At 39.9% G+C, this 133,916-nt stretch overlaps 2 protein-coding genes across 2 annotated transcripts; one reads left to right on the plus strand and one right to left on the minus strand.

The window, feature by feature from the left end:
* The first annotated feature begins 68,154 nt into the window (after window positions 1-68,154).
* CASD1 (CAS1 domain containing 1) lies at window positions 68,155-92,290 on the plus strand. The gene is made up of 16 exons (XM_082479195.1): window positions 68,155-68,231; window positions 69,764-69,808; window positions 71,756-71,818; window positions 73,197-73,241; window positions 76,330-76,453; window positions 78,212-78,426; window positions 79,416-79,841; window positions 80,271-80,360; window positions 80,940-81,059; window positions 83,177-83,333; window positions 84,888-84,967; window positions 85,795-85,896; window positions 87,237-87,377; window positions 87,922-87,999; window positions 88,963-89,055; window positions 90,126-92,290. The coding sequence occupies exons 3-16, from the start codon at window positions 71,789-71,791 to the stop codon at window positions 90,390-90,392; spliced, it is 1,968 nt and encodes a 655-aa protein (XP_082335321.1). The 5' UTR covers window positions 68,155-68,231; window positions 69,764-69,808; window positions 71,756-71,788; the 3' UTR covers window positions 90,393-92,290.
* Window positions 92,291-95,671: 3,381 nt separating this feature from the next.
* Window positions 95,672-121,054, minus strand: SGCE (sarcoglycan epsilon). The gene is made up of 10 exons (XM_082499015.1): window positions 120,955-121,054; window positions 114,230-114,387; window positions 111,050-111,122; window positions 110,009-110,207; window positions 108,183-108,345; window positions 101,848-102,059; window positions 101,062-101,088; window positions 100,158-100,346; window positions 98,489-98,532; window positions 95,672-95,925 (listed from the first exon to the last, which is right to left on the minus strand). The coding sequence occupies exons 2-10, from the start codon at window positions 114,344-114,346 to the stop codon at window positions 95,909-95,911; spliced, it is 1,041 nt and encodes a 346-aa protein (XP_082355141.1). The 5' UTR covers window positions 114,347-114,387; window positions 120,955-121,054; the 3' UTR covers window positions 95,672-95,908.
* Between the last annotated feature and the right edge of the window lie 12,862 nt (window positions 121,055-133,916).

Consider the following 133,916-nt stretch of genomic DNA (forward strand, 5'->3'; position numbering starts at 1 on the left):
TTCCTAATGCTGGGTTTGGTTGTGTGTGTGTGTTTGTTTTGTTTTGTTTTTTTTTTTAATCCAAACTGCAGGTTTAATTCCACAGGCAGTTTAATTCCATGCATTGTCACCCGCGTGTTACCCGTTTCAGCGGCATTCCTGACAGGGAGGGAACATCCCCTGCGCGGAGGCGGCTTCAGCCTGGCCTCGGCTGCTTCTCCCTGACACGCGTGGACGCGTGGCACAGGGTTTGCTGCTTTCGGCGGCGCCCGGTGCTGGCCGTGCCCCGGGGACACGACCTCCGTGGGGTCCCACCTCAGTCGGACACCCACGTCCCACCTTTCCCATGCTTTCTGTACACGTCCGCCCCCGGTGGCAGCTTATAAATAAGGGTTGGGTGGACACGCGCACCCCCCACCCCTCCCCCCCGCCATCTCCCCAGAGCCAGGCTGAGGGAGAGACGACCCCCTTCCCTCAGAGCTGGGCGGGAGGCGGTGCGGCCCCACTGCCCGGCAGCCCTCCCGCTCCCCCCCACCCCCCTCCCCGCCGCGGCCGCCCCGCCAGCGCGGGGGCTCGTCGGGGCCCTCCAGTGTACCCCGGCTGGCCTGCTTGGCCAGGGGCTGGGGGCGGGAAGGGCAGCGACCACCGGGGGGCCCGCTCTGAGGCGGGGTTCCCCTTTGCCTTCGCCGTTACCTCTGCTCGGGGCTCCCTTCAGCGAGCAGAGGGGGCCCGGGAAGGGGCCGGCCGCCTGCCTGCTTTGGAGGAGCCCCTGGGCGGGGAGGCGGGTTGGCGGCGGCCACCGCTTGGCCCGGCCGGCGGGGACCACGTCAGCTCCCCTCAGAGGCCGGCGGGGCCGAGATGGCCGACCCCGAGTGACTACAGTCCCCTGACCCCAGTCCCGGGGGCAGAGGCGCCTGAGGAGGGAAGGTGGCCCCCCCGCTGCTCGCCGCCAGGGGCGACCCGACCCTGCCGCCCCCTGAGGCACAGCGCGGGCAGCTCCTCGCACCCCGCCATGGCCTCGCCAAGCTCCGTGGGGCGCTCGGCGTCCCCCCCGCCCCCCCCCCCCTGCCCTCCCCCGCGAAGGGAGAAGCCGGCTGCCGGACAGACGTGGCAAGGAAGCCCGCCAGCTTTCCCCTCGGCTGGATGCGCGGGTGGCCGGCGGGAAGGGGAGCTGCCGGCAGCGCCCATCCTCCTTCCAGCGGCGGAGAGCCGCCGGGGGGCTGTGTTGAACGGGGCCGGGCTGTGGGGGGTGCTGGGGACGGCCGGCTGCCGGGACACCCCGGGGTCCCCCCCCTCCTTCACACACGCACACTGCCCGGGCGGCCGCGAACGCGGGGATAAGACACTCGCGGCTCTCCGCCCGCACCCTGGCCGGAGAGACGGACCTCCCTGGGGAGAGCAAACCGCCGGGACGCGGACGGGCTGTGCGGGGGTCGGCTGCCAGCGGGGTGGTGGGGCTGCCGCTGCCCCCTGCTCGCCACCGGGAGCCGAGCACCCTACCCCGGGGGGAGGGGGGGGGGGAGGGGGCGAGGGACCGGGGTGACAGGCTGTCCGCACCCCGGGCGCCTCGGGAGCTGTGGCGAGGGACAGCGTCGCCTTTTGCCCTCGGTTGCGATGGGACGGCGGGGAGGACTTAGGGCGGAGGACCCGGCTTCCTCCCGGCTCTCCTGGCCGCGTCCCCCGCCGCCATCCGAGCGGGGCGGGAGGCTCCGCAGGCCCTGGACAGCTCCTGCTTTGAAAGCCCTCGGAGCGCCCTCCCGGCCGCTGCCAACAGGCCGCCCGACGAGGCTCTCCGCCGCGCAGACCAGAAAAGCAGGGCGAGGGGCGGGGGACGTCTGAAAAATAAAGCTAAAAAAAAAAAAAAAATCAGACAACGAGTCAGATTTTCCTTCCGAAAGCCTCAAAGTGTCCACGTCCTCAAAGCATGGAACCAATTTAACGTCGCCGCCTCCCTCCCTCCCTCCCTCCCTCCCTCCCCCCCTTCCCCGCCGCCGCCGTCGACCCCGCGCCCGCGCCCCCTCCGCCCCGCGGCTGCCGCTGCCAAGGCTGCCGCGGCGGGCCGGAGACACGGGGCACGTGACGGCCTGGGAGCCGCGCGGGCCCCGCGGCCGCCGCGCGCCCATTGGCTGCGCCGCCGCCGGTGACTCGCAGCCCCGGGACCCTCCTGCGGTATAAATAGGGCGGAGCGGGGGCTTGATTAATTTAGCGTCCCGGGCAGCAGGGTTTCTGCTAGGTTTGGAGTTACTCCTCGAGACTGTATGCCTGCGTGCCACAGGTAATAGCTAAACCACCGACCCGGCACCACAAGGAGTCTGCATGTCTGGCAACTAGACATGCTCAGCTTTGTGGATACGCGGATTGTGTTGCTGCTTGCAGTAACTTCGTACCTAGCGACAGGCCAACGTAAGTGCTTTTAGCTTTGTTTGCGGCATGGGTCGTGTCCGGGGGTGGCTGTCCGGCTCTCTGCGCTCTTCCCCGTGGATGGTACTCGGCGGGGAGCTGCGGCTTCCCAACCTACGGAGGACCCATGTCAGGAAACTTGCCACCCTCCGTCCCAGATCAGAATCTAGCTTGTCTGGTGGTTTGTTTTTTGGTTTTAGGTGTTTTTTGTTTGTTTTTGTTTGTTTGGTTGGTTTTTTTTGTTTTCTTTTTTTCCTCACAAAAAAAAAAGGATGGCAAAAGGCTAACGAGCTCCCCCCAAACCCTGTAAAAAGAAGAAAAGACGGGCGGGCTCACAGCCGCAGGAGGATGCAAAGCCCTCATTGAAGCGCAGGTTGCCTAAAGGCGAGGAGGAGAGCCTGTGCGGCCAGGGGAGGTACCCAGCCTTGCGCTCTGTGGTACACACCGGGAGAGCGGCGGCTCACCCCTGCCCTCGGCCGGCGGGCAGCTCGGTACGGCGGTACCCGCACCGCGCCCCTCCGCCCCTCCCCGCCTCGCCCTCCGCCGCGCACGGCGGCGCCCCCTGGAGGCGGAGCGGCGCCGCTGCGGCCCGACGTGCTTCTGGGCGCTCTCCGACCCGACCCAGCCCGGCGGGGGAAAGCTTTCCCGCGGCTCCCCGCACACCGAGCCCGCCCTCCCGGGGTGAGGCGGGTGTGTGTGGGGGTCCCTCCGGAGAGGGGAAGGCAGGAGGAGAGCTGCAGGGAAGGAATATTGCATAGCTCCAGTGGGAAAAGGGAACGGGGCTCCCCGAGGGTGCAGCGCGGCTCTCCGCCGCTCGCTGGGAAGAGAATTTAGTCTCCCCACCACCACCCTCGCTGAGGGAGAAGCGCAGATCGTCCACCACCATTCCCCCCCCCCCCCCCCCCAACGCCCCCCCGAGACAGTACGGTGGGAGAGAAACTCGCCCCACGCACTTGGCCGGGGGAGAAGCGGAGCCTTCCCCCTGCCTACTCGCTGGGCACCATCCTGTGAAGTCCAGTCCGCCCCCCCCCCCCCCCTCCCCCCCTTAGCCCCTGGCCGCCGCTCCCCGTCAGGACCAGCTCTGACCTGGGGTTTGGCCGCGTTCCTGGGCGGAGGAGGGCGGGAGCAGCCGTGCGCTGCCCGCTCCAGGCGCCCGGAGCCCCCCCTCACCCCCCCCCCGACCGGAGAAGGTGCCCGTCGCGCCCCGCCTCGCCCCTGCCGGCCGCTGCCAGCAGCGAGGCCTGAGGGGGGGGCGGCGGGAGGCGGGGTGGCCGTGGCCCGGAGCGGGCCCGTGGCGGGGCGGCCGGGCTGAGGCCTGTCCCGGCGCACCGCGGCCTCCCCCCCATCCCCAGGGGACATTCCCCCACACCTCCCCGGGGACGGGCAGCGGTAGCAGCGCCCTCGTAGAGGCTGAGGAGACGGAGCAGCCCGTGTGGGGATCCCACCGTACTCACCGCCCCGGCTTGTCCCCAGATCAGGCGGTGTAGTCGCCAGTGTCACCATCACCTGGGGGCAGTAGGTGTTTTTTTTTTTTAATGTTGAGTTAGTACAGGCAATCGGTGTTCTGCCGTGGTATTTCAGTGCTTCATAGCATCCAGCACTTCAGTGTTGTTACCTTTTTGCTGGGCCGTGTGAATCGCCTGAATTGAGTGTGATCATACGTTGCCGAAGGGACACTCGGTGGAAAACCACCCAGCAACCTGTTAGTGATAATGTCAAATCGCTGGCTCAGCACTTTAATAGCATGGTGTGAGACGTTTTTTACCATGGTAAGTTTCAGCCAAAACATACCTGTAATTGCTTGAAATTCAGAAAACGGAATTTTTAAAATTAGTAGTTCCAACCAATTAATAAGAGCATACATGGTAGTAAGTAACATACCAAAAGCAAGTTATTTGCTGTTTGGTGTTTAATAGCTTCAAACTCTTACACATTATGACATTTCCAAGAAATTGTGGAAATAGGTATGTTTGGGTAGAAGTGTTCCCCCTAAAAAGTGAGATGGGGCCATTTTTATTAAAATTTAAGATTACTCTGACAATTTAATGTCTTCACATGTGTCAGCCTGTCTGGATTTTATTAACCTGTTGCATGCACACATATGTGAAAATACATATTTGCATTTTTTTTTCATGGATATATGTTTAAGCATAATTAGAGCAGGTTTATAGAATATACCTGCCTTTTTACTATATTAACCATATTACTTGTTTTAATTTAATTAGCAAGTCTATTTTGAATGTGAAATAGATAGCAATCTCATGGGTTAGTCTGTACAGTTTAAGATAATCACCTTAAAAGTAAGAAATTACATTAAGAAAATGTTTCTTGCATTGAGAAAATTAACAAAATTGCATTTTTATTTGAACTATTGAAACATAAAACTTGTAAAATAACTAAATCCATACTCTAATTATCTCCTTTCTTTTCTTTCCCTTCTTTTTCCAGATGTGAGTGAGGTCAGTATAATTATTTTTTATCTAACATGTAACAGGCTAGACTTATTTTTTGTGGCAGTATTATTTATTAATGTTAATTCCCAAGATGGCCATGGAAAGATACCAATTAAATCCTGAAGGGACTGCCTGGAAATGTACCCACCCCAATTTCTCAAGTGGGACGGCCCTTTTAAGAGACTGCCTTCATAGGTGTAAAGACCATGAGGAGAAAGTAACGGAGCAGTGGTGTTTGGACACTATACCTGGCAGTTTGGATTGGACATGACTGTACCTTAAAGCTAGTCTTCCAGTCTAAATTTCATTGCACGGAAGGATTATGAAAGAACTCAGGTGTGACTCTTTTTATGCCAGTTTTTTTAGGCTGTAATGGGTATAAAATTGTCAGTCTTCAACAGAATGTTCTAAGGTAGTTACATGTATCTGCTGTATAATGAACACTTAGCCTTCATAGTAATTTAAAACCATAGGGCATATTTAAATATACTGTACTGAGAAAAGTTTTAGTTATGTAAGAAGATGAATGTAAGTTTGTACATTGTTTTAAACTAAAATATTGGGAGAAATTGCATCTTTTTTCTTAATTATCATCTTTATTTTTTCCAGGCATCTGCAGGGCGCAAGGTAAGCATTTTTGTTTCTCTTGTGTGGAAATGGATATGATATCAGATATTCTCAGGCAAATTAATATTTTGTTGAATATTGGATGAAAGGAAAATTGACTACATTCATTATTTCCAGTGTTCCCTGAGAATAGCAGTAGCCCTGAGATGAGTAGGAAGTAAAAAAGAGGGGACAATGGGTGCAACATCTTAACAGCAGGGTAAATTAAAATACTGGATTTAAGCTGCTTTACCCAAGAGCAGAAATACGCCTACCAAGCACTAAACTGCATCAAAGTAGCATTCTTGTTCAACCACAGTTCTTTTGGAAAGATTTACGTGAATTGAACAGTACGGCAATATCCATACAGGTCTAAAAGGCTAAATAGATTCTATTTTATTTCTGAAAGTCACTACTGTTAAATTAGAGCCACTTATTCATTAGAGACTAAAACCGACTTTGCAAGTACTTCTGTGGACTGTGCAGTGATACTTTTAACTGATGTAGTAATGACAGTGAATAATCTATTTCCAGTAGCTTATTGTGGAAAAAGAATATGCTGTCTGTGGAAAGTAGCTATCGGACCTGTATGTGCAGCCTTCTTTCCCTTTTTCATGTACACTAATAATTTTTAACACATCTGTTTCCCTGTATCATCCTGGAAATTTTCCACGGTACCTCATTAAGTTTTATTTTCTTCCAGCAGGGCCCTAGAGGAGACAAAGGGCCACAGGGAGAAAGGGTAAGGAATCAGATTGACATTCATTTGTTCGTGATCTTTGAACAACAGTTGTTGGAAGACCAGTAGGAAAAAACTTAAGTTTAGGCATTGATGTGAGATTAAATGAATGTACCTGTAGAAGCTTGCATGTACAATTTCATTAAAAAGAAACCAAGTTATCTGTGTACCAAATTCTGCCCCGGCAGAATAGCTCACCAACATAATTAAGGTCATTGTGCCTGAGCAGATGTAGTTGAAGCAGCCTAGCACTCCATGTGATGGTTTGAAAAACTTTCTTCCAACTGCCCACAGTGGAATTAGTGCATGAAAATGCAGAAGGAAAAGTTGACATGTAAAGGTATAGTCTTTGAACGGTACGGTATATGGACAAGCTCTCTACGTCAAACACAAATAGACAAAGCTAGCTTTGGGGATTGTTCATTATCTGTGCCACCAAAGATGGCTTGAAAAAGCTCTCTTCTTGGCAGCTAGGTGTTTGTCATCTACCTTCTATTAGTCAAAGTGTATATTGTACTGTTAAGGGCTACTGTAAAAGTAACCATCAATAAGGACAGTTGAATAATTTAATTATAACGTTCACTCATATTGCTGATATCTGCTTTTCTGATTTGCTTTTTGTAAAGTGCTCTGAAATTCACGTTCTTATCCGGGCAGTGTGTAGTTATCACGTGTGGGTTTTGTATCTTCTGAAAATGAAGATGCCATGGTACTGATAGGTAGCTCTTGAAGATTTCTTGGGTCATAATATGCTGACAAACATAATGGGAACTATTAGCAAGAGTATATGTGTATGGTCAACTGGATATTTGCTTTAGGCTAGCATTAACTAAGTTTGTTTAATGAAATGAGGTATGTGCTCTGTCCTGAAGGCAGCAAGCCTAATCCCGCTCCTTTAGAAATCCATAAGACTTTCATTATGGATTTCATCTAGCATTGAACTGAGTCCAAAATACAGACCAAATGAAATACCTCACCTCAGTTGCCACGATGGCAAAACTTGACCAACTTTGTGCATTGAGGAAGAAAAAATATAAGGGGCAAATGTTGGTGGACTAGACACGTGTCATTTCAAGCTGTTGTAGAAAGTTATGACAGTGGTAGCAGAGTGACATTATCAAAAATCTGTAGAAAAACACTGTCTTATTATCATTGAATTTGCAAGTATAGCAGCAAATAGTCTAGACTGATTAAAAACTGACCTTTGACTTACTCTGGATGTATGTTAGTTTGTACCTGTAGGGCTGACCTCTGCCAATTGCGTTGGTCAAATTTTAGGCTCTCACTAAGAGCCTGACAGGCTGTGTGGGTCCACATGGGGCACTTGGGATTCATGGGTCCAAACCTTGGTCGCTTCCCAATTTGGAGATTATGCTTTGGTAGCATGGATCCAATATTGCCCCCATAAATCTTCACAAACATGAAAATACAGTAAATATCAGATAGAAGGTGTCACAAGGCAATGTACATTTGTACTGTGCTTATTTTCTAAAGTTAGCTATTTATTGAAACTGCATATATAGCATTGCTGTAGTGTGTGCTGTAGGTGCCTGGCTGTTAATGAATTTATCGTTTCAGAGATTCCTTTAGCCACTTCTAATGTTCACGTTATAATCCTCTTTTTGACTCTAGGGTCCACCAGGTCCACCAGGCAGAGATGGTGAAGATGGTCTACCAGGTCCTCCAGGTCCCCCTGGTCCTCCAGGTCTTGGCGGAGTAAGGCATCCAAACTTTCTATTACTGAAACTGAATATCTCTGCTTTGTGACTAAGACTAAATGCATATCTGCTGGAAGACACTGATGTTGCACTGGAGAGTAGAGGAAACATTCTCCTGTGATCGGCAAGAAATTGATGGTCCCAGTTTTAGTGAAACTCTCCTTGGGATGTATATTTTCCGTGGCGAACTTGGATTCTGCATTCAACAGGGACTTATGCACAGAAGCAAATCAACCCTGTTAATTGGCATTAAAATTATACAGCCATAATGTGTATGGATTAGGAATCAACTAAATTAAACTTGTGCTGTTAAGCAGATGGGGAAAAGAAATGGCACTTTGTGGTTCAAGAGACAGCCGCTGTATTGGAATAAGCTGAAGAAGACTACCCTTCAGCTAGAAGTCCATTCTTAAAAGTCCTTTAGAATTTTAGAATATCTTCCTTCAGAATTTTCCATTTCTATCTGTATTCATGCTGCATAACGTAAGCGTAGTGTTGCATACACACTTTCTCCAGAAGTGTCCATCAAGTATTCTCTGCAGAATGCCAGCTTTAACTCTTTGCTTGACATCAGCCTGCACAGGGAGCATGAAGTCATAGACAGTTTCATAGTGATCAAGCTTAGTAAATCCTCCGGCATGGAAAAATGTTCTTTTGTCTTCAATATGAATAGCAATAATTTATTTTCCTATTAGCAAACCCCAAACTGTTTTCATTAATTTCTATTATTTCTATTATGCTAACAACACAACCAAGAAAAGGATTTTCAGTTGCATTGTATAGAACTTTCTTTCCATTTTAGTGAAGAGGGAAAATGCACTCTACAAAACTAGATGTATATTTGCATACAGAACTTATATTGATAAAGGACCAAAAATCCAGTGCAGTGTTTCTGAGGCTGCATGCTCCTCAGATCTTTTTGAAGCTGAAGGGACCCCCTGATCTGATAGTCAGGGCTGGTACATGAATTTTACTTAAGCAATGAAGTGAAAAAATACACATAACTTCCCTCATTGGAAATGAGGCAGAACGATTTGAGGCTTTCAAGCAAGTTTTCCATTTTAAATACGTAGAGTTTACATTCTGAATTTTCAGTTCACACTATTGGAATGCCTCTCTATCACTACTGCCTAGATATTTGAGGCCATTGTGTGAAAGGACCTTCCTAGTAAAATCAAGTCTTTCTGGAAACAAGTGAATAGAAATGTATTTATAATAGGGACATGGTTACTGAATTTCATGCATACTGCTTTTAAGATACTGTATAGCAAGTCAGATGACAGTTAGATGTAGAATGATAATTATCAATCTTTTTTTAAAGTAAAATTTTTAGTATTTTAATTTCAAACTTTTTGTCACCTGCAGAATTTTGCTGCTCAATATGATCCATCTAAAGCAGCTGATTTTGGCCCAGGACCTATGGTAGGTATATGATTTAGCGCTTCATAACTTGCACAGATGAAGTTTTTAATATTGTCCTTTGAGTCTAATCCAGCTATATTAACGCAAAGCATAGGTTTAAAATTAGTGTTTTGATCATATATTGATTCATACTGTAAACTGAGCCTTTGTTGTAGGATAATGTAAAGTGTTTGAAATACAGTCTTAGGACTTGAAATATGGTCTTGGGACTGTGTATTTAACTTCAATATAGCACTACTGGATCTTGTGTTTTAATTCTGTCTGTTGAACACACTTTTATGAATCCGTGAATCTCATAATCTGTTGTCAGATAACACATGTACTTTGATATAGCATTACTCTAATCATATTGAGACAGAGTATGTTTTGGGAATGAGATCGATGGTGAAGCTGCTGTCTGAAGCAGACATAGGTCTAGAAAGTAACTCAGTATCTCAGCTCCAGTCAGTGACCATTTTTCTCCCATGGCTGTACAACCCTTTTGATATCCTTAGATTGCACAGGTTTGGTAGGAAATTGGCCACTGCATTTGGTTCTCAACTGTTGAATGTTAGTACTTGCTATTGCAAGGCTATTCTGAGGAGGAATCTTAATTGGTTACTGCATACTGTGTCCAAATGGACATTTAAGGAGTCTATCGCCTCTCCACATGAATTTCTAACCCTTTGTGATGTTAGCAGATATTTTCAGTGTACATAGATAGCAAAATATGGGTTAAATTCACCACACACACTGACATCACAGGCAATGCATCTGATGGGTGAACAGCAGGATGAAGGCTGCCCGGCATTATTCTGGGTCAAGTGCTTGTTTCCATTCCTGAAAATAGTGTAATATTAAATGAATTTTTGAAAATATTTTGGCATCCATTTAGATACTAAATATAGGAAATTTGGAGTATTTTTAATCAAATTCTGCCCTCAGCATCAGACAATAAATCAGAAGATGTAGATGAGGATCTATTTGGGGTGTCACAATTTCTAAATTACAATTTTTGAGTCAGTTAGGGTTCATCTGATGACAGCAGCAGCAGAACCTACCTACTGTGAGGAACTTTTTATTTTTATAAAGAAAATGTGAGAGACTGGAAGGATAGAAAAGGAGGGAAAAAGAATTATGGGATATAATTTGTGAAGCGATTCACAGGGCTTATGCAGCATATATGATTCAGACTGTCCAGAAACAGTTATTTTTCCTAGAATTACTGTATATTTTTATAGACACAAGCTTTAGCTTCCATAATTAAATGCCTGTATTTAATACACATTTATTCCCTTTAATAAAAAGTATTCAGTCTTATGGGAAAGCTATGTAAGCCATTGAAAAGTTGGTCATGATTTTAATCTTGTAATGAGGAAATCTGTAAAAGTTCCCAAGAAGTTTTAAGACCAATTAAAAACATAATAGTTTCTGTTGAAACATCTCATAAATCTTCCATTTGGACAATAGAAGCCTAAATTAAATTTCAATTCTAAGTTGTTTGCTTGCTTAGTAAAGCTTAAAGTAAAGAAAGTGCAGTAATCTATGGAAATTTCTTTTTTGAAAGTTATTTTTGACTCTCTTTTTTTTCAAGATGTATGTAAATTCTAAATTCAGTCAAGGAGAGTAGGTTAGTGACTTATTTTAGAGGTGAAATTAACAGAATCAAAACCAGAAAACAATGACATATTTAAATAGAAGTTGGTCATTATTTGAAATAGATCTATACATAATATGTATGAGTGGTTTGATTTCTTCCCCAAATAATGTGGGAACCTCCCAGTTGATGGTAATACTGCCATTTAAATACCTTAATTTTCCCTTTTACTTCTCTACCATTTTAATGATCTTTTTCTCCAATACCCCTTTTTGAAAATCATGATAAAATTGAAAGGCCCAAAAATACAGCCTTTCTTAACGTGTTGTTGTGATCCTTGTCTTTAAACTCTGGAAGTTCATGCACAGGAAGGGCAAGTGTACATAGAAGAATGAGCCAGTGCACTGGCTAACAAGCCCGAATAGATTAAGAAGCCTAGTCACAAGGTTTCCAGCCGTAATGGTACGTTTCTAATCATCTCACTGGATTCCGTGCTGATTCATTGCCATTAGAAGATCTGTTTGCACTTGGACTATCTGCGCAATTCATGCTGAACTCTTAACTCCCTCTAATTTGATTTGGACATTGCACACTGAAAACTGTAGTGTTTACCAATATTTTAGGAATACCAGGAATTGGTGTTATCGGTGAGTTTAGATAATGGTGATTTTTTAAAAAAGATTTTGTAATTTTTCTCCGCTAGGGTTTAATGGGACCTAGAGGCCCACCTGGAGCATCTGGACCCCCTGTAAGTACAGTCTTATCTCTCCTACTGACTAACATTAACATACCTGTAAAATCACAAAATGGCTTGTTCAAACACTAACAAAATCTCCTGCCTCTTCTAGGGTCCTCCTGGTTTTCAAGGCATTCCTGGTGAGCCTGGTGAACCTGGTCAAGCAGTAAGTACAGGTTTTGCATACAGACACTGTTAACGTTAGAAATGGGACACCAAAGTAGGCTTGTAAAGCTTAGGCCCATTTCTCCTATCCATATGCACATCCTTGACTGTTGGAATTGGATATTCCTGCTTGATCCTGTTGCCGAAACAGATCTAACACTCAGATTTAGACCCCTTCAGATTGGAATCATAAAGTGAAAAGTGAGTTAGGATGGGAGGACCTTGCTTCAGTTCAGGTTCCAGCTATGTCCCAACTCAAGGCAGAAACCAGTGAAAAGACTTGTGTGAAGAATGATGCTTTAAGTAATCCTCAATCTATTTTTAACAGGGTCCCCACGGTCCTCGTGGTCCCCCTGGTCCTCCAGGAAAGGCTGGTGAAGATGTAAGTGGTTATTACATGTTTCTCATCTCTTCTGGGGCTGTGATTCAATTCTTACATTAGGTTATTGTTAAGCTAAGCATTCTATTGGCCATAATTTTTACATTGTTCTATAATATTGGATAGAATAAATAAAAAAAAAAAAAACCAGAACAAATAAATATTTTATAGTACAACAGATGCTGTGTGTTGGAAATGTACAGAAAAAATTATAACTTCAAAACCTCTCCAAATACATTATTTAGCTTCCTGAATACAGGAAGAGGGAAACTTGAAAGCTAACAAGCTCTCTGCTTTTATTGGCAGTTTCTCTTTTTCAATGTCTTGTCTTTTTTTTTGGTGGTTTATATTGTTATTTTGTAAAATGAATTTTCCTACTTAGTGCATTTTTACTGCATTTATTAGGGTCACCCCGGCAAACCTGGAAGACCTGGTGAGAGGGGTGTTGCTGGCCCACAGGTACGTAGCGATCTACTGTATACAATACAAAACAGTTCTTATCAATGAAACCTGATGACATTTCTGAATTGCACCACATTAACAGTCTAGTAATATTTCCTATATGCATTAATCCAATATTAGTTCAGGGATATCATATAGTTATCATTTTGTTTTGTGTTGTTCCCCCCATCAGTAAAGCTAATGTAATTAATAACAGAAGTGACATAGTGAGGAGTCACACAGGAGCGGGTGAGCAGGCACCTTGGCATAGAAAGCTAAAACAGTTGTGCTATCACATGTTAATGCATGAAATTTCTGAGATTCAGACTGGAAAATCAGGTAGATCACCGTTAGTCTTGGAACAAGTCTGGTCCTGGGACGTTACAGAATGGACTGTGTTCCTCACTTCAATGATCATGGCTCAAATCCACTCATTAATTTTATTGAAAGACTTAGGCTTTTTCTTTCTTTTTAACTGCAGTATATAGTATGAGAGATAATAATTCATGTACTATGTGTTTTTAGGGTGCTCGTGGTTTCCCTGGAACTCCTGGTCTGCCTGGCTTTAAGGGAATTAGGGTGAGTCTATACATACTTTTTCCCTGAATAGTTAAGACTGGCAACACTTCAGCATACTGAAAATCTCTGGAAATCCCCTCAAAGTTAAGAAGATATATTCTAAATGCATTAATCTCTTTGAAGTTTTTAATATCTTCTGATTTGAAAGAGTGATTATTTAAAAAAAAATCATAGGATTATATTAAGAAATAATTTTGTATGGAAAGAAGGATTTACCTTACAAGACTAAGAGTTTGTGTATAGCCGTTAGTGGGAAAATATATACAACATATATACCTAATATTATTTTTCTATGCAATATAGGGACACAATGGTCTGGACGGTCAAAAGGGAACACCCGGTACTCCTGGCACCAAGGTAAAGATGAAATCTGAAAATGTAGGATGCATTTGTAGCTCTTTCTAGCAAAAGACATGTGAAGTCCCCTCCAATTAATCTCCCATGTTGTCATTAAACATTTCCCAGCTGCAATAATCTAGGAGTGGATCCACATAGGACAAATATGTGCGCTTTATCATGAAAAATTATTCCTCGGGCCTTATTCTTGAGCCCTCAGTCAAGTTAGTACTTCCATTGAGTAAGAGCTGCAGAATCTGTCTCCTAATGATTGGCTCTCCAGCAGTACTTTGGACTGATTTTTGCTATCTCTGCTTTTCTGTGGATTGTACTTGGAGTTTTGGTGGGTTTTTTAAAACACACTAAAATGAAAAGATACAATTTTTCTACAAAATTCTGTGTGAGACACGTGCTCTAGTGTAAAGCTTTCTGCTAAAACTTTGGATAGATGCAGTGCTCTTCTAAGTTAAGGTTATTTGATCTTCACAGTCTTTTTCCTTTTTACCTTCCTCAGATTAGTCCACACTTGAACACTATCTTTAAAAAATGTTTTTAAACGTGGCCTAGAAACATATTTAGTAAACTTTCCTTCTCTTAGTTTCCTCTTCTCCTGTTCCACCTCAGTGCCTGATAGTGTTCTTAAAAAAACACTACTGCAGTGTTGAGTTGCTGGAAACTTTAACGTTGCTGACTTCTTCATAGGAGATGTGCATTATATGACAATTAAAAGCTCAAATACTGATTCTCCCTATGGCTTGTTTCTAAGAGTTTAGCACTACTTGCTTATAGAATTATTAATTGTAACATAGCATTCTCCAATATCACTGAAAGTTGTTAATAGCCAGAAAAAGTTTGGTAATGAGAGAGCAAACAGTCTGTCAAGCCTTTGGAGATTAAAAGCAGATAAAGCAATTAAGTAAAGGAAAGAACAGTTATTAGTAAGAGTGCCAATCTGACTGGAAAACACATGTAATAAATCAAGGTCACTCAATGATATAGCTGTGCTAAAAGCAGTGATGAAGGCAAAAATTTGTGCTGTTTGCAGCATTTAAGACTAGCTGCATTCAGATATATTCAGGGTATCAGTGCTCTAGCACAAATCTTGTCACTATAGACCAGCCTAGATGAACTGAACGTTGAGAACACTTAACACTGAAGGGAGTTATATTTTAATGGCTGTCACTCATATCTCAGTTGTATTGGTCTGAAGATAAAAATACCCAAGGCAGATCCTTATTTCCAGTCATTTGACAGGAACTTTGTCACTTTAACCTAAGGCAAAAGAAAGCATCATTCTGCTTCTGCTCTAGCTGAAAAACAGCTGCTGATTCATCTGAATTGGTAGTTGACTATCCCAGGCCCTATCTCTTAGGTGTATGCTACAGAGTAAGTATGAGAATAAAGAAATGGGGTAAAGAAAGCTGAGATAGATAAGTGAAGCAACTTGCTCTGGTCCTCCTCTTCTAAGAGGATTCCATTTGACCATGTTCCAATATATGCTGGGACTGTCACCCGCAGGATCTGATGTGCTGTTATTGTATATGCTGTGGTGTAAGTGCTACAGAAGGCAGTGCTACAGAAGGACAGTAGGATTCAGCAGTTGAGTATCTGTCTAGGTGGTGTTGTGCTGTCTGTCCAAAGCATCCTTTAAGTAATTCAAGCCTGCAAACTTTCTTTTTCATAGGGAGAACCTGGTGCCCCTGGTGAAAATGGTACCCCAGGACAACCTGTAAGTATTTACTCCATGCTGTGGAAAATGCTAATCTGATAGATACAGTTCAGGCAGCATTTTGGTCAATTTTTGTCGTCAGTGACACTCCAGCTGGCTAGATACTCTAACCTAATAGTGTGTGAATATTTAGAACAGAATTGCCTGGCTGCAACACGCTTCACATAGAGATTTAGCAGAAGAAAAAAAAAATCTGTGTCTCTTCGTTCAGTGAATAGGTATAAATGAGTTAATTTAATTTTTCTTTCAGGGTGCTCGTGGTCTCCCTGGTGAGAGAGGAAGAGTAGGTGCCCCTGGACCAGCTGTAAGTGGCTTCCCATCTGTCTCTTTGTCATCGTGACCAGCCACTTACTGTGGCTCTCTCTAATCTTTGAATCTCTTTTCAAACTCCGTCTATCATGTTCTCTCCTCACAGGGTGCTCGTGGAAGTGATGGCAGCACTGGCCCCACCGGACCTGCTGTAAGTTCCAGTCTTGATCTTTGACAGTCTGGTTCCATTAGGCCTTGTGTCCCTCTTTCTGTTTATAGAGGATTTCTTGGGCTTCTGAGAAGTTGTTTGTGGGGATGTTTTTAACACAGTTCTTTGTTGCTTATCAGACCATCACAAAAAGAATTAATAAAACACAAGCCCTTTGCAGACAATATCCCAAGAGCCTGAGGATTTATATTAAACACATCTGTATCAAAGGAACCAAATATTCTCTCACTTGCACTGGTCAGTTCATAAGGAAACACCTGATGAACAGAATCCTCATTTCCAACAGTCTAACAGGACAGTTCTCATCCCAAAACTAAAAGACTTTATACCTTTTAACAGGTATATACCATGCACATGTTGCAGATGACAACAGTTATATACGTCCTGAAACTATCATATGCACTCAAGGACACAGCTTTGCACCTGCAGTGTTGTCCTGTCTGACTAGCAGGAGTTAAGCTTTTTCATTCACCGTTGATACCTGAGTTATGCCAGCTAGTGTGAAAGGCCAGAAAGATCCAACTGTACTGATCTTACTGGTGAACAATAACTATTCTAACAAGTGCTAATCCAATGCAGATTTGTCCCTTTAAAATGAGTTATTGTTGCCATGGTGTACCACTGACTTCATTAAACCTCATTTATTTCAGTGAAATAAGTGTGTGTACAAGAGTATAGCTTCAAAGCTGTTAAAAAAAAAAAATCATGAATAGCCCAGAATAGTTTTTCCTTCCTGTCTTCAAAATCTGAATCAATGATGGTCTACTTGGTTCTCTCAATTTTGCTGAAGTTGATTTTAATAAACCTTGTCACTGTGAAGATCTGTCATGCTTTAAGAGAGCGGAATGTTAGCAGCGGCATGAATTTCACTTCAGTTCTCCCATATAGGGTATTTGAAAAATATGTGATTGGGCACTTGAATTGCAGACAAACAGAGACCTTACAGCCAAGATCTGATGTTATACTTTGTAGTAGAACCAAAGCATTTTAGCTATCTTGAAGGCAAATGAGTTACCATGGGAAAAATGTTCTGGAGCTTCTGACGGCAGAGGTGTTACTCTGAATGGGCAGCAGCAGAGAGTTGCATTGGGTCCCAGCGTCTATGCCAGGCTAAAGTTACTTTACACATACTTAGGTTATGGTGCTATAAACATTCTGTGTAGCACTTATTAACACTCTTTTTTTTTAAACTAAACCAGAAATACTGTTTTATTCTTGCCACTGGGAATTCAAAACATAAAAGAGTCATTGTAATGGAAATTCAGAAAGTTTGCAGGATTTTCATACATATGTTACAGGGCATTTAGTCTCTTTTTCTCTGCTTATGCAAAACCAGTGACAATTTTAGGCACCCAGTTTATAAGCACTACAGTAGGTTACAGAATGTCAGAAGCCAATTGCTCTTTGTGACATCAGCTGACCCATTTTATTCCCTTGGATTTGTGAGGCAGTTTTATAATAAGTATTTATAATTGAAAGATGTCAGCTCACAAAAAAAAAGTAAATATCAATCCCCAATAGCTATAAATAGGTTGGATATTTCATTAATAATTGAAGAGAAACTATGTCTTTGTATTTGTATGCATTAAAGAATAACAAAGGCTGACTCCATCAGCATATCTTCGTTTGTGGTACATGGGTACTGTACACTAGGAAGCTTGTCCCATCACAATTATAAATCTCACAAGAGTAGCTAGACACGGTAGAATCAGTAGAAAGCCCTCTTCAAGCTGACATACCATTGCCTTTGCCATAAAAAAAAAAGCCTAATGAAAGGGTACTTGGGTTGCACGTGTTAACTGCCTCAAAACGTATACTCTGGGTATGAATCAAGATTTTTAATCCATTTGCATGTTAGAATCAACTCCTGCCCTCAGCTGCTGTTAAGCCTGATCCAATTTCTAGTATGTTCTTACTGACTTCAATATAAGTTGTGTCAAGCACTGGCTTGTAAAGCAGCACAGAGATCTTACCAACCCCCTTCCCATGTGTGAAGAAGGACAAATGCTGTCATCAACACAGGGCTCTTGTGCATGACCGGTAGTCCAGAAGGAACACTGGTGTGACAGTGTACACAGTCACCCCTGCACAGTAAATGTGTTGGAAACAGTCACCTAAGACTTGCAGTTGCAGGATGCCGTGCTCCCCTTCATTTGTTCAACTGTACAGTGAGACATCTTGCCTTGCAGATAGATGCCTGCCTCTGCCCATCCTCTGTTTATTCTTTCTCAGGTGTTTGGCCTCAAGGCAAGGTTTTACCAGTCATTGCTTAATTCACACTTTCTTAGCTGCATTGCAAATGTTTTTCGGCATTGATCTCACTCTTAACTGTTTGTAGTGAACCAAATCTGTCAGTTTGGAGTTGCAAAAGGCAACTGATCCTCTGAGGTGGTAATGGGCAGAAGTGTCTAAGTAAATGTACATTTTTAAAATCTGTTTACTTCAGCAAGCAGGATGCTTTTGTCATCATTGAATACTTTTACACAACTGCTTCCCTTTTACTTCCTAGGGCCCTATTGGTGCTGCTGGTCCTCCAGGCTTCCCAGGTGGTCCTGGTGCTAAGGTATGAATATCTGCTTCTACTAGTATATTAGTTAGTGAAGGTGAAATATAGTAACTAGTATTGCTAGGCAGCAAAAAAATAGCCTCTCAGAAATAGGAGTGCTTTCTTATCAAGATTAGGATGAGGACAATTCCCTATAGTATTTGGAGAAGTCATATATAAATGCTTAGTTAAAATACAGCAGTTATCTCACAGCTGAAGATTGATGCTAGGCAGGTTCAGGAAGACAGATAACCTCTTTCTTTTTTTTTTTTTACTACTTCCTACATGGTGCAGTTGTATACATCTTATAAAGGTGACATGGGTTATAATAAATAGTCAAAGTAGCAGGTTACATCACTTTACAGAAGTAGTGGAGAGCCAGGAAGTTGCATATGAGTATTGGGCTCCTTCCAGCCAAAGTTCTTGAAATTACAGTGGAGAAACTTTTCAGGTTTAGGGCAATACCATTTTGCTCTTGCACACTGTAACTTAGATGATTCAGTGTATTGCTCAGATCTTAGCATTTTTAGCTGGTAAGACTCTCATTATTTCAAATTTTACTTTGTCCAAGGAAGGACAGAGAATTCGGGGCAAGAGTGTCCCATATAGTGCATTTAAAAATTTCACTCACCATTTATCAAGAAGCTTAGAGCTGTGTACACATACATGTAGCGTGATACAGTTTTTCAGCCTTAACACAAATACACAAACTCCATGTCACAACAGACAAAACTCTTATCTCGATCCACCTTTAGAAGAAAATAGAGTATTGTTTGCTAGACCTCTTAATATTAACTGCAGGGAAGATGAGGAAAAAATGAGATCCCATTCAGGTTATTTTTGTCAAAAGGCAAGACTTTTGGAAGCCACGAAGTCTTGTCTGATGCAGAAGTGAGTGTGGTTACAGCATGCAGTTTCAAGAGAAGACTGCCTATGTGTCCAGGATGAATTCTGACTACTTAGAGTATTGCTGAAGAGAAGTTGTCATTATATTATTTTTTTTTTTTGGTAGAATTAGTGAATACAAGCTTCTGAGAGTAAAACCAAGAACCTTTTTTCCAGTTATTTAATCCACTGCAAACACTCTTCTACAGCACTCTGATCAGGCATAGTTTTGCATTTTGCATCACTGCAAATGGCATCTTAAGGTGCAAGATTAGGTCAATTAGGTCTTATACATCATGAGGCATCTCAGGCCAATGCTGGAGGCACATGGCTGCAGCATTGTAATGCTGATTTTCTAGGTCAACCTTTTGTGTAACCCTCAGTGATAATGTAGCTTCTTAGATGCTGAGCATCTGTTGTTCCTGTGTTAGCCACCAGCTTTGATGGGGTCTATCTAGGCTTCCTAGCTTCAGTGCCTTTAAAGTCTCTCAGCTCCTTGATTTCCTGGCCTCTGAAGTGGGGAAAATATATATCGGATTGTTTTCTTAATGTCCGGCTAGTATGGGATTGCTCCGCTATTGTCCTAACACGGTGTACACTGATAGAGGGCTCTATCCTTCTTTTAAACAGGGTGAAATTGGACCTGCTGGTAATGTTGGTCCTACTGGTCCTGCTGGTCCAAGAGGAGAGATTGGACTTCCAGGTTCTAGTGGTCCTGTTGGCCCTCCAGTGAGTAACTTGCCAGACTTTATTGTTGGACAGGTGCACTTGAGACTCTGCATTAACTAGTATTGTTATGTTTCTTAACAGGGCAACCCTGGTGCTAACGGTCTTCCAGGGGCTAAAGGCGCAGCTGTAAGTGCAGCCTTACTTACATTTGTCTACTCTAAAAAGAACAATAATTCAGTTAATGCAACAGAAAAGATAATGGGCTCATAATACCTTTTTTCCCCTCTGGTGTACAGGGTCTTCCTGGTGTTGCTGGTGCTCCTGGTCTGCCTGGTCCCCGTGGTATTCCTGGTCCTCCTGGCCCCGCTGGTCCTAGTGGTGCTAGAGGCCTTGTTGTAAGTGACCTTGTATATTGCATGTCTTTGTTTGAAAATTGGACACGGTGTCCACAGTTGTAGATTTCCTCTGGATATATTTTTATATTTAATGCAGAAATTCTTTTCTTGCTCCACTAGAATTAAACATTGTAGTTCATTTCTGTGTCTCACTGCTTGCTTCAGATGCTGAGACTGAAGAAGCTCACTTTGCACTCCCTTTGGGGGGTTACTGCCATTTCTAAGTGTCTTTCACATGTTTCTTTTCATGCCTGTTAAGCCAAAAATACAGTTATGTACACTGACCATTTATCAAAATAAAAGCAGGCATGGAATTGGATGATTAAAGAACATTTTGATTTGTGAAAAAGTTGTCCAGGTAGAAAGATTTTTGGAATGATGCTTAATTCTATGATCTCTCTTTGTTTTGGACTCTAGGGTGAACCAGGCCCTGCTGGTGCCAAGGGAGAAAGCGGTAACAAGGGTGAACCTGTAAGTATGGCAACATGTGAAGGTTGTTTCAATGAGTAAAGCCTGATATTATCTGCAATGCAGCATCTGATTTCTTCTTTTTTTCTTGTTTGCCTGAAATAGGGTGCTGCTGGACCCGCTGGCCCTCCTGGTCCTAGTGGTGAGGAAGGCAAGAGAGGCACCAATGGTGAACCTGGCTCTGCAGGTCCCCCAGGCCCTGCTGGTCTAAGAGTAGGTTTTCTTTTCATGTTCCAGAAATAGAAGCAAAAAGAAAAGAGGAAATAAAGCTAGACTCACAAAGGCAAATTAAGTAATTATGAGTAATTAAATATACATTAATGCTGCTAAGCAAAGATCATTTGCCATTCTGAGCCTTTTGATTAACTGCAACCAAATCTATTTTTGCTTGTATTAATGCTGTTTACTATCTTATCCCTGAAGTAATTAGAGGTTGCTTTGATTTATCCATCATGTAATATTTAGTGAATTATCTTTGGTTACTCTTAAAGCTTTGTGATGGGATTTAACTGCTTAAATCAGGTAATTGGCTCACACATAATGTGAGGCAAAAGGTTTCAATTCAGTGTCTTCAAGGATGCCTAGTACCCTTTTCACTGGGTGAGAAAACCACTCAGTGAGTTTCAGGAGGCATGTGGCTTCATGCAAGAGCAGTCACTGGAAAAGAATAGGAAAAATGGCAGTGTTTCCACCAAACTTGGTAGAGATAAAGATTCAGTATCGCACCTTGGCTAGGGTGTACAGAGAGAAGCCAGTAACTCCCTGCAGAGAAGCAGAAGTGAAACTGTGGGCTAGGTTGTGGGATCCTAGCTGCTGGTTAGGCCCTAGTAGATTACAATGAACAGTGAAATGCTCTGATACAAGCAGATTAGAATTTAAAGAAACCTAAAGGAAGTGAGAGAGATTTCTTTCACAGTATATTTTTACACTGAGGTGTGGGTGCTTAGAGCTGTACCTACCTCAAATTCTGCTTGGAAGGCTGAAATTTAGCAAGCACTATACACCTTACAGGAACACGTGTATTTCTTTCCCTTTCTTGATTTGTTTTGTGTTCACTTGCAGGGTGTGCCTGGATCTCGTGGTCTCCCTGGAGCTGATGGCAGAGCTGGTGTCATGGTAAGACTTTTGTCTCGGTCACTATTTCTAAATGATATTCTTTTATATATCTCTGATGCTTTTTGCCACCTCTGCCTAACTTTATGTATTTATTTTGGTAGGGACCTGCTGGTAACCGTGGTGCTAGTGGTCCTGTTGGTGCTAAGGGTCCTAGTGGTGATGGTGGCCGTCCTGGTGAGCCTGGTCTTATGGGTCCAAGAGTAAGTTTGAACTCTGTGGTGTAAGTTTGAACTATGCAAAAAGAAAATTACTTATAATTTAGGGACAAAATTATTCAGAAATCCAACTGCAAAAATTCAGCCTGTGCTAACCCCAATTAGGGCAATTCCACCACTTTTTTGAAAAAACATCCATGAGGAAATGATTAAGAAACATCAAAACGTTTATTGAAATTAGTTTCTTTTGTATGTAGTAGCATTTGATTGCCTTGTCATGGAGCAGTGCCCGTCATACTGGATACTGCATTGCCTTCTGAGGTTATTTACAGAACGTGATCATTAAGAGCACAGCTGAAGTGTGTGTACTCTTTAACTAACTAAAAGAAAAGTAAACTGTACTAAAATTATGTGAGATGGATGAACTCAATTATTTCAATTTTAGTTTGCAAATTATTTCACTGAAGACAGCCATCCACTTTTAGTGGTGCTGCAGCCAGATTACATTTATGTCATTGTCTTTTATTCTTTTTATACTACTCTTTCTCTTCCTACCCCACCCCATGAAGTGAAAGAGTTTTCAATGCACGTGTGAACTATTAGGCATCTGCAAATGTTTAAGCACATTCTCTGCTGAAGTAGAGCCTAAATGAGTTTAAGTGAAATGGGTACTTACCTATACTGATTTGCAACTGGCATAGGAGCACACACCACCTACTTAAACTTCAGTGTGTTTTAGATGTAAATTTGATAGACCATACAGTCCTGTTTCCACAGTGTATATTGATAACTTGGTGTTTCTGTGTGTGTGCACACATGTAGAAAAAGAATTTTGGTTAACGGTTGGGTGAGTTGGTTTCCTTCTAAAAACATGAAACCTTTCTCTTCTCAGGGTCTCCCAGGTCAGCCTGGAAGCCCAGGCCCTGCTGGCAAGGAAGGTCCTGTTGTAAGTACCATGCTTTTCATTCTGTTTCCCCATTGCATGTGAAACACAGAAAACCTGAGATTTTAAAAAGCAGAGATCCCAGCACTGAGCTCTAACACAACTCTGCGTAAAACCAGCAAGATATTTTACTACCATATGACTCGGAAGATCAGTGAGAAACTTTCCATTCATCTATGTGGGTCTCAGATCAGGCCTATATCCTGTAAGGTGAAGAAGAAATACAGTTTAACAAAAAGGAGAAAAATGGAGGAAGGCATAAGTATGCTATGTATAAACAGTGTTTAAAAGTTAAATGGCATTTGCTTCCTGTCAGTACACATTTCTCCTAGAACTGAACTCTAATTACCCCAGCCATTTAATAGTATGATTTCTTTTTCTAGGGTTTCCCTGGAGCAGATGGTAGAGTTGGGCCAATTGGTCCAGCTGGTAATAGAGGTGAGCCTGGCAACATTGGATTCCCTGGACCAAAAGGTCCCACTGTAAGTACAGTACAGAAACTTTCTATTGCTATGAAGGTATTTCCAAACTAATCTGTAGGTCCCCAACTCTAACAAGCAAACACATCGCCCTGTGTCCTCCCATACTGCTTATTGCATGGCATCCTCTTACATTCAGGAGTTCTGTTTTAAATTATTTTCCAGTTATTTAAAATATTATCAAAGACAAGAAAAACAATTTAATTAGTTGAGGAATATTTGGACATTGAAGTGATTAGAAAAATATGTCCATTTTGTCATTTCTGCATGTCCATTTTGTCATTTCTGCATATACACTTCTGTGAAAGTTCTGTAAAGGTTGGTCACCAAGCCTAAGTTTCAGTTCCAGAGTATTCTTATTTATGGACCACAATCCGAAGCTCACTCACTTTAGAGGAAAAGCTACCGGTGATTTCAGTGAGTCTCTTGACATGTCACACACAGGCCACAGATCACAATAATCATCTTCTGGATTTGTGGTGTTGCTATACATACACACACAGACATAATATAGTGTATTGCATAGGATACCATGCAGAGTGTCATGAATTATGATCTCAAAAAGTAAAGGAATGGAGTTTTGAAAAGAAAAGATGTTTATTTTTGAGCTATTGTTTCTAAGTGGTTCAACAAGGCAGATGGAGCTTGTGGGTGTTTTAATTAGCATTAAAAGAAATATTACACTAAATCTTCTGGCAAGGAGAGTATCACTAACTGTTTAGTAGTTTAAACTGAATCTAACATGAAGTCTTGGTTAACTTTGTGTCATTTTCTTTCAACTTCAGGGTGAACCTGGCAAACCTGGTGAAAAAGGCAATGTTGGTCTTGCTGGCCCACGGGTATGTGGATATATTCTCTTTATCAACCTCCAGAGATAAAAAAGTAGATTTTCAAAACCTCTGTAATAACCTCTGCATTATCTTGTGCAAGCATAAATAGATGAAGAAATGGAAAAGCACTTGGGAATGCATTCATCTAGCCTCATGTCAGTGGGGACTATTACTTAATGGATAAATGAAAACTACCCTTCTGGGGTGATTAATTAGGCAATTAGTTATGGTGTATTAGCTTCCTATGAATTGGAAAAAATGGCACTCCCTGTGCAAATTTTTTAGGTCAGTGTATTGTTTCTAATTTTTCCTGTAAATTTCCAACTTCTTACTGATAGTTGGAACTTCGTAATTCTTCCATTTAGTACCAAATAATTTGTTGGAAAAATGCTATCAGCACAGTTTCTATAATCTGTAATTCCAAAAGAAGTTTCCTTAAGGATGAATGTGCTGCGATAACTAAAACAATCACCAGAATTTAAAATTGTAAGCATCTTTAGTACACTTTAATAGTGAAACTCTTACAAGTAAATAGTTAAGTTCAAAATATGCAAATATGCAGCCAGGGACCTTTTTTTTTGGCACAGAATCACTTTAGAGAGATATTATTCTTAACAAATCAAAACTTTGATAACAGCTTTCTACTTGAACACATTTAGGGTGCTCCCGGTCCAGAGGGAAACAACGGTGCTCAAGGTCCTCCTGGAGTCACTGTAAGTTACAGATCCAATTTATGATTTACTTTTCATTAATAGGACTTCCCATTTTAAAATCCATTTTCCTGTATTTCTTCTCCTGAGTTAATCACTTGTTTGTTCCATCCAGGGCAACCAAGGTGGAAAGGGTGAAACAGGTCCTGCTGGCCCTCCTGGCTTCCAGGTAAGCAACTGTGTGTTCTGTTCAATCTTATCCATGGTTTACAAAATACGAAGTGCTTCTGCCTTAACTTTATTTGTATTCTTGTTTCTTTATTCTTAGGGTCTGCCAGGTCCCTCCGGTCCCGCTGGTGAAGCTGGTAAACCAGGCGAAAGGGTGAGTGTACAGTACTCTGCAAGTAGGGGCAGGCATTGCATAAGCATCATGTTTACAATTGCACATGTGGTAAAACAAGAGTCTGTTGGATCCATTTGCCAAAGCAAAGCAATCCATGTTATTTGCAAAGTTTAATAGTCCCTTTTGTCAAAGCTAGCTGCAAATGAAGAAGATTCGTTGGAATTTGCAACATACTACTTTTAAAAAAAGTTTTGGTATGAAACTGAGCAAAGCCAATCCTTTGCTTTTGGGGCCTTAAGCATCAATAAAATATGCCCCCTCCCCCAAAAGACAAGATACAACATGAGGAATATTTTATTTCAGATTTCTTTTGAAAACTTCAAGGTTCAATCTAACCTGCATTACTCCAGTTGTGTGCTTTCACAACTCAATTGATTTCAGTGAATTTACAACGGCATACAACTGAGGTAGCTCAGCAGTAATTCAGGCTCTAGCTTCTGCTCAGTTAAAGTGTGTGATGTAATCTGCAAATTGTGCATTCTATGTGTTATAACCACATTTAACGTTTATAGTTACATCTCTCTGTGTCCCTGTAAGAGAGTTTACATTGCATGTACCTGAAAAAGGAGCTTGGAATTTAATCGCCAGCTCTCTTCTTTAGATGAGAAATTATGTCATATGTGCTTTGAGATACTACGCAGATATATGAAAAGGATTTATTTCTGTGTATCTGAAAGACTTGGTTTAGTCTGAAGATTTTCAATATGCTGCTGCAATTTGAGAAGCATTTCTCTTTACTGCTAAAAACCAGCACAACTTAAACTAATAAGTTTGCTTTAGAAATAAGCCTTACCAATACATCTGCTCTCTTCTAGGGTCTTCATGGTGAATTTGGTGTCCCTGGTCCTGCTGGCCCAAGAGTGAGTCACTCATTTGAAATCTAGTACAGACATTATTAAATGTGTTCAACAATAATACCAGCTATATACATTTCCCAGTTTCTCAAGACCAACAGCTCTTCCCAGTTACAGAATACGGTGTAGTGCACCAGAATCCCAGGAACGAGGGAGAATTTTCTCTGCTTTTTGCATATTTCAGGGTATATGATTATATAACATGATAGTGGCCAGTGTAGTAAAATTCTAGATAAGCAGTAAGAGTATTACCCAAGTAATGAGATCCCGATGAGCTGATCAAGGGCTTTTTTTATTAATTAACCTCACAATGAGAATGTGTATGACAAAAGACTGATCCTGCAGTGCTGGACTGAGGCCTGGTGCATATGAGAATTTCATCTTCAGGGCCTCTGTGCAGACCTTCTTAGCCGGACCATTTCAGTCATGTTATCCCTTGCTAGCCAGCTCCTACCTTCCATGTAATATCATTGTGAACATATGGTGGGCTGAATCCAGAGCTTGGAATAGTCAATAGAAGACATTGCCTCCCACTTCCCTTTATTCCTGCCCTGTGAATAAACATCTGTAAGAGCTTTGTGTGAAGGCCTTCCTGCATGGCAGGAAGGTCCATTTATGCAGAGCAATGAGTAGTTTATAAAATGCTTGATTAACTACTTGCTTTCCAAATCCACCTATAAAGAGGCTGATATTTAAACTGTTTCTGTTGCTTCCTCTCTTCTTCTGACTTCCAGACTAAATTTATTCATGACAAATATTCCCATTCACCATTATCAGTCATGTCAATCAGTTTAAATAGCATTTTTCCTGCTTATATTTAGTGCCCTGAAGCTGTATAGATAACCACATCCTCTTTAAACTTTCATTTTGCTAATCTATTCAAGCCAAGTTCCCTTCATCATTGTAGTAGCAGTTATGTGTCTCGGGTCTAGCTTGCCTTAAGCATCTCATACCCAGCCAGAATGTATTTCATTCAGTATTCCAAATTAAGTCTTACTGATGCTTTGTACAACAAAATTAACACTTCAGAAAAATACCTCACTTTTGCCAGATCACATTTGCCTTTTTTATGTCAACATCATATTGTTGGCTATTGGCCAACAATATCACCATTCCCTTTCTGTCTTTTTCACCAGGTGAAACTTCCATTTACAGCACAAATACTTGGTTTTGGTGCTTAAATAAATGACCTGGTACTTAGCATTCTTGAATTTTGTTCCACTTCTACTATGACAGCCATCCAGCAGGTTATTCACTTCTTCCTGTGTAATTTGCCAACCCTTCTTCCTGTTGACAAGAGCTTCCACCTTTGTGATAGCTGCATATTTCATAAATATCTACCTTTTCTACCTCTGTCATTAAAAATTGTATGTAATATAATGAAAAGATATATTAATTGGGGAACATCACTACAATATAAGTTAGCCTTCTGCATCGTGGGTACTTTTCAGCAGTGTGCTCTCTCTCCTTGAGTCAGTTCTTTGACCATGTTATAGTTCTCATGCAAATTCCCAGATTCTCCAGCATAACTAAAAATCTCCATTATGTCTTATTCACTCATGTACAGCTTGATCACACTGGGATAATTTGAGAAGTCTTTAGTAAAACTGATATTTCTATCTTTGATAGATCTGTTACGCATTTAAGACCAGTTTCCGACTACTTCCATGTCTCCAGATGACCTCTGTTCCAGAATTTGTCCTTATACCTGTTATAATGTACAGATCCCATTAGTAGGCTTTAGCTGTCTCCTTTATTCTCCAATATTTACCAGGCATATGCCACTGTAAAAACAATTGTTTGCCAATTACTATGGCTCTTAATTTCACAAGACTCCATTATCTGCTCTCAAATTGGTATCAGAAGTTCCATTTGGCAATAGAATACAAGATACTTACCAGAATGAGCATAGTAGCGAAAATCCATGTACTTTGTCACCTGTTACCATTATGTAAGACTTCAGTAATTCACTTTGCTATATTCGTGTCAAAAGCTAGAGCCAATTCTTATGACCAGTTGAGTTAATATCTGCACAATTCTAATACATTTCTTAATGGTTTGTTCAGATAAAAATGCATTACATGTCATTGCTACGAGTCAGTGCTTTTAAACCTCTAAGCTACAGAACAATTCAAGGAAAAACTGAAATCAGACTTTCTCCTTCAGGGTGAACGTGGTCCTCCTGGTGAAAGTGGTGCTGTTGGTCCTGCTGGTCCCATTGGAAGCCGTGGTCCATCTGGCCCACCAGGCCCTGATGGTAACAAGGTATGCCTTTTCCAGCTGCCATTGCCTTACTGTTGAATTCCTGATGAAGGCAATCCAAAACCTTCTTTCCTAAAAGCATAAGTGATTACTGCTAATAGGTAGTTACCTATACACCATAGCCCCTGGTTCATTTCTTCAAGTGGTAAAGCTCCATCCAAGCTAGTCCACACTAATACTGGAGGGTTTTATGTTTAGAACTATAGACGATGGGAGGGGAACTCCAGGTTGGACTCAGTTTGAACACAGTTTGTCAGCTGGGTATACTACTATTCTGTTTTGAGATAGGGTCCAAGATTTTGGCCAAAATTCATGCTGGCTTCTATTTATACCCACCTCTACTTATACACAGGAAGCTCTTGTGTCTAGTAAGCAATGCTTTCCCCAGAACAGTAGCACAATAATATGCAGTCATCTACCAAGTAACATTGACTTGATGCTAACTGAATATGGGTCTTAGTTCTCAAGATTTTTATGGGTAGTCTTTCCACAGAAGTTTAGTTTAGAGTATGGGGCATCCTAAAATTGCAGGAGCCCACAGAATCAAAGAGAGTGTTCACGTCTGGCATTTTCACTAGCTGAAAAAGTAAAAATAAGTACAATAGCTTAAGATGATATACTACTAGTCACACTGTTTACAAGTAAGCAGAATGATGGGCAAAGTGGTAATGACAGAATTTTGTTCCAAATTGTGTGTATGATTTGACCCTCTCTTACATGATATGCTGTTGCTGCTAGGGTGAGCCTGGCAATGTTGGTGCTGCTGGTGCTCCTGGTCCTGCTGGCTCTGGTGGAATCCCCGGAGAGAGAGGTGTTGCTGGTGTTCCAGGAGGCAAGGGTGAAAAGGTAAGGTGGACAACCTGCTTTGTTACTGCATGGACAGCTTTGTGAGGTGCTTGAATTTCATTAACTTAAAAAAACTGCAGGTTACCCCAATGCAACTTTTATTTACTGTGAAACTGTATTACATGATGACTCACTAGTAGACAATAAGTAGAGGTTTTCTTGGTCCAACAGACTGACAGTCTTTTCTAAGGTTGTATTTTAATCTTTGCTCACCATTTGGAATTAGTTCAAGTGGCAGTTAGTGCTTCACAGCTCATTAACAATGAGCTTCTCTTTACCAAAGAAATACTAAAGCTGTCTTTGGCTTTATAGTAGGAATGGGCATACTGATCATAAAGAACCGAGTCTCTGATCAAATCCTTGACCACTCTAGGTGCGGTGACTGAATAAATCAGTTTCAAAAATTTTATGATTATATCCATTATCTATAAAATCAGAAAACATTTAACAAATGTAAGTCCTTATGTAAAGTTGTGAAGTCTGGTTGCAAGTCCTGTTGCTACCTCTGCTTTATCCATATAATTATCTATGAAATTGATTTTTATCTTGATGTGTACATCTCATTCCATATTCTCTCCTGTTCATTATTTAAACACGGAACTGAGATTTCTAGGATGGCTTTATTTGTTTTTACTAAAAAAAATCCATAGTCATTTAACATAAATGGAGTTGTAAGGAAACTGAGATGGAAATTGCTTTCAATTTTTTATAAAACACTATGTACTGACATGCAAATTAATGCAGACGAGTAGGATGTATTTAAAAAAAAAAAAAGAGATAGAACAGAGTGCTGGTCTGATTTGTTGACACTAGTGTTGGCCTGGATATAACTTTTCATTATACGAAACATATGGCGTTTTATGTGACCACTCATATGACATCATTGTTTTTAATAGTTGTTTTCCTGCTTCAAATAGAAATTATAACATGAATACCCAAAAGAATTTGTATGTATGGTTATTTCTTGACCAAAAGAAAAGGGATTTTGAGGAGGGATTTACCTTCGTCATTTGGAATATACATCAACTTGGTTTTGAGTTTTTAATTCCATTCACAATTCTTGCCACCGAGGGAAAACTAAATAGGTTTCCCATAAAAAAGGCAGGCTTATAATTCTGAAACGCATGTCAGTCCCCTTTGCCTGGAAATTCTCACTTTGCAAGTCAGTACATACTCAGCAGTAAGAATGAAATAATAAAGTCCATTCCGCCCAAAAAATAGCATGATAAACATCTTATATGATATGCAAATATGGATACTCAGCAAACAGTTCAAGACTTCTTTCATACAAACTATTGTGTTCATTACCAATATAATGGGGTTTTTTTCCCCTCTGTGTATTCTAGGGTGCCCCAGGTCTGAGAGGTGATGCAGGTGCCACAGGAAGAGATGGTGCTCGTGTAAGTATCTTTTGGTTCTACTTGAGTTTATCTTGCTACACCTCAGAACTTAGTTCACTAAAAAGGATGTTCAGGACTTATATTGCCCACTTTATTGCATTTCCTCTTATATCTGCTCATTTTAGTACAAATTAATACGATTTTATTGCCCCTTGTCCAGGGATACTTAAATTTAGGGGGAGAGAGAAGTGGTCACTTCTCATGCACACAACCAGAGAAATGACATCAGCAGAGAATCTTGTATTTCATAGACAATCGTTCAGTGTGACATTATCCTCTTTAACTTCATGGGCTCAGCACAGACAGCTAATTCTCAAAGCAGCCTGCAAAGTCACATAAAACTATAATTAATTATTTGAGATTTCAGCTGCCTGTCCTAGAATTCATACTTTGGAAGGAAAATAACGGAATAGATTTTATTTTATAAAATCATCATGAGTCCTGTACTGGGACTTGTACTATTTAACATCTTTGTTGGCGACATGATGTTGGGATTGAGTGCACCCTCAGCAAGTTTGCCTACGACACCAAGCTGTGTGGCGTGATTGACAGGCTGGAGGGAAGGGATGCCATCTAGAGGGACCTCGAGAGGCTTGAGAAGTGGGCCTGTGCAAACCTCATGAAGTTCAACCAGGCCAAGTACAAGGTTCTGCATGTGGGTCAGGGCAATCCTAAGCACAAACACAGGGTGGGCAGAGGATGGATTGAGAGCAGCCCTGAGGAGAAAGACCTGGGGGTGTTGGTGGATGAGAAGCTCAACATGAGCCGGTAATGTGTGATCGCAGCCCAGAAGGCCAACTGCATCCTGAGCTGCATCAAAAGAATTGTGGCCAGTGGGTTGAGGGAGATGATTCTCCATCTCTACTCCATTCTTGTGAGACTCCACCTGGAGTACTGCATCCAGCTCTGGAGCCTCCAACATAAGAAGGACATGGACCTCTTGGAGTGACCCCAGAGGAGGGCCACGAAGATGATCAAAGGGCTGGAGCACCTCTCCTATGGGGACAGGCTGAGAGAATTGGGGTTGTTCAGCCTGGAGAAGAAAAGGCTCCAGGGAGAGCTTATAGCAGCCTTCCAGTATCTGAAGTGGGCCTACAAGAAAGGTGGAGAGGGACTTTTTACTAGGGCGTGTAGTGATAGAACAAGGGGTAATATTTTTAAACCGGAAGAGGGTAGATTTAGATTAGCTATCACAAAGAAATTTTTCACTATGGTGGTGGTGAGGCACTGGAACAGGTTGCCCAGAGAAGTTGTGCATGTCCCATCCCTGGAGGTGTTCAAGACCAGGTTGGATGGGGCTTTGAGCAATCTGGTCTAGTGGGAGGTGTCCCTGTCCATGGAAGGGGGGTCGGAACCAATGATCTTCAAGGTCCCTTTCAACCTAAACCATTCTATGATTCTATTAAAAACAGCTGGAAGAAAGTCACACACCTGTCTCCAGGAGGAAAGAGAAAAAATATTAAAAGTAGTCACTCCTGGTTACATTTTGTTAGAAACAGTGTCCTGTCTCTTAACCTATAGGGTCTCCCTGGTGCCATTGGTGCTCCTGGCCCGGCTGGTGGTGCTGGTGATCGGGTAAGTCTGCTCTTTGAATGAAAACGTGTCTTGTTTGTTTATACAGTTTACCCACACATGAATATTTAAGATGTGGAGTTCCATAATAAACAGTTCCATCTTTGTAGTGTGCACAAGTCCTGCAAGTTTTTAGTTTTGGGAGGCAAGCATTATTGGGATTGTAGACCTATTCAGTGAAGTTTGCCATAGCACCACAAACCTTTTCCTGAAAGGGCAGGGAAGTGATGCAGACCTACATGGCAATGGGTTATATGGGGAGAAGATTCTGATTTAGGCTTTGTCTGAATTCTTCATAGTTGAGGGTAATCTTCACAATCCTCCTCACACTGTGAAAAGAGGTTTTGATACAGTGATGGACACATTAGCTCAGAGTGATTCTTTATCCCATCCAAGTATCATTAGAAATTACTAATATGGGGTGGGTCAAACCAGAAGCATTTTCAGTAATACCTTCTCCATTGGAGAGACAGGGAGACTCACTGCATGCGTCTGTACCACAAGATCACCCCTGTTCTGACTGCAGAGAGGCCTTCCCCCACTGTTTCATAATGTTTTCTGCCATCTGTTTTAGGGTGAAGGAGGTCCTGCTGGTCCTGCCGGTCCTGCTGGTGCCCGTGGTATCCCTGTAAGTGGCAATTCGTTCAACTCGTCCTGTGCCAAAGACATGATGTTCAGAAAAATGGCCTTTTAAAGCTCATTCCAATCAATCCTCTCTTCTTTGTCCTCTCTTTAGGGTGAACGTGGTGAGCCTGGTCCCGTAGGTCCTAGTGGATTTGCTGGACCTCCTGTGAGTATTGTTTGTGCTTTCCTCTTATTGATGCCACACCATGCCTCTATTTCCTTTGCATGCTTTTCCAACTCTTTGTTCTGTGTGTTTTTCTTCCCATAGGGTGCAGCTGGTCAGCCTGGCGCTAAAGGCGAGCGTGGGCCTAAAGGACCTAAGGGTGAAAGTGGACCAACAGGTGCTATCGGCCCAATTGGTGCTTCTGGACCACCAGTAAGTGAACTGTGTCTTTGTAAAATGCATGGTTCTTAACTGTGCTGTGCAAGCAATACACTAGCCTGAAGGCCTTGAATTTTGAAAAGGTAATTAAAAAAAGAAACAAAACTTCAAACTAGGCTCTGAGGAAAGTCACCATACTGATTTTCACACATTATATAAACTTTGTCAATCTATTTATGTGGGCTCAGATCGTGAGTCTGGAAGTGAAATGAAGAGAAAAAAAATAAATTTCAAGTTGCCCTGAAGATCAGCAAAATCAGTCTATGTTGGACCATTCAGGGGGTGATTGTGGGTAAGTTCTGAGCTGAGGATGAAGGTATCTTCCTCTCAAAGACAGGATGTGCTGTCACAGTCTGACTTTCAGACCCAGTCATCTAGAAGCATATGTGCAAATTTGTCTGTGCACCCACTTGCGTACAGGCTTTTCATGTGCTAACACCTTTATAGCCCAAAGGTATACACTACTTCACATGCATGCAACCCATTATTGGGGAACTGGTTGAAATGATGCAGAAAGTCAGGCCTTGGAATTTCAAATACTGTAAAGTGTTGTAAGATAACATGGCTTGGGGTTCTTAATGTACGCTTCTAATAGCGCAGTACCAGGCCCTTGCGCTACATGGCTGTATTCGTCATACAGTGCAAATAGAAGACTTGCTGTTCTTTGCCTTACTATGCCTTTCACAGTTTGACTTACAGATTTGCTTGGATGCACATTACATTTGCAAGGCAAATTCATTTAAATTATAAATGCCTTACACAACTCTTCTCAGTCCATACAATACTGATTTAAAATGTCTGTGAGAATTTACTACCCTAGTATCAGGACAGGAATTGTGGGTTTGGGCCTAGCCCTCCTCCTGTTAAAGTGAAAAGCAAAATCACCCTTAACTTCTATGAGAGTGAGACTGAGCCCTTATTCTAAGCAGAGGACATTAACAGTCTTAGCTTGATTCATCTGTCTTTTCATCCTTCATATATAGGGTCCCGCTGGTGCTGCTGGTCCTGCTGGCCCTCGTGGTGATGCTGGTCCTCCTGTAAGTCTTCAGGATTTTGGCACTGATATTGTTGCTTTTCATGAAGTCATTGTTTCCTTTAAACCAAATCTTCCTTTTCACTTTTATTTTTAGGGTATGACTGGTTTCCCTGGTGCTGCTGGAAGAGTTGGTCCTCCTGGCCCTGCTGTAAGTAACTAATTAAGAAGTTCTAATGGGATCCTCATTTTTGTTACGTGGACACATATTCTAACTGCACTGCAATCACCTCAGATCCTTATAGGACTGGATGAGATAAGAAAAAGTCTCTTAACTGTTTAAACTCCCAGAGTGGGAGTACGCATTTAGTTTGGTTTGGTTTATTTTTTTTACAATCCATCAAGCATCCCTCTGCATCCCGAGGTTCCTAACTATTTGTAAAAATCTGTGTTTCCGTTGCTTCTGTTCACCATGAGTAACTGCATAGCCATTGATTTTGAGTAGAATAAGATCACGTCCTATTTGAAAAAAAATGTTATCTTCTGTCCACACTTTCTAAAATATCTGCAGTTCCAGCCCCTGTCTCCAGTAGGGCAACTTCTCATTGTGTTTAAGAATGTGAATCCCTGCTTCTTTATTTTTCAGCCAAAAATTCTCATTTCAAATTGACATTTGTAGTTTTCTTTTCAAAGGTGTTTCCAACCTTTACGAAAAGGTACGTCTTTCCTTTAGATGACCTACATTTAAATATATTGTAAAACCCAGTATCCAAAGCAAATAATCCTCCTGGAAGAAGTTTTTTCTCATAGGTTTTACAGTTGCAGTTAATGTCTTCAGAGCCAAGTCAATATTTTCCTGCTAAATTTTGATACTTTCATCTGCACTGAGTAAAAAAATAAAATCTCTCCATTCAATAATTCTACTGATTCCAGCTATCCACTGCTAACAAAAGCAATAGAAGTTGCTACTTCAGAACAGCTGTTCCTTGAAAAGCACAATTTTTGTATGTGGACATAAAATGAAACTTATCTCTGTTCTCCCCAGTTAATTAGTCTATATTGTAATGACATCATATTCATACTCAATCCTAGGGCATCACTGGTCCCCCTGGTCCTCCTGGCCCAGCTGGCAAAGATGGTGCTAGAGGTCTACGTGGTGATGTTGGTCCAGTTGGCCGTACTGGTGAACAAGGTATTGCTGGCCCACCTGGTTTTGCTGGTGAGAAAGGTCCATCTGGAGAGGCTGGTGCTGTTGTAAGTTACTGAGTATCACATCTCCTTAAAAATGTTTCTATTCATGTAAATATTATGGCTTCTAAGATACTTTTGGTATTTGGGAAGGGCTTTTGTCTTCTATACACAAATTTAGCAAAGCTTTTAAGTAGAAACTCTACTGAAACTCAAGGGATATTTTGTAGACATGGGGCAGTTTTTTCTCTCTCTTTTTCTTGTGGCAAGTTGCATCTGTCTCTGCAAGTAGCCTAAGGGAAAGCAACAAGGCTAACTGCAGAATAAATTGCTACTTAGTCTGAGAAAGGAAAGCAAAGTCTCCTGGTCTGAAATTGAGCATCATGGATGGAAAAAGGAGGAACGTGTGAACATTCATTTAGAACAATCTCAGTTCATTTCTGCATCAGAGACTAATTTGTGGGGATCACAAGGTTAAAGTTGTCTGACCCCAGGGTGACTTAGAATCATGCAAATAAATAAATTGACTTTGAGTGTCTTTAAGCTTGAGCATCCAGAATTACTGGCATTTCTAAAGTCAGACACATTTCTGTCTTATGGAAGTATGCACTTGTGTGAATTACTAATCTGTTTCTCAATAACAATTTATAGAAATTTCTTCTGTGATCTGCAGAAGTTGCAGCTAAGAATGAAATCTTCAGTCTCACTGTCAGATATGTATGTTAAAACTTCGAAAGTGACAATTGAAAATTTGCCCTTTAATGTCCGGTATAAAGCAATACATTTTCTAATTTTTATGTTCTACTTTAATTTCAATTATGAAAAACATAATGGAACTAGTAGGCCTGACTGTAAGTTAGGATAATAATTTAGGGTAGTCTGTCAGGATGATTACTTATGCCAAACTCAGCGCCACTTATGCTCAAATTTCAAGGAAATTCCAAAGTCAATTAAATAATCTTTACCTTCAAATGGTCAGTAGAGAGCTCTAAGGGTTGTTTGGAGATGTCACATCTTCTAAGGTGGTCTCAGGATCAGTCTCAGATGATCAGTCTCTTTGCTATGGAATCCCCTCACATAGTTGTCTTCTCTGTACTGAATACCCCAATTTTCTTGCATCACCCACTGTTACTGAATGGGAAGAGAAAAAGCTTGTGTATAGTGTTGTTCAGAAACAGCATTTTCACTGGAAAGCAGTTGCGAGGGGAGTATAACCAGCATTGCTTTCTTACAGACCTTTAGCTTTGGAGTTTAAAGTCTTATGGCTTGAGTACACCTTCTTCCATGCAGGAACTAGCACTGACACTACACTGAGATCCTTGGAAAGCCATTGGTACTGCTGTAGAGCAAAACAAATGAGAAATGTCGAGGGCCATAAAAACTGAGTTTTCTTTGTTAATATAAACAATATTCTTTTCATGTTGTAGGGTCCTCCTGGTACCCCAGGTCCTCAGGGTATTCTTGGTGCTCCTGGTATCCTTGGTCTCCCTGGCTCTCGGGGAGAACGTGGTCTTCCAGGCATCTCTGGAGCAACAGTGAGTATATGACCAGTTAACTGCTTTAAACAGATAGGTGTAAAGAAAAAAGTTGAGGTCTCCTCTTAAGGGAAACCAGGAAAAATGAGATGTAGATTCTGCTCTTTCCATTGCTGCTGCAGAGGATAGGTACCTGACAAACTTAGAGCAATGGAAGAAATTATTGCTTGCTGCAGACAAACAAGACTTGTGTCTGCAGGTGAGCATATTTTTTAATGGCGTCAGAGGCTACTGATAGAACAGGTAGAAAATTTAGAAGGAAGATAATATTTGGTGTAGTTGGATATGTTTCTTGTGTTGTGGATCTGTTTCACTTTTCTAGAATGGATTGCAGAGAAATGTTTCTCTTAGATACAGACCAAAAGTTCTGTAAGACTGGTTTTTGTTGTATTATAATGTCACATTTTGTTACCACTGTTCCTGTATTAGGGTGAACCTGGTCCCCTGGGTGTTTCTGGTCCTCCTGGTGCCCGTGGTCCCTCTGGTCCTGTGGGTTCTCCCGGTCCAAATGGTGCTCCTGGTGAAGCTGGTCGTGATGTAAGCTATGTCTTATTTCCTCTTCAGAGTTGCTTTGCTTTTATTCTGAGCCAAAGACAAATACACAGACAAGACAGATGCAACTGGAGGTTGCTCTGCTAGCAGACTTGTACCTTCTGGTGTCTTCCGGGCAGGATTCTAATAGACATGGATTCTCACCCCCAACTAGGTGACACATTCTTCAAGGCACAAGTTGTGTCTGAAATAAATCTTGGAGCCACTTTCAGAATCTGGAGTGGAAAAATTGCTCCTTCTAATGCCCTGCCTTATGAGTGATTACTTGGAGGACAGGGCCACGCTCCCAGTTCTTCATAGAGCAGCAAATAAACTTATTTGTCCAATTTAACCATCCAAGGTAGTAGTTTACCTTGAAGAAAGGTATCCATACAGTGGCTATACATGACTTACACTGCAAGAACAGTTAAAGTAAAGTATTAACACATTATCTTGTCTCCTCCAAGGATAACTATATAAAGCTTTGTCTGGGCCTTATCAGGGAAGCTTATTTGATAACCTGAAACATTGTTAATACAACAGTGTCCTGAGACTCACAGGATTTCAAAGAGATCAGAGAGTAGTAATTTTATTTTATAAGTATTAAAAAGAAATAAACTTTCTGTTCTATGGGAATTTTCTGAAGGAAGAGGTTTGCTAATGTACACAGTGAAAGAGTTGAAGTGAAATTAACGTTCACAAAGGAAGCCATTTAAGCTTCTGAAGTATCACAACAAAGTAATTTAGCTGTGACTACTGTTAAAGTCCTTTTCTCACTACTGGCATTTTTCATTTAAAAAGTAGGTCTCAGTTTTACAAGAGTGCAAGCTAGATGAAGACCACTACTGTATTGACCTTTTCATTTAGAGAAATATAGCAAAACCTAGTAATTTTCTTCTATACTGAATTTGTAAAACCTAAAATATTTGAAGAAAATCTTATTTTTCTGCGAATGTTAATATATTTAAGGGATTTGAGACTGGCATCTATAAGGAAGAGTTTTCTATCTTCAAGATTTATGCTAACCCATCTGAATGTCTTCTTACTCATATTGGGAGCAATTAGACTGACACACAGTTGAGATGAAGGTTGCTGGAATTTAATGTTTTTCCATGGTATTTTAACAGGGCAATCCTGGAAACGATGGTCCTCCAGGCCGTGATGGTGCTCCTGGTTTCAAGGTAACTTGTTCTTTTCTTTTATTTCATAATCACAGAAGAAATATTCCAAAACGTGTAAGTCAGTAGCAACACACTCTCTCTTTGCATTCCTTTGTTCCCAGGGTGAGCGTGGTGCTCCTGGTAACCCTGGTCCCAGTGGTGCTCTGGGTGCTCCTGGTCCTCATGGCCAAGTTGGTCCTTCTGGAAAGCCTGGAAACCGTGGTGATCCTGTAAGTTGATGAGACCTTAATTAACACAGGACTAACATTTGTCCCATCATATATACACATTATACATCAAACCCCTACAATAAATTGCTTTCTGCAGAGATGTGTTGAGCATGGAACCTTTATTAGGTATAATATACAGCAGTGACATGCATTTTCTATTCCTGTTTCAGGGTCCTGCTGGCGCTGTTGGACCTGCCGGTGCTTTTGGTCCAAGAGGTCTTGCTGTAAGTCTGATTTCTGAATATATTACCGCACTGATGCAAGAAGAGAAAGCATACTTTAGTAATAAGGACTGATGAATGTGCTCAAGATATGGGCCCAAAAAGTAGTACTTAAGGAACTATAAATATTTATAGACCTAGAATCTTGATTGGCATTCTCTCTTATGGGACCGATCCTGAAGCTTTTGGGATTGACACTTTTCCTGTGTGTGTTAACAGGATGTACATATATATATCAGGGGCAGCCGGTGGCATAATGTAGAATGTTCATGCTTTATTCTTGCTTTGACAATAGTATATACCTGAAGCCTTCTATTTTATTCCTCTGACACTTGTATCCCTTCCTAGGGCCCACAAGGTCCACGTGGTGAGAAAGGCCAACCTGGTGACAAGGGGCCTAGAGGTCTGCCTGGCTTGAAGGGACACAATGGATTGCAGGGTCTTCCTGGTCTTGCTGTAAGTAAATGATTTTCAGTATTTTGAATATAAAGAGCCAAAAATAGGAAATAAGGTCACCCTAGTGTCAAATTACATATGCACAACCCAGTAGGTTGTTATTGCTTAACTCCACTCTGCATCATATTTCAGAGGCCAAAAGATTCTCTTTAATACTCAATGCTCTTCACAAAAAATGGCAAATTTTGATACTGCCATTGACAGTTGGCTTTAGAACTGTGAGTACGATTAGTTGCCCTGAAACTTGGCTACATTTGGCTAGCACAGAATTCAAAAAGCTCTGCCTTTGTTTAAATATTTCTTATTTTAGCCAGAAATTGTAAAGCCTTTGTATCACAGAAGCAGAAGTAATTTGTAGATTTTCTTCCCTTTAAATTCTAGTATCCCCTTTAGGTATTCTGACTTTTATTTTAAAGCTTTCTCTGAAAACCTGAAAAATAATATTGAGACTTTTATAGGTTATACCCTTAAATACCTCTTCACGCTCTCTCTCCTCCCTCCCCAAAACAGGTATTTTATACCCCAGCTCCACTAATAAATGCCATTAGCCCTAGATTCTCATTCTCTAAGCCCAAATACACCTGCTGACTACAGCTCCCTCCTGAATCACACTAATACAAATGTGTGCCACTGCATTTTTTTTAATGACTATGCACGTATCTTTCCCAATAGGGCCAACATGGTGATCAAGGTCCTCCTGGTAACAACGGCCCTGCTGGCCCAAGGGTATGTGAATTTAAGGACATATTCAAATAACTTTCCCATTCCTTTTGTGCAATATATATGTACATTCCCATTTATATGAATGTCTATTTGTTGTGTTTTCTACTGTCATTAAACTGTTCGACGTTCCTTTTAGGGTCCACCTGGTCCTTCTGGTCCTCCTGGTAAAGATGGCCGTAATGGTCTCCCTGGACCTATTGGCCCTGCTGGTGTGCGTGGCTCTCATGGTAGCCAAGGCCCTGCTGTGAGTATAAATTAATTTTTGTTGTTTTAACACATTATGTCACAGTTACAAGAAAATAACTTCAAAAGCCTAGCAGTTTAGGAAAAGGTGTGGGTTTTTGTTGTTTTTTTTTTAAAAAAAAACAAAGGACTGCCAAATGTCTGTTATTTAACATTAAATGTTCCCCTAATAGGCCTAAACCTGAAGTCCTTGTTCATTCCTTATCGCCAGACAGCAAATACACAAAGCAGATGTGGTAGTCCAACACTGTGCACCTTCCTACTGCTTGAGCCCATAGTAGTCACCCCAGGGCAGGTCCATATTTCCTGCCTCAGATTAGAGCTAAAGGTGCTAGGAGTTATGTGGGACTATGCATGTGTGGAAGCATTTATTTGATGGAACCATATGTCTGACAGAATGTTTCTTACCTTTTGCTTTTGAAAAACTTTAGGGTCCTCCTGGTCCTCCTGGTCCCCCTGGTCCCCCTGGTCCCAATGGTGGTGGATACGAGGTTGGCTATGATGCAGAATACTACCGGGCTGATCAGCCTTCTCTCAGACCCAAGGATTATGAAGTTGATGCCACTCTGAAAACATTGAACAATCAAATTGAGACCCTGCTGACCCCAGAAGGCTCCAGAAAGAACCCAGCTCGCACCTGCCGTGACCTAAGACTCAGCCACCCAGAATGGAGCAGCGGTATGTCAGTGCCAGATATTTGCCCTTTCTGGCCTGAGCCAGAGTGTGCTTCCAGAGCCAGGGAGTACTTCCAGCTTATTAGCTTGCTTTGATGAATGGTATCCTTGGCCACCCTGTGAAAATACTAAATGACCAATGAAGTTGTCTCTGCCTCCACTGAAAATAGATAGAAGGACACTCTGAAAAGCTCTTTATAGCCATTGTTGTGCAATTATTGCAATTTTTTTTTCAGAATAATATAAAAAGATTTAACCCTAGCTTTCAAGTACAGTTTCTTATACATTAACAATCTAAAATATTTATTTATCCCAGTTATCAACTTAATATTGTAAATATTTGTGATATTTATGATCTCTCTGAGTTCCTATATCAGGCAAGTGAATATAAACTGAATGCAAATGTTAGGCTGAGTGAACTATTGTTTGTGTTTCTTTCCTCTATGGCAGGCTTCTACTGGATTGATCCTAACCAAGGCTGCTCTGCAGATGCCATTAGAGCATACTGTGACTTTGCTACTGGTGAGACTTGCATCCATGCCAACCCTGACAATATTCCCGCTAAGAACTGGTATGTCAACAAGAATCCCAAGGACAAGAAGCACGTATGGTTTGGTGAAACTATCAATGGTGGCAGCCAGGTAAGTGATGTATGGGAGGGTGATTGTTTCCTACAGTGCTGTCTGAAGAATCCCCCATTCAGTGGCTCTCAGCAAGCAAACACATAAATTAAACTCTCTTAAAGGAAAAATATGAAAAAGGGAACTACCTTTTGTCTCAAGGGAACAGAGCTCCAGTTCTGGTTTGGATAACAACTTGCTAAAAGGATTTCTCAGTATCATTCTAATTTTTCTTGGTGTCTGCAAATGATTGATTCAGCATGACTAATGGCTATGGCTAAGGGAAGCCTGGACTGGAATATGGTATAAAGACAGTCCAGAAACTGTCTGAAAAAGTAGGAAAAACATCTTTTCTTATTCTTTGAATTGAGATTTTTATACATGTGACACTGTTCCTGGAAAGATATTTATATTACACATCACAGACCCTGAGTATATGCCACCGTAACACTCAGAATTGCCAGTGTAAGTAAAAACAAGAAATATGTCTACTTGCACATTAGACACTGTACCAGCCACTTGCAAATAAATCACTTTTTTACAGCTAAGGAGATCTGATTACATACTACTAAAATGAAATTTAGTTGATCTTATGATGAAATTGCAGTGTCCAAGATCTTAGTATAAGAACATAAGATTGATCACACTGGGTCACAAGGGTCTAGGGTAGTCTGGGGTCCTGTTTCTTACAGTGACTAAAAGTAGATGCTGTAAAAGAATATAAGAACGAAGTAAACATTTATAATATCCACTGACACTATTATATTAGACTAAAAAAAAAATAATCAGGGTTTTCTTGAGACAGGCATTGTTTCTGTGTATCTATGGAAACAATGGATTTCTTTTCCTTGAACTTATCTGATCTTGTTTTTGAATCCCCACAAATTGTCAACACTCTATCTGGGAACAGAGTTCTACAATTCAACTACATCCACTCATGTCTTGTTTTCAGCCTGCCTCCTACTAGTTTTAGTTGATGCTCTTTAGCGCTGGAGTTGCAATAGACAAGTGATTGCAGACATGTGTGATTTTTTTTTATTTTAATGTTCCTAGATCAAATATCACATACTTCATTACAAACATCCACTTTCCCCAGCAATACAACTGACTGGATTTCTTTATGGTTTTCAGTTTGAATACAATGATGAAGGAGTGACCTCAAAGGATATGGCCACCCAACTTGCCTTCATGCGTCTGCTGGCCAACCATGCCTCCCAGAACATCACCTACCACTGCAAGAACAGCATTGCCTACATGGATGCGGAAACTGGCAACCTTAAAAAGGCTGTTATACTGCAGGGATCCAACGATGTTGAACTACGAGCTGAAGGCAACAGCAGATTCACTTTCAGTGTTCTTGAGGATGGCTGCTCTGTAAGTAACACAGAAACCATGGGCACCGGGATTGCCCATGATTAAGCATGTGATTAGGGACAGAGTTGTGCTTTGCTTCAGAATTAGATTTTCAGTCAGATCAGCAAAACTTTATGCAGTGAAGATAGCCTACAAAACCAACTATGTCACATCTAACAAGTGGAAAGTACTGGGGTACAAACAAATCCTACCTTGTATTGTGCAGTGTGGCAAAAAAGAAAAAGCTTTTCGGGGGGAAAAAAAAGCTTTTTTTTCCTGTGTAAGCTGAAGATTGATGAGATAATAGCACACAAGATATAGGACGAACACGATCTTTAAGTCCTGAAAAACTCAGGCACTGAGGATTTCATATCAGTTTGAATAACGTGATAGTTTCTGTAGAGCCTCACACCTATGACTTCACAAAATTGAAGTAAATATTTTCTCTGTATCAGAGATCTAAATAGTGGATATGGGTATCTGATTTGCAAACAATGGCAGCAAAATTAATATGAAATTATTTCAGAAGTTATCCATTCGGGTGAAACCATTCTCAAAACAATGCAGTAACAATTGTAATGAATCTTCTCTTGCAGAGAAAGAACAATGAATGGGGCAAAACGATCATTGAATACAGAACAAATAAGCCATCTCGCTTGCCCATCCTTGACATTGCACCTTTGGATATTGGCGGTGCTGACCAAGAATTTGGTTTGGACATTGGCCCAGTCTGTTTCAAGTGAATGAACTAAAATTAACTTAAAGCCTCTCCCAAATTATTCTCTTGTCATTTCTTTTTATAATGAAAGCTGACTCCTTCCATTTCTTCTGTTCATCTACTTGCTTAAACTCTGGGCGAAAGAGAAGGAGAAGAATTGATTGGACCATTGTGCAATGAAATTTAATACAGCCCCAAAAGGACTTGGAAGTCTTTCAAGATTTAACACCTTGCTTTGGGAAATGTCAACCTTTGTAAAGGAAAAAAAAAAAAAAAAACCAAAATAAAAAATCATGAAAGTTTGCACCACTTGTGGCCTTTGAATATCTTCCACAGAGGAAGTTTAAAACCACAACTTCCAAAGGTTTAAACTACCTCATACACTAAATCAAGTGTGATCCACATCTTTTGTAGGTACTTCTCTATATGATCTGAGGTACTTTCAGTCCCACTCAAAATACAGTGGTGCTAGTTGCATTATTACAGTTATCTTTCCAATACTTGAACTTCGATGGTGCTAGTAGCATTTAAAGTATCACTTCTCTGTTTCTTTGAAGTCTGTCTTAAAACTGAGAATGTCCCGTCTCACCCGCAGCTTAAGCATGTGGATCATTTTTCTTCAACTTTGTCCTCTTCCTCCAAAATCAGGTGTTCCTCCTTTCAGATCTCATTTCCATCTTCTACAATGGGTAAAAAAAAAAAATCATCATTTCTCAAAAAAAGAAAGAAAATGTATTTTGTATATGTGAGATGTTTAAATAAATTGTGAAAAAATGAAATAAAGCATGTCCAGTGTTCCAAAAGAAACTATTTAATGAGTTACTTGCTTAGATGCATTGGCAGATATTCATACCCAGAATTTACAATACGTTTGCATTACTGCAACTATCTTAGCCCATTGCTGTAAAACATTTGCTTAGAGCATTCAAAGTCTGCCTGTCTTACGGGTGTGATTGTCTGTTCAACGCTTCATTCCAACACCACCTTTAGAAAAGTCCACAAGAAACTTATAACTCCGTGCCTCATAGTATGAGAATTTCAAAAGCAGAAATAATTCCTTCCTTTTTTTTCCCAAATGCTAAGGAGGATTAATAGCTGAAAGAAGGAAAATAAGGCTTCTGTCTTACACTTGAGGACTTGTTGCGAGAGCTGTGCTGGCTGATTCTGTGCTGTAATTGGCAGAACTGTGCTGCGTGCTTTTAAAATGATGTGCAGAAGTCCATGCAAGGAATCCCTGAATTCAGTTGCCTTGTCAGGAAGATTGGGGTTTGTTAAGCCCTTACAGTTCATTCAGTTCTGTATAAGACACAGAGCTATCTGCTGTTGCTAAATAATTTTGTATCAAAAACACCACAAGAAGCAAAGACTGTCCTTATCTGAGGCCTTTCAAAAGACTGCTGTCATACAGTGCTTTTCTGAAAAGCCTAAAGGAACTGCCCTTCCAACAGCCATGATTCTGGAATTGGGAAGGCACCTGGGAGAACACACAAAGGACCATGGGGTCAACAGCAGAAGCAGGTAAGGGGAGAGGTGAGACAGGCTTAGTCAGCAGGAACCCCCAAAGGGAAGCGTGAAGAAAATATCCAGGAAGTCCCTGTAACCTGAAGGTTAGTGGCTGAGAGTCTGAAGGCACCTCCAAACAGTGCAAGGAGGAATAAGCACTAAAAACTGCTTTTGAGGAAAGTTTTTCATTCTTGCTTGCAATTAATTGATTAAGGAAAAAAGGGCAAATATCAAAACATGGCCCGAAGTGCAGCTGCTGTGTGCCCACAGCTGTGTGCTGAATTAACAGAAGGGAAATTGCCATGATAAAACATACCCCATTTTTTCTTAAGTGAGTAAAACATATTGCAGGTAAATACCTGAATTTATTAATTGGAATGTGATTAATCTTAAAATGCTAATATTTCAATCATTGTCTTAGTATTTCAAAATACAATTTTTGTTGTTGATGTAAAAAGAAAATAATTAAATGCTTTAAAATGGTGAGAGTTTCTTTTCCCATATAGGTTATCTACATGCCGGGAAGTTCCTACAAGGACTGAAAAGATAAAATTCCATCCCTCAATGTGTGTAATCCACTAGGATGTATGCAAAGGTTATTGCTAGGGCTGGGAGGTGTACTATTGCTGCCTGGGAAGGGAAAAAAAAACCAAACAGTTAAAGTAACACTTGAGGTTTAGAAAGGAAACTCCAGAGGGCAAACGCGGTCTCTTTTGTCTCTTCTGATGTCTCCTTTGCTCTGTGGAATCTGTCCTGCTAGATACAGAACTCTTCCTTTTTACCACCATATTGGTACCCGAATTCTTCTGTTTTCACACCTTCCTCACAACAGTGGACTCACTTGGAAATTAAACCAGAAAAAATACATAGCACCTACCTCACAACTTCTAGCCTCATTAACACCGAGAAGATGCTGTTTGGCGGGCAGGTTTTGAGCTCATCAGAACTTACCTCCCAATCAAGCATTTTGCTTGTGCTACGTACAAGATTGAAAAAACTGTCTTTCCTCTCAAGGACGGTAGTTAAAAATAAGTGAGATGAACTTCAGACAGCACGGGGAGCCTTCATATTGTCTAATTTCAGGAATATAAAATGTTGAGTAAACTGGTGAAGTGGTCTGCCTCCCTATAAGGATTATCTCTGAAGAATTCAATTATAAGCAGGGAGGCAGCAGCAGTAACGCAACTAGACCATTAGCATAAATTAGCTAAAACAATAGGGTTAAACCAGGTTAAAGTTTGCATTTGGAACAAGAAAGAAACCTGGAAGGAAAGGAAAACAGTTGGAGTAACGAAGTGAAAGATGAAGTTTGCAGCAAGCTCTCTAATTCATCTAGCTTTGTTCAGGCTTCATTCTGAGCTCATTAAAACACCACTAATTTTCTGTACTGCTCTTCCATAAATCTCAGATGCAAAATGAATGCAGTCTATAGTGCACAAACGAAGATCTTCTGGAGAAATTACTGTATTTCCATATTCTTAGGCTGAAATAAATTTGTCCTTTCCTGGAATATAGGTGGTTGAATACAAGTATTACCTGAGCAAAATTTCCTAAACATGATTCCATGCTCAAATGTACTCTCTGACTACTCATGAAATGATGGTTCTTATTAAGCCATTTTGAACACAGGCATTTGAAATACATATAATTCATTCCAATAATTATTTTCAACACCATCTTAAAAACACATACATATTTTATTTTCTCTTACTGCTTTCAAGCTACCGAAAGTAGTTCTTTGGGTGAAATGAAACAACTTTTCCCAAATGCCAATTCTTAAGACCCTTTGTGAAACAGCAAGAGCAGTTCTCCACCATTTCCACATGCATAGTGCACCACCTATTGACTTATACACTAATTACCAGCCCCTGAGGAGTATTTTTCTAGGTTTTTCTTCCTGAATTCACTGTCATGGTTACTATCCAAATCTTCTGAGCTGCCTGGGGCTAAGAATACCCCACGGGCTATTTCTGCAAACGGTCAGCATCACAACACATCCTAAACATATATTAGCTTATCAGAAGAACACCCATCCAAACCAGGAAAGCTCCTGGCAGCAAACTGCAGTCTCACTCAGGGTAGGAAAGACTCAAGACAATAATAATTTAGCCTTTTAGTTGTCAGGTTCTATGAATCTGAACCAGCAGATGCAAATTCATCTGATTAAGAGCTCCCCAACGAAGCAAATGTTTGTTAACATGGTGCCCGTGACTCACCTATCGGCCTCCTGCAGCCACCTCTGTGAAAAGATACTGCTGTTAAATGGACTTCTGTCATTTGAGGTATGCAGCACCTCTGGGAGTGATCTGGAACAGGTCAGAGCAAAAAGAATTTAATTCACAGAGGAACTGCAGAACTCGGTTCCTTCTGTCCCGCAATACTGCTCTGAGGTTTGTAAGGACACAGGTAGCAGAAAGGAAATTCAAGATGGCATCTCACAGGCATCTCTCGCTTCCTCTCTCATCTTCCTAACAGACTGCTCCCGCCGTCAGAGCCTCAGCCTTTGAGCATTCCCTGTGTCTCCTTTGGGACTATGAACTCTTTGTCTCTCCCGGAGATTCAGGAATTACATCCCTATCCCCCTTGCTGCAGGTTAACCATTAAACATGCATTTTCACAAGCACATCCAATAGTAAACAATACTGTTTCTAAGACCTTGCTCATGTTTAAGCCGGTGTTCCTCTGGTCCTGTGTACAATGATACTACCATCTCCATACCCTTTGCTGTTTTCTCTAAATCAGGATCTCACAGATCACTTCTTTCTAATAAGACTTGGGTATCCATTCCAGGTGTGAACACTCTGTTAATAAAATTCCGAGCCAAGGACTGACCTTTGGATTAACTGACTTTCTCTCTCACGTTCTTTCCTGGTCCATAGCAATGTTCTTATCTTCTCCTTATCCTCTGCTCCAGAAGCTCAGTCTATAAACCTGTTCTCTATGTCAATTCTACATAAATACAGTGGAAATTCCATATGCAACAACTCAGTAGCTGTTTTCTGTGGACTTTAACTAAACAAAGCCTTCATCTCTTTGTCACAGACATGATAGTGCACTGTTCAAACACCACATGAAGCATAATTGCATTGATTCTGATCGACCCCTTCATCTGTTTCTTAGCATGGTTACAAAGTTTAATAGATATTTCAGTTGAACTCATAACTTTTTACTAGCCAAAGCTATGAAATTTATGATAGCACGATCTTCTAAAAAATAACAATTTTAAACGCGTTATCTGGATCTCGTCTGTTGAAAAACAACTGGGATTTCTTTTCCATTTTCAAGTTGCTTTGCACTGTTCTGCCACCTTGAGGGCACAGAGCCATCTGCTGAAAACCAGGAGGTGTTTTTAAGACTGGTGCCTTATTTGTAGAGTGAAAGCACTCTGTCAGAGCCAACAGACAAGACCAAAGATCTCTTCTGGTTTTATTAGCTGCTCTTTTGCATCTAGATCAAGGCCAGCATTTTTTCTTGGCTATTGGCTCACCTCTTTACCAGCCAATTGCCTGCTTCCTGCTCCCAAGCCCATAGGATGCTAAAGTTTTTGCCTTTGAAAACAGCATTTTGATTGCCTCTTTCCTAGTATTTAGATCCTTATGCTCCAGTACTAGAGAAAGGAAGACACATCACAAAGACTAAATACTTGCACGTATTTAGTCTTCAGTGGATAAGCTTCAGTGGTTTCACTGCATATGGATTTGTTCTGGTTTTAGGCTTTAGAGAAAGTCATATTCTGTCAGTTAAGCCTCTCAGTACAAGTGTTTTTAAAGCATAAGCAAAACCACCACATCAAAGTCTTAGATCCATATGCCTGCCATTAGAGCAATGATTAAAGTGTGCCGTGCACAGGAGATTTGAAGCTAGAAGCAAACAGTAGCAGCTGTCCTGCAGATTCCACCTCACCAGGCTTTTACACAAAATTTCTGGAAACGGCACAACTACTCAGCTATCTGTGAATTCCTAAATGACAAATCTTTGCTAAGCCTGAGGGGCACAGTAGCCCATGTTGATACTCTGTGGATATACATTTACATTTCAACATCATAAAATTACATAGACTCATTAGAGCTCACAGCAACCCAACAGAGCACCATATAGACAAACAGATTTGACAAAACAATGGGAACCTTAAGGAACACTCCATAATATTCTGCTTAAATTAAGCTATTTCTATGCAATTTCATCTTTATATAATGACCCGTGGAAATATTTTAGTCTATTAATCTATTGCTGCTACTTCAGCAAACTAGTGTTTTAATGAGCCTGAGGCTAACAGACAATTTGTTTTCCAAAGTTTCATAGAATGGTGTGGGTTTAAAGAGACCTTTGAAGGTCATCTAGTTCCAACCGCCCCTGCCCATCATGGGCAGAGGAAAGGGGGGATTCCGTCCCTGGGTGGGCTCGAACCACCAACCTTTCGGTTAACAGCCGAACGCGCTAACCAATTGCGCCACAGAGACTCCCTTGATACAAATATCTTTGTAATAAAAAATATTTTTCCTTCCTAGAGTAAAATTACCTTCCTAAAAACATTGATTCCTAGTAGCAGAGATACTCTGTATTAAATCCTACTATACCCTACAATCTTTTAAGCTGAAGAAAACCTTACAATACAATGTTTCATTGTAGTAGATTTTTTCATACAGGATCTAAGTAATTCAGTGTTCAAATACAAAAACTACTCAACAGCACCCCGCAAAATCCAGTAAGAAATTAAAATGGAAAATAAATAAGACTGTTCTTACTGGAGAAATTATATTGGCTGGCAGGTTCTCCCTATTAAGTAGCGAGAAAAGAGCCCTCCTCCAAAGGCTTGATCTCTCACTATCAAAATCCACAGATAGGGATATTTTCCTCCCTGACCTCAGTCAAGCATGCCCAGTTCCACCAAACTGCAAACTCATTTAAAGAAATGTGGGAAATCAGCATAACTCTAAAGATCCAGAGAGAAATAGCCTTCTGGAGATATCTTTATAAAAACTGACTTCTTCCATTTCTAATAAAGCTTGGGTTTCACTCCTAACAGAATATTCCAGAATCAAGTGTATAAATATCAGTTGCTTGGAAAAAATCAGAGCTGAGAAGACATTTAGTAATTTCAAAAAAAGGTGTATTTTTGTACTGGTGACTATAACAGTCAATTACAATTTTTCATTTGCAAATAAAGCTTCTCATACTTTGACTTTTCCATTTCAGCTTTTGTCCCACAAACTACTCAGACCTTCCGATTTTCATATTTGCTTTTAAATTCCATAGCTCATTTGTAGCTGGTTCCACAGTGAAATATGCGCCACTCTTACAATCACCCAGTTTCACTGCCTGAAACATTGCTGGATAAGCAACATCAGCGGAGAACGTGAAGGAAGGCTGAATGAGGACAGCTTAAAATTTGGTCTGTGGAGTTGAGATATTCTCAGCAGCCACCCGAAGGATGCTGCGCAGCCTCCCTCCAGCAGCATTAAAGAACTGAGTCAAGTATTTGCTGATCAACATAGGTATATTTAATATGTTACTTTCTATTTTGGAGAGGTTCTGAAACACTGAATTGCACAAAAATAGTGGCAATTATACATGAGCGAAAACGGGCCAGTTAGGTTTGGGGTCTGAAACTCGGTGGAATATTCTCAGTTTCTCATAGCCAGTCGCAGATGCCACTTCATCCATCATTAATACTTACACTGTCCTTAATTTTTCTTTAGCCAAATGTCCTTTGTGACATTGAAGTTTGCCTCTGCCCAGGCTCAAGGATCAAAGGATTTTGTTTCCTATCCCACTGTATTCTTATCCAGTGGGATATTTTCCTACTCCAGTGTCCCAGGCATTATTGCAGGCAATAATAGCTGCTTCACTTCTCCCTTTCTTTTCTAACAGAAAAACTTCACCACCTTCTTCCAGCTTTTTACCTACCTTCAACTCTCAAAATGTCACTCCTTCCTTATACTGCTTTTATTCTTGTGAACATTGTTTTGCCAGGAAATCCAGCTTGCCTCGTCATCTAACCCTCTTCCTGATGTTCTTTTGATCATTTTCTAAGTTTTGACTGTTTTCCTGTCAATCACACTGTTTTCCTTGCCGTATTTTGCCCTATATTGATTGCTGACCCCATTACAGACTCCAGGCTTTGAAAATTGAACTGATTCTTTAAGAACTAAGGGAATGAAGAGAACTGCTTTACAGAGACGCTTTACCTTTAACCAGTGTTCATATCAAGTGCAGCCTGATCTCTCTCTTACTCTTATCAAATATTTTTTCCTCAACCTGTGCTATTTCCTCACTTTATGGAAGGTTGCATACCATCTATGCATCCAAAGGTCCTGTAACATGCAAACCTTTTTAGCAGTGTCAATAAGCACAAGCCACGAACAAAGCTGAAAGAGCAGGTGCTGTGCAAGCACAGAGCAAAAAGATTCCTCCTAGTGCAGAAAAAGTGAAGCATATCCAAGGAGTGCTGGAGGACAAGCAGCCATGTCAACAGTCTTTTAAAGAGCTTTTAATAGGACTTCTAAGAGCTTATAAATTATATTTAAGAAACCAGAACTTTAGGCCTAAAGTATTTTGAGATGATATGGGAAGGAGGAAAAAAGAAGTGGGGAATTTGAGCACAAAACAAGACCAGAATGGTCCAGTCTGCACAAAGTATAAAAATTAGGCTAAAGACTGTACCTAGTTGGCCTAGAGACAGAATGAAAGGTCAGTTATATTTTCCTGTTAGGTTTCTAGTAATGCAGCTTTATATTAGTAATTAGATATTAACCCCTAGAAGGGATGTGCACCCAGGCATTGCTCCTCTGGGATGAATCCCATGCTCGTTCAGATGTTTGCACTTCAAGATGTACTGAATTTTTAATCTACAGCTCATCATCCGAATCTTTGGCAAGACTTATCCTTAACAGCTGGACTACCTACTAGTATTTTTTTAACATTTCTTTAGCTAATGTTCTTTAACATTTTAAAATGTAGAAACAATCAGTACTAAGTTGTTTTCCCTTCTGTTAAATTTGTAAAAACTATCCTGCCTATGTATTTCTTTCATGCAGTCTTTTATTATTGTTTTAGCTCATGTGCTATATTCCCTAATTAGCATCTTCTGTAAAGTTCTTTCCTGGCACTTCCCTGCCTCTCAGCTTCATGTCAGGGTAATCAATAAATGAAAATCAAGTCCCACTCACACAGGTACCTGGACTTTTTATCAACGTACACCTACCTAACATCTGTGACAATGGTGACTGTTGAGGCAGGGTATTTTCTAGCTGCACACTAAGCATCAGCTGCCTGAGACTTTGAGGTAGGACTTTTTGAACACAAGGCTACGAATTTTTTAATGGACCAGTATCAGACAAACTACTAATGTACTGCACAGAACATTAATGATGTTTAGTGTTAATGATTTTTACCAGAGATTGCACTGATACAAGTGGAAGTTATGTTCTCTCTCTCTGTGTTTTAAAGAGAACATTGTAATTACAGGATGGCATCTCTATTGCTGGCAGCCAGAAGAGAAGGCTTCTAATGCTCCGTGGACATGACACAGCTTAGACAGTAGCTGTGTAGGCTTCCAAAGACTGCCCCATAAATATAAAGAATTCTAAATTTTAAAGAGACACATCTGGGAGCATAAGGGGGAACCAGGAAGAGGAACAATGTAAAAATGAAGTGTTGGTGAAAAAAGAATAACTCAGTTTTTGACAAGGAACTAACAGCGACGGCCATTTTCCCTCAACCAGGAGTCAAGAAAAGAGAAGGGGAAAATAGAAAAATATAGTACCTTCATACCAAGAAACTCACCTAAATTGAAAATTTTTAACTGATTACATCGATGAATACAAAGCTTTGAGGATAAGAATCTATGCAGCTGAAAGAAAAATAGGTTTGCATTAATGAGCCATGCAGAGTCCCAGTCTGACTTCGAGACTGCCCAGCTGCACAGTGATGACCACACGCCGTGATGCAGGAAGGTGCAGCCTCTTGACTCACCTCAATGGAAGAGGATGGATGACTTAAACATGCAATCTGCCTATTTCCCTTCCCTGTCTCCATCCCTCCAATCCACCTCCATTTCAGATCCACAGAAACCTGAAATGAAAACACTATTAAGCCTCATGTTACAGAAAAACAGATGTATTTATCTCTTAGTGATAAAGCTAAATATAGCCTTTTCACACGTGATTTCAAAACTACTTCACCTAGTATCAGCTTTTAGTACAGATTATTGAAGAACCATTTTGATAACTTAAAAAATAAGAAATCTGTAAAAGCAGTAATTTGTGACAGATTTTCCAAGATCTTATAGGTTTGATGGCATATTTGTTTCAGTATTCAGCTGAGACAATATTCAGGGTACGCTTAATTGAACAAGTCCACTGAGAAAAAAACTTACTCTCTGTACTCCCTCTTCATTAATGTAGTCAAATATTTGCAGTAGATGACTGCCATGCATACACATGCCACATGGAAACGATGCTTATGGAAAGATTGTGTGCCATTATGCGGCTGAAAACTCAGCAATTAAAATGTCTGATGCTGTCATTTGGCAAGTACACAAAAGCTGCTGAAGCAAAAGCTGCACTACTGAAAACATTCCTCTGCCCAGGAATCTGTTGGAGATACAGCATTATTTCTGGACTTACAATATGACCAGAGCAATGCTGCACAAATTAAATTAAGATGTGATACGGGGTATGGCAGATGCTACCGATTAATTATTCAACACTTAACCTGTAAGGTAATGTAGGGAATATTCCAGTTAGTTAGTATATAACAAGCAGTATGTTCCTTATGAACATATGAAAATTTGCCTTATGAAACTTACAGATTAGAGGTAAGTCGTAATTTTTCTTCCAGCTCAGGTGCCTATATTCCTTACTATATATACTATATTCCACTTCTATAAGCGTATAAGAACTCTAACGGGAAAATATCACATGAGAATGCCCTAATATTCCTCTGACCAAGAATGTTTAAATGTCAGTTCTCTGTAATAGCTGACTTTATGCTATAGTAGTCACTTTATCTGTTCTTACATGCTTACAGTCCTTGGGATTGCCTTGTGGCTTTGACTGAGAACAGCAGCCCTAACTCCAGAAGCTACACGTGGCTGTAATGCTAAAAGCAGGAAAAGCAAGAGAAGGAGATCTACTGTGAACTAAGAGTATCAGCAAACTCACATGTGCATGGAACAAAGTTCTCCTTCCATTTACACTGAGCCTGCCAAGCAAAGTCAGGAAGCAGTAAAGGAAGAATTATACCTGTGTAAATGACGTCTTTCTAAATTTAAATTTATTATCTAAATTCAACAGAGAGTCATCATTCCTAATGGTTAGTTACCTTATTGTAACTTATGAGTAAATTACTGGCACCTTACTTCCACCAGTCCTACAGAGGGAGGTCGATAATTAGTTTAAAATAGATTGGTTGGCTATAAGTCGGTGGAGTTAGGTGAGACGAACCCCATCTTTCCTGATTGCTTTATTATATTGACACATAGGGGAAATAGTGCAGCCAAAAACCACAGTAATATTTTTAGGTTCTGTCATTAGTGACCATAGATAACACTAGTCTCTTATGAAAATAATGAATTCAGTTAAGCGAAGGCCACATCCATAGAAAATAGAAATGTGAAATCCCTCCTGTGGCTTTTCACTCTTAATATTCATAGTCATTACCCTATGCATGCAGTAGTGTCACATCTCCTCTGCCTCTCAAAGGAACTGCTTCTCTGTTTGCTGGGTCTTCTCTCTGTGATTGGTCCAGGTGTTCCCATCCCACCAACAGCTTTTGGTGCTTCCAGCAGAACAAGCAGAAAGCCAACATGAAGCTTTAGTGTTTGTACATCAAAAGCTGAGGTTTGACTGATCAGAAGAGCTAGCAGAGTTCTGGTTTACTTCCAGCATGCTAAGTTTATAAGCAGACAGGAAAATAAAGTAAGTATACAATGAAAATTACAAAGCTGCTTATAGCTAATAATAGTTCATGTCTGGAGTCAGTTTCATGGGGTACTTAGCAATCCCTAATAAGCCTTTTATACCCCATCTTTTATATTTAGTGGGTTTGGTATGAATTACTTAGGTATATGTAATGATGCCAAATTCAAACAGCTTGTGAATAAAAATGTAAGAAGCAATACTGCACTCATGCAAACCACTTCCAAACTCATGGCACTTCAGCCAAAAGCTTCTGACTGAAATGAGGGAGCTCTCTCTTGTGGAACACCTAAGCAATGTCTCCAAAGGAGCGATGAAGCAAACAGAGATGTCTTGCTCACATCCATGTGCAGATTTAATATAAACAGGTGGATTGTCTTAATCAAGATATTTAACCTGCAACAGTATCAGTATGCATTTGTACAATCCTAAAATAACAGATGTAATCCACATGTGGAGTTTTCAGGCACCACTGAAGCACAGTGTTAGTGCTTGAGGGCAAATGAGGACTGCCCAGAGACTTCCAGCAGCAGGCAGCAGATCTGAAACAGCCCTCCAAAGGCTGTGGGACAGAGTTACTATTTCTGGATGCTGTAATTTTCTGAGGTATCTATAAACAAAAGTATGGTTGTTTTGATACCTTTTTAATTTCTGCTATTCTTTCATAGGAAAAAGCTGGTTTAATTGAAGATCAGTGAATTTCTCCAGAGAGGCTATCTCGCAATAGAGAGCTGGGCTCTTTTTAATTTGAGGAGAAAAATTTAAATTGCGCTGCTCAAGCATTGCAGCCATCCTAACTCAGAAACCGAGTCAACACTCTGGGAGCTCCAGTTGAACTCTATGCTTTCTGCACCTACATCAGTAGCAGCATTAGCTGGGGTAAGTTTTGAGGGGCTACACTCACAGTCATATATGTACCTTGCAGACTTGCAGCGTAGCCAGTAAACTTAACGCAGTTACATTGCAGAATGAGACAGGCTGAAGTAGATATGTTTTGGTTGGATTAAAAGTCTCACTTTTTCATGAATAAACGTTATAAAAACAGATGAAGAATATCCATGGTCGTGATCCTCAATGACTGCAGGAAAGACACAGTTATGAATCATTAATGAGCAACAATGCAAAAAGCTACAAAAAATATTCTAGTGAATACTTTCAGTTACAGAGCTCTTAAAAAATGTTTAAGTTGCTTCCTAAAGTGTAAAATGCTTGCAGCTGTTACTTGAACATATGTGAAATGAGGACAAAGAAAGCTAAACACAAACAGGAATATTTTAACACATAATAAGGCTGGTTCACAGTAAGAAGGCTTTGAAAATTCTTGGCTGCATTCATAATACATGAATGGGAATTTTTCATTTATGGAGTAAAAGAATCCGTACTATGACCAGGTTTGGGTTTTCTTCTTTTTTGTTTGTTTTGGGAGTTTTGTTAGTTTTTTTAAGAAAAACATAACCCAGGAATTACAAATCTGTACACTTGGGAGTTTACCTGGTACCGTTTTTTCTTCTCTCCCTGACAAAAAAAAACCCTGAGCACTTTAAATCAGTAAAGTTTTTTTATGATTTAAAAAAATTGCTCAGAAACTGCATGAATTAACAGACTGAATTCAATAGACAAAATACAGATTACAAGTTAGCAGTTAGTAAAGACATTGGTTGGGAGGAAATGGCATATACATTGAATATATAGTAACAGTGCACATCAGAAGAATACTTAGAACTCAGATCTTGTACGTACATTGCATTATATTTGCATAATGCTTAAAGTTCTTCTGTTTTTCAGATAAGATTTGAAAATAAAACTTTGCTTGCAGTGTGTAGGCTTCCTGGTTTTGTTTCAACTATTTAACTTCTTTTCTTTTTTCCCCAATTATTTTTTCACATATTGTTAAATGAATAATCAAATTCAATAGTCTGCAGAACTTCCAGAATACTGTTATTTGGATGACAAGGAAAATAGAAGGATGGTGAAATGAAAACCAGACTGGTTTTGTGTTTAAAATCCAGATAATTCATCACTATTATTATTATTATTATTATTTACCCACTCAGCTAAAAAAAACTTTATCCATTCATTTTTTTGGCCAGTCCTAATGAAAAGAGTTCTGCTGGATCTGAGGGAGAAGTACTTCAAAATCTGCCAAGCACAATAAATGCTTCATCATGAACCCGAGGCTTGACTGCTCGCTGTTTATTTCCCATATTTATGCAGATATATACTGAACACTGTTCCTGAGTCTTATGTTTGTTTAGATATGGTTTATATGTGGTCATGGAAAGGAGGTTGTAGCAAGGTGGGGGTCAGCCTCTTCTCCCAAGTAACAAGCAATAGGACAAGAGGAAATGGCCTCAAGTTACACCAGGGGAGGTTTAGGATGGATATTAGGAAAAATTTCTTCACTGAAAGGGTTGTCAAGCTGCCCAGGGCAGTGGTGAAGTCGCCATCCCTGGAGGTATTTAACAGACATGTAGACGTGGTGCTGAGGAACATGGTTTAGTGGTGGTTTTGGCAGTGTTAGCTTAATGATTGGACTTGATGACCTTAAAGGTCCCTTCCGACCTAGATGATTCTAGGATTCCATGATCCTACTTTATTTTTTGGAGACGCGTTTCCCGTGTCGGCCTGCACGGCTCCCGGCCAGGTGGGCTGCAGGGCAGCAGCTTCACGCCTCTGGAGAGGGCCAGGCCCCGGCGAGCAGCCCTGCAGCCCAGCACCCTTCCCCTGTGAAGGAGCGGGACTTCCCTTTTGTAACATTTCAGCATTAAACTGGCAACACGCACCTTTTATTTTTTTTCCCCTGTAAACCCAGGTAAATCTATGACTGTGGTTCAGCCTCCCTATACAGTGTCATCTGCATTCAGAGGGAGTCAACGCCTCCCAACCCGGGCTGACCGCTTCCACGTCAACTGAAAAGTGACAAGTACTTTAAAAATCGCATTACTTGGGGGAAAAAAAAAAGCCAGTGCCAGCTGTCACGCACCGCCTCAGGCACCGCACCTCGCCCGGCAACTCCTTCACGGAGCACCCTCCCCACGACTCCCCGGCAAGGACCCAGGCGCCGGAGCCCAGCGGGGTCCCCGCCCCGCCACCGCCCCCTCAGCCGCGGGCCTCGGAGCAAGCCCGGGCGGGGGGGTATCCGCCGCAGCCGCAGGCCCGCCGCGGGGCGGGGAGGTGAGCGCCGGGGACGTCCGCTGGCTGCCGAGGGGAAGCGGCGGCGCCAGGAGGAGAGCGGCGGCTCCGCCCCGGCAGCGGGGTGACGGGCTCCTCTCCGCCGCGGCGGTGGGGACGGTGGCAGCCGGCAGCGGCGGAGGGGTCTGCCTTCGCCGCCAGCGGGGACCCAGTGCTGCCCCGCTGCGCCCGCCCGCTCCATCGCACGCTGTTGTCATGGAGGAGCCAAGATGGCGGCCCTGGCCTACACCCTGGGCAAGCGGGAGATCAACTACTACTTCAGCGTGAGGAGCGCTAAGGCGCTGGCGCTGGGCGCCGTCCTGCTCCTCACCGCCTGCCACGCCGCCTCCCGCCGCTACCGAGGTGAGGGGGCGGCCGCGGGCTCTCCGCGGGGGGCCGCGGCTGGCGGGCAGCGGGAGGCGGAGCCCCGGCGGAGCCCGGGGACCGCGGCCGTGCAGGGCAAGAGCGGCGGTCCCCCCCCCACCCCGCCCGGAGCAGCCGCGGCGGGGCCGAGGGGCAGCGGGGGCGACAGGCGTCCCCCTGCCGCGGCGGGCTGGCGCTGGGGCTGAGGCGGGGAGGGCGGCGCGGCGCGGCGTGGCAGGTCACTGGCTGCTGCGGGAGGCGAGCATGGGGACAGCGGCGGCGGAGCCGGAGCGGCGCCCCCATGGCGGGGCCCGACCCGCAGTGCCCGGCCCCGGGGGTCGCCGCAGGCTTCCCGGCGGCCGGGCGAGGCCCCTTGGCTCGGGGGTGTGTGAGGGCGGCGATGCGATGTTCAGGGCCTTGCCTGCGGTGTGTGTGTGACAGCTGCAGGTGAAGTGCGGGGGTAGAGGGTGACTTCCCTGTCACTTGTTCCCACACAGGGTGGTTAACGATCTCTACCTGGCAATTAGCGATTAATATCTTAACGGGTGTAAGCCTCGGCAGATGTTCTTTTACTGTTTGAACCGCAGATGGGACAAAATCCAGCCTCTCCGGTGGGTGAAGCAAAATAACGAGTTGTTTGGTTTCACGTGGCGTTAGTGGCTGTGGACGAGCCCGTCGCAACGGTGTGGGAGCTGTCGCTGGTGGCCGTGACGGGGCTGCGCTCGGCCCATGGCGGTTACGGGGGTGCTGGTAGCTTTGCCGATTCCTCTGCTTTGGGGTTATTTTGGCCCCGAGGCTGTGAATCTTGGCATGATCCCTCAATGCTAATGGAACTGCTAAAGGAAATATTTTCTTGTTTCCAATTCACACTAAAAAAATGCAGTACGTTTTCGAAGGTAAGTCAAAACGTTGATTCAAAGAGAGGTTGTTTATTGTAGGACAACTGGTGTCCCCCTGTTCTCGCGCTTGCTGCCAGCATCCACGGAAGACGAGGCTGAGGCAGTTTATTGTGGAAATGGGAAAGGGAGTCGGGAGCCTTTAATATGGATACGGTTCCCTAGATTCACCCTCCGTCTGGTGTGGCAGTAAGTCTGATGAACTGAATAGTACTGAGTTGCAGGACACGGGAGGATTTACTGAAGTCTAGAGGAGCTCAAGCATGAAGTAATTGAACTTGCCTGTTGCGCTGTGCTCCTTAAGGCCCAAATCAGTTGCAAAACTAGACGGAAGGAGGATGGCAAGTGTGATGCTTTTTTAAAGAGGGATTGTGAGACCGGCCTAAGGAAATAGAGATTGCCATATCAAGCGGATTACAAGGAAACTGGGCTGTGCATAAATACAATATATGATGGGAGAGTTAATGGGGGGGTTGAGTCACAAATAGCAAAATGCCTTTATGCGAGTTGATATAGTCTGTATGGATTTTCGCAAAGCTTTCAACAAATTCGTTCACCTAAGGCTTTTAGTTTCTTTAATCTATGATAGCGTAAGAGTGAGGCTTTCCAGTAACTTTAAAAGATAGGGCATAGAGTGGGAGTGAATACAGAGTTACCAGTTTGGGCTCCTTTGAACAAATAACATTCAAAAGACACATGTAGTTTAGAAAAGGAGGGTGGAGCAAATGCAAAAGTTTTCAGGATAGATAAAAGCAGAGAAGCTTGAAAGATCATTCTGCAACCCTTCAGTGATCTCAGACATCTGTAATTTAGTAAATGTTAGGATATATTTGGCAAATAATGAAAAACAAAACAGAAGATTTCACTGTGATATTGCACAACTAAAGCTAACCGGTGCCTTACTTATTGTCAGGGGTGCTGGTCCCCCCCTCTTAGTAATGGTATAATAGAGCTTGGAAAATGTGTACAAAAGAGCAGCACAAATGGCAGAATGGTAAGTCAAAATACTGATTCAAAGAGACATTGACAATGTTGAGACTTCTAGCCTGTCCTACTGCAGCTTTTCTCTTGGACAATTCATCCAGAAGGAGGGAGACACAAATAATGTATATAACCAGACAGAGAATGCTACATGTGAAGGTGGTTTGTCAGTGAATCCGTCCTTCTCTGGGGCAAGCATGGGTATGCAAAAGTTCCTTGAGAGATAGTAGGGTTTTTTAAACTTTTTTTTTTTTGAGAAATACATTTTTAAAGTGATAAAGGCACATAAAGGCTGCTTCTTTCATACCTTTTTCTTACTATCCCTAGGTAGGAATGAAGGTATTAATATGTAGATATTCTATATTTGCAGTGTGTCTGTACTTTTAAGATTTCAAATCAGCGGAAATTGGATGCTTTGGTTTTTTGATAGTTGGCCTAGTTTATCTCGCTCAATTTAGAACCCCACGTTGTGCAGATTGCCATCTATTTTTCTTCTCCCATTGCAATACTGAAAAGTTCACAGGGCATAAATTAAAGTTGAGAATGTGCATATGTTTTATAAAGCAGTTGGTTTTGTCTCAGCTTCCTTTGGAAGCTTTTGGATGATTGAGACTTTAGTTAAACTCCTTTGTTTTGTCTGATTGTCTTTACATGCAAAGGTTTCAGCTAATTTTGGCCTCAATCATGCAAATACATATTATAGATAGGAGCAGCCCACTGCACTTCCCAGTAAAACTTGCCTGTATAAAGGTTACTTGTATGAGAAAATGCTGGACTGGGGTTGTGGAAGGTCATGTTCAGGGAGAATCCTATCTAGGTGTCACCTATGTTTTTTGCAAATCTTTAAGTCAATTAAGAGAAGTTAAGGACTGTCTTTAACTTACATGCAGCTTCTGTGAAAAGTTAATTGGACTAAATGTTTATATGCTATCCAGTGAAGTTAGTGCTGTGTATTTTTCAGTTATTACCGTATTTCAAAGGTACAGTCCTAAACATTGTTGAAAGTAAGTTTTTATTTAAAATGTTGCATTCTCAAAATCAGCACTGATAGATACTGTTTAAAACTACATTTTGATTTTGAATAATAGAGAACAATTGAATTTCCATTTCTTTGAAATAGAGAGTGTGCCTTTTAGAGAAAGTATTATGAAACAGTCTGTTTTGGCACTGAACGAAGACTTTGCAATTTCACAATTTCAATGGAAAAAACATGATTTTAAGGAGTGATAAATTAGAATAATAAGCATAATAAAATTCAGAGAAATTATACTTTTTCTGTAACTGTACTGTAGTGTAGTATAGTGTAAGTACAATATTTGATGAAAATAAAAGATAGTATGTTGGAAGCATGATTTAAGCAAAGCACAAGAAAAGGGCTTGAAAAGAATGGTCTGTGTTTTGTGTATGGAATGGCACTTAGATTTCTTTTTATGAGGTTTTGTTTTTTGTTTTGTTTTGTTTGTTCTTTTAAGATCTCATTAATGGTTAAGAAGAAGGTGTGGTATATTAAAATGAGAGTGGTTCTTTGGGTGCTGTCTATTTCATCTCCTAAGTAAGACTGGGGCATTCCCAGAGGTGCTGTCTTGTATGTAGCCTCCAGTTTACTGTCTTGGCTGCTGTTTCAGTCTTGTTTTATTCTTCTCCCTCATCTCCCCCCCCAAAACTGCTATGTTTAAAGAGAGATACCAGACATAAGTAATGCTCTTACTGTGTTTCAGGAGCTTCCTAATATTGCTCGGGGAAATAATAAGGTATCTGGAGTTGGGAAAGAAAGCATAACTCCATGGCCTAAATATTATCTTTATGTTTAAAAGGTATACAGATGTTTGGAATGTTATTCAGTAAACATACTGTAGGATGGAGGATTGTTTTATTTGTGGCTAACTATGATGGGAGTGCCATGGAGTGCAGAGCTACCAAGCTTGGGTCATGAACTCAAGATATGGAACATGCTCTCCTAGCATAGGACATGCTCTATGAATAATTAGTAAACTAAGATTCTTCAGTCTCGAAAACTTGATTGAGGAAGGATGGATAGTGGTCTACAAATCATGATAGACATGAGTGCAAACTGTCTCTTCCTACTCAAGAACTAGGGAGTGCCAAGTGAATCTAACAGGAAACATATTTAAAGTAAAGGCAGGTGATTCTTCAGGCAACGGCTGTGCATATGGAAAACTGTTGTAGAAGGATGCTGTGGATGCTAAAAAACTGACGAGAAGACTGCATGACTTTGCTGGAAAGAAATCTGTGGAAGGTTCTACAAAATACGTAGAAACCATGTCCAGCTCAGCGAGTCCCTGGGCTGAACATAGTTGGAAGGATATTAGACAAGAACATAATGTGTACTTGCCCTCTTCTTATTCATCCTTGAGGGTTGGCTAATGGCCCCTGTTGAAGGCAGAATACTAGGCTAGACTACCCACTGGTCTGGCAGTGAATAACTGTCCTTATTTTCCTATGCATCTTTCTCAGCAAGTTAATGGATTTCAGAGGGAGTATAATTAGTGGTGGATTTTCTTTTACATAGTTCACTTTTATGTCACTCTAATAAATCTCCTATTTTTCATCGTCTGCAAAGTGGAGGGTTTTGTAGCAGTAGCTGTAATAATTGTAAGTCACCTGTTCTCGTAATCTAATCACAAGCAATGTGAGGTTTTTGTTTTTTTTTTTATTATTTCTGACAGTTTCATTTCTGTGCAACTTAGTAGAAATGATAGTTTATGAAAGTGTGTATGCTTGGGAATCAAGGAAATTACGTTGCTTGAAAGCCAAATTATGGAAACAGGATTTTATTTGAAATTATTAAGAAAAACTGTAATTTTGAATTTATGATTTCTACTAGAAAGATGTCTGTCCAGCAAATCTGAGCTATGTCATCATATTTAAAAAAACAGGTAAAGGTTCAGCTTTTCATGTCATCTGCTGTGTTCTGAGCTACTTCTGCAGAAGTTTTGGCAGCAGGATCAGCAACTGTCGTGTGAACAGCAGCAGTTGGAAGAGGAGCAGAAAGGCATTGATAAACTGCTTGTGGAAGATCTTTTCTTTAATCTGTTCAGAAATAGCACTGTACTGAATAATGAAAGAGGCACTGACTGGAAAAAAAGATGATATTGCTGACCTGGAGTGACCCGTACTGCTTGAAAGATAGGAGAGTTACAGAGACTGCCTTTCTGGAAACGTCTTGAGCTCAGCCTGCGTCTGTGGTCTCAGCATACTTTCATGAGAGCTCCTTTAAGTGTTCAAAAGAATGTGGCCCTTTGCATCTGGCTGTTTGCCACATCCCGTTGCTGCTGTGCAGTGATTAATCAGTTTGACATGGATAGTGCATGTGCATTGTGATTAGGAAGGAAGTGTTGATTTGATTTGTGGTATCTCAAGGGTTTGCTTGAGAGGCTACTGGTCAATTTGAGAGAATTCCTGAACTACGCTGGGGTGATTAATAGACTTTTATTGATGATAAAAATAGGATTTTATCACCATATGTGTATATTTTATTTAAATTTTAAACACATTTTTCTTTTATACATCAAAATTTGCCTGACCGAGAGCTCCCAAAACTGAGAGATAAGGAGTCAAAAATGGCAGCTATAATAAAGCAATTTTATCGTGCATGTTAGGAGTGTGGGTTTCTCACAGAGAACCAACCCAAACCCAGAGCTATGACTCCGAGGTGTGTATCCAGACCTTTTTCAAGACTGTTATAGTTCTTCGTGTTATTCCAGCTTTTCTAAGATTCATGATAAAATAGCAGTAGTAAGTCATTGAAGTTCCAGGAGGGAAAATAAGTCTGGTTGTTAGAGTTGCATTTTGAAATGAGGAATTGAGGAGCCTTAGATCATGGTAAATAATACTACTTGATTGTGTTACCATTGCTGTGTTTTGTTGGATAAATGAGCCAAGGAGTAACAGTTGGAATACCATAGAGTCCTTGAATGGTTAGAGTTGGAAGGGAAGTTAAAGATTATCTAGTTGCCTGCCATGGGCAGGGACACCTCCCACTAGACAAGGTTGCTCAAAGCCGTATCTAGCCTGGCCTTGAACACCTCCAGGGATGGGGCCTCAACAACTTCTCTGGGCAACCTGTTCCACCACCCTCACAGTAAAGAATTTGTTCCTGATATCTAAACTAATTCTCCCCTCTTTCAGTTTAAAACCATTAGCCCTCATCTTATCACTGCGCTCCCTGATAAAGGGTCCCTCCCCATCTTTCCTGTAGGCTCCCTTTAAGTACTGGAAGGCTGCTCTAAAGTTTCCCTGGAGCTTTCTCTGCTCCAGGCTGAACAGCCCCAACTCTCAGCCTGTTTTCATAGGAGGGGTGTTCCAGCCCTCTGACTGGACTTGCTGCAGCAGGTCCATGTCCTTATGTTGGGGGCCCCAGAGCAGTACTCCAGGTGGGGTCTTACTGGAGCAGAGTAGAGGGGCAGAATCACCTCCCTCGACCTGCTGCTGGGGATGCAGCCCAGGATGCAGCTGGCTTTCTGGGCTGCAGGCGCACATTGCCAGCTCATGTTTAGCTTGGTACAATCTGTTCTATGTTGCCTTTTTCTGATTTTCATGAAAACATGTCAGAGGAGTTTCAGGGATGAAGGTAATAATAGAAGATATCATCAGCTGCCACTTCTTCCTTCCTGCAAGCTAATTGTATATTCTTCTTCAAGAGCAGCATACATGAGCTGCTTTGTCTATGCCTTTGTATCTGAGATGTTCTTCATGCATCCTCACTAGGAGAGAGCTAGAGTTTTCAAGTAAGAGAGAACTAAGAGCTTTGGGTGTCAGCTATATTTTAAACATGCATTTTTTTATGCTTTTTGTAACATTTCCCCAGCTTCATAGATGGGAACCTTACCTTTTTGTTTCTCTGGATGGATTGTGAAGGAGCAGCCAGCTGAGTATCAGCTCACAAACTAGAGCAGCAACATCATTGCTAATGTTAATGCAAGAGTTATCTGGAAAGATCTGTGGTCATGCAGGATTATAAAGATCGTAGTTCCATATTTGTTGGACATACAGTATGTTTCCATCAGCCATGTAATTATTAATGTTTTCTGAAGTTTACTACCCATAGGTTTAAAATGTTTATAGAAAAAATATTTCAATATGGATACTATTGTCATTATTCTGATTATTAGAAAATGATGGGAATAAGTAATTTTCCCAATTATCCTATGTCCAACTCAAAAAATACCCAACAACAACAAAAAAGTGGATTCAGTGTATATGAGAATGATTTAGCTTTTACTGTGATCTTAGGACCGTAACTTAGGATATGTTTTCTTATCAGAATGTTACACAGAAAACCTTCATTTATCCAGTATACCCCCGCCCCCATTTTTTTAAAGTGATTGGACTGTGGTCACGTGGAAGGCTTTGCTTAAGCACAAGGGAAATGATACCGTGGCTCTGTCTCTTTTTCCTAGAAGCTTTACTATAGTATTGATGTTTGATGGCTGTGAGCTTGGATCTTGATAGACATCAGTGGTGCCTTGTAAATTCCCATTCTTACAGACCTCAGACCTTGCACTACTCGCATCTCTTTCTGTTCACCTCGTCTAATTTGCAGTTTGAGATAAAGCTTCAGATTTTCTCATAGTAATTGAAGCAGAAAGTCTGTCTTACTATAACGTGTGGCTTCCAGCAGCCCTGATAGAAAACACCCTATTCTTTAGGATTAGCGCAAGTTTTGGTGGAGTGAAAGAGTTCTCATTGAGTTCAATGAAGTCAAGGTTTCACAGAAAGCGTATAGTATGGATTGTGGTATATTGTTTCTGCACAAGCTAGTACAAGTGCTTGCCATTTCATTCACCACCAGTTTCCCTGTTTGTCAGTGCTCTGAAATGCTAAGTATGACAAAAATGTTGGAGGGCAACTTCTCTTGCAGTAAACAATATTCAGTTGTGTTCAGTTATAAGGCAGCAGAAGCTGACATGGAATTTGCTGGAAGATAAACCTCACTGATTTCATAACTGAGGTATTTTATTTACATGAACTTAAAGTGACCTGAAACATCACCACCTGTAAAGAGATTAATCTTAATTGGTGTAAAACTTCTTGACTGGAAAAAGATAGCTGCAGTTCAGAATGATCAGCAAATTCTGGTGTAAATGTTTTTTGTTTTGCATATTAACCCAGCATGTAATTTCACCTGTTCTAAGGTGACCCCTATGTCTAAAGCAGAGAGACGTAAGAGACTTTATTGCAAATCTCATGTTGAGATTCATGTTCTGTACAAGATGCTGTGTATAATTATTCTGTGTGGAATATTATTATATTGTACAGTTGTGTAATTCTTTAATTTCATATTAGTGTATTCTGGATAGTAGATAGCAGAGTGGATTGGCATCTTTTTGTGGAAAAGCCATTCTAGGTCACAACATCTTTCTGACAGCAGAAATGGGATCGCTAACATTTTGTGGATAGACGAGTGATTTACAGAGGAGTGTGGTATAATAAGTGAGAAGGCAATTTGCAGAAACTTGTGCAAGTTGTTTTTACCAAAAGTTAATTTTTTTTACTGCTCTTGATTGCATCAATTGCTATGTTTCAAATATTGTCAAATTACTTCTTTTTAACAGCAACGAGGCTATGTTTTAACTTTCATGTGTCTGAATTCTAATCTTAATATAACATTTTAAAGGTGATGACACATGTGAGTATCTTCTGTCCAGTGGAAGATTTCTTGGAGAAAAAGTATGGCAGCCCCACAGTTGTATGATGCATAAGTATAAAAACAGGTAAGGAAACTCATATCTTCTGTTCATCTGCCTGGAAAGAAGAGTAATTGTTGTTTGACTGCAGCTGTAGTAATTGCAGCGTCATCTGTTTTTCACTTTATAGCTGATTCTCTAGGGTTTCAAAAATACGCAATATTTTTCAGAATGAAGTCTTTTCCTTGCATATTGTCTATGTGTCTACAGTGTTTACCATAGTTGTATTTATATATAAAAATACAAATAAATTTTGGTAGTAGTGGTACTGATATGTGTTATGGAGAGCCACAAGATCATGCAAGAGACTGCATAGCTTCATGTCGCTCTCAGATTGCTGAGTGGGAAAATGCTGACCTTATATGTAGAATCGCAAGTAAAAAATCCCAAATAAAATTACCAACCACTTTTTTTCACTTACTAGTAAGAGAACTTTATTTTTTGAATTATGCTGTATATTACCATTTTGAAACTACTTTGTTTGTAGCAGAATAGGAAAGCCTTCTTCGTTGTTCGCCTAATCACATTAGCAGGAGAGTTCATTTTCATTTCTATGAAAATTACACAAAACTTTTTATTAATTCAGCATGTTTAAAAAAATATTTACCTTTCCTTAGAGCTGGATATAATGCTTAGAATTATCTAGATTGCTGTGTAGATTTTCTAAAGACTTTTTTCTAAAAATATACATTTCCTGTAATGTGAATGTTGCTGTTTTGTTTTATTACAGTGAAGCAAAAAATTGCCTCATAGGCAAACATATTGTGTTTATAGGAGATTCTAGAATCCGACAGCTGTTCTATTCATTTATAAAACTCATAAATCCTCAAGTCAAAGAAGAAGGAAATAAGGTGAGATACTTTATTTTGATGGTGTTTTTGTTTCTTTCTTCCTAATTTGCCTCATAACTCTTCTCTGAACTTCAAAAAAGCAAGGAATTACACCGTTTGCTGGCCTACCCATCAGGAGGAAGAACCACAGAAAGGTCTTTTGGAGAAGAACAATTTAAGACCAAGATAATTGTTTGGGTGCTAATGAGATGATTGGGAGTCTGAGAAGTGAACTAGGAAGCTTGAGAAAAAGCTTGCAGCAGTCTGGGAATAAATTAATGAAGCTGACTTGTCCCATAGCAACTTATGCTTCATATTTGGCTTCTTGATGAGAAAATGATTGCTTCTTTGTGTGTTTTTAAATAGTAGTAATTTATGGCTTATAATTTGTCATTTTAAATGTCAGCTAAATTGCTGATCTAATCTGCTCGTAAAAATCCTTGGGGCAATGACAGATTTCCAGGTCTAACTTGAGGCTGAAACTAAAAATAGCCTCTGGTCTTACCTTCCTTTTGATTGCTGCTGAAGAGCTGTTTTAATTTTATAAGGTGAAGAATGTGAGCTGCACCTTGCTGGGTGAAAACAGTAAGAAAGGGTTTAGCTGGGTCATTTTTTGAACAGAATATTCATTTCTTTTGCTATATCGTGCTTCTAGGTGTATGGATGTATGTACATATGTGAGGGAAAAGACATTTCACTTTCAACTGTAGATCGGGTTTGTCAATTATTTAGTGTCATTCAAAAGTGCAAGCTGGCAGCTTTTTCAGCAGGCAGCATGCAGTCACTTTCACTTGTCAAAATAAGATGTTTGATTGATCAAATAACTCTGTTTTTCCTGGTCTGTTGGTTAGGTCACAGTTGCTGCCCAACAGTGATGGTGAGATGATAGAGTGCTATAATTGATTTTTAAGTTGAGAGATATCTTTTGTCAAGTATTTATGAAATCACAATCTCAGTTTGTGGAAGAGAAATACGCTTGTTCTTTTGGACCAGGATTGAAACTAATATTATATTTACTAATATTTAAAAGAGGATTGTGTATGCAGTATCTGACTGCTTCCTTTCTGATTTCTTAGAGTCTCACTCAGCAAATTTAATGATGCATTCCAGACTTTATTTCTGCCTGAAGTTTTTTTTTGTTAATTCTTTAATTAAAACTGTTTTGGTTGTTTTCTGCAAAGAAAATGGGCAGATGAAAAGGAAAGCTAGGGGAAAGGAAGTGTAAGAAAAGAAAAAAAAAACTTTTTCTCATTTTGGGAGGCTAAATTTAGGAAAAAAAATTATACTTTTGTAACAGGGTGAACAGAAAGCTTTTCAGACTTTGTTAGATAGATTTCTTCCAGGAAAAATAACCCTTTATGCAAGTAGCTTGTTTTATCAAGAAGGTAACATAAACATTTTGCATGAGTATACTGACAAGTTTATACAAGAAAAATCCTTTCTACTGAAGGTAAACCTTTGGGTGAGAGAAAATTAACATATGAATGTAAACATTTTTTTTCTCTCTGGAAGTTTATCTTACTTTGGTTTTATTATTTTGGGTCTTTTGACAGCATGGAAATATTCCCTTTGAAGATAAATCTGCTTCAATTAAAGTGGTAAGTTTTTATCTAGCATTAAATTCCGAGCCATAATAATGCATATTATTATTCCTACAATGTAATCCAAATTGCAGTCAGAGTTGGATTTTTCTTTTTGTCAAATCTTATAATTTGGCCTTCCCAAAAATAGTTTTTGCCAGGAAGTTTGCTATTCCAATGCTGTAAGAATTCGTATCTGGGGCTAACTTGGAGTGGTAATTGTCATAATTGCCATCGAGAGCTCTATGATATCCCAGCAAGTTTTCCTTCCATTGTTTTTGCATGGGGAAATAACCACAATGTTGATTACAATGTGGATATTTAAAAAAAGAAAACAAACAAAGTACTCGGGGTTTGGTTTTATGAAGGACTTTGTTCTCCTCTGCCCTGGCAATTGGAATGGTGTCCTCAATAGCTTGCTTTGCTTCCCATGACAGCTGACAGCAGCACTGGGATTCTGCTATTCATGTATTTGTTTACTCCCTGGAGACAACTCAATTCTCTGTTCATGAAAACCAGAGAAGCAGTGTATTTGCTGAGTTGCCTGCAAGTGAGTTTTCAGTACTTGTTTGTGTACATTGTTAAGATTTAGGATGCAGAATAACATTTTAAGGTGTGAGCAAGTTAAGCTGTGGCAATTTAAGCCTATGCTGTCCTACTCTGTTGCCCTTCACAGTATGTTTCTCTGTTTGTGCTGTAACTAGCCCCGGTACAGGTGTGGGGTGGGCTGGTTTAGGAGTCAATTCAGCCAAAATCTTACCTTGCAGGGTTTGGTTTTGGTCAGGTCTGATGTGGCTCATCATATGGTTATGTGAATGCAGGAAAAGAGGGGGCAGAACACAAGGTAGGACAAAGGGGACAAAGCAATGTGATCTGTGTTGGGGTGTCCTGACACACAACTGCAACTTCAAAGCTCCTTAAGCCTTGGTAGGTGCCTAACCACCAAGATTGGAGATGGCAGGTTTGGGCTTTTGGGAAATGTCTGGGTAGTTAAGAATATATTCCTAGTCTGCTGCTTCCTTGTTTTGATGCCATATTGTTGTTGACATCATTGGCATGGTAGCTGAATTTTCACGTGCAGAATGGCTGTCACCCAGTAATGTAAATATGGGAAGTATTTGACCAACAAAAGAGAAAATCACTGAGAACAAGTGGAGAGTTTAATTTTGCCCTTTCTAGTCATTATAGTGATCCTTGTGTCCTTCAGCCACTGCAGATGGCTCACAGATTCCTGCCAAGTAGTGGATTGGCGGTACTTAAATGAACTACCAAAATCTTTAGGTTTGTGCAGGTGGAAAACAGAGGTTTCCCCTCTGCTGGTAGTGTTTCTGCATTCTGCATTATAAAGTTTCCTCACAATAATTTCTGCATAGGTAGTCCCTGCTATGTCCCTTTAATGGGTATTTTTAGTCCTTTTGATAGTTCTGCGCTTGTGGAATAACTAGATGTTAGGTAGTCTCGGCTTTACCTGGGACACGTAATAGCACTAGCCAAAGACTAGTCTGTCTTTTTAGATGAAGGTTGGGCGCTACTCCTGCCATGTGAAAAAATGTCAGTAGGTAATGCACTATTAGATTTAAACAGCTAATAATTTATGAAGTGGTAATGTAAAATGTTAGGATTTATTTTTGTTTGAAAATTGTGATTTCAAGCTGTCAATCACATTATGTAAAGTTCTGGAAGAAAAAAAAACAAAACTGTTGGTAAAAGCTTTGGTAAAATGAGCAAAAAGCAAGTTGTAATAACTAAGTAAGTTAAAGATGTGAGCTTTTTTTTCTTTCTGTTTTCCATGGTAGACTGAGATGTAAGGCTTTTCAAGCTAACTATAAAGGAAATCTCACATTGGGCCAAGTGTTTTTCCTTCACAGTTGGATTGATGGCAATTAGTTCCGGTTTTTTATTTTTTTGTTATTAGTTGACTGCTTGTCTTTAAGCCTACAGAGTAAACCTGCATTTCTTTTACAGGATTTCCTGTGGTATCCAGAAGTTAATGGCTCTATGAGGCAACGTATCAAATCTTGGACTGAGGTTTGTCTTAAAAAAATGTTTATTTTAGGAAAATACAGAAACTGACTGAGAACTACTACTTTTCTTTTTTTAATACGCAAAACTATAATTTCTAGGAGTCCAGGAACTGTAGCATAGCGCATAGATTCAGTCAGTTATGTACCAGAGATCTGAAATTTGACATCAAAATAGTGAAAGGGGAGTGTTTACTGGTGTATATGTTTCTGTGCATCTCCTGGTCTCACAAGGATGGCTTCACTTGGGCCAAAAATAAAACGCAAACCAAACCAGAAAAACCCTATTTCCTGGGAGCATGTTGATTCATCCTATTAAGGGCTGAAAGGATTTTACTCTGATTTGAGTTTCTCTTCCTCTGTGTCTGCGATGGCTCTGCTTCTATGTGACCAAACATTTTTGATGCTTATGGATCCCTTCCAACTTGAGATATTCTATGATTCTGTGATTTTATATTCATGTTAATTTGAGTTCCAAACTGAAAGAGAAAGGCAATTTGGAGAGTCAAGAATGCCTTGATTTATTTTTGTTTTTTAATATTTCCCTCAAATTACCTACTAATTATTTTATGTTTCAGTTATGCTGTAGGTTGTCGTGTTATTCAGCATGAAATTATGTATGTAATTCTGATATCAAGTAATATGTTTACAGATTGGAAACTAAATTTTTCTTGTTTCTCCCTTTGTTGACCTTTAAAAAGCCTGGAGTTATTTAGCAGTGGCTCCTGGTGATCCTTTTGCTACTCTACTTTTCATTCTTGCACAATACCTCCCATCAAGATAGCTGAAGTTATCATTCATTTTTCTTTTTCTGTGATTACTACAAAAATTTGAGAGCTGCTGAACCCTTGCTCATACTGAGGTGATCAGCACAATTTGTTTCCTTGTACTCTTCTGTTTGAGTACAGATTCTGTTCCTTGTCCTAGACATAACTTTCAGGGCATCAAGGGCAACAACTGTCTGTTGTCCTTGTTCTGGTTTTGCAGTGGGTTTATAGTCACTTCATTCAGTAGAACAGCTCAAACAGATATTTGAGAAGCTGAGAGATACTGAGAGAAAACGTAGCTCAATAGTATGATCTACAGTTTATTTGACCTTAAGAGGAGATGTTTAGATAGCTTTTAAAGAGAACTTGCTCTGCTAAATTGATGATTGTAAGTGCTTATTGATGCTTTGCACTTTTGCAGATTCTGTTATGTGAAAATTTTGATGTATCACAAATGGATGTTCTCTGTAATATATCTGCAATCTATTCTTTTGTAACCAGTAACTGATGAACAAGTTGAGTCATAGTTAATTAGAATATGTCTTAATTAACCTACTTAATATAATAAGTATAATTTGTGAATATTTTAAACTAATTTCTTTTTACTTTGTGTCTTAGAGTTCTGTGGCAAAACCTCATATAATTGTAGCAGGAGCTGCCACGGTAAGTTATACCTGTATAGGATATTTTAGTAAAGAAGAAAGTTCTAGTAGAATAACTTTATGCTCTCAAGTTGGTTACATGATAAAGCTATTAAACCAAATTTATAATAAAAAAATATACTGTCACTGATTTTTCTGTTATAACAAGTAGTATAAAATATCAGATATATTTTATTATAGCTTATTATATTTATATATGCAATGTACAGTACTTGCTTTTTGGCATTGCATTTATATATGCAATGTACAGTACTTGCTTTTTTTTGCTGCTTGATAAGCATTGATTAGCTTGAACCTAGCTAATAAATAAAGTAGCTTCTTTGTTAAAAGCAGATTATTCATTACAAAAGTTAAATAAAAGTTCTTGCATACAAACTGAGATGCATTTTTAATGAACTTTTCAGTCACAAAATACTGCTTTTGAGCTTGGCTGTTGTGGTTTAACCCCAGCTGGCAACTAGCACCACACAGCCACTTGCCAACCTCCCCTGCCCTATTTCCCCCCCTCCCGCTCCCCAGGAAGGGTTGGGGGGAAGAGGGGAGGGGAAAAGGAGGGGAAAGGGAGAAAAAAACAACTGGTGGGTTGAAACAAAGACAGTTTAATAGAAACAGTAACAGAAAAGGAAAAATAATAATAATAACAATATGACACAAGTCACTTTCGCCACCCTGTGAACTGGCACCATTGGGAGCAGTGATTGTGGAATCCCCCTTTATATACTGAGCATGAGGCCTATGGTGTGGAATATTTCATTGGCCATTCCATTGTTCTGCCTCTGCTTCTATGGGAAGCTGAAAAAGTCCTTGAATAGTGTAAACATCACTTAGCAACAACTAAAAACAGTCGGTATTATTTATTGACATTACTTTCACAGCAATCACTAGAAAGAAATTAACTTTCCCAGCTGAAACCAGGACAACGGCCCAGTCTGGAACACTCTTTTTGAGCACATATATTTCTTTTAGACTTATATGGTTAAAAACCTGAATTTAAGAATAATAATTCAACAACCAAAGAGATCGCACTTCCTGATTCTTGTTCTGCTGGGAGTTTGCACCACTGCTATGAACAGAGCATCACAGAAAACAGGGCTGACAAGGACCTGAAGAGGTCTCCTAACCCATCAGTTTGCCACAAGGCAGGACCAGTTACACCTGTATCCCACTTGACACAAGTCAACCAAATTCTTTAAAACTTCAGGAATGGAATTCAACAGCTCCCCCGTAGTAGTCTGTTCCAGTAGTTGGCTGATACTGGGAGTCAAGTGTCAAACAACTGCTCATCTCATTAATTCCACATTCAATGTGCCTTTCTTCCAAATATTTTGGAACTGGAATTTGAAAGGAATTCATACTAGCTCAGATGTAGAGGCGGGGGGAAATGTGTTCCATTTTAAAGAAATCCTTTGAAAACAGTTTGATTTAGAGACAGGTCAGGCATTCTGCCAATCTGGAAGCTCCTGGGCATGCCAATCTAGAGTGAATTCCCCCAGTTTTAGGGGAAGGTATATGCAGACCTCCACACATTTTTTTGAGGGATCAGATATTCTCTTTTTCTGTACAGGTGACCCCCCAAATTGTCTTCCTCTGTAGGATCCACATAAATATTTGAGCTTTAGGAATCTTAGTATGCCTAGAATATCTCTGCTTAGCCTGAGAATCTAGCATATTTTACTAGCATGAGTCATTGAATTTCACACAGAAAATGCCAATATATATGGATAGTGTTCTGGCATGCAGAAGGTCAGGTTACAAAACTACAGGACTTTTAGCTAAATAATTCCTTTTACTCATATACATTAGCCATAGTTTGTTGTCCTTTGTGGATAGCAGGAGATAGGAACCAAAAATGTGATACTCAGCTCTTTATAACACCAATATATTTACACAAAACATTAATAATGGTGTCTAGAGTTAGCCAAAGATAAACATCCTCTATTTCAAGGGACTTGCCGAAAAATAAAGTGCTTCAAAAATCTGCTACATCAGCAGCATTATCATGGCTAGCACTAATGTAGTAACGTGCTACTGGATTAAGCTGGTGTGTGCCTTGGACTTGTCAGCATTTTGAAACTGACCTGTATCTTTATCTTAGCTCTTGGTTTGGTCATGATACTTTGGTCTGGACATTTCTGTCTTAAGATAGCGACTGTGTAACAGTTTATAAATAGAAGCACGATCTCCAGTTAGTACAAAACTCAAGTTGCTTGGATATTCTGGGAAAAGGAGATGCTCTGAGAATGTCACTGCAGTGCTCTGCTTCGTAGTTCCTGACTTCCTATTGAATAGATTATGTTTCTTAAAATAACTGTTTAAATACTGTAGGTATTTCACAAGTAAAGATTTAGCTACTGGGAGAAACTTTTTTTTTTCCAGAGTGAGTTCTCAGAGCCTCTGCATGTTATTTGGTTTCATGAAGTATTTTTTTTATATATTCAATAATAGGCTAATTTATTTTTTTACAGATTTTGACTGAATTGGTATAGATGCAGTAATACTTAAAAAAAAATTTCCTACAGTGTGGGAGATTCAGAAGTTAGGAGAAATTTTTGGGTGGCTATAGCATTCTACCAATCATTTTATATAGAAGATTAAATCAGGAATTAAAATGGTTCTTTTTTTTTTTTTTTCTTTTTTCTTTGTGGATATCTGCAAAACAGATGGAAATAATTGGCTCGATACTACCGTCAGGTTTTGCTTGCATGCATCGCTTGCTGCAGTCAGTTTTCCTAGAGTAAAATCGACCGAATTGGCCGTGATTTTTGTATAATGTGACTGGCTTTGCTATTTCGTCATTGTTCAAGTCGAGGGGCTTTTAATTAAAACACCTAGCATCATTCAATTTATGAAAAATTAAATATTCGTTGAGTATTATGTACTCCACATTTAAATGGTATGATTAAATGTAATTATCTGTCTACATAGCTGCTTGGTCCAAAAGAAGTTTTTTAGCGCTTCAAAAGCGAAGACTAAAGAAATAATCTAGCTTTATAGAAATAATGAAAAATAGCTACTAACAGGGCAATGGAATCAGTTAATTAAGGGTCCTCAGACAAACAGGTTCTGAAACTCTTTCTTTATTTCTCCAGTGGTCTATCAAGATTCACAATGGCAGCAACGAAGCCCTCACACAATATAAAATCAATATCACTTCAATTGCACCTCTTTTGGAAAAATTAGCAAAAAGTAGTGATGTTTACTGGGTCTTACAAGGTAAAGTAATGAACAGTAGGTAACAATTTGTACTGCCACTGCCTGTTGAATTGTTATCTTGTACGATATGGAAAACTTAGTCTGTGCTGCATACTTGCAGAGTGCAAAGGGTGTTGGTTGAATTCCAGTCTGGCCTTCCTTGCAGCCTTAACTAGCTGGTACCTAGCTAGGTGTTACTAGTGATGGAGATTTTAAAGCTCGCTCAGGAAAATCTTTTGCCTTCAGAACTCCTAATTCTTCATTAGCTTACTGTCAGACTCAACGTACCAGGTCTGTTCTCCCTGGGCTGTGCTCCAGATGCGCCTCCTGGGAGTCAAGAACACAAGTGCATAAAACAGCTGTATTCCTGTGTTTGTGTTCAGTTAAATTTTCAGATTACATAAATAATAGGAGAGTTTCAAGAAGTGCATCCTCTGTGTGTGTCTAGAACGAATAGACATACTCTAGAGAATTTAAGTCTCTAGCATGAAACTTGCTTCAGTACACTAAGCGCTGATGAGCTAAGATTAGGAGCCAGAAATTATGGTTCAAAATGAATCTGTGGTATTTTTATTATGGTACCAAGCTTATATTCTTTTACTTTTCTTCAGTAAAACTAAGCTATGTCTCTGACACTGAACAATGAGATCATAGGTAGAATGGTTTAGCTCATAGGTAGAATGTTTTATCCTGCTTTATCTGCTGTAGAACACAGCATTTTAGATTATCATCACCTCAGTTAGAAACATAGGCAGAATTTGAGCCCTGATAGAATATACGCAGCTGTACCCTTACAGTCACATCCAAGTTCCTATCACAGAGGGTTCTAGAGGTTAACCTGGATCAACAGGTTACTCTTCCCACGTTCCTTTCAAAACCACGTTTATCTATAATAGAAGCAGTTAGCTGTCAGATACGGCCCAATGTTGTGTTGATAAAGATCCAGTCCATTTAAGTAATCTCTGAGCTCTATAGTGGAATAAATAAGAGGAAAAGCAGTCTGTATACAGAGTTCTAGGCATTGATTATCCAAAAGTAGACATTGAGGTAGCTGAAGTAAATCAATTTACAGCTTGTAGAGTGTGTATCACCAGAGTTACGAACATCAGTAGCTTTTCATAGCAACTTACTGATCTCTAGTTGATCTCTAGTTGACCTCTTGATCTAGAACCCCATATAGCTTTGTGTTAAGCTCTACATAATTTCTGAAGCCTGCAGGCAATTAAGTGGTGTTCCATTCTTCTGAAAAAACTGAAATTCTGCCACCAGTTAAACTGGAATCAACAGGAGCAAGTGGAATATACTTACAGACTATGACTTAGAGAAATGAGAAGCTGGTTTCTTCTGCAGTAACTAGAGGGTTTGAGAGAATTATTTTTTTTCCCACGTGTCTATTCTGCTGCCTGTCTTCTGTCCTCTTGGCTTTGGAATCTTTTCGTGGGGGATTCCATTACTGAGAGAAGGCATAAGCAACTCTGCACTCCAGCATTATACTCTCTCCATGGGTTTGGGGAAATTAAACAGGCATTCATGTCTGGCTAAAGCTTTCTAATCTATAAGTACATATGCATGACTAGGGAATGGCGATAAGAACACTTCATCATAAGCAACTCTCACTACTACTGTAGTTACTGTAACAGTCACTCATTCTTCATTGTACGTTTATTCTGTACCATTAAACAATTGTGACTAACTAAATGAAAATAGCCAGTGTAACTTGAGCTAAGTATTTGTCAAGTAGAAGATTAATGTGCCCCTTCTTTGTCCTTTCAAATTCAGACCCAGTTTATGAAGATATGCTGAGTGATAGTCGGAAAATGATCACTAATGAGAAAATAGATGCCTATAACGAAGCAGCTGTTCGTATTCTGAACAGCAGCTCCCGAAATTCCAAAGCTAAAGTTAAAGTGTTCAGTGTATCAAAATTGATAGCACAAGAAACTATCATGAAGTCTGCAGATGGGCTGCATCTCCCTGAATCGAGCAGAGATACAGTAAGTATTTTTATCACTGGTCAACATTAGAAAGTAATAATAGTAAACCAAGAATTTAAGTGAATGTTCTGAAAATGCAGACAATATGAGCGTAATGAGGACCTGCACATTCTCCAGGAAATCTTGTTCAGGAGATCTTAGTCAATGGGAAGGCACTCAGTTATATAGGAAGTTTAAAAAACATACTAATGCGTAGCTATTTTAAAATAGCTGTTAATCCGCTAGATCTTTTATATCCTGTGTCCAAACTTTGTGCCTTCATCTGCATGAATGAGTTAGTGTGATAATGATTTGTAAAGCAGTGCTAAGAAGTAAGTCTTAAATTTTCTCATATATGCCTATATAATTTTGCTAGTAAGGAGTATGAAAAGGATAAGAAAACACACAATATACACTCTCCTGGTCGCATGGAGTGCCGCTGACTGCATTTCTTATTTTATCTTTAACCTACCTATATATGCATGTAGTGAGCCCCTGTGAGCTTTGTCAGTCTGCTCTTCTTGTGACTGAGCTCTCCTGCCGTGTCACTTTTAGTTCCACTCCTTTGCAGGTTTCAGTTGCTTTCAGTACTGGGGGAACTAAATGTCATCGCACAACAGGTTTCAGTCTCATTGCCATGTTTGAGACTTCAATTACCGTGCCCCCTTAGGACCCAAGTTTGTGAGCTGTTTTTCATTTGTAGTCCATTTAGCTCTTTATAGCTCCTTTTATAGCCAGTAGAGAGAACCCTTCTGCTGTAGGGATTAGGCTTAGCTCTTTTTGCTTGCCTTACGGAGCTCAAGGGTTTCCTGTTTGGAAGAGATGTTTTGACTGTAGTGTTGAATGCAACTAGGTATATGGGGGTACTGTGAAATTTTATCTGTCTAATGATAAGGGAGAATTGCCTATGTTTTATGTCAGTGCATGATCTAGAAGAAAATTTTTTAGGATGAAAATGTTAACTTTTTTATTAAGAAATTAATTGACAAACCTGCCTATTTCGTTGACAGAATGCGATGATTCTTATGAATGTCTACTGCAATAAGATAATGAAGCCCATTGATGGCTCCTGCTGCCAGCCTCAGCCTCCTCTCACTCTGATACAGAAGTTAGCTTTCTGTTTCTTTACGTTGTCCATTATTGGATATTTAATTATCAATGTAATTCATCGGAATAATTTTCGGAAGAGCAAATCATGTACTGATTTGGAAAGTGGAGAGGAGAAGAAACCTGCCATCAGCACTCCTAATGTTTCTACTTTAGAGATGCTCTTACACTCCTTCTGCAAACTCGGTCTAATCATGACCTATTTTTATCTATGTGACAGAGCAAATCTTTTCATGAAGGAAAATAAATTTTATACACATTCGTCTTTCTTCATACCAATCGTCTATATCTTGGTTTTGGGGGTATTTTATACCGAAAATACCAAAGAGGTAATGATCATATTGACATCCTACTTATAACATTGTTTCCCAGTTTGAGTATAAATAACTAATTGCTAAATATTGCTAAATATTGAAAGTTAAATTTTCAAAGTTGGTATAACTTGTTTGTAAAAAAATGCACTCACAATCAATAGAATGTTTGTGTGGAATTAGATGCAAAACCTTTTTGAAAGCAAATGGGTATAAGTGCTTTTAGCCATTGTCACTCAGTCAAATTTGAAGTGAGCATAGCTCAGATACAAGAGAGTGTAGAGCATGTTAAAATCTGGTAGACCTGTGTCCGCTAGACAGAAGTCTTTTACAAATGAGACCTATTTACCCATAAATTGGTTTATTGTTTTGAACTTTTTCTCCTCATTTTATAGATGTTCGTTGTACTTTTTGGAATAGCAACACTCTTGTTTTGTTTTGCATTAGACTAAAGTGTTAAATAGAGAACAGACTGATGAATGGAAGGGCTGGATGCAACTTGTTATTTTGATTTATCATATCTCTGGAGCAAGCACTGTAAGTGATTTGAATTTCATATTTTTTTTCAGTGGGAGTGCAGTTTGTGAAAAGAAAGATAGTACAAATGCGTATTATAGTTGAATAGGATTAATAACTCACGCTATTGTTCCTGTAGTTTTAAAAATGCTATTAGCTGAATTAGTTTTTCTATTTAAGTGTAGATTTCTCTGACAAGAGCATTTCATGTGTTATTTAGCCAATGAAAAAATATACTTGTTTCCTCTATGTAGAATATTACATTAGTTGCTTTTTAATTGCTAGCAACTCTTCATTTTTATGTTCAGAACTTAAAACTGCTGAAGGTAAGCTTTCGAAGATCATTTCTTAACTCTCTCTTAAGTGGTTACGGAATATGGAAAATGTAGAGCAATAAATAGCAGAAACTCATTTTAACATCAGAGAGGTTAGGGCAACAAAAGAGCTTAGGAAGAAACAGGGAAATGCAGCATAATGTTTCTTTTCTTAGTTAAACCTGATTTACTGCAATGCAGAAAAAGCATAAAATTGGGGGGGAGAAAGCAAAATCAAAAGCATTTTCGTGGTCATTTATAAAACGTACTTTATTTTTCTCAACAGTTTTTGCCTGTGTACATGCACATTCGAGTTCTGGTTGCTGCATATCTGTTCCAAACAGGTTATGGACACTTCTCATATTTTTGGATAAAAGGGGACTTTGGTGTATACAGAGTATGTCAGGTAAGATTACCTACTTAGTGGTTTTTATTAAAAAAATTGTTCAGATAACGAAACAGCCAAGATGCAACCATACTCTGTAAACAATGTGATACGAGATTACTTAACCAAAATTTGCATATTAAAGATGGCTGTTTTATCTGTGTAATCTGACCTGTTTAATCAGTAGTGTTTATCTAATACAAACCTATAGCATATAAAAGATACTTGCCATGTAAAAAATGTAAGTATGTAGACTTTAAAATACCAAGACAAACATTTTCCAAAATACAGCAATGGAGTCTTCATCGCAGTAGCAATTTACAATATATAGCAATATACACGGAATGATCCAGGCGGGCTGGCTGGCAGTAAAAAGGGATATCATCGACAAATTTATTTCCTAGATTTATTCTGTAGTCACTGGTGAGTAAGAGGTGGAGAGCTGTGATGTTCTGAATCACCTTCTAGAACAACCTTTCTCCAGTTACTTTTGAAAATAGATTGGTGGTGTGAATGTTCTCATCTGCTCTCCCGTGTTGGCAAAAAAAAAAAAAAAAGTTTTCCCAAAGTAGCCATTGGAAATACTTCATTTTGCTTCTCTTACCTTGTTCTTAAAACATCAGTCTGCTCCATGTTGATATTTTCCTGTGTGTTTGGGTTTTTTTAGTTATAGGTATGTTTCTATTAGAGTTTTCTTTATACAAGTAGATAAACGTTTGGTGAATCCAAGAGGTAGTTGTGTACAGAATTTCTTTTTTTGTCATCTTCTGTGAATAAAGGTAATTACTCAGCAAGTTATTCAGCACATTGGTTTGTTTGCTCCCGGCACGACAAGTCTTTATATAGATGGAACAAATGTTGTCTTGTTTCTGATTTTAACTGAAATAATTTTCACTTGCTTAAATTTTGAAAGCTTTTAATTTTTGTATGCATTTTGGATTTTTTCCTCACTTGTAGGTGAAATGAAAAACTTTATTGGTTAGATGGGGACATTAATAGTGTCCCAAAGCACTTGTGGTAGCTTTCTTTCCTTCAGATGAGTGATCTTTTGGATCATTAAAGAAACTCTTCACAGTGCTATTTTATTAAGTATCCAACTGTTTTGCAGTGAAGTATATTACTAATACATGAACAAGAGGCATCACTGTAGTATTGGTTACCTCTTTCAAGACATAGCAAGTATTGCCAAATATTGTACATTATTTCATTCTCAACTGAGAATTTGTTGGATTGGGTTTTTTTGCTGAGAAAGTAAGTTCTGTGTAACTATAATTAACCATTTGATATCTAGAGTATGGTCAGAAATACCCCACCACTTTCTTTAGAAACAGATGAAAATTTCACAAATGTATCAGAGGTATCTGCTTCCTTTGAAAAACGAATGTGCAGGGGGGTTTTGGTTGTTTTGGGTGTTTTTTTAATCTTATTTAAGAACTGGTGTTTTTCTTGGTCCAAAAGCTCTTTCAGTTATGGGTATGAGTTTTCAGCTCAAAATAGGGAGAAAACAAATACTTTCCAGTCAGCTATATAGATTCAATGGGTTGTTTTCATTTCCAAGGACAGTGTTTTGGAGCCTACATTTGATAATAAAAAAAATGAATTTTCACACCATAACAGTACTGGAGAACATACCTACTTTTGTGGTTTCCCTCCCAGGTTTTGCAGTGTTTTCTGTAGCAGTTTAAAAAATAAAAATAAATCTTTAATTGCAGTTGAGATTTTATAATCTCATGTAACTCAGGTCATCCTGCAGCACTGGTGATGACATTACCCTGGCTTTAACTGAGCTAGCCCAGGTGCAATGGGAGTGAAAGCAGAGAGGCATTAACAGCATCCAGTAACTGGAATACTCAATCCCTAGCCTGGAGTCAGTTCTTTTTTACCCTATTTTCTATCTCTACCTAAATAGGCCAGCGTAGGACAGGTCCAGTACTACATAATCTGCCTGCAGTCTTGTATTGCATTATTGATGTTCCCTGAGATACTTTTCCCGTGTTTCAACTGACATATAATCAGCACGTGAGATGTAAAATGTGTAGGTATTTTCATATAGTGCTAAAGAAACATGTCTCCCATCTCTCTTAGCTTTGCCTCCCAGTTAATGTATCCTCTTTCTTCTCTCCTCTGACTCCTTCCAGGTTTTATTTCGTCTCAATTTCTTGGTCGTGGTACTGTGCATAGTGATGGACCGACCGTACCAGTTCTACTACTTTGTGCCATTAGTCACAGTCTGGTTTATGATCATTTATGCCACCTTAGCTATATGGCCTCAGATAGTCCAGAAGAAAGCAAATGGTAAGATTTTTTTTTTCCCCTTCTGCTATAAATCATTTGCATGTTACTACAAATGATAACCATACAGAAAACCGTATTGTTAGTACATCTCATTCTCCTTTTAACATAGTCAAAATACGTTAAACAGCTGTTCACAGAAGTGTGGTTTGTCGTAGATGAATTGTATGTCAGTTGAAAAATGTAACAGCTGATAACTAAAGTTTGTCTCTGGTTACAGTAATATTAGAATACTTTTTAATAGGTTTCGACCATCAGAAATGTGTTTTATCAAGAGCTGTAATATTACTGAATGCAAACTAAGAATATAGGTTGCGCTATGTATGCTGACTGAGGTTGTTGCTGTAGTGTACTAATGGGTATGGCATGAACAGTGAGTGTTTAGACTTTCCCATTCTGCATTGCCAACGTGTCTCATCCATCTTGAGCACTAATTCTGCCATATCCTGCGAAATAGGATCTTGGGGTTTGTTATTTTAGTATCTTAGATTAAGTGAATTATCAGAAGTATGTCTTGTGATACAGGTATTTTAAATAAAAATTTAAGTGAAATTCCAGTTCATTTTAGGTACTGCGGTTCATTGAAGAGCAGTTATCATGTGGTAAATGCTTATTATTTAATTCACCTAAATTAGAACTAAAACCTTAAGAGTCTTAGATCCTCCTTCCCTATTGATGGAGTAATATCCAAATTTTATAATCTGCAGATATGACAATGAAATTTACCAAATGGCTGCTGGGAAGAGATGCTGCAAAAATATAATTAGAGAGTAGTTTTACAAGATATCTCGAAGGCAAATAGCTCCAGTATTATTTTTTTTTTTCTTACTAAGGCACTTCTGTTCCAGATACAGAGAAATGACTGTTGTGTACTTCGGCACAATAGTGTACTGTGAAACTAGAAACTCTTTCAGTGACAACTTTCACTTGTTTACATCCCTGATTACAGCTGCAAATTTATATGGTGAGAGAGGGAAATGATCTCTGTTGCAACGTTGAGGCTTGGGTAGAGCTTAGTATCAGTCAACAGCTTTGAGGAGCAATTTCTCAGGCTTGTCTTAACAAGATACTTGTCCATAATGACCTGCAGTTGAGCTTTGGAGTGTTAATGATATCTCAAAGTTTACTAGTATATGCTGTACTTATTTCACATGCCAAAAGCTGTTGTGCATTTTGTTTTATTTATTTATCTACAGTCACCCTAGAATAAGGACTGCCTGTGCAGTGTTTGGGAAGGCAGAGGCTTTAAAACAGTGTTTCTGTTGGAACACCTAAATTATCTTATTTCTGTATGTATGTTGTCCCTGTTTTAGACATGAGGCTTAATTTGGGATTAATAGCTTGTTAATTGCTTATTTTAATTGCTTCAAGTAAAATTTAGTATGTAAATGTGGATAGTGATAAAATATTGCTGGTAATATTCGAACACTTATTTATGAATGTATCTATTACTAAGCGTAGCTACACTAAATAATTGGCAATTATTATTTAATGTGTCCTGGGTTTTGCTATTGAAAAATTAATGACTGTATACTGATTAATTTATTTCTTCCTCAGGGAACTGCTTATGGCACTTTGGTTTGCTGCTGAAACTGATTTGCTTACTGACATGTATATATTTTCTGTCATATTCTCAGGTTTGTAAATTTTGACTGTTTTTATCCTTAAGGACCTAAGAGTATATCACCTATCTCTACTTTTTGTTCCGGTATCGTAAATAGAAAAGAAAAAAAAAAGGAATCTTTCTGTTTCTTTTCATATTTGAATTGGTGTGGATGCTGGAAAAAACACAATTGTGTATCTTACTCATCTGTAACGCTTGACAAGTTTTCAGTATGCTACTACAAATGTAATAAATACAAAGGTCTACGCTTGGTTTTGAGGGTGGGTTTTTTAGACGTGCTTGAAGTTACTGGGTTTTGCTAGCATATGGTGCTACATATGGTGATATGAAGATCTGTGTCTCTTAGAGACCTGGTGTTGGCTTTGATACCTTTTCAAAAGACTGGTTCTCGTGCTAAATTAGTGCATGCTGTGAGCATAGTTGACAGAAATAAGGGCAGAGTTTGTCACTCTAGGATTTTGCAGGGGAAGTAGTGTGGTTTTAATCCCTCATTGGTTTTAAGCCTGTTGAACTGTAGCCTTCTGTAGAGTATGCATTTGTCACCCCAACACGTCAGTGGATCTCTCCCTTTAAGCCTGCAGTACAAAACGGAAGGCGTGCCAATACCTTTATGGGAAGCAAAACTGAAACCCTCTCTCATCTGAAGAAGTATTTCTGGGTGGTGTGGTTTTTTTTAATTTTGTTGGGGGGAGTGCTTTCTAACAAAACCTATTATTTTTGGAATGCCACATAGCTAGTGAAATAGGGATGTGATAATATTAAAAGGCAGCATATTGATTTAAATTTAGTAAATAAGGTTGACATCAGTGTTAATGGTTTTGCCATGTTTATTTTTTACAGGGCGCGTTTGAGAAGATATTTTCTTTTTGGCCACTGTCCAAGTGTTTTGAACTGAATGGGAATGTCTATGAATGGTGGTTTAGGTGGAAGTTGGATCGCTATGTATGTAACATTTGAATAAATTTATACTGGTCTTTTAAGTGTATTTTTAATTTGGGGTGGGGGAGGGAGGGCTGTTTTCCTTTCCTCCAGAGAAAGCAGGAGTTTGTCCCAGTGGATTGTTTAATAGAAGACTAAGCTGCATCCATCTTACTTCTGCAAATGTCTGTCAAAGCCTTGCTTAAAAGATAGATGTTGATTTATTTGCTGCTAGGTCCTGCTTAGTTTACTTTAAAAAAAAAAACCATCATAAAGTGACCTAGATTTGTCTTTTCCCAAAAATTTTACTGCAAAACCTAACACCTGTAGCACTTCAGGCTATTGAAATACAAGGAAAATTATTGTGGTGGCTTTCTTGATAATATTTTTTGAAAGTTGTATCAATTAGGCATATATTTCTTTCAAGATAACATTTAAAACACTGTTAAAATCAGGGTCTCGATGCCAAAACCAGACTATTCTTGCACATATTTTTAAATGGTTTTCCACTGGCAAAGTGCTTTCTTTCCAGTTACTGACCTTACAGCGTGGGGGAATAGAACAGGGAGACGCTGGGTTCTTTTTTTTTTTTGCTTTCTTGGTAAGGTGAGTTCCTAAGGTGGGAGCATTTATTTGCTAAACTTATCCTTAATGGGATCACTTGCACACTTCTACCTCTGGCAGTCTTCAGTAACTGAAATTTGCAGAGCAGACAGTTGCTGCGTCCTGGGCTGTTCCCATCGGCAGTGCACACTGCGTTGCGACATTTCAGACTTGGAGCTTGGTTGCCTGTGAACAGCGTGTATGCTGTGATTTTGCTAAAGAGGAAGTCCCAAAATAAATATAGAAGACAGGCACCACATGGGCCTGAAACAGCATCGTGTTGCTAGCTAATGAGAACTTGGCATCAGATCATAAATTACTCTGTTGAAGAATTGTATGTGTGAGAGAGGGAAGCACTTGTAGTACTTCTTGAATGTTTTCACCTGCCAACTTGGGAGAAGGCCAGAGACTCATGTTTTTTCACCAGAGAAAGCCCTTTTCAATGCTGGCGCAGATTGCAGAGGGGATAGTAGGTACTTGAAAGCTTCTTAAAATTTCATTGTCGTGTCTTTAATGCTCTGTGAAGCATTAAGAAGAGTACTTTATTTGTAGTTTCCGAGTTGATTTAAAAATGCAGCTTATGACAACCTAGTGTAGAAAGCCTGTTTTTGTTTGCTTCAGTAAATCTGGGAAAGGACCTTTTGACACCTAAGCTTTGGTATTATGAATAGTTTATCCTGTAACGTTTCTGTTAAGAGTTTGTACCTGAAGTACCTGTAAAAGCCATGAAATATTCATTGCATTCTGTTTGTCTTTTACAGGTGGTTTTTCATGGGATGCTGTTTGCTTTTATTTATCTGGCATTGCAGAAACGTCAAATGATATCAGAAGGAAAGGGAGATCCTCTTTTCTCCAACAGAGTTTCAAATGTTTTATTATTTATTTCAATTGTATCCTTTTTGGTACGTACCTAGTATAACTAGTATAATCAGGTTTGTAAATCTCTAAAGAATATGTTCTCTGAAGTTCTTTTTCAAAAAATATATTGATTTAAAAAAGCAAATCTTGATCTGGAGATATTTCAGCTGTGTTTTCGTGCACAGCCCTACCTGTCTCCTCACTAAAATATTTTTCCCTTCAGTCAACTGTAGATGAAAACATCATCACTCTTCCAGTTCATTGCAAAGGTTACAAGAAAATTGGATCATAAAAATATGGTAGATAACGCAGCTCTTATCTCCACTCTTGATCGCTTGTCTATTTATGATGAAAAAATTGTCAACAGTATGGCTGTATCATAGGATATGAATAAGCACGGTATTCATCAGTGGCAAAGAAGAATCTGAGAGAAACACAAAACTAAGCACAATGCAGGTTTTTTTCCTCTCACTGTCCCACATCTTAGTGAACCAACTACCGATGAAGCACTTCAAAACAGCTTACCTCTTGTTTCATTTTTAAATGTTACATATAATTGCTACACAGACTGATTTTTATATCTTTCAGACCTACTCTATTTGGGCTAGTAGCTGTAAAAACAAGACAGAGTGCAATGAACTACATCCTTCTGTTTCTGTGGTGCAGGTAATTATAATTATAGTCCTTTTCCTTACAGTGATAGAATGTAGTCTGTTCTTATTTGGCCTGTTTTAAAAATTCTTTTCAAAGATATTTTTGCTTTAGCATGGAATGTCAGATATTGAGCTTCATTCTCATGTCTGAAAGTGAAAAAGGGTTTAACTACATTGCTTACTGTTTTTCATTGCCTCTAAGCACTGAAATCACATACCGTGATTATGCTTTTGATTAACCTCGATGTCCTTAGTGTAGGTTTCTATATACACTGTTTAAGTCCAAATCCAACTTTTGACAAATTGCATAGCAGTGGAAAAGAAGAAAGCTGTAGGGAAGCACGAGTGTTTGGGAGGTGTTAGTGCAGGAAGCAACCTATGGGACCCTGTAGTCGCTTTTAGGCAGAGAAGAAGTGGGCCGCAGGGACATGCATGTGGTTTGCTTAAAATTAGATTTTCCTCTTACTGTATGCCCTGCTCCACTCTATTGCAGCTGTCTGATTATGTTCCCTCTCGCTTTTGTTTTTTTAATGGTCTGTCCTGCTCCCTTGAGGGGCAGCACGTGTGATTTAACTTTTTAATATTAATTTTTCCATCTTCATGCCTTCTCTTTAAAAATTGAGGGTTAGCTCAGATTTGTGGCCACCTTCATTTTAGGCTGGCATGGTATAAAGATGTTTTGTGACCGTGCCTCATAAGTGTATAGTAATATCTATCAACATCAAGGCTACGATTCTACTGAAGATGTAAATGTGACTTGCTCTGCTATAAGAATGTGTGTAAGAAATTTGCAATTTCAAGACCTACATTGTTCAGTATAAACTGCGTGGATTTTAATTTGGTTTATATATTTATTCGATTTTTAAAGAAAATGCATGATGCACTTCTATTTAGACAATGAAAATGAAAACCTTTTTTGTGTGTGTTATCTGTTTGTCATTCACAGTCACTGTTGGTTTACTTTTTTTTTTTTAAGATTTTAGCTTTCATACTCATCAGGAATATTCCTGGTTATGTCCGATCTGTGTATAGCTCGTTTTTTGCCTGGTTTGGCAAAATTTCTCTAGAGGTAAGCAGAATGATCTGAAGTACAGTGAATTGAAACTTAGAAACGCAAGATGGCTTGATTATCTAAATTGTAGTATAACACATAAATAGTGAAAACATTTATTGGATTACTTAATACCATACTGTTGTGTTTGACCTCTTCTAGCATTGTAGCTTCCATCTACACTTAAAAATCATAGCTGAAATAGCAGCCTCCCAGTACCAAACTTACTTCTTACGCTGTTTTGGGGGGGAAGTTTAGGGTTGTGAGAGTGGGGATTTAAGGCTGGAGTAAGCTGTGGTGTGAATGCAGTTGGAATAAAAATTTAAGCCAGTTGAAGAATCAGCATGAATTACACTTACTGGTATAAGTACACTTATAAATGTCTTTGCCCTAGAACGCTTTCCTGCATTAATAAACAAATGTAACTTTATAAAAAAAACCCTTCTTAGTGCAAATGTTACCTTGTTCCATTGAGCATATATTTTGAACAGTAGGAATTATCTTGCTTTCCATTTTACTTGCTGTTTAGTAATATTAAATGTTTAATTTTATTGTATTACTAAAATAGATTTTAAAAAGGGAAAGGAACTTACAGGAGAAACTCATTGTATTACAATGATGTAATACATGATTTTGAATTGTTTTTAAAGGATCACATTTTCACTGTTCTGATTCCTGTTGAACTTTTAAGGTGCTGATCAACTCCAGGTATCTTTCCATTCATTAGCAGTCGAAGCATTATCGTTTATTTGCAGGCATGTTAGTTCAAACCCTCACCAGAGATACAGAAACTGAGTGGAGGTGTATTCCTCATCTGTTCTGACATGATGTAAACGATGCTCCTTTCTGCCATAGTTGGTTAAGGTCTAAGCAAACCCATTTTACTGTGTACTCTAACAGACTAATAGTTTTGTCTCAGAGCAAAGACGTGGAAAACAGCTTCTCAAAGTTTGTTAATTAATCATAAATATCTGACTTGAGCAGAAGCACAGTGTGTCAGTTGATGCAATAATAATAATTACATGTTTTTATTTAAGTAATTATATTTATACGTAAGCATTATTAAACACACTCTTTTTTTCTTTTAGCTTTTCATTTGCCAATACCATATTTGGCTGGCAGCAGACACAAAGGGGATCTTGGTGCTCATTCCTGGATATCCGATGTTTAATGTTCTCGTCAGCACTTTTATATTTGTGTGTGTGGCACATGAAATTTCTCAGATCACTAATGATCTAGCACAGATTGTGGTTCCTAAAGATAACTCAACTCTGCTGAAAAGGTTGCTATGCGTAGCTGGATTTTTTTCTGGACTCCTCTTCTTCTCAGCAATGCAAGATCAGTCAAGGCATTAACTTGAAAAGATTCTTGGAAACTTTCTTCAGGTTTACTTTGTGTCTGCCTGAACAAAAATTCTCAACTGGAGGTACAAGAAGACATTTAAATTAAGTGTGTGGAAAATGTATATAGTACAAATGTACATATTTTGTGTGGAAATAGCCTTCTCAAATAATCTGAGAAACAAGAATGCACTGTACAGAATTGCATGTGAAAATGAGTCTTTTCTACTGGATATGTTTCTGTTTACATATGTGTTTAAACGTGACACAAAGAAGTGAAGTTAAATGGTTTAGCAATATCATGTGCGTATCACGGAATTCACTTTACCTTGGGTCAGCCGAACAAAGAGTGGCTGTTACTCGAGTACTGCCTATACGTAACACGTGCTGTCATCGTTCTCATCAAGGAACAAAAAAGAGCAAACTTGTGGTCCCTTGTTAATGGTCACCTTTAGCTGATGTGAAACATGAAGTTACTGGTAAACCAGGCTATTTTTCTGAACAAAATGGTAATTTTTTGTTTAGAAATGAGTATTTGGGGTGGATATAGTATATGTTATATGAAACCCTTTATACGTGGAAATAAAATCATCACCAATTCAGTGATTTAAGATTATATACAAGTTTACATAATATTTTAGGGCTTTTTTTTTAGAAATTTAAGATGTTTTCAGCAAATATGGTGAATTCTGAGGTGAAATTTTTTATAAAGAATTCTTTTTCCCTAAAATTGTTTTTTTTTTTCATAAGTTTTTCACTAATTCATTTAACTATGTACACTTCTCAGTGAAATCCCAGTGAACAACAATGAATAATTTTCAGAGACTCAGTTCAAGACGGAGAACTTCTGGAAGACCTCCAGCCTTTTCCAGTCAGATGAAATCCCATCGTATCCACTCCATCAGATCTTAAGGAAATGGGAGAACAGGGGAACGGTGATCTTCGAACCTCTGTCTGAATTTGTAGGTGACCTTGAATGAGGTGTCATTAGGGAACTGGTGCCATATTCTATCCTGTAATAATATTTTCATGTAAAAGGATGCGAGTCAAGGATGTAAGTCCAACTGGTTGATATCAGGAGGAGGAGGGATTGAGTGGTCAGTCTGGCTACGTGCAAATGGTGGAGTCTCAGAATTACAAATGAAATGAGATTGGAGCTGTTTGGAGGAACCTTTTTTCCCATCCTTTCTAGCAGTGCCCATCTTTCTTAGTAACTCTTTCCTTTAGCATAGAAAGTAAAATCAAAAGAAATAGACCTTCAGTGTGGCAGTGACAAGCTGTAATTTACATTCCTTTTATTCAGCGAAGTTACGGTCATTTCTTCGCTGTTTGTAGTTTTGGTTCAAGTGATAGTTTGACCTCTAGTTGCCTTTTCATTTTATTCTTCTACTGATTACTTGTTAGCAGTCAAAAAGATGAGCACAATATTGTTTTCCAAGCATATGTGCAATTATGTACGATTATAAACAATATGAATCCTAATTTGTACCATATGTACAGTTTTTCACCTTATACCAGTTTAAAAATTGAATTCAAACTTGCAGCCACCAATGAGTGCAAAAAAAATTTATGAAAAGAATTTATGAAACCTCCTTCATCTGTACGTCTGAATGGAAGAAACGGTATAGGTGAATGCTGGAGCGGGGGATGGGACGCATAACCTTCATCTATGCCAGTATTAGGAGCAATGGGGAACTGTGAGTTTGAGGGGTAATTTTTGTTTTGTTCTTCACAACTTAAGTATTGTAGATATAATTTTATTTATCTGTTGTACAGACTTGGTTAAAAGATTTATTTTTAATGTTTGAAATAATGCACTTGTTTACTATTGCTGTATGTGGGATAAATATATTTTCTTTTCAGGTTATGTAAAAATATGATGTAATTTAAACATTAAATAAACGTGCTGTGGATGCTTATTTTTGTAATGGGAGCAGCATCAATTAAGTAAAAACTTCTTGCTTGGCTCTAGCTGGGCTCCAGTTCACTACTGTACCCACCTTAAATCACAGATTAGTATTGCAGAGTTTCTCCAAAGTGATATTCTGAATACTGGTACTTCAAATTAAGGGCTTAATTAGTTCACTTGTATCACAAATTATTTCAGATGCAGTGCAGGAAGAAAGATTCTTCTGCAGTAAATCGCACTGTCCCAGGGCAGATGAAATTACAGCCAAAACCACCCCTGGAGGTCGGGGGACTTCAGCAGAACTCCACAGCGGAGGTGGCGGGTACTTTTTCCCGCTGTTTATAAGCTAGAAATGCTGTGGCAGCGCTGTGCATGAAAATAGAGGAACTGACTTTGAAGAAACATGAAGAAACCCATCCTTAAGATTTGTTTGGGTTAAGCAATTTAGCTTTTAATTTAGGTACTTAAGTCCCACGCTAAAGAGAAGGAGGGGCTCCTTAATCAAAGGATTCAGAGGGGTAGTTCCTGTCCCCAAAGCTCCTTGTATAACAGGGGAGACATCTAACGTGGGCACCTGATCTCTCCATCCTTTCCAGTCACTACACCTATTGCGGCATCTCCCCCAGCTAAACAGAAACCCCGCACAATCAGTTCCACTTTCATTCTTAGACACCATTCAGCATTGCTGCCCATAACATTAACAACCGTAACACGAGGTTGTTCAGACCTCACTATGTAAAATAACCAGGCACCAGCATCACTACTTAATGTTTTCCTATTTATTAGATTTTACATTTCATATATTTACAAAGACATCAGTAGTGCTTCCTACTTAATTGGGTTGCAACCGTCACTTAATCAATACAGTATCAGTTCATCCTCTCATCGTACATTGTTAAAAGAGGGTGTGAATTTACAGTTTTAACTATGGTCACTTTTACTCTTTAGCCATTGCATGTCTTCAGCCAGCTTTATAAATCTATGCTTCCCTAACAATTGCTTTAATAAGTAAAAATAAATATTTTGTTATTAAACTTACCTCAAATAAATGAAGCTTTCAATGATAAAATAGTTCAGGTGTGCTTAATACCCAAGACACACACCTACATCATTAGATTATTTTCAGACTAAGTGAAGCACCCACTAGTACAAACTGATTCTTTATGCATGTATATAACAGTTTATGAAATTCCCTTAAGTATATTTATTTGCACTGTTACACATTAATACAAATAAGATGGGAGCGGCTCAACCGGTAGCTAGTTGATTGTCATGTCATCCTCAAGTTAGCAGAAATTGTTATGATCCAAAACCAAGGCTATTTACAAAGTTTAGTCTTACATTGCATTAAAAATAATTATTTAAAATCCATTCCATTCATTTCTGTTTCAAAGCACTGACAGCTCATACATTTGAAAATAGTAGTAGAAACCAAATGCTGACTGTACTCAAATTTTTTCACCGCTTGGATAAAAGATGTAAATTTTTAATTTACTACAAACCTCAGTGTGCGGTTTTCTGATTCACTTTGCACCGATAACCATCCAAGCTGCTGGAAAAAAGGAGGGGTCTCTTAGGAGGCTGATCGACTGACGGAATGTCTTCCCTGGTACCTTTTGGATGAGGTAGGTGTGATGCACCCCACTTGGAAAGTAAGTAGGAATGGCTTTTTAGTCCAACCGTTTTTGGAAACTGACTTAGTTTTTCAACTCCCGTGACTGTAGCTTGAGCTGCCTCTCCCAGTGTAATAAGCCCCGGCACCCTTCCTATGGCTAGATGCAGTCGTTAATGTATCCTGTGGGTTGTGCTTAGCATTTAGGGCAGCCTTGCAAACTCCGCTTAAGGCTCGACAATATATACAAGTGCATACAACATACTAAGCACTGATTATATACTTTGCTGCAATAGTTGTCATAGTTGTTGCTCAAAGTGTGCCTAAAAAGCAGCTCAGGACTCTTTTTAACGATCTGCCGAGGTGCTGCATTCAGGTCCAAACCTATAAACACATTTATGTTCATTTTTAAGCAAAGAAAATAAGGTTTTATGTTTTGAAGGAACAGGGTCATAACTGTAAAAAGAAGAAAAAAAAATGCCAGCGGCTACTTTGGTCCTTCTACAAACTCTAATAACCTTATTTTACAGTTTCTTAAATTACTCGGAGTTTGCTGAAACTGCCTAAATTACTCAGAGTTTCTCTTAGCAGAGACCTCAGAAACCTCAGCTAAGGAAATGTCGCCAGCGTTTAGCGTATTTAAAGCAGACGCAGCTTTCTGCTTACAATGCAATGTCCTGATGAACATACAGCTTCTGAAAGAGAAAACATTGCAGAACAAAGACAAAGCGTAAGTGGCAGCTTAAAACGGTATGATGCTTTGAGGTAAAAACCCCAAGAACTGTTGGTGTGAGCTGTTACAGCTGGAGACCCCAACTCCTGTGTTAGGCGGTATTTGAGGATTTAAAGAAGCATCAGAAAAAAAATCAGTCAGAATATGCAGAAAAGTGTCAGGAGATAAATTATCACCATCTATTGAAAAAATTAGGAAACCTCCGTTCAGATCCTTTTAACAAAGTTCACATTATTAAACTTTCAGCTGCACAGACAAATGCCTCTCAAAGTAGCCACATCCCAGGAATTATGAATTTCATCAGCTGCTTTTCAAGATGCTAACAAATAAGCCTGGGTTTTTTGGATAGCAAGTTCTTCCACAACTCTCTTTGCTTTGCTCCAAAAAGAATAGAGAATGTGGAGGATATAAAAAATAAACCGCACTGGGGCATCGGGAGTATCACAAAAAAAAATGTAAAGAGTATTTTTAAAGTGTTAAAAGTCTGTGTATACTATAACAAATTAACCCTTGTTTATTTGCAGACATTAATTTCTGCCTACAGTATTTGTAGCAGTTTCTTCTAACATAACCAGATGAATGAATGGACAGATTTTAAATGTTTTATTGCTTACAAGTTGTCAAATAGGGTAAATATCTGGTAAAGAAACAGAAATCCAATTTTCAACAGGAATAGTTTTAAGTTTTTTGGTTTGGGTTTTTGGTGTTTTTTTTTGTTTTGTTTTTTGTTTTTTTTCCAAAAAATAACCTTCTCGTTACATTTTGATAATCTCTACAAAATTAATGCCTAATAAATCTGGACTACCACTTCTGAGCCTCACCGTATTGCACAAGTTTCCATGCTCATACACTACTGCTTTTCACGTGCACACGTGAGGCAGTTCTGTCAGCCCACTGAACAGAGCCTGAAATCCTTTCAACCTGGTGCTCATTTTGAAGTTTTGGTTTCCCTGTTAAAACTTTCAGGAGACATCACAAGACAGAATAAAGTTTGATATTTATTAATACATATATTTGAAAGATTATTTTCTGAATGTAACAAATATAAAAAGTTATCAGTGTTTACAAATTGTCAAAAATGTCCGAAGTACAAAAGGATACAGTACATTAGTTATATGGAAGCGATTGTACTCTCCGGCACTGAAATCATCTTAATACTATGGGCATGCACAATACACACCAGAAAAACTCATGCATCAATCGGAACAAATAAGGAAATAAGACAATTTGCTGCCTTCTCTGATTACAAATTCATTGCTTCTGTCAGTTTTCTTTCCTCAGGAATACCATTTACCTGCAAATAGATGAGAATTTATGTAATCCATCAGTGGCAGACGATGCTTCAACACTTCTGAACTGTCCACTGGTAGCACAGCACATCAATAGTATTTATCAGTCCTTTTATCTACAGCCACACTGGAGAAACACAACAAGTACAACCGGGACTAAAAGACAACATATACGTGAAAAAGCTCTGCTTGCTTTCTTCTGGGAAGGGAGAGATCTGGGAAAAGATTGTTTAACCGGAAATTTATCTTTATATTTGGGATCTAACAGACTTCATAGGGAGACTGTGAAGCTCAAAGTGGAAAAATGCAGTATACAGTGTATAAGTGCTATTTAATTTTTTGCATTATAGTACTATCCTACAAACTTTTTCATCTGAGCACCTTAAAACAGTCCTCATCAATTCTGCCAATTGACAGACAATTAAAACTTAATATGCCTTTTCATATTGGAGACCGGTACCAATTTTCAGCAGTGTAATATAAACATTAGAAGTGAGTTGTCACCTTTCATACAATTCTTTTGCAGTTATTGTTTGAACTTTGTGAAACAGTCGAGCATTATGTCAGCTATTAAATCTGCATTGTTATATAAGGTTAAAGACAAATTGTTTCCGATTGGGGATTCAGATAGTTCTTGAAGAGGATAGTGGTTGTTAGACTCTTCAAATTATTAAGTATGGTCTACTGAAGCTTTAAAATAGACATATCTTCTTTTACAGTAGTGACTGATAGTATGTTAATAATGCTGAGTATATTATTGGGAATTTTCTGCAGGAAAGGAAGAAAATTAAACAATGTATGTCTAGTTCTATAGGTTTTTTGGCCTTAAGTGTTTTAGTGCTGTAAATTTCTTATTTGAACAGATCAATAAAATTGATTACTAAGTTTGTACTGATGCTACTAAAAATCTTAGGACCGCCTGAATTTTGTTTTACCTCGTAACATTCTAAAAATCTAACCTTCTGACAACACGAGTCAGAGATACCCTTTAGAAGACAAACTGCAAGAGGCACATGCCATCATGTCACGGAAGCGCTTGCAGTGTCATCTGCACTTCTGAGTTATGAAGGAAAGTGTCATTGTAAACTAAGAGAAAAGGAGGAAACCTTTGTCCTTTCTTTCCCCATCCCGATTTCTGAGAGCTTGTCAGAATATTGTCTGTGATGAATATGAAAGAACAGGTGTATTCTACCAAAATAACGTACTACAGAAAATACAGACACGGGAGGATTTTTAAGATCTATTTTTATGGCAGTTTTTCAGTGTGACTTGCAAGCGACAAACCCAATGCTAGCTTTTATTTCATACCTTTTGAAAAATTTCTCAGTGCTGTCAACATACAGCATGACTAGGTGATTTTGCATCTTTTTTACTGCAAGACAGACTGGAGTACTTGTAACAAGACAGTCATAATGGAAGAGCTGAACCATGTGACATTTTATTCTTCTAAATGCCAGCAGTACGGGGTGTTAAGAGCTATGCTAAATGTCAACCCAAACCACTGCTGGAGGCTCTGGATGGATACTGCCATTTCCAATACATGTATAAAGCAGCACACAAATAGCAAAGCTAGCAGAACTGCAGGCAGGTTGTTTGGGGTTTTGTTTGTTGTTTTTTGTCTTTTTTTCTTTTAATGTGTTTTTAATTTCCAGATAACAAAAAAAAAAAACAACCACATGGGCAGAAGCATCTTTTATATACTTGCCTCAAATCTTTGAAATGTTGTCATACGATATTCTCCTTTAATCCCCGAAAGCAGTAATGAAGAAGAAGGATTTTGAATAAAAAGAGTTTCTCATGTAACTCCTAAGTTAAAACAAGTCTTCCTCTTGGAGCTGTAGTTCCCGTATTATGTTCAATACATATATAGAGAGAGAGTTTTGCCTAAATACGTCTTTGAATATTCAAAAATTATACTTTGGCCTCTACACTTTCCTTGTATGATCCTTATCCCCTTTCACATGGCTATGGCTGTAGCTTTTTCTCTGACCTGATACTCCACCTAGAGAGAACAATCAGCCTTAGTTGACACTGATGGGATCATTCATGACCTCAGTCGGTACATCAGGATTTGTGAAAATGATGTAAAAATGATGACTAAGACACGGGAAACCTGCAGCATGGATATGTGCCTCACCACAGATGCCCCAATATCAAGTCTTTATGTTTAGTAACAGCAATAAGGAGCTCCTTCTTCAGAGCTTAACTAGATTTGGTGGGAGTCAAAAATTTTGATTTCCAACCAAGTTTTCAGGAATCTGGACAGTGTAACCACATTTGGGAATCCGGGTGTGGCTTCATGTTGTAATAAAAAATTATTTCCATGAGGAGGTTTCCACCTTAGCTGTACCGGATTCCAGTGTCTCATGCCGAGTCCCAACATTAAGATTTCTCCAACTTGCTCAATCAATCCCATCCCAAAATTTTCACTGCTGTATCAAAAAAAAGTCTACTACTACTAAAAAAATCTACTTTACTATATTCCACTGTCCATAGACTGTATGTGTTTTGACTAGTGATTCCTCTGGACTGGTCACTTAATAGTTACAATATTTTCTCAGTACTGACCTCCACTCTGCTGCTGTGGAATCCGAGTCTGATGCGGCAGGTTCCTGCAAAAAACAATTTAATATCTTTAATGCTTCCATACAAAGTCTGAAATATACTATGCATGAAAGTTTAGTATTTAAACTTCTTTTTTTTTTTTTTTTTTTTTTTGCTTATGAAGCAATAATCCATTTTCACTATGCAAATACAGTTGTCAAAAGGTTAGCTCAGTCAATGAAAGAAAGAAAATTAGTGGTAAGGGGTAGTTCCTATTGCTTCACTTGTCACCGACGTTCAAAGGCTCAGACTTGGTGAAACGCCGGAGCTAAGAAGAGTCACTGCAGGTTTCTGACGTTATGCAAAGTTTGCTCTCCATAAGCGATGAACAGAGAAAAGCCGACAGTCTTTGCCACTTAATTATTGACTGTGGAATGAGTGAATGGTCAGCTAGTTTTACACATCGGACCAGTTCGCTTATCAAGGCAAAGTTACATTTTTGTGTCCTGCTTAAGTGTCTATTTTAACAGCTACCAGATTAAGGTTGTTTTAGAGTAAGGAATTAGGGGTTGGAATGCAGGTGAAGCAGATAAAAACTTTTATGTACAACATAAGAAAGCCTTTGGTACAGTCATAAAAATTTGTTACTCTGAATAGAGAAGAAACTGTAAAATACAGGGTAGAACACTTTGCAGCAGTTATACAAGGGATAATTTATACAGCCGTACTTTCTGAAGAATTTAGCTTTGGGACAGGGAGAAGAAAACACTCTTCTAGCATGTATCTACATCATGAAGGGAATTCAGGGCAAGCACAGGTAAATCAGGGCCAAGTTAGGGCTGCCACTGGACCAATATCATTGGGGCTGTGCAGGCCTGCTTGACGAGGAGTTACCGACTGGAGCCAGTGTCATAGCACGGCACCGAAAAAACAATGCCAGGCCACTCCGTAGACCACCACGCATTGGATCTGCTCAACCCCGGATACCTCAACCAAACCTGTCTAGAAATACCTTTTTTCTACAGCACAACTGACTTGTTGAATTAGAACACGTGCAAAGCACCAGATGGGTCTGTCTCGATAGTTTAAGTTACCGATAAATGAACTTTAAGGAACAGAAATGAGTATGTTTCTGGTTTCTGCCTTGGAGGGAGGCTGGCAGCAATGGAAACAGCTGAGACCTCTGAATGTCTTCCTTGGCAAGTCTGTGTTTACTGTCTGTGTAATGGAATATGCTCTTCTGTTCGATGTTAACATTTCAAACATAAACCACGTGTGACAGGTACACCAGTAAATACTTACAAAGTCTGGATTTTCTGGTATGGAACTACCAACCTGGTGGTAGTTTTATACGAGAACTCCAAAGACATGGGCTAAGAGGTAGGGTGTCTAAAATAGGAACAGTTTTAGTTGATTCCTCTGTCAAAAGTAGTTTCCCCCCAAAATATGCAGAAATGTAACTGTTCCACGCAAAGCTTCTTGCCAAGTCTTCAGACTGAAACCCAGCCACTTAATTTTATAACAGAAAGCCTTTCTTTCTGCTTGAAATGCAAACGTCAGAGCAATCTTGAACTACAGAGCCATTACTGATACCTCCATAATAAACAAACGTCAGATGACGAGCACTGGAATCCATAGTTAAATTGTGTAACTTAATGAGTATCAACAAACAAAATAAAATCTAAATACTTACTGCTGTGTTTGCATCAGTGGCATACTGGTATTATCGTAGCTGTCTGTGTGAAGGGCTGGTACAATCTCACCAGTAACTGGGTGAAACACAGGAAGCGTTGAAAGCGGCCATGCTATCTCTCTGTTTTTAGACATGTCACGAAGCTCTTTGGTTGATTTCTGTATAGCACTGTGGTGCACCAACTGGATGCTATGCCAAAAGGAAATAAAATAGTAAATACATATTTTAAATGCTCTATCAAAACGGACAGACTTTTACAATTATTATTTTTCTTAAAAGTACAAGGACTTTGATGCACGCTACAGACTCTATAGTGCTGCAATTACAGTAAACCTTTACTTAGTTAATTTAATAAATATTGGATTTATTTCATTTTTAAGGCAGTAATTATTCCATTAGATTTTGCTGTCTGGATAAGTATTTTTCATAGGATCCAAGACTCTGCAATTTGCTGCTAACGTTCCATTTATTTGCTGCAGTTAAAATAAAAGTTTTGGTTAACTCCTGATTCTTGCAGTAGATTCATAAAAAACTCATAGATTAATTTTAAAACACTCCATGGTATAGGCACTGGAGACCTTCCAGGATATTTGTTCCCCTGTCCACTGCCTTTAAGATACAGGCTGGGAAGTCCAATAACCAGGAGTATAAATTACATATTAACGTATTTACTCTAACAGCACTATTTTATTTTGAATTGACAGTCATTAATTTCAAACCCTTTTTATTCTGGTTTTCTATCCTTGCCAAGACTCTGATTTAAAAGCAGCTTTCACATTTATGAATTAAACCATGGATTAGAGAGAATGAAAGAAGATTATGACACACATGTATGAAGCATGACAAGCTACTGAGAATGAAAATTAAATGGTAAAAGAAAAATAACAGGAAAGAAGACACTTACTCTGGTGTTTGCATGTTTCTCTTTTCCCTAAAAACAAAACAAAATTTATGAATTAAATAATAGCATTGATAGTTGGAACATTAAATCTATCTGATGATGAAAATAGTACATGATGTAGAAATGCTGACAAGGTTATTGCTAAACGCAACTTGGCAGCATTTGCAACTGGGTTTGTGATGAGGCTTTGACGAACGCACGTATAGAGATGTGAGACGATGACAGACACACACAGACGCACACACACACAGAGAAATGAAAAGGCAAGTTAAAGAACAAGCTTCTGGCTAAAATAAATTCCGTGACAAAATGAAATTGTAGTTTGTGTAAGAAATGGCAGAAATTACGTTACTTGCTGCTTTCCTTTTATGTGTTTTTCTTTTATAGTATGTCTAAAATTCAATTCATATCCTCAACCAGATTTATTTTAGAAAAGTTAGCATTTTAGAAATTACTTAATATTTTCCTGAATCAATGATCCTTTATTAGTAATTTATTTCTTTGGGGCATTTTGGAGAGTTGTGCATATGTGGAGATTTTGTGGAGTTTTGTGCGTATATTGAGATTTTTAATCCTTTCAACTAGAACAATTAAAGGCCCTATATCAATTCTCTTGGAAATTACTGTATGTGCTTAGATGAGATATAGTTCAACACTTCAAGCAGATATCTTTTGGCCTGTTTTACATGTTTTTAATGAACTGAATGGAATTCTTCCAACAAATATTCTTCTGTGCATTATGATCTTAGAAAAATCTACAATTACTTATTAGTGTGTTAAAGTACTCACACTCCTTCCCGTCGGCAGCACATGATATAGGCAAGTATTAGAAAAAGCACCAGTGCTATTGCCGAGGGCACTGCCAGTGTAATTAGGAAATCCGAGTAATAGTCTCTGCTTTTCAGTGTATCAGAAGGTGGCTTGTACTCTCCACCATCGGGTAATATCCCCTCTCCACGAATCACTTCCTGAAAGGTGGAAACTTGTTTTGTATTGTCAACCTGATACCGAGAAAAAAAAAAAAAAGAAGAAAAAAAAAAGACAATTATACAACAAAGTAACAGAGTGTAAAACCAAGCAGTATTTCTCCAGCCATAACATAGAAAAGAATCCATACCATACGTTTGACAAATTCTGTACAATTTCATCCGCTCACTTTTTTTTAACCAATAAAACTTGACATTTCTTTGAAAGCTTCTAACCAATGTGATAAGTAATATCACTTTATTACTTTGTATCACATTATTACTTTATTTCGTGTCTACCAGAGATATTACCTTTTTCACAGATTAATTTTAGGGATAACTCACACAAATAATATTTGAGTAAAAATGCCGTAAACATTTTTATGCAAACTAATTATTTGATACTGATTTCTTTTGAATGAGTTAATCCATTTCCTACCAGTCTTCCTAAATAACAACACTGCCCTCTCTTGTATGAAGGTGGTAGAGATGAAGAGCGGAGAACCTATGGATTTTCTTCCTCCTTCGAATCATAGAATTGCTGAGGTTGGAAGGGACCTTTAAGATCATCAAGTCCAACCATTAAGCTACCCTGACAAAACCACTTCTAAACCATGTCCCTAAGTACCACATCTACCCTTTTTTGAAACACCTCCAGGGATGGTGAATCCACCACCTCCCTGGGGCAGCCTGTTCCAATGTTTAATAACCCTTTCAGTGAAAAAATGTTTCCTAATATCCAATCTAAACCTCCCCTGACATAACTTGAACCCATTTTCTCTCGTCCTATCGCTTGTCACCAGGGAGAAGAGGTCAGCCTCCACCTCTCTACAACCTCCTTTCAGGTAGTTGTAGAGAGTGATAAGGTCTCCCCTCAGCCTCCTCTTCTCCAGGCTAAACAACCCCAGTTCCCTCAGTCGTTCATCATAAGATTTGTCCTCCAAACCCCTCACCACCTTTGTAGCCCTTCTCTGGAAAAATTCCAACACCTCAATGTCCTTCTTGTAGTGAGAGGCCCAAAACTGAACACAGTATTTGAGGTGGGGTCTCACCAGTGCCGAGTACAGGGGGATGATTACTTCCCTAGTCCTGCTCACCACACTGTTCCTGACACAGGCCAGGATGCTGTTGGCCTTCTTGGCCATTCTGCCTATTGAGCTTCACATCCAGTGCTCACAAAAGCAAGAAGCATGAACCGAGCTGCTGAGGACTGAGCAGCTCTGTTGCCCCCCACCCGACGCAGGAAGCACCCCTACATGAGATGTGCATTTAGTTGATCAAAGCCAGAGTTTCAAGGCTTTTCTACTTTCTAATTCAACTAACATCCAGAAGGATATTTTCCTGGTCAAAAGTAATTTTTTATTCATTTTTTTATGTCTGTGTGTAATGTTCCAAGAAATACAACGTTTTTTTGCTACTGAATTTCCTATTGCATTTAATTGACTGCCTTTCCCACATGACTTCTCAATTTTCTGCCTCCATTTTCTTGTTATCTTCAGTTAGATATTACTGTTAAATTTTATCAGGTTTAGTTTTAAAAGTGTCTCCAGATCATTAATGAAAATAAGTTATATTTGCCTACATGCTTGACCTTTTGCCTGACTGTTCATTGAGAAATCTTGCAACTGATGGTCATTTCTTTATAATTTACTCTAAGTCACAAAATGCTATATTAAAACTTATGCAATAGATGAACAGGTTTTCATGCAACTCTACAAATAATATTATGTTGAGCATGTATATGCGTATCTATATTTTTTAAAGCCAGTTTGACAAAAATTAATTTATGCATTCTTCACTCAATAAATTCTGCAGTATATTTTACATTCTGAATCACAGAATTACAAATGGTCAGGGTTGGAAGGGATCTCTGGAGATCGTCTAGTCCAACCCCCCTGCCAGAGCAGGGTCACCTACAGCAGGTTGCACAGGACGGTATCCAGGCCGGTTTTAAATGTCTCCAGCGTGGCAGACTTCACAACCTCTCTGGGCAGCCTGTTCCAGTGCTCTGCCACCCTCAAAGTAAAGAAGTCCCTCCTCATGTTTAGATGGAACTTCCTATGTTCAAGTTTGTGCCCATTACCTCTTGTCCTATCACTGGGCACCGCTGAAAAAAGACTGTTCCCAACTACCTGGCACCCTCCCTTTAAGTATTTTCTTTTCTTTAGACTAAAAAGACCCAAGTCCCTCAGCCTTTCCTCATAAGAAAGATGCTCCAGTCCCCTAATCATCTTTGTAGCCCTTTGCTGGACCCTCTCCTGGCTGCTTAGCTGCATCTCAAGCCCTAAGCAAATGCACAAAAAAGATGTGTGCAGCTACTGATGTGGCTGACAGAAGCCCATACACAGTGTGAGAACAAACTATCAGAAAGTGGTGTTAAGAGGAAGCATGTATTAAGAAGTTGCCCCTCTTTTCAGTATTTGGGACCCACAAGCTTAAATCTACTCTTTGACTTAGGTGCTAACCGCCAACATCATCTCATAGAAAGTGGGAGGAAGAAGATGTGGCGGTTGTATTTTCACTCGCTGGTCTCTGTCGTGGTTATGGGAAATGGAGCCCAACGCCCTCCCAGTCCAAGGATCTTGGGGGACTTCCTGCCCCTTGGCTCGCCCTGTGAAAAGCGGGCTGTGATTAGATAGAGGGAAGCATGGCTCTGGTTTCCCTTTGATCAACCAGGTTACAGCAGGCAGCAACAACACTGTTGGCAACTGTAAAGCCCCCTAAGACCGCTTAAATTCAGTTATCATGGCATGCTGCCAAAGCAAGTGCCAAGTTCAAGAAGGTTGGGTTATAGGCTGCTGTAGAAAATTACGCTTCTCTTTGAGAGCCTGTTCCTGGAACACAATCTCTGCTTTTCTCAAAACAGCACGACAACACTGCTTCATGATTAGTTTATGAGCCACTGTTACTATCAGCCCTTTTTTTCTGGAAAAGTACTCCCAACCAGCTGCTCTTCATTCTGCCTGGGTACTGTTGATTATTCTTGCTTAGTGCACTACTCCTCTACTGCTCCTTTTGAAATTCACCCTGTTTTCTATGACTGTTTCTCCAATTTCGCAAGACCTTTCTGAATTCTGTCCTGTTCTTCAGTCCACCTGCAGGTCCTTTCAGTTTCACAGGGCCTGCAAATTTAATTTCATAGAATTATAGAATAGTTGGAAGGGACCTTTAAAGGTCATCTAGTCCAAACCCTCTGCAATGAGCAAGCATATCTTCAACTAGATCAGGCTGCTCAGTGCCCCGTCCAACCTGACCTTGAATGTTTTCAGGGATGGGGCATCTACCACCTCACTGGGCAACCTGTTCCAGTGTTTCAGCACCCTCAGTGTGAAAAATTTCTTCCTTATATCTAGCCTGAATCTAACCTCTTTTAATTTAAAACCATTACCCCTTGCCCTATCACAACAGGCCCTGCTAAAAAGTTTGTCCCCATCTTTCTTATAAGCTCCCTTTAAGTAGTGGAAGGCCACAATAAGGTCTCCCCTGCAGCCTTCTCTTCTCCAGGCTGAAAAACACCAACTCTCTCAGCCTGTCCTCACAGGAGAGGTGTTCCATCCCTCTGATTGTTTTTGCGGCCCTCCTCTGGACCGCCTCCAACAGGTCCATGTCTTTCCTGGGCTGAGGGCTCCAAAGCTAGACGCAGTACTCCAGGTGGGATCTCACCAGAGCTGAGTAGAGGGGAAGAACCACGTCCCTCAACCTGCTGGCCACGCTTCTTTTGATGGTTAGCCTTCTGGGTTGCAAGCACACGTTGTCAGCTCACGTCCAGCTTCCTTCTTGCCCTTTAGTTTGACCAGCAGGTCTTGACTCAGACATCCTGTTCTCTTGTCTTCCTTTCCTGATTTCTTACACCTGGGGATCAAGAGCTCTTGAGCTTTATGGAAAGCATCCTTAAAGATCTACCAGGTCTGTTCTGCTCCCTTGTCCCCAAGGGCAGTTTGCAGGAGGTCCTATTGGCTAACTCCTTGAAGAGCTGGAAGTTTACTTTCCTAAAATTCAGGGTCTGGACTTTACTCCTTGCCTGACCCACATCCCTCAGGACTGTGAACTCCATCAGTGCATGACCACTGCAGTCCAGGCTCCTTCCAATCTTGACACCAACGATTGGCTCACTTGTGTTGGTGACCATCAAGTCCAGTATCCACTTCCTCTGGTGTGGCTGTCTATTACCTGGCTTAAGCAGTTATCTTCAACGCACTCCAGAAATCTCCTGGATTGCCTACAGCTCACCATGCTACCTTTCCAGCAGATCTTGGGGTGGCTGAGGTCCCCCAGCAGGATGAGAGCCTGTGAGCACGATGTCTCCTGTAGCTGGAGTAAGAAGGTTTCATCAATAGGCTCCCCTTGATCGGGTGGCCCATACTAGACATCAACCACAAGGTTCCCTGTGTGACCTTGGTCTCTAATTCTTACCCATAAGCTTTCAACCTGCTTGTGGCTATTCTTCAGAGACAGCTCTTCACAGTCTATCCATTTCTTGATGTAGAGGGCAACCCCCCCCACCCCTCCCTTCCTCTCCTGTCCCTTCTGAACAGCCTGTAGTCATCAACAGCCAGACTCCAGTCATGGGATTCATCCCTCCAAGTTTCAGTAATGGCAACTTGGCAACTAGGTCATAGCTTTCTAGCAGCACAGTGGCTTCAAGCTCCTCCTGTTTGTTGCCCGTGCTGCATGCATTGGTGTAGAGGCACTTCAGCTGGGCTGTTGCCCGTGTCACATTCTTAGAGGAACACCTCTAAATTCCTTTGAAGCATTTCAGTGGTGTTTCCCTGTTGGCTCCTATTTATCTCAGGAGCCTCTGGCTCATCTCCATAAGACTTCAAATGTGCTGCAGCATAGCCAGCATGTCTCAGAGCAACAGTCTGAGCACATTCCATCATCCAGATTATTAACGAAGAATGGCAAGGAATTAATAATTCTGCCATGATTATGGCTATCCAACCAGCTCTCCACTAGGTCCTAGCTTCATCTAGGCCATGTTCCTGAGCTTGCTTATGAGACAGTATCAAAAAGCCTTACCAAAAAGAAATAACATCTGCTGCTATACCTCTATTCTACTTCTTTCTTGTAGAAGGAAATCAAAGACTTGACACAGTTTGTTCTTGATGAAGGCTGGCTGACTTCCTTCTACTGTTTTTCAGGTGCTGGTAAGTATTGCTGTGTACACATGTACCTTTTGCAATTTCTCTACAGAAAGCAAATAAATCATAAATAATCTGGATATTCTTTTGAAAACAAGTATTTTCCAGCTTTCTAACAGCTTTCCTAATTTATAGTATATAGAAAGAAAGTATATAGTATATAGAAAGAAAGGGTTAGAAGTTATCTATTTTTCTCATACTCAATACATTCTTTACATTGTACAAAAGCCTTTCATATCTCCTCTTGGGTAATGTCTGAAGTAGCTCAACAATCACCTCAGTTTATGTACCTTCACCATCTTTGCTCAAACTTATCTGCAATGTTCTCTTTGAATACTATATCGTTTCTTGATTTTCCTTACCAGAACTAAACAAAAATAACCTTAAAATCCTCTTTGGGAATTAAGACTCCTTCCATGGCAAATAGTTTAGTGTTCAGTCATCATTTTTCTTGTATTCAACTGAGAAGAACGTTCCCATTTATTCTTAATTTCATTATTCAACACTGTTTTCTATTTCGCTTTTAACATGAAACATGTTTTAGACAATTTTCAGAAAGTTTTTTTTAACAGCACATAAATACTGTTTAACTCGTCAGTGCTGTACACTCAATATTGGAGAAAAAAAAATACACACACACACATTTTAGGAAAGCAAATGTAACTAGCAGTATTAACACACTGAATTAACAAACTACACCTACCTAAATAATTCTCTCACTACTTTTATTTCTGTAAGCCTTACAGTTCTCTGGCCGTTTTTATAAATCACTACTACTGAAAATTAATATGGTGGTTTCACTGGTGCTCAACTCTAACAGAGTTCAGCCCACATAGCAAAATCCTTTCACAATCTTAAGAGTGCCTGCTAGATGGAAAACAATGTCCCTCAGTCATGATAAAGTGGAATTTGGCAGAGCAGTCTTGCTAGGCTGGCAAAACTCTTACCTAAATCACGTCTGGCATAAAATACCGTGCTTCTACAAATATCATTTTTATGCAATAAAAAAATAACTCACCAGAGAGATTTTACACCAGTCAATATGGAATTGAGTACGAAATTTTTTATCACAGGTTATTACAGGCTCCATTTCTTGACTGCATCTCAGTTGATTTTGTGGGTTTTCCACTTCTCGTAAGCAGGAAGAGAATGGAACATCTGCCCCAACCATAACATACACGCTGCAGAAAGAGACGAGTGACAGACTGTCAGGATACCTCTCACAAACCCCCAAAGGACAATGATGTACTCTTCCAAACATTATTATTGTTCACAGCAACATTCAGCTGTGCTTTGAAGACCAAAATTACTTTTATTATTTTTCTTGACAGTCTACTTTACCTAAGCGTATGAATAAAAGACTGAAATCAAAAGGATTTTTTTAGCTACTTATTACAACTTATTCTGTTTTGCTGCATAACGTAAATGTTTGCTCATCATTAGAGTTGTCAACTTCTATGAAGTCACAGAGCTCCAAGTGTAAGTTCCTCACATAAGTAAATCTGTACTAGTTTTGAAAGTTGCATTAAAAGAGTATAATTTTATCTTAAGGAAATCTTTAGGGCAATCTTCAGCATAGCATTTTTAAAGAAGTTCTCCCCATGTTTTCAAATCAAATTCATGAGGGCTAGTTCTTTCTAAACCTAATACTAATATGAAGCCGCCAAAGCCCCCAGCTTCTCCTAAAAGATTACATACTGTAGCTCTGCACTGCCAACACAATTTGCCAAATAGTGAAAGCTGAATGTAAACTTAATACTTCATTTAGCACTACAGTACACAAAAGAAGAGCTACTGTACGAATTGTATCATTCATTTTCATATTTAAATATGTAGAATGCTGCTGGAAAATACAGTCTGCTGCACCAGGTAATAATGTACCAGTGGATCCTGAAACATAAATTAGGTCATGGTTGCAGTTTGGTATAATACATTAACTGACTAAATGTTTGAAATGTAGCTGCTTGCATGAAGTGATTCTGCCATTACTCTGACTAGTACTGAAGTCACTTTCCTTCATCAGATGTGCTCAGAAACTCCAGATGCACAAAAGGGCTCTGAAACAATCCTTTCTGCACACATCTGGATTTTCAACCCTCAGCCCTTTCTTAGATATTATTTGACACAAAATACCTAAAAATAACTAGACATCTTTATTTTTGCCAGGGAAAAGCACTACCACAACCATATTTTGAAAAGACTGAATCCTTATTAGTTTCCAATTGAAGTATCATATTTCAGAACAGAATTTATGCTTAAAAATCACAACTGGAAATAGTGCATTCCTGGAGTTTACACTCAGTAACCTAAATTCCCCAGACACCTCAGCTTATCGCTTTCAGATGAAAAGTCCGCAGTGCTCCTGAAGCACATAACTAAATTTCACCACGTGAGAGTACAGCTACAAATGACACTGTTGCATGCTAAATGCTCTTAGAAATCTAAGTGTCTCTGTAACCTATGCTCTATTAGACCTTGTTTGAAAATTTTGAGTTTTGTGAACTGCGAACTACTGAATACTCGAAAAGTATGCCAAACAACTGCCCAGAAGTAAGACTGGAATTACCACATAAGCATACTTACTACCAACTGGTTTAGAATTAATGGAATTTATTAGTGTTCCTTGGATTGTAAAATATATATATAGGTACTGTTGCCTGTTGAAATGGTATCTAATGTGATAAACCCATGGTATAAGAGGGGCTAGGAATGTCAGTAAACTTTTCAATCTGGATTTCCAAAATATAAAATGGCAAAGTTTCTAGAAAACCTGAAAAAATATGAAGCTTTTAAGTAAGAAAAAAAAGAGTAAAGCAAAACCATCAGACTGACAGATGTGCTTACCCCTCTTTCATGTCATTGATCGGAAGTGGAACTCTCCCTCCCCTGTCGAGGGCTGAAGTAATGTTTATAGCATTCAAGCGTTCTGGCTGCCACACGTTTTTCACTGCTCCAAGAAAGTCACCAAGAACTTCACTTGCTAACATTTCTTCTACATTCATATTCCTTATGAAGAACTCCGCTTGATACGGTAAAGGAAAATCTAGTTGTGATGAAAAAGGAAGAGTTTTGCCTTAAACAAAGGCTCCTTTATAAAGAATTTGAAGTAAGGATTAACATAATACCACTTCAAGATTGATGCACCTTTCCAAAAATCTTGTATTTGAATGAGCTCATTTTGAGCCTAACGTGATTATGATTAATTAAATAGTTAGCATTATTAGCTCTTACTTAAGCTGAAAATCATTGGCTGTTTATAAAGCACCTGAGAGATGAAGGAGTGGACTAGAGGTAAAGAGTCTCAGCACTAAAGAGATAAAACTACATTAATGCTAATTTTGGGATTTAAACTGATTTGCAGTGACAATGGATTCCAATCTGCAATACTCCACACTACAAATATATAAATAGGATGAAGAGAACTAATTTTAAGGACACAAACTATTCACATTTTTTAATTGAAATGTCCACATATGCCATAATCTGTTGTTTTCTGAATCTGCCTATATGATTGTTATCTGCATAAAGAACATGCAGAATTAAACAAACTAAACAACATGCAGAAAGAGTGTAAAATCCTTCATGTAAGGTCCATTTGAAAAGACAGGGAAAAAAATGGAAATTAATTATAAAAAAGGCAAACGTGGTTGGTTTTTTTTTTTAAATGAACAAGGAATAACAGTCTTATGTGACACATAATTTAGATAAAAATTACAAATTGAATAAAAAGAGAGAAAACTCTCTTACTTCCTCTTTGTGCCCCCACATTTGGCTTGAACACCAGACAACTATTTTACATTATTTTTTTAATCTTAAAAGAATAGGGCCCATAAGATGTTTTTGCTTATTCAGTCCAAAATGCAACAAGCTATTTTCTGTACATACCTTCCGCTGACATTATATTAATGATCAAATTATGTCTTGTTGTCTCAAAGGTACGTCTGTTGTATGCAGTGATCTAGGGGAAAAAAAAAAAAAAGATGTGATGGCAAAACAACAATGTAAATATGAAAAGCGGGTAAATGAAACATCAATGAAAATTAAATTGATAATTTAGAAATACTTATCACTGTTAAATGTTTTGCATCTTTATTTTGAAATGTATGAACATTCATTCATTAATGTAAAATTTGAAAGTTAAGATCAATTTATTTCATGCAGTACTACCTTCAAGTCAGGATACTAGAATGATCTTGACCAGTCTATAGCCAAATACAATTATCCAAGGAATATATGTGAATGTAATATATTTTGGTCCAGATAAGTGTTTTGCCATACATGTGTATTCTTTCTGTTCTGCTATCTTTGATTTAAGAACAACCATAAGCAATGACTGGATTCTCCATTTCCCCTTCCACCCTCCACCAATACCATAAGATCTACACTCATTAATAGCTCCTAGGGAACCAAACTATATGGAGATATTTAAAAGGAGTGTTGGGATCCCAGTAGTTCTGATCTTTCGGATTGGGATGTAGCTTTAGCTCTAGCCCCACTGAAGTCATACCCCATGAACGGATTCACAAGCATTGCTCCAACACAAATAGTTTTTTAAAAAATCATGGAATTTGTAACTGTAGGGGATCTGAAAACTAGTAGGTAGATGCAGCATTCATGAGTCTTATTTTTGGAAGCTTATGCCATGGTTGTCAAGCACTGGAACAGGCTGCCCAAGGACATGGTTGAGTCACCATCCCTGGAGGTATTTAAAAGACGTGTAGATGTGGTGCCTAGGGACATGGTTTAATGGTGGTTTTGGCAGTGCTACATTAACATTTGGACTTGATGAGAGCAAAGGTCTTCTCCAACCTAAATGATTCTGTGATTCATGATCAAATTACATAAGGATATCAATCTTATAGTTTAAATGTATAGGATGCCTGAAATGCTCACAAGTGGTTACACCTCAGTGGTGACTGAGGAGTTGTATTACGATTATGTGCTCGTTCATAAGAAATACAGAACAAGGCTGGATATCAGTATAATGAAGTATTATTTTCTCTACTTTTTTTTTTTCTGAAAGGGTACAAACCTTCCATGAAACAAACTGACAAAGACTAACTTTCTTCCTAATTTTAGACTTTAGTTCATTTATTTCAGTGACAAAGGAGAGGCAGAGGCGTGGCAGTAGTGGCAGAACAATGTTGCTTCTCAGCAAACAGAGCTACAAAGCACTGTCACATTGATTATTAAACAAACAAAAGTAATAGACGTTGCACTTCTTTTAAGGGATTTAAATGAAAAGGAAAAATACTGTGGAATATCTTCTGCAGGTTCATTCAAGTGTAGAGGGAAAAGCGTACCTGACACAACTACATCTTAGGCAATATAACAATGTCATTATAAAATTAATAGAAAACAAATTCCTGAGATTTTCCAAATCCTCAATTCTGTTAATTTTTCGAAGGGCTGTTTCAACAGCATTTTAAACATTTATACTTAGAAAACCTAAGCTCTGTACAGGAACACGAGAGTACCCACTCCGACTCCGCACTCCAGCAGTGGGAGCTGCCGGTGTGGCCCATGTAGCCGTACCGAGCAGTAGTGACAGTGGCAGAGATTGAATGAATGTTCAGTATAAAGACAAACACAAACCATCTTTGCTCAGCTTTCAAAGGAACTTGAGCTCAAGAATGTCACCTGCTCTACTGTAGTGCTATGCACAATGTTAGGCCCTTCTAATCATGAGGTCTCCTCCAATTAATTGACCTAGTCATGACATCACCTCAGGAATTATGACAGGATGAAAGCTTTATTCAGGCCAGGAATATGCAACCACTCCTCTCACATGGCACTGGGAAGTGGATCAAACACAATCTGCCCTCCTCACGCACTACAGAATTAATTTAAAAGCCACATCTGAGAGGGGACTGCAATGAATTAACTTGTATGCTAGGCAAGATTTAGTTCAAATACAGGCTTGGGGTCATGCTTATAATGGAGGTCTTGATATAAATCCTAGAATCTAAAAGCACGTGCCATTTAACAAAAGGGCAATTTTAAGTAACGTTTTCCTCTACAGAAAGCTAAGCGGAGTCTGCAAGCACTTCTGCACATGATTAATTTTACAGATGTGATTAGCCCTGCTGAAATCAAAACTGAATCATGTATATAGAATTAAGCATGGGTGAAATTATCTACAGTACAACTTAACATTTAGAGACCTCATTTTCGAGTGAGAACAACTATATCAAATACAATTTAGAAAAAAAGAAACTCATCAAGGTTTTAAGACAAATATACTGCTGAAGCAGCAGAATGGCTGGAGCAAGTTAATGAGCAGATTTTCCCTAACACTGTGAACCACAGTGTCTGATTCAGTCTGCTGTCTATGATATGCATGGAGGAAAATATAGTCCTTTTTCCCTTTCAATTGCCGCTCAAGGAATAATCGGTGCTTTTACACATTTGGATAGCTAATTGTCAAAAATAAATTAGTGGGTTTTGTCATTGTTACACTTATGAGACTAGAATTAAATACATGTAAGTGCTAATTAAATCTATCAATAAACATGAATAATTAATCAGATAATATTTGATGAAAAATAATTGAGTTTAAAAAAACAAACCTAAAAGCCTGTTTATTGACTGAATATTACATTTTCCACTGGGGAAAAGTCTGGCCCATATTTAGTGTAGAATGTTACACAGGTCAGAATTCTGATATTCTTCAAGTACAGTTGTTTACAATGGGTTTTTTCCCCCCTGTATTTTGGATACAATTTTAATATATTCATAATTTACTGAAATTAAATGCTTCTCAGAAGGATGAAGGGCAAGAATCTAAAGCTATTTCATCTAGGAATATTAAGCTTAAAGGGTTATTACTACTTACTAGTTATACCTTAAAAGTAAAATATGAAATCTCACACAATTTGGCTTTCTCTCAAAAGAGGATACAATGGTACCCAAGAGAAAATGTTAATGTTAAAAGTTCTTGTCCCTGCCTTATCATTACAATTTTAAAAAAAGAACTTTTCAAAAAAAGAGGCAATGCTTGTTGACAATTCTGAATCTTATACTCTAAAACAAAATAAAACTTTTTGAACCTTTAAAAGAAAATACCTCGATGATGGTTGGTTTGCCCACGTTTTCTACAGTTGGTGAGCCATACAGCACTCCATCACTGTATGGTGTCCTTTGTATATAGCGTAGCCATCCAGGTCTGTCAGGGTAACCCATTAGGTTGGTATTAAATGTTATAGGATCATTACTTATTTCACCTAGATAAGAAAAATTGTATTAGAGTATTTGCAAGAAAATACTATACACTTTGATTTTGATGTTTCCACTAGAAAAATCTTATTCTGTCTTCCAGTTATGTCTTCTAAAAATTACCAAGTAAAAAAAAAATTGCTAACCTTCACCATACGTGCTTGTACTTAGCCTTGGCTAACTTTGTGTGCTTGCACTCATTAACTAGTAGGTCTGATTTTTAGAGCTCAGTTCCACCTAGAATTGAAGCATCTAACCTTATTATTGACAAAAGCCCAAAGGTCTCAGTCCTTTAATTCCCTCCAAACCCCTTCTTTGATTTATGTTTTTAATAAAGCCTCTGGAAATCCAGTGTACACTAATTTCCTGTAAAGAGTGTCTGTGTAATCATCAAGATCTGAAAGCTTTTGTTAGCATCAGGATAGATACAGCTCTTCAGCACCAACAGCCTCGCAGTAGTGTTTTGGTTTTTTTTTTGAGAACAAATTCAAAAAAGGACCAGATATTCCTGCAAAACGGATCCACTGATAGTTACTAATGGTCCAGATGCAATCTCTAAAAGCCCCTGAAGTTAAACTGGTATAAGAGTTCTCGTGGTTCTTACCGATACTCTTACAAATGGCCAAGTTTGACTTCTGTTTATTTTAGCTTTTGTAAGCACTACCAAATCATCCCCATTAAGGCTGGAGCACCTTACAGCTGAGGCACAGAACTCAGGCAAATCCAGTCTGAGTCTGCGCAGACACCTCTGCACTGTGCTCCTCCAACTCAGCTTTGAATTGGCAACAGCAGCAACTGTAGGACAAGTGTCCTGGTTTGAGATGATGACAGGCAGGCTGGCACAGAAGGCAGAAACTGAGCCCCGTGAAGAAAAAATGGCTGTCATCTCCTCCAGAGAGGAACAAAGATACTGAGACCTGTTGCCAAAGGGTAACTAGTTTTCAGGTATGCATTTACACATCTGGCAGCAGGTAAAAGGGACCAAAACCACACCAAACCAGCACCAGGGCGTAATGCAACTTTCCTCGCAATTCTCTCAGGACATTCCTGTAATTTAATCTATAATAATGTAATTCATAATAAAACTCCCAACATCACAAATGATTTGGGGAAAAATCTGAAAGCCACCTGTGATACATTCTGGTTTGCCCTTCATTAAGTCAGGCCATGCTAACGATCCAGCACAGCAGACAAAAATAAGAGGACGACGGTAACAGCTGGCTTTACGGTGAACTTCTGATATGATCACGATCATCTATAGGTACAAAATTTCAGCAGGATCTAGAGTCAGATTCATTCTGCCTTTGACTCACATGAATGTCAAGAGAGGCTGGGGCTGTAAGCATTCAAAAGACAATCCATCTTCAGTAAAATTTCAAGGTTCTTTCCATCTGTGTGCCAAAATTGGGAGAAAATGGGGACAGAGGCAAACTTCACTCTGCCAATCACTGTTACATGAAATGAAGACTCAGGTATACATGTCAGGAAAAACATTAATTTTTCAAGGAAAGGAAATCTTTAAAAAAGCGTTTTTTCACGACAAAATTTAACCAGTGCTAACAGAAGCTTATTTTTTCTTTAAAGTGAGTTTTGAAAACTGTACTCTTAAATCAATTTAAAAGCTTATTAAAGAAACAGGTTTTGATTATGTGTGCACTGTACATTTATTACAGGTTTTTCCTATTTTTATAGGAAGATAGGACAGTTATATCTATATAAATAGGATACATTTATATATTTATTATTCCTTTTCATTGTTGATAAGCATGTGGGGCAGAATGTTTTCTCTTTCCCTTCCCTCCCAGCTTGCTTGTACATATTCCAACCTGCCAGCGAGCAATCCTTTAGGTTTGCCTTAGGTGTATGTCAAAACACCACACTTGGGAAATCACAGGTCTCTGTCTAAAATCAAACTGCTTACTAACGTTAAACTGTTCCTAAATATTGGAAGAAGGCTGAATCCAAAGAAGCATTTGTTTTAAATGAAAGATAACATGATTACGTAGTCTCATGTTTGATTTAATCTTCTATTTTGTCTCAAGTTTACTACATACTTTCAAAGTGCTTCTTCATATAGCCCGATACATGCTACATCTGAAACAGTGATCAGATAAATAGCATTTTTAACAGACATAATTATTAAACTGCCACAATTTGATATTTAATGTGAAAGTGAAAAAAGGTATACTTCCTAATCTCAGATATATAATGTGTTAATATGCCTTCCCAAATATTAAGCACATTTTTCACAATACACAATTATATGCATCTTTTCACAAATGATCACAAACCAGAACATTTTAAACTTGTAGGATCATTTATTTTATTTCATTTGAAGATATTTCAATAGAAATTAAAAACTGTCCTTTGTACGTTATATGCTGAACTGTAAAGTATGCTAAATAAACTTGAATTTTTCTTAACATTTTTTTTTCCCCCTACATTTTTATATAATACAGAAGATCTTAGCATCCCATACCAGGCTTTGGGTAAGGAGGAAATTCTCCCTTAAAGTACTCTCTCTCCAAAACATGAACAAAAAGAACTCCGGCAGAAGGGTATACATTCCGATCAGAGTGCACCTTAGACAGAATCGTGTACACTGAAAAGCAGAAGGAAAGAAAAGAAACAGAAAAAAGCAAAAATGAGACATGCTCTAGATGATACAGCATGCATTTCAACAGCAATGTGGGCAATCTAGGGGAAGGAAAGCAACGAATATTAGATACTGTTAATAAGATTTTTAAAAAGGCTGCATAGATTTAGGAACAGAACACAGAGCAAACCCTCTTTGCCCAACTGGATCCCTTCCAACACTGCAATAAACAAAAACGGCGATGTTAGGATTCCATAAGTTGCACAAGCTCTTTATTTTTATTGCAATAAAGAAAAACAAGGAGGGAGGCTATTGTAAGTTTATAATTGGTTTATTTGTAATATCACATGAATAAAAATACATCAAATGAATGACACAATTGTATTTTCCTGGTATTTTACATAAAAATAAGGAACATGAGAAATACAGAGGAACCTCACCAATCAATCGTACGGATTCCTCACTGAATGGAAGTGGCAGATTTTTCAGTTCTTGTACAGAAAAGGACAGCTTTCCTTCAGCTGAGGATTTCTATGAGTTCTTAAAACCTAGACTTTCTTAGACCAGCAACTTCAGATAATGTACATCTAAAAATCTGGTTAGAGAGTTCATTATTGAAGATTCTGTGCTTGTACTGAAGGACAAAACAGAAGGACATGGGCAATTATAGCCCAGTCAGGTGTCACTGATTCCAAACAAAAAAATGAAGCCATATTTTCCAGGACTCGGGATTAAAAATCTAAAGGAAACTTAATTCAGAAGAACCAGCATATGCAAAAGCAATCTGCTATCTTTTTATGTAATTACAAATTTAGTTGATAAAAGCAAATCTTATTTATGTATACTTGCCACAATACTATATACATATTTTAATGAATTAGAATAGAAAAATCATTATGATACAGTAAATGGATAAAAAACCCACTTTATCGACAAGTTTAAAAATTTAAGTATAAATGAAAAATACTGATCTAACAGGTGTTTCTCACATGGTAGGCCATATTACTATTTCATGTAACTATTGAATTTAAGTCAATGCCCCGAAAGAATCGATCATTGCTGATAATTTTTGTCAATGACATAAGGATTACACAAGCAGTAAAGAAAGATAAGTCACAGATACAGAGACACACAGCTACCTGCCTTGCTTGCTAAACTGAAAGAAACTTTATGAGAAGCCACATCTCCAAACAAAGATTACAGGCCATATAGCATGGGGGTACTGTCATAGGGAAGAGCGACTCCGAAAGAGACTTCAGAGTCATTGTAGCAAACCCATAGGAACAAACTCGTACCTCCTAGAAGATAAAAGGGCTAATTTCAACACTTGGATCAATAAAGCAAGATACATTTGAAATGTGGATCAAGCTCATGTAATTTTCTAATCCTGTTATAATTTCTCCAGCCTTATCATTACACCAACCTTCTTACTTGAGATCCACTTAAAAAGCCACTGCTAATTAGGCAATAATCACAGACATTCCATCCCTCGTACCACGTACTCAGTGTGGAATCTATCTCACCTAATTTTAGATGCCTACAGAAACAACATCCACCACTGAGTTAGTCAGGCTCCTTTTATAGTCAGTGGAGAAGAAACAGACGCTTCTAGGGGTTGATTAATTTGATTTCTCCTGTAAAATTAGATGAATCATGTCCTAGATTCCTGACTGCCCTGACTAGATCTCCACTGACTGCAGAGGCAGCCGAGAGGAGATGCAGACCTCTACATTTAGTTACATACTTCCCACTCTTCGAGCCTGATATTGCAGAAATAATAGTTGCAAGCTTTGGGTATACTCTTGATCAAATTCCACAGCAGTTGCTTTTTCCCCACCCTTGGAAAATGCTTTTATCACAGTACTGAACAGAATAGCTTTCTAATAATTTCACCTTAAAGATAAAATTAAAATGGATCTGGAAATTTAAATAGTTTATTACAATTTAGTGTGGTTAATAAACCAGTTACTATAATTTTAATTATGTAGACTTGATTTAAGTACAGTAAGATAGCTATTTGATTTGTATACTTAAAATTAGTAAATTGATGCCCCAAAAAACTTTTGCACTCACTTCTGTGAATAAGTTGTAAATAGAGCAAGGAAACTAATAATTTCCTTTAAAATACTTTCATGAAAAGCACAAAAAGTCATTTATAACATTAAGAGCAGAAAAGCTGACAAAAATATGGTCTGTGGCTGAAAATGTGTCAAATATCCAGAAAAAAATCCATTTGTCCATTTCTGATGCTTTGACTCTACAATGAAAATCCATTTCAATCAGGAAGAACAGTGAAAAACTAATAATGTATATTTTCCACATAAGCAATAGTTTTAGAAAGGAAGAAGGATAACAGAATCAGCAATTACTGGGGAAAAAACATATAACATATTTGTCTCTTAGAGGAAATCCATTGCCACCACTAAATGCCTGCCCATTCCTAGTAATAAGACGTTCTATGTTGCTGAAGGAAGCATACCAATGAGGATTCCATGCAGATATAAAACAGTGAACCTGGTGGAAGTCTACAAATGTCTCTCTGCAGGAAAAATCCCACAAACCTATTTTATCCTTAACGACAAATGCATTGTAATGACACAAGTATGGAGATTAAGAATTTGAATGTTCTTGCCCTCCTTATCAGAGAAGCTCTTCTTTTTCCTCTATGAAGTTCCTTCAAAGTCAGAAGGGAAATGATGAGCCTTCAGCCCACGACAGCAATCACTGCTTTTCAATAATGAAACAAGTGAAATGCTCTTTTCTTCAGAAGCTTTTAAAACCCAAAATTATTTCCATAAGACTGCCTGAGACTGGAAATTAATGTGTCATCATCTTAGGTGATCTAGGGAGGAAACTCAATATACTTACCAACTCTTCTAGCTACTAGTCTAACAAAGTATACTGCCAGATGTGAATTGCCTGGGCAAATTCCCTGTGGTAGACAAAAATTTCGGGGACTGTGAAAGGCTTCTGTAAAACTAACCATGGGAAATTAAAAAACTTCACTACATAGGATCACAACAGATCCCTGCTAGAAAAAAAGACAGTATCAGCTACCTTGACAGCACTGTTTTCTTTTTTCTTGTTTCCAGATCTGTTGGAGGACTTTCTGTAGATCCCAAGATATACCTGTGCAGAAACGTTAGAAGGTCTGGAGACTGGGAAAGAAGTAGACTAATTGGGAACTGAAGTTTGGAAAACAGGCATTACTCTCTTTGAAACGTACAGAAACTGTAGCAGTAGTTGTTCTTGGGGGTCTTGAACATGGGCACAGCCAGGAATTCAGCTAGGATTACATCAGCCTCCAGCCCAGAGCCTGGTATCAGATACAGATGACTCCATCTCCAGAAATTTCAGAAGATTTACCATATTGGTTGAAGGCTGTATGTTGATGATCTTCAGAAAAAAATCCACTTGGATTTTTTTTCTGGGAATTTCAGTGGGTTGGTTCTCTCCCCATTGATTTTTAGCAGATGAAGCACAATCCCAGAAATAACTTGACTTGGGGGTGAATCCAGATTGCCTGCCTGGATGGGCAATCAGTGCAAAGCCTTTTCTCAGCTAGTGTATGCTAGATAAAATATTCTATGTGTGCTTGCATAAATTACAGTAAAATAGTCTTTTTGCATCCTTATATGAAAAGATTTTTTTTTAAAGTGTTACAGACAAGTTATTGTATTAAGCAAACTGCAGAGGTATCTCCAAGCAACCAGCCATGATAAGAAAATGTGCAATATTAGGTATACACACAGCTGTTATTTCAAGCGAAGCTACAGGAATAGGAAAAGTTGGGGAAGACTCAAAGACACACAAGTCTGTGAATGTTTAAAAGACTGAAGAAATGTGAAATTTTCCAAATTACTTACCTTGAAATAGCACCTAATTCCTAAAACAAGGACATGACTGAAAAAGCAAGAGTAGTATTACAAGCAGATTTGACTAAACCAACATGGGATTTAAATTTACAACCTAAACTCACCATTCTTCTCAACAGCCTTTATTCTGCTGATAATATAACTGTGGGCTTGCTTAGTCGTCCAGTTAACTGTTCCATTATTGCCATCAGCAGAGCTTAATAAAAAAGCTTTTCAGAATAAAACAAATGCAAAAAAAAAAATTAGTCAGATCAACAGACTCCCACAAACCAAGTATGAGATGGGATCAGATGCCTTCTAAACCAGGTTTTGGGTTTAGTCAGATCTTAGGAACCTCGGGTTAAAAAAATTGTGGTGTTTGATTTGAATATGTAAACATATAGTAATCTTTCTGACAGTCACCTTTTTGACACTAATTTTTCCAGAGAAGTTAAGTTTACACTAAATGCTTAAAACTCTACAGACACTTCAGCTGACATAATTATACAGACGATAAAGATGAGCATTCTCTGATAATTATATTTGCACTGGCAAAACCTCATATACAAGGAAAGACATATCTAAAGTTACTTTCACTGGCATAGTGTATTTTGGCCAAAGCAGGGAAAGTAATATAACCAAGATCACGGCTTTGCTTATATAAAGACACATGGGGTTGATCACCTTGCCTTGCAGGCATAACCAACAATCAATTTTGGAAAAATAATCAGTAAAAATGGCTGTCTTCATGCCACACAGCCAGAAAACAGCTTGAAAACAGCTGGATCAGCGCAACTGAAGGCACGAGAAGGTTTAAACATGGTGAGGAGCAAATGATTACAGGAGACAGAAAGCAGCTGTGGAGCTGACTGAAAGACTCCACCAGTAGTGGGACTGCCTGGGAAAGCTCCCTCCCCACCTCCCACTTTTTGTTCTTTTGTTCCCTTTTTTCTGTGATGAATAATAGATATGTTAGCTGTTCGTATAGTTACTTGCCAACTGAAAGTGTAGAGGGAAGGAATTGCAGTCAGATGGTAGGAAAGGGAAAGTGGCCATAATAAATAGTCTTTATTTTGAAATAGTTTGAGAGTGAGAACTCATATCAAACCCCAGTTAAAATATGTTATCAGATTAGCATCTTTTAACTTCCTTGTAAAAATAGCAATACCAGAAACAAACAAGTAGCAGTACTTCTGTTCAGATAAACCAGTTTGCAGGAAAAAACAAACACTTATTGCCAAACACTTAAAGTATGCAAATATTATTTACACTAGAAGCTTAAACATCTGTGGAAACTACTGCTGACATAGTTACACCGGTCAGCTATTCCATTACTGATACCACATTTTCCAAACAGAATTGAGGAGGCCCAACAGCTCTGTCTTAAGCAGTAGCCAAGATACACAAATACTCAATCTATGCACGTGAGCTAGCCATTTATTAACGATAATTTACACAAAAGACCTAAAATTGAATTGAGGATGAAGTGTAATAAAAAATGCATTCAAATTACCATACCAACACAATGTCATTTCTAAATTATGAATTTCTTAGATTTTTTTAGATTTTCAATATAAACAAAGGATCTGATTTAACAAAAAGGTATTATTCACATCCACTGTTTTACATCTGTTTTACAAGATGGACAACTTTCTCCCCGCTGAATTGATCTGTGTACATTGCAAGTCTTAATATAATAACATCCTAGGGATTATCCACCTTAGTCCTGCATATGACCTTTACTGTAAATTTTCTATGATTCTTGGAACGCTCCAGAAATTCCAAAAAGGTAAAATAAAGTTGTTCCAATATCTCAACAGGATAAGCTGGGTAATCAGAGGCTTGTCAGCTACAAACCAGCACCAAGCAAATCAATTAAAACAAGATTTTATTACTGAATTATTAAATGGAGAACAGTATTGCACTTAATGCAGTCAACAAGGATTTAATGCATCTTTTCAGACACTTCTGATGAGTCCACAAGGCTTTTTTTCTGATAAAGACAGCAATAATGACATGTTACCCATAGACAGAAAAGCATATCACCAAGCACTTTGATTGAGAAACTAGATACAAAATCATTCTAGCATATTTAAACGGAATAAAAAAAAGAAAGATAGGGTCTAAAATGTATTTTTCAATATAAATGATCAGTAAATGTCTTTGATTTGGGTTCACAAGTTGTGCTAGGTTTAGCTGTGGGGATTGAAGAGGTTACCTGTCCACCTCTCCACCCTACCCACAGGGGAACTGGAAAAGCAACCAGTGTGCGTATTTTCAGATCCCAGAGTTTCCAGTGTGATATTTTAATATAAACATCTATCACCATCTATTTGATTTCAAATGACAGGTGTGAAAGGAAACAATTCAGGAACACACTGCCCATTCAACAGCTTTCACCATAAGCAAGGGAATAGGGCTGGATAGTTAATTTATTATATGAAATTTCTAGTGGTTCTCACAAGGTTCTGGCATTGGCCTTACGCAGTTTGACTTTATATATACATATACACACACATATACATATAAAAAATGACCTGGATGTATAATGTATACTGATAAAACTTGCAGGTAAAACCAAAGGTTAGCAGATTGACAAATAATGGAGATGACATGCTACTAACACAGAACAGTCTGCATTGTAAAAAGGGGTTCAGTGATGAGCACTTCAACAGAATAAAAAGTAAATGCATACCCAGGAACAAAGGCAGCATGTCATATGCACACTACAGAGCACACACTTCAGGGATGCTGAACTTTGGTAAAAAAACTGGGGACATATGTCAGGTAATAACTGGTTGAACAGAAGCTTTCAGCAGAAGACTGGGTACGGCTAATACATAAACAGCAACATCAAGGAGTAGCAGGGAGATTTTATTTTTGTACTTGACACATGCAATCACTACTCAAATGCTGTGTCTAGTACTTACACAGAGCCTTCAAGAAGCACAGTGACAACATGAAAAAAGCTCAGGGAAGATCTGTGAATATGATTAAAGGATGACAAAAGAGGCCTTATACTACAGAATGCAGGGATTCAAACTATGCATTTTATCAAAGAGACAGTTTAGCATTAATTTGATCAGCCTTGTACTCACACTGAAAAAAAACATTAATAGCATCAGGCTCTTCAGTTTGTTACACGTGTTGCCACACTTGCTGGAGCACCCACCAGTGCTTATAACAGCAGGAGCAACTCTCAGCTCTGTGCTGGAGACTTGAACATGTGCAGGTAAAGTGCATCTACAGTGTTTTCTTTTTTCTTTAATTAATGTTTTGATTGTATTTTCCTTAAATTAGTCTTTTTTCTTTACTATTTTTATTTAATTATATTTGCATTATTTTATAAATATGTTATATTTATGTTATTTTATGTTATTTTTCCCTTTAATTATATTTGCATAGGCTTCATGTAAAGGTCTTAAGTATTGATATTTAATAGCACAATATTTAACAGAGAAGATACATACAACAATTTCTGCCCACCTCACAACCAAAAAAGAACCTAAGCATCATGGACCAACTTCACCTTCCTCATTCCTTTATTGCACTCTAACTAATCCACACACCATCCTGCACCCTTATCTCCTTATTGTTTCTTTGGAGTGGGATCTCCAGCCCATCTCTCCCACTACTAATGCAGCACACAGCTCCACCTCCCAAATCCCAGCATTTCCCGTCTCTCTCACACCTCCACCTGGGACCCTGACCTAAGCATGTCCTCATCACCTTCATGCCACAGCCCAGGACCTTGGGCCATGCTTTCACTACCCCTTACTCTCTTTCCACACGACCCTGCTCCAAAAAACTACCCTGGCGCTCCTCCACCGCACACATATCCCGTCTGGCTCAGAACCCTTCCTGCATCCTAGGCTGGAAGCACAGGTCCATGCATGGCACAGATTTCCGACAGGCTGCCGAGAACTGCAGAGCACAACAACCAGGAACTGACAACAGCGAGTTACAACAAAACACCCGTCAAGCAATCATCTGCATCAAGGTGCTTAGCCCACAGCTCAAATGAGAGCTTGTACCCAGGCAGTTACTGAGGACCCACTCACATCTGCACAGAGATATCTGCCCTACAGGTCACATCATCCACTAGCAGAGGCAGAAATTACACCACCTATTCTCCCTCCTCTTCCACCCACTACACCCCTGCCTCCTACCCAATACACGGTACATAAGCAACCATCACTGTAGAAATTTTCTATAAAGTGGATTCTCTTAGTAGAAACTGACATCGAGATCAGATATTTTCTAACAGGTAAGATCCTCTTCGACCACGGCTACTACATAAGAAATAAGAATTTGTGTTAGTTCTCCACCGTGGATTGCTCAGGTCCCTCTGCACTCCACTTGTAACTGTGTAAAAGTTCAAATCAAACGCGCAAATGTTTCTAAGTTCTATACTTATTCATCTTTGCTCAGCAGGTAATGGTTTTCTACCTGCTTCTGTGCCACCCATTAATTGCTGTAACATCTGAATACTTCTCCAAGATCATTCGAGAAAAGTAACTGAATAAGGCATTTTGTCAGTCTCGCTGTGAAACTTTGGCATTTGCATTCCTGGGAACACTGAAAATTAAGTACTGGGAGAACAAAAACTTCATGCTTTATTAATAGTAACATTTACCCATCACCACTCTCCCTCCTGCTGCAGGCCTGACAAGAGAACCAAATTAAATTAGCTCTTCCATGGAGGCGAGGAAAACACTGCTTGTTCCTGCAGTCCAGCCCCAGGCCCATGGTGTAACCAAGGGGTATGGCCAGGTCACCCTGTATGCCCGCTATTCCAGGATGCCCCCTACGTTTCTATCATCTCTTGATATGAATTATCAGAGTATCCCTGCAATTATATTCCAAATTTCTGAGGTGGCAATTGAGTTAAAAGACTAAAGGAATTCAGAAAAGTCATGGATTTCAAGATGCTGAGATTCTATCTGATCACTAGCTTGTTCTTTCTAACTCCTCATCTTCGTGACTTGGACTGCCACTAAAAATAATCTACACTTAAAAGGCATTTTGATGGTTTGTGTTGCAATTGTAACAATATTTAGACACAGTCTATGTAAACAAATCTTTTTAGCATTACATAATGAGCACCATAACTATGCTGTTAACAAAACAATGTGTACTTTCGACCTATGTGACATGTTCATGCTAATTCCAACACAGCAATACTTATCAGTGAATACTTAAATCCATACCTTCAGGTCTCAATCTTTAACACCCTGTTCCCCATGGAGAACACTTCAGCAAGACAGTAATGTAAAAACTCTTCTCAGGTTAAAGCACTTCTTGGTTCTACTACTACTTGCTTGAAAAGCAGTTCAACTGATTAGGAGGGAAACTGATACGTGTCCCCTGGTTTCTTGGCTCTTCCATTTCTTTCACATTCCTATGGAAGTAATCAAAACTAGCAACTCCCTCCTTTTCTCTAGAGTTCTGCCAAAAGAAGGCACAGTACACTGATTGTGTCTGCTGTAAATTTATCAACATTTATTCAAGAAGAGCCCAAAAGCTGTACCAAAATAGATATTCTTGTCTAGGTTTGAAATTCTGTCCTTAGAAGAAAGATTGTTTGCAATCAAACTAATAAGGGTTTAACTTCGGTGACTGTAACTCCTGAAGTACTTTAATGAACTTCTAACCAAATCTGAAAAAACATTAAGGAGTAAAAATAAGCCTCTGTTTACATACTAAAAGTTACATCTAGAAGACGAATCCCTGCTGTAAAGCTGACTTCTTATTGTCTGGTTTCAGGATCTTTACGATGTCTCCCTGTAAACTATACTATCTATAAATAATGTGCTTGTGTAATGAAAATCATATTAACAGAATGGCTAGCTTTTCCCTTCGATAATTACTTATTCAAGCACGTACTTACTGACAATAGATTTTATTTATTCATCTGGGTCAGATTAGTACAAAGACTTGACAGGCACCATCTTCACAGGCAGAGATTGAGAGCCCTATATGAAGTACAACTGTTTCTTGCCCTAATGGTTCCACCCACACAAGAAAAGATGGCAGGTACACTATAGTATTAGTTTGAAGACACTGAAAGAGCAGATCATCCACGAAATGTTCTGCCTCCCTCTGCGTGGCACAGCTGAGAAGCCCAGTGTTGCCAATGGCACTTCTGCTGTGAACAGCGGGACGAGCTCAGTTTCCTGAACACCCATCCTAGCCTGTGATTTCACAGTTGTTTTAAACTAGTGTGTATCTGCAGCCCTGCTGAAAGGCGGGATTCCCAGAGCATTCTTGGCCACCCAGCACACACCAGCATAAATGATCCTGTGCCAGTCCTGGCCAATAACTGATTTCAGCGAACAATTTTTGTTTGTGGGCAAGAGTAGTTTTCAGCCAGATGACCCAATACACACTATCACTGTACAAGTTACTCAGCACCCAAAAGGGAAGCAGTGAAAAATGCCTAGCTGTGGAAGAGCAGGAGAATGTTGTCTGGCAGCAATGCAGCTTTACGAGAAATTAATGCAACCACATAATCACAGCTGCCAAAGTGAGAACTAATGAGCTCCTCCCCCATTTTCACCCTTTGTAGAGAAGGGGGAATATGACTCCATTGCTCTATGACTCCCTGTTCCTGGGATAAAACAGGGGTTGCAGGGACAACACAGGCATTGACAACTAATTCTTTAAGTGCACAAATATAGGGCAACAACCACAAAGTGGCCACAGTCATTCAAACAACATTTTGATGACCACTTTCTCTGTAGAAGCAGAATATGGGGCAATCCATTGCTCTGCCAAACTAATATGGCAGACATCTTTACTAGTTTCTAGCAAGCTTCCATCATGTCTGTTACTGTGAAGCTGGAGTCAAAGAACAACCACATAGTTTGTACCAGAAATCCTTAACCCGAAATGTCACTTCTCACAACAATGTCCCATTTTTTCTAGCAGTGGAGAAAATTATGATCAGCTAGTGTTTGAGAGTCAGTACCTTCAATTTGAGTACTATATTAGCCCCCTAGGAGCAAATGTTGGACTTCTGAAATCACTCTCACACCCTTTAAACTCTTAAATCTCTTGAAATCCCTGGATTTTGAGTTAATGTTTTGCCACAGGGAGGGTAGAGAGGTGTGGGACAACCCAGGCTTCTGACAGAAGCCAGCCTCCTCCAAAAAACCTTTAAGTATATGTTTCATACATCTCTAAAAAGTGCAAAAAGCGTAAGTCAAGTTTATCCTTAGATCAAGTGCCACAACAGAAATGGGAAAAACTTACCTCTATTAGTAGAGAAGAATTCAAAGAAATGTATTTACAGATCTTGTACTACTTCTCATGTTCCATTTTGTCTCTAAGATGTCTTTTGTCTGGTTTAAGTAATTCTTCAGTAGTATAAAGTCTACTTAAGAGCAGGATTCAAAAGAAAGGATTTTTATGCAGGGCTATGACTCATCTCAGAGCCAGCAGACAAGGTTAGAAGTTCTTTCACATGGTCACAGTTGAGATGTCAAGCTCTGGGAAAGCAGGACAGGGTTTGTTTTGGGGTTTGTTTTTTTTTTTTCCCCTTGTTTAAGGGGGAAGCTCAGGTGAACTCCTGGGACAGTTTGCATCATTCAACTTCTAAGACCTGTCTTGTATTGTACCTGAATTCAGACCAGGAACATCCTATGAAACTCCACTTTGATGAAGAATAACTTTTATATAGATATCTCTTCAAAGAACTTAACTGAACTCAAGTTCATGCTTCCTTTTTTACATCGGTCTCAAACTGTGGTGGTTTGGTCCAGACTGGCCACTGAGATGAATGACAGATGCTCTCCCCCACCTCCCTCTCCAAGGAGAGGAGGGAGAGAGAGAGAGAGAGACTTACGAGTTTAGAAGGAAACTAAACTACTTTAATTAAAACATTAATAATAAAATAATAAAATGAAATAATGAAATATATACAATATGTACAAAACCAGTATCAAGCTCCCAGGATGATGATCATGTCCCTGGCAGACACTGGGAAAGTTCCAGACTGGACTCAACAACAGACAGGAACTCAATTCCAGGTCCGGATTCAGGAATGCTGGGATTGGAATCATTTGGAACAAAATGAGTCACTCAGATGTCAACCATTGAAGGCAGAGAGCTGATCCTTTGAACCCGCAGCTTTTATACTGAGCATGATGCAGATGGGACAGAGTATCCTGCTGGTCAGGTTTGGGTTACCTGTTTTGTCCGCTCCTCCCTGCAGGCATGACCCCACTATGCTTTTCTGCTTCTGACCCTCCAACAGGGCAAATAACAGTTAGCTGGTCTTAGCTGTTATAGCAATAAGTATAAACAAGAGCCTCTCTGCATACCATTCTTTGGCATCAACTATAAACATAGCTCCTAGCACTCTGAGAATGGACAATGTCTCCACAATACGCTATTAATTTCAGAGAGTTTCAGTTAGTTAGAAGAAGCTTAACTGCAAAGTGAAATTACTGAACAGAAAACTGGTTCTGTTTTAACCTCAAAACAGGATATTAACCATGTATTCTCCTGGTTTAACTAATGAAATCAAACTGCAACAAGCTTAAAAAGGCCTGAATTTGAAGTGGAAAAGTTAACACTAAAAACCTTAAGACCCCTTCCCTTACTATGTAGTGTGGAAGAGACTTGTGGATTAAACTCCCAACTCAGCTTCTAGAAGCTCATTTCAGTTGAGCTTTTTTTAAACTTAGCATCTTAGTTGATACTGAAAGCTTATCCTAAGACTGTCCTAGTTCTTTCTTGGTTGCTATCCCACAAATGGTCTTGGGAGAGGGAAGCAGAAAAGGCAGGAAGAATTTCCACATAAGGAGAAAGAGTATCTTGCATCTAACAAAAGCAAAGTTTTATCCTCACATTGAACAACTTAACGCTTATGTGCTAACTGCATCTTTAATATATCCAATGCCTCACTCATGTCACTTCTGCTGTCAGTATCCTATGACAAGTATGGCCACATATTTAAAGAAGTATTAGAAGAGTACCTAGATATTATTCAAGAAGGTATTGAGCAGATTCTCAGCTTTCAGATGACACACCACCAACCTCTCAGACCACAAAATAATAAAGAAATAGATTTTTTACTGCTAGCTTACTCTTGGGGTAGCAACGGCCTCACAAAGGCACTGCTGTGGCTGGGCTGCTTTTAAGTGTTACCCGTTTGAAGTACTTCACTGGGAAGAACCTTGCAGGTGTGCAACCTGCCTACTGCATGACAGCTATTGTTTACATGCGTTGGGCAACAGGATTAAGACTTTTTCTGCAGTCTTAATTCTGACACAGTTGGATTAAGTGGTCAAACTGGGAAATAATTTTCGGGGAGGGAATAAAGGATACGAAAGACAACCAGCCCAGCCCTCGGGGACAGGCACCAGCCCTGTCAGGTCGAGGGAGGGGAGGAGGGCAGCGGGCGCTGCTTCCCGGCCCGGCCCGGCCCTGTCCCGGGGAGCGGAGCCGCCCCCGCCATCCAGCGGCTCTCAGCCAGGCCTCGGCTCCCGCGCCCTACCGGCAAACCCGCTCCCAAACCGCGAGGCCTCGTCCCCCCGACCCGGCCCAGCCCGGCCGCCTCCGCCACAGCCACGCTCCCTCAGCTCGGGGCCCCGTCGGACTCGCGGCGCTCTCCCCGAGGCGCCGCTCTAGGAGGGGCGGGCTGCCGCCGTCCTCCCCGCAGGGGGGCGAGGCGAGGGGCGGGCGGGCCGCCATCGGGGTGTCCTCCGCCGCGCCGGGAAGCCGCCGGGGGAGGGGGGGATGCCCGGGCAGCTCGGAGCCCGCACCGACAGAGGACACGGAGTGAGGGGGAAAAGAGGACACAGCGAGCCGCAGCCTGAGAGCGACGCGGGGAGGCGGCGGCGCCGCCGGGAGGGGACACGAAACCCGCGGGGGGGGAGGGCACCGCGGCGGCAGGCGAGGCCCGTGCCCGCCTGCCGCGGTGAAACGCCGCGGTGAAACGCCGCCGTGACCGACCTGTCAGTAGGAGGGTGGTGAGGGCACCCCCGCTGTGTGGCCAAGGCCCCACCGCGCAGCACCCCATCGCTCCCCGCTCCTCTGCCGGCGGCGGCTGCTGCTGCTGCTGCTGCCGCTGCCGCTGCTGCCGCCACCTCCACTGCATCCTCCGCGCTGTGCCCCGCTGCCGCCACCGCCTCGCCCCGCGGCGGCCGCAGCATCCTCCCCTACCCGCCCCGCCCCGCCCCAGCGGCCGTCTCCAGGCAGCGCGGCTGCCCCGCGGGGCATGCTGGGAGGAGCCGCCCGCTGGCCGCGGCGGCCATGTTGGGGTTGCTGAGTGGGCGCGGGGGGTGGCGAGCTTGCTTGGTGTGGGGTTCTTGGGGAGTGGAGTCCGCAGGACCCTTTTCCCCTGAAGGCGGGAGCAGGCTGGGCTGTGGGCCCCTAGCTGGGTCAGGTGCCTGCCCTGCCCTGCCCTGCCCTGCCGGGGTTCGGCGCTGTCTCTGTGGAGAGGCGGGCGCAGCCTGCGGCGGGGCCCGGCCTCCATTTCCTCAGGGCAGCGGTGCAAATGTGGCGGGAACGAAGTGGTGGTGAAGCAAGGCGCGGTTGGTGCGCCGGGTGTGGAAGGGAAGGCGGCAGTTGTGGCAACTCGGTGCTTGCCTTTTGTGGTCCTGCTTCCTCCCTTGAATGCAGGGCACAAGTGGTAGGGCAGGGCAGGGTGCTGTGCCTCACCTCATAGGACTGCCTAGCGCATGCAGGCGTGTGCCTTTTGAGGGCATTGTGGCTAAAGTCCTAGCAACATAAGTTTTCTGAACAACTTGCCCCCTTTTAAGTCTATATTCCACATGTAAATCCAAAGTGCTGGGGTTTTTTTCAACATTCAGCAGCTACACCCACAACTAGCGGAGTTGTGCTTCGAGGGGATGGTCGGGGTTCCGAGGTCCAGGCTCCTGTCTGTGTGGAGACTCGTCGCTCCTCTTGCATTGCTGTCTTGCAGCTTTGTGGCCTCCATTAAAGGTTGCACCCGATTTCCTAAGTCAGGCCTGATCATTCCATGCTGTCTCACTTTACGCTGGGTTCATTATGCTTTCTGGACTAATTACTGATTTTTGACTGCTATTTAATGTCTGTGGCATAGCCCAAAAGCTATGACAGTATTTACTCCACTGTGGAAGCAAATCCTGTTGTGTAGCAAGGAAGAATATTGTCAAATACAGTTCTTGGCAATGGTGGTGTATTTTGTGGGTAGGTGTATGTATATGTGATATATAACCACTTAAAACACAGTGCTATGTAAATACTGGATTTTCTTTTAGGGACCTACACTGTCAGCTTTCAATATGGTATATATGAGTAGTCCTTGTACTAGAACTATATATAGAACCACATCTAGAGCTATGCCTGCTTTTATGTATTATTTAAAAGGTTTGATTAACTCCTTATTTAAACTTGCAATATCGTGGGGCAGTTATGCATGGGAGGGTAGATTTTTTGGCCTGTACTTTGTAAATGTTTTGCTGTATAGACTGGTATATAGAATCATAGAATGGTTTAGGTTGGAACGGACCTTGAAGATCATTGAGTTCCAACCCCCCTGCCATAGGCAGGGACACCTCCCACTAGACCAGGTTGCCCAAGGCCACGTCCAGCCTGGCCTTGCACACTTCCAGGGATGGGGCCTCAACAACCTCTCTGGGCAACCTGTTCCAGTGCCTTACCACCCTCAAAGTGAAAAACTTCTTCCTAATGTTCAATCTGAACCTGCCCTCTTCCAGTTTGAAGCCATTCCTCCTCGTCCTATCGCTACATGCCCTAGTAAAAAGTCCTTCCCCAGCTCTCCTGTAGGCCCCCTTTAGGTACTGGAAGGCCGCAATAAGATCTCCCCGGAGCCTTCTCTTCTCCAGGCTGAACAGCCCCAATTCTTTCAGCCTCTCCTCATAGGAGAGGTGCTCCAGCCCTCGGATCATCCTCATGGCTCTCCTCTGGACACGCTCCAGCAGGTCCATGTCCTTCTTATGTTGGGGACGCCAGAGCTGGATGCAGTACTCCAGGTGGGGTCTCACGAGAGTGGAGTAGAGGGGCAGAATCACGTCCTTTGACCTGCTGGCCACACTTCTTTTGATGCAGCCCAGGATACGGTTGGCCTTCTGGGCTGTGATCGCACATTGCTGGCTCATGTTGAGCTTCTCATCAATCAGCACCCCCAAGTCCTTCTCCTCAGGGCTGCTCTCCAGCCATTCCCCACCGAGCCTGTATTTGTGCTTGGGATTGCCCTGACCCAGATGTAGGACCTTGCACTTGGACTTCTTGAACTGCATGAAGTTGGCTTGGACCCACCTCTCCAGCCTGTCCAGGTCCCTCTGGATGGCATCCCTCCCCTCCAGCATCTCTGCCTTGCCAAAGAGTTTGGTATCATCGGCAAACTTGCTGAGGGTGCACTCAACTCTACTGTCCATGTCGCCGACAAAGATGTTGAACAGTACAGGCCCCAGTACCGACCCCTGAGGAACGCCACTCATCACTGCACTCCACTTGGACATCGAGCCGTTGACCGCAACTCTTCGAGTGCGACCGTCCAGCCAGTTCTGTATCCACCAAGTGGTCCATTTGTCGAATCCGTGTCTCTTCAATTTAGAGACCAGGATATCATGTGGAACAGTGTCAAACGCTTTTCACAAATCCAAGTAGATGACATCAGTTGGTCTTCCCTTGTCCACTGCCTCTGTAACCCCTTCGTAGAAGGCCACCAAATTTGTCAGGCATGACTTGCCCTTGGTGAAGCCCTGCTGGCTGTCACCAATCACCTCCTTGTTTTCTACGCGCCTCAGCAGAGTTTCCAGGAGGATCTGCTCCACGATCTTGCCAGGCACAGAGGTGAGACTGACTGGCCTGTAGTTCCCTGGGTCTTCCTTGTTTCCCTTTTTGAAAATAGGGGTTATGTTTCCCCTTTTCCAGTCGGCAGGAACCTCGCCAGACCTCCACAACTTCTCAAATATGATGGCTAGTACATTTATATATAATATACATAATATATATTTATATATAAGTACATTTCAAGAGGGACAAGACTTGTATGAAGAGTTTCTGTGAAATATTTGCTTGGAATTGCATAGAATGCAGTTGAAGATATTTTGCTTTCCACAACTAAAGC

This window comes from Vanellus vanellus, assembly GCF_965231255.1.
Source record: "Vanellus vanellus genome assembly, chromosome: 2".
NCBI lineage: Eukaryota > Metazoa > Chordata > Aves > Charadriiformes > Charadriidae > Vanellus > Vanellus vanellus.

Excerpts from the sequence above, each read along its gene's own strand:
- SGCE (XM_082499015.1), bottom strand. The coding sequence starts at position 114,346 with ATGGGTTACCCTGACAGACCTGGATGGCTACGCTATATACAAAGGACA. Across the intron at positions 101,089-101,847 it reads TGCTGCCGACGGGAAGGAGT|GGAAAAGAGAAACATGCAAA; the intron begins GTGAGTACTTTA and ends TTTTGTTTTTAG. Across the intron at positions 98,533-100,157 it reads CCACTGATGCAAACACAGCA|GAACCTGCCGCATCAGACTC; the intron begins GTAAGTATTTAG and ends TGTTTTTTGCAG.
- CASD1 (XM_082479195.1), top strand. The coding sequence starts at position 71,789 with ATGAGGCAACGTATCAAATCTTGGACTGAG. Across the intron at positions 84,968-85,794 it reads ATTTTCTGTCATATTCTCAG|GGCGCGTTTGAGAAGATATT; the intron begins GTTTGTAAATTT and ends TATTTTTTACAG. Across the intron at positions 85,897-87,236 it reads GGTGGAAGTTGGATCGCTAT|GTGGTTTTTCATGGGATGCT; the intron begins GTATGTAACATT and ends TGTCTTTTACAG.